General features: G+C 43.3%; 117 non-coding genes across 117 annotated transcripts; all 117 read left to right on the top strand.

The window, feature by feature from the left end:
• Window positions 1-21207: 21207 nt before the first annotated feature.
• trnae-uuc (transfer RNA glutamic acid (anticodon UUC)) lies at window positions 21208-21279 on the top strand. The gene has a single exon. It is a non-coding gene; the product is annotated as a tRNA-Glu (tRNA).
• A 982-nt stretch (window positions 21280-22261) lies between these two features.
• Window positions 22262-22333, top strand: trnae-uuc (transfer RNA glutamic acid (anticodon UUC)). The gene has a single exon. It is a non-coding gene; the product is annotated as a tRNA-Glu (tRNA).
• Window positions 22334-22790: 457 nt separating this feature from the next.
• On the top strand, window positions 22791-22862 carry trnag-ucc (transfer RNA glycine (anticodon UCC)). The gene has a single exon. It is a non-coding gene; the product is annotated as a tRNA-Gly (tRNA).
• A 331-nt stretch (window positions 22863-23193) lies between these two features.
• On the top strand, window positions 23194-23265 carry trnae-cuc (transfer RNA glutamic acid (anticodon CUC)). The gene has a single exon. It is a non-coding gene; the product is annotated as a tRNA-Glu (tRNA).
• Window positions 23266-23369: 104 nt separating this feature from the next.
• On the top strand, window positions 23370-23441 carry trnae-cuc (transfer RNA glutamic acid (anticodon CUC)). Its single transcript has one exon. It is a non-coding gene; the product is annotated as a tRNA-Glu (tRNA).
• An 860-nt stretch (window positions 23442-24301) lies between these two features.
• trnae-cuc (transfer RNA glutamic acid (anticodon CUC)) lies at window positions 24302-24373 on the top strand. The gene has a single exon. It is a non-coding gene; the product is annotated as a tRNA-Glu (tRNA).
• Window positions 24374-24477: 104 nt separating this feature from the next.
• Window positions 24478-24549, top strand: trnae-cuc (transfer RNA glutamic acid (anticodon CUC)). The gene has a single exon. It is a non-coding gene; the product is annotated as a tRNA-Glu (tRNA).
• A 280-nt stretch (window positions 24550-24829) lies between these two features.
• Window positions 24830-24901, top strand: trnae-uuc (transfer RNA glutamic acid (anticodon UUC)). Its single transcript has one exon. It is a non-coding gene; the product is annotated as a tRNA-Glu (tRNA).
• A 104-nt stretch (window positions 24902-25005) lies between these two features.
• On the top strand, window positions 25006-25077 carry trnag-ucc (transfer RNA glycine (anticodon UCC)). The gene has a single exon. It is a non-coding gene; the product is annotated as a tRNA-Gly (tRNA).
• Window positions 25078-25357: 280 nt separating this feature from the next.
• Window positions 25358-25429, top strand: trnae-cuc (transfer RNA glutamic acid (anticodon CUC)). The gene has a single exon. It is a non-coding gene; the product is annotated as a tRNA-Glu (tRNA).
• A 280-nt stretch (window positions 25430-25709) lies between these two features.
• Window positions 25710-25781, top strand: trnae-uuc (transfer RNA glutamic acid (anticodon UUC)). Its single transcript has one exon. It is a non-coding gene; the product is annotated as a tRNA-Glu (tRNA).
• A 104-nt stretch (window positions 25782-25885) lies between these two features.
• Window positions 25886-25957, top strand: trnae-cuc (transfer RNA glutamic acid (anticodon CUC)). Its single transcript has one exon. It is a non-coding gene; the product is annotated as a tRNA-Glu (tRNA).
• Window positions 25958-27288: 1331 nt separating this feature from the next.
• Window positions 27289-27360, top strand: trnae-uuc (transfer RNA glutamic acid (anticodon UUC)). The gene has a single exon. It is a non-coding gene; the product is annotated as a tRNA-Glu (tRNA).
• Window positions 27361-27817: 457 nt separating this feature from the next.
• Window positions 27818-27889, top strand: trnae-cuc (transfer RNA glutamic acid (anticodon CUC)). Its single transcript has one exon. It is a non-coding gene; the product is annotated as a tRNA-Glu (tRNA).
• Window positions 27890-28698: 809 nt separating this feature from the next.
• On the top strand, window positions 28699-28770 carry trnae-uuc (transfer RNA glutamic acid (anticodon UUC)). The gene has a single exon. It is a non-coding gene; the product is annotated as a tRNA-Glu (tRNA).
• Window positions 28771-29227: 457 nt separating this feature from the next.
• On the top strand, window positions 29228-29299 carry trnae-cuc (transfer RNA glutamic acid (anticodon CUC)). Its single transcript has one exon. It is a non-coding gene; the product is annotated as a tRNA-Glu (tRNA).
• A 456-nt stretch (window positions 29300-29755) lies between these two features.
• trnae-uuc (transfer RNA glutamic acid (anticodon UUC)) lies at window positions 29756-29827 on the top strand. Its single transcript has one exon. It is a non-coding gene; the product is annotated as a tRNA-Glu (tRNA).
• Window positions 29828-31162: 1335 nt separating this feature from the next.
• On the top strand, window positions 31163-31234 carry trnae-cuc (transfer RNA glutamic acid (anticodon CUC)). The gene has a single exon. It is a non-coding gene; the product is annotated as a tRNA-Glu (tRNA).
• Window positions 31235-32042: 808 nt separating this feature from the next.
• On the top strand, window positions 32043-32114 carry trnae-uuc (transfer RNA glutamic acid (anticodon UUC)). The gene has a single exon. It is a non-coding gene; the product is annotated as a tRNA-Glu (tRNA).
• A 629-nt stretch (window positions 32115-32743) lies between these two features.
• On the top strand, window positions 32744-32815 carry trnal-caa (transfer RNA leucine (anticodon CAA)). The gene has a single exon. It is a non-coding gene; the product is annotated as a tRNA-Leu (tRNA).
• Window positions 32816-33325: 510 nt separating this feature from the next.
• Window positions 33326-33397, top strand: trnae-uuc (transfer RNA glutamic acid (anticodon UUC)). Its single transcript has one exon. It is a non-coding gene; the product is annotated as a tRNA-Glu (tRNA).
• Window positions 33398-33852: 455 nt separating this feature from the next.
• trnae-uuc (transfer RNA glutamic acid (anticodon UUC)) lies at window positions 33853-33924 on the top strand. Its single transcript has one exon. It is a non-coding gene; the product is annotated as a tRNA-Glu (tRNA).
• Window positions 33925-34379: 455 nt separating this feature from the next.
• Window positions 34380-34451, top strand: trnae-cuc (transfer RNA glutamic acid (anticodon CUC)). The gene has a single exon. It is a non-coding gene; the product is annotated as a tRNA-Glu (tRNA).
• A 456-nt stretch (window positions 34452-34907) lies between these two features.
• On the top strand, window positions 34908-34979 carry trnae-uuc (transfer RNA glutamic acid (anticodon UUC)). The gene has a single exon. It is a non-coding gene; the product is annotated as a tRNA-Glu (tRNA).
• A 2037-nt stretch (window positions 34980-37016) lies between these two features.
• Window positions 37017-37088, top strand: trnal-caa (transfer RNA leucine (anticodon CAA)). The gene has a single exon. It is a non-coding gene; the product is annotated as a tRNA-Leu (tRNA).
• A 157-nt stretch (window positions 37089-37245) lies between these two features.
• Window positions 37246-37317, top strand: trnae-uuc (transfer RNA glutamic acid (anticodon UUC)). The gene has a single exon. It is a non-coding gene; the product is annotated as a tRNA-Glu (tRNA).
• Window positions 37318-37773: 456 nt separating this feature from the next.
• On the top strand, window positions 37774-37845 carry trnae-uuc (transfer RNA glutamic acid (anticodon UUC)). The gene has a single exon. It is a non-coding gene; the product is annotated as a tRNA-Glu (tRNA).
• Window positions 37846-38300: 455 nt separating this feature from the next.
• Window positions 38301-38372, top strand: trnae-cuc (transfer RNA glutamic acid (anticodon CUC)). The gene has a single exon. It is a non-coding gene; the product is annotated as a tRNA-Glu (tRNA).
• A 456-nt stretch (window positions 38373-38828) lies between these two features.
• Window positions 38829-38900, top strand: trnae-cuc (transfer RNA glutamic acid (anticodon CUC)). The gene has a single exon. It is a non-coding gene; the product is annotated as a tRNA-Glu (tRNA).
• A 103-nt stretch (window positions 38901-39003) lies between these two features.
• Window positions 39004-39075, top strand: trnal-caa (transfer RNA leucine (anticodon CAA)). Its single transcript has one exon. It is a non-coding gene; the product is annotated as a tRNA-Leu (tRNA).
• A 510-nt stretch (window positions 39076-39585) lies between these two features.
• Window positions 39586-39657, top strand: trnae-uuc (transfer RNA glutamic acid (anticodon UUC)). Its single transcript has one exon. It is a non-coding gene; the product is annotated as a tRNA-Glu (tRNA).
• Window positions 39658-39761: 104 nt separating this feature from the next.
• Window positions 39762-39833, top strand: trnae-cuc (transfer RNA glutamic acid (anticodon CUC)). Its single transcript has one exon. It is a non-coding gene; the product is annotated as a tRNA-Glu (tRNA).
• Window positions 39834-40642: 809 nt separating this feature from the next.
• On the top strand, window positions 40643-40714 carry trnae-uuc (transfer RNA glutamic acid (anticodon UUC)). The gene has a single exon. It is a non-coding gene; the product is annotated as a tRNA-Glu (tRNA).
• A 1158-nt stretch (window positions 40715-41872) lies between these two features.
• On the top strand, window positions 41873-41944 carry trnae-uuc (transfer RNA glutamic acid (anticodon UUC)). Its single transcript has one exon. It is a non-coding gene; the product is annotated as a tRNA-Glu (tRNA).
• A 104-nt stretch (window positions 41945-42048) lies between these two features.
• On the top strand, window positions 42049-42123 carry trnae-uuc (transfer RNA glutamic acid (anticodon UUC)). The gene has a single exon. It is a non-coding gene; the product is annotated as a tRNA-Glu (tRNA).
• A 104-nt stretch (window positions 42124-42227) lies between these two features.
• Window positions 42228-42299, top strand: trnae-cuc (transfer RNA glutamic acid (anticodon CUC)). Its single transcript has one exon. It is a non-coding gene; the product is annotated as a tRNA-Glu (tRNA).
• A 983-nt stretch (window positions 42300-43282) lies between these two features.
• Window positions 43283-43354, top strand: trnal-caa (transfer RNA leucine (anticodon CAA)). The gene has a single exon. It is a non-coding gene; the product is annotated as a tRNA-Leu (tRNA).
• A 510-nt stretch (window positions 43355-43864) lies between these two features.
• Window positions 43865-43936, top strand: trnae-uuc (transfer RNA glutamic acid (anticodon UUC)). The gene has a single exon. It is a non-coding gene; the product is annotated as a tRNA-Glu (tRNA).
• A 104-nt stretch (window positions 43937-44040) lies between these two features.
• trnae-cuc (transfer RNA glutamic acid (anticodon CUC)) lies at window positions 44041-44112 on the top strand. Its single transcript has one exon. It is a non-coding gene; the product is annotated as a tRNA-Glu (tRNA).
• Window positions 44113-44570: 458 nt separating this feature from the next.
• Window positions 44571-44642, top strand: trnae-cuc (transfer RNA glutamic acid (anticodon CUC)). Its single transcript has one exon. It is a non-coding gene; the product is annotated as a tRNA-Glu (tRNA).
• A 1161-nt stretch (window positions 44643-45803) lies between these two features.
• trnae-uuc (transfer RNA glutamic acid (anticodon UUC)) lies at window positions 45804-45877 on the top strand. Its single transcript has one exon. It is a non-coding gene; the product is annotated as a tRNA-Glu (tRNA).
• Window positions 45878-46335: 458 nt separating this feature from the next.
• On the top strand, window positions 46336-46407 carry trnae-cuc (transfer RNA glutamic acid (anticodon CUC)). The gene has a single exon. It is a non-coding gene; the product is annotated as a tRNA-Glu (tRNA).
• An 809-nt stretch (window positions 46408-47216) lies between these two features.
• On the top strand, window positions 47217-47288 carry trnae-uuc (transfer RNA glutamic acid (anticodon UUC)). Its single transcript has one exon. It is a non-coding gene; the product is annotated as a tRNA-Glu (tRNA).
• Window positions 47289-47744: 456 nt separating this feature from the next.
• Window positions 47745-47816, top strand: trnae-cuc (transfer RNA glutamic acid (anticodon CUC)). Its single transcript has one exon. It is a non-coding gene; the product is annotated as a tRNA-Glu (tRNA).
• A 456-nt stretch (window positions 47817-48272) lies between these two features.
• Window positions 48273-48344, top strand: trnae-uuc (transfer RNA glutamic acid (anticodon UUC)). Its single transcript has one exon. It is a non-coding gene; the product is annotated as a tRNA-Glu (tRNA).
• Window positions 48345-48799: 455 nt separating this feature from the next.
• Window positions 48800-48871, top strand: trnae-cuc (transfer RNA glutamic acid (anticodon CUC)). Its single transcript has one exon. It is a non-coding gene; the product is annotated as a tRNA-Glu (tRNA).
• Window positions 48872-49680: 809 nt separating this feature from the next.
• Window positions 49681-49752, top strand: trnae-uuc (transfer RNA glutamic acid (anticodon UUC)). Its single transcript has one exon. It is a non-coding gene; the product is annotated as a tRNA-Glu (tRNA).
• Window positions 49753-50031: 279 nt separating this feature from the next.
• On the top strand, window positions 50032-50103 carry trnae-uuc (transfer RNA glutamic acid (anticodon UUC)). The gene has a single exon. It is a non-coding gene; the product is annotated as a tRNA-Glu (tRNA).
• Window positions 50104-50381: 278 nt separating this feature from the next.
• On the top strand, window positions 50382-50453 carry trnal-caa (transfer RNA leucine (anticodon CAA)). The gene has a single exon. It is a non-coding gene; the product is annotated as a tRNA-Leu (tRNA).
• A 510-nt stretch (window positions 50454-50963) lies between these two features.
• On the top strand, window positions 50964-51035 carry trnae-uuc (transfer RNA glutamic acid (anticodon UUC)). Its single transcript has one exon. It is a non-coding gene; the product is annotated as a tRNA-Glu (tRNA).
• A 456-nt stretch (window positions 51036-51491) lies between these two features.
• trnae-uuc (transfer RNA glutamic acid (anticodon UUC)) lies at window positions 51492-51563 on the top strand. The gene has a single exon. It is a non-coding gene; the product is annotated as a tRNA-Glu (tRNA).
• Window positions 51564-52018: 455 nt separating this feature from the next.
• On the top strand, window positions 52019-52090 carry trnae-cuc (transfer RNA glutamic acid (anticodon CUC)). The gene has a single exon. It is a non-coding gene; the product is annotated as a tRNA-Glu (tRNA).
• A 456-nt stretch (window positions 52091-52546) lies between these two features.
• On the top strand, window positions 52547-52618 carry trnae-uuc (transfer RNA glutamic acid (anticodon UUC)). Its single transcript has one exon. It is a non-coding gene; the product is annotated as a tRNA-Glu (tRNA).
• A 632-nt stretch (window positions 52619-53250) lies between these two features.
• Window positions 53251-53322, top strand: trnal-caa (transfer RNA leucine (anticodon CAA)). The gene has a single exon. It is a non-coding gene; the product is annotated as a tRNA-Leu (tRNA).
• A 510-nt stretch (window positions 53323-53832) lies between these two features.
• On the top strand, window positions 53833-53904 carry trnae-uuc (transfer RNA glutamic acid (anticodon UUC)). The gene has a single exon. It is a non-coding gene; the product is annotated as a tRNA-Glu (tRNA).
• A 104-nt stretch (window positions 53905-54008) lies between these two features.
• Window positions 54009-54080, top strand: trnae-cuc (transfer RNA glutamic acid (anticodon CUC)). Its single transcript has one exon. It is a non-coding gene; the product is annotated as a tRNA-Glu (tRNA).
• A 456-nt stretch (window positions 54081-54536) lies between these two features.
• trnae-cuc (transfer RNA glutamic acid (anticodon CUC)) lies at window positions 54537-54608 on the top strand. The gene has a single exon. It is a non-coding gene; the product is annotated as a tRNA-Glu (tRNA).
• A 1160-nt stretch (window positions 54609-55768) lies between these two features.
• trnae-uuc (transfer RNA glutamic acid (anticodon UUC)) lies at window positions 55769-55840 on the top strand. Its single transcript has one exon. It is a non-coding gene; the product is annotated as a tRNA-Glu (tRNA).
• A 457-nt stretch (window positions 55841-56297) lies between these two features.
• Window positions 56298-56369, top strand: trnae-cuc (transfer RNA glutamic acid (anticodon CUC)). The gene has a single exon. It is a non-coding gene; the product is annotated as a tRNA-Glu (tRNA).
• Window positions 56370-57178: 809 nt separating this feature from the next.
• On the top strand, window positions 57179-57250 carry trnae-uuc (transfer RNA glutamic acid (anticodon UUC)). The gene has a single exon. It is a non-coding gene; the product is annotated as a tRNA-Glu (tRNA).
• Window positions 57251-57707: 457 nt separating this feature from the next.
• On the top strand, window positions 57708-57779 carry trnae-cuc (transfer RNA glutamic acid (anticodon CUC)). The gene has a single exon. It is a non-coding gene; the product is annotated as a tRNA-Glu (tRNA).
• A 456-nt stretch (window positions 57780-58235) lies between these two features.
• trnae-uuc (transfer RNA glutamic acid (anticodon UUC)) lies at window positions 58236-58307 on the top strand. The gene has a single exon. It is a non-coding gene; the product is annotated as a tRNA-Glu (tRNA).
• A 455-nt stretch (window positions 58308-58762) lies between these two features.
• trnae-cuc (transfer RNA glutamic acid (anticodon CUC)) lies at window positions 58763-58834 on the top strand. Its single transcript has one exon. It is a non-coding gene; the product is annotated as a tRNA-Glu (tRNA).
• Window positions 58835-59643: 809 nt separating this feature from the next.
• trnae-uuc (transfer RNA glutamic acid (anticodon UUC)) lies at window positions 59644-59715 on the top strand. The gene has a single exon. It is a non-coding gene; the product is annotated as a tRNA-Glu (tRNA).
• A 279-nt stretch (window positions 59716-59994) lies between these two features.
• On the top strand, window positions 59995-60066 carry trnae-uuc (transfer RNA glutamic acid (anticodon UUC)). The gene has a single exon. It is a non-coding gene; the product is annotated as a tRNA-Glu (tRNA).
• A 278-nt stretch (window positions 60067-60344) lies between these two features.
• trnal-caa (transfer RNA leucine (anticodon CAA)) lies at window positions 60345-60416 on the top strand. Its single transcript has one exon. It is a non-coding gene; the product is annotated as a tRNA-Leu (tRNA).
• Window positions 60417-60926: 510 nt separating this feature from the next.
• trnae-uuc (transfer RNA glutamic acid (anticodon UUC)) lies at window positions 60927-60998 on the top strand. Its single transcript has one exon. It is a non-coding gene; the product is annotated as a tRNA-Glu (tRNA).
• A 456-nt stretch (window positions 60999-61454) lies between these two features.
• On the top strand, window positions 61455-61526 carry trnae-uuc (transfer RNA glutamic acid (anticodon UUC)). The gene has a single exon. It is a non-coding gene; the product is annotated as a tRNA-Glu (tRNA).
• Window positions 61527-61981: 455 nt separating this feature from the next.
• trnae-cuc (transfer RNA glutamic acid (anticodon CUC)) lies at window positions 61982-62053 on the top strand. Its single transcript has one exon. It is a non-coding gene; the product is annotated as a tRNA-Glu (tRNA).
• A 456-nt stretch (window positions 62054-62509) lies between these two features.
• On the top strand, window positions 62510-62581 carry trnae-uuc (transfer RNA glutamic acid (anticodon UUC)). The gene has a single exon. It is a non-coding gene; the product is annotated as a tRNA-Glu (tRNA).
• A 2037-nt stretch (window positions 62582-64618) lies between these two features.
• trnal-caa (transfer RNA leucine (anticodon CAA)) lies at window positions 64619-64690 on the top strand. Its single transcript has one exon. It is a non-coding gene; the product is annotated as a tRNA-Leu (tRNA).
• A 157-nt stretch (window positions 64691-64847) lies between these two features.
• trnae-uuc (transfer RNA glutamic acid (anticodon UUC)) lies at window positions 64848-64919 on the top strand. The gene has a single exon. It is a non-coding gene; the product is annotated as a tRNA-Glu (tRNA).
• Window positions 64920-65375: 456 nt separating this feature from the next.
• On the top strand, window positions 65376-65447 carry trnae-uuc (transfer RNA glutamic acid (anticodon UUC)). Its single transcript has one exon. It is a non-coding gene; the product is annotated as a tRNA-Glu (tRNA).
• Window positions 65448-66254: 807 nt separating this feature from the next.
• trnae-cuc (transfer RNA glutamic acid (anticodon CUC)) lies at window positions 66255-66326 on the top strand. Its single transcript has one exon. It is a non-coding gene; the product is annotated as a tRNA-Glu (tRNA).
• Window positions 66327-66429: 103 nt separating this feature from the next.
• Window positions 66430-66501, top strand: trnal-caa (transfer RNA leucine (anticodon CAA)). The gene has a single exon. It is a non-coding gene; the product is annotated as a tRNA-Leu (tRNA).
• A 510-nt stretch (window positions 66502-67011) lies between these two features.
• On the top strand, window positions 67012-67083 carry trnae-uuc (transfer RNA glutamic acid (anticodon UUC)). Its single transcript has one exon. It is a non-coding gene; the product is annotated as a tRNA-Glu (tRNA).
• Window positions 67084-68068: 985 nt separating this feature from the next.
• Window positions 68069-68140, top strand: trnae-uuc (transfer RNA glutamic acid (anticodon UUC)). The gene has a single exon. It is a non-coding gene; the product is annotated as a tRNA-Glu (tRNA).
• A 1159-nt stretch (window positions 68141-69299) lies between these two features.
• Window positions 69300-69371, top strand: trnae-uuc (transfer RNA glutamic acid (anticodon UUC)). Its single transcript has one exon. It is a non-coding gene; the product is annotated as a tRNA-Glu (tRNA).
• Window positions 69372-69475: 104 nt separating this feature from the next.
• Window positions 69476-69547, top strand: trnae-uuc (transfer RNA glutamic acid (anticodon UUC)). The gene has a single exon. It is a non-coding gene; the product is annotated as a tRNA-Glu (tRNA).
• A 104-nt stretch (window positions 69548-69651) lies between these two features.
• Window positions 69652-69723, top strand: trnae-cuc (transfer RNA glutamic acid (anticodon CUC)). Its single transcript has one exon. It is a non-coding gene; the product is annotated as a tRNA-Glu (tRNA).
• A 984-nt stretch (window positions 69724-70707) lies between these two features.
• trnae-cuc (transfer RNA glutamic acid (anticodon CUC)) lies at window positions 70708-70779 on the top strand. Its single transcript has one exon. It is a non-coding gene; the product is annotated as a tRNA-Glu (tRNA).
• A 685-nt stretch (window positions 70780-71464) lies between these two features.
• trnae-uuc (transfer RNA glutamic acid (anticodon UUC)) lies at window positions 71465-71536 on the top strand. The gene has a single exon. It is a non-coding gene; the product is annotated as a tRNA-Glu (tRNA).
• Window positions 71537-71640: 104 nt separating this feature from the next.
• On the top strand, window positions 71641-71712 carry trnae-cuc (transfer RNA glutamic acid (anticodon CUC)). The gene has a single exon. It is a non-coding gene; the product is annotated as a tRNA-Glu (tRNA).
• Window positions 71713-72167: 455 nt separating this feature from the next.
• trnae-cuc (transfer RNA glutamic acid (anticodon CUC)) lies at window positions 72168-72239 on the top strand. Its single transcript has one exon. It is a non-coding gene; the product is annotated as a tRNA-Glu (tRNA).
• Window positions 72240-72695: 456 nt separating this feature from the next.
• Window positions 72696-72767, top strand: trnae-cuc (transfer RNA glutamic acid (anticodon CUC)). The gene has a single exon. It is a non-coding gene; the product is annotated as a tRNA-Glu (tRNA).
• Window positions 72768-73047: 280 nt separating this feature from the next.
• trnae-cuc (transfer RNA glutamic acid (anticodon CUC)) lies at window positions 73048-73119 on the top strand. Its single transcript has one exon. It is a non-coding gene; the product is annotated as a tRNA-Glu (tRNA).
• Window positions 73120-73398: 279 nt separating this feature from the next.
• On the top strand, window positions 73399-73470 carry trnae-uuc (transfer RNA glutamic acid (anticodon UUC)). Its single transcript has one exon. It is a non-coding gene; the product is annotated as a tRNA-Glu (tRNA).
• Window positions 73471-74277: 807 nt separating this feature from the next.
• On the top strand, window positions 74278-74349 carry trnae-cuc (transfer RNA glutamic acid (anticodon CUC)). Its single transcript has one exon. It is a non-coding gene; the product is annotated as a tRNA-Glu (tRNA).
• Window positions 74350-74452: 103 nt separating this feature from the next.
• On the top strand, window positions 74453-74524 carry trnal-caa (transfer RNA leucine (anticodon CAA)). Its single transcript has one exon. It is a non-coding gene; the product is annotated as a tRNA-Leu (tRNA).
• A 510-nt stretch (window positions 74525-75034) lies between these two features.
• Window positions 75035-75106, top strand: trnae-uuc (transfer RNA glutamic acid (anticodon UUC)). Its single transcript has one exon. It is a non-coding gene; the product is annotated as a tRNA-Glu (tRNA).
• Window positions 75107-75210: 104 nt separating this feature from the next.
• Window positions 75211-75282, top strand: trnae-cuc (transfer RNA glutamic acid (anticodon CUC)). Its single transcript has one exon. It is a non-coding gene; the product is annotated as a tRNA-Glu (tRNA).
• A 456-nt stretch (window positions 75283-75738) lies between these two features.
• trnae-cuc (transfer RNA glutamic acid (anticodon CUC)) lies at window positions 75739-75810 on the top strand. Its single transcript has one exon. It is a non-coding gene; the product is annotated as a tRNA-Glu (tRNA).
• A 281-nt stretch (window positions 75811-76091) lies between these two features.
• Window positions 76092-76163, top strand: trnae-uuc (transfer RNA glutamic acid (anticodon UUC)). The gene has a single exon. It is a non-coding gene; the product is annotated as a tRNA-Glu (tRNA).
• Window positions 76164-77322: 1159 nt separating this feature from the next.
• On the top strand, window positions 77323-77394 carry trnae-uuc (transfer RNA glutamic acid (anticodon UUC)). The gene has a single exon. It is a non-coding gene; the product is annotated as a tRNA-Glu (tRNA).
• A 104-nt stretch (window positions 77395-77498) lies between these two features.
• trnae-uuc (transfer RNA glutamic acid (anticodon UUC)) lies at window positions 77499-77570 on the top strand. Its single transcript has one exon. It is a non-coding gene; the product is annotated as a tRNA-Glu (tRNA).
• Window positions 77571-77674: 104 nt separating this feature from the next.
• Window positions 77675-77746, top strand: trnae-cuc (transfer RNA glutamic acid (anticodon CUC)). Its single transcript has one exon. It is a non-coding gene; the product is annotated as a tRNA-Glu (tRNA).
• Window positions 77747-78202: 456 nt separating this feature from the next.
• Window positions 78203-78274, top strand: trnae-cuc (transfer RNA glutamic acid (anticodon CUC)). Its single transcript has one exon. It is a non-coding gene; the product is annotated as a tRNA-Glu (tRNA).
• A 456-nt stretch (window positions 78275-78730) lies between these two features.
• trnae-cuc (transfer RNA glutamic acid (anticodon CUC)) lies at window positions 78731-78802 on the top strand. Its single transcript has one exon. It is a non-coding gene; the product is annotated as a tRNA-Glu (tRNA).
• A 103-nt stretch (window positions 78803-78905) lies between these two features.
• On the top strand, window positions 78906-78977 carry trnal-caa (transfer RNA leucine (anticodon CAA)). The gene has a single exon. It is a non-coding gene; the product is annotated as a tRNA-Leu (tRNA).
• Window positions 78978-79487: 510 nt separating this feature from the next.
• trnae-uuc (transfer RNA glutamic acid (anticodon UUC)) lies at window positions 79488-79559 on the top strand. The gene has a single exon. It is a non-coding gene; the product is annotated as a tRNA-Glu (tRNA).
• Window positions 79560-79663: 104 nt separating this feature from the next.
• trnae-cuc (transfer RNA glutamic acid (anticodon CUC)) lies at window positions 79664-79735 on the top strand. The gene has a single exon. It is a non-coding gene; the product is annotated as a tRNA-Glu (tRNA).
• A 456-nt stretch (window positions 79736-80191) lies between these two features.
• Window positions 80192-80263, top strand: trnae-cuc (transfer RNA glutamic acid (anticodon CUC)). Its single transcript has one exon. It is a non-coding gene; the product is annotated as a tRNA-Glu (tRNA).
• Window positions 80264-80719: 456 nt separating this feature from the next.
• trnae-cuc (transfer RNA glutamic acid (anticodon CUC)) lies at window positions 80720-80791 on the top strand. The gene has a single exon. It is a non-coding gene; the product is annotated as a tRNA-Glu (tRNA).
• A 280-nt stretch (window positions 80792-81071) lies between these two features.
• trnae-cuc (transfer RNA glutamic acid (anticodon CUC)) lies at window positions 81072-81143 on the top strand. Its single transcript has one exon. It is a non-coding gene; the product is annotated as a tRNA-Glu (tRNA).
• A 279-nt stretch (window positions 81144-81422) lies between these two features.
• On the top strand, window positions 81423-81494 carry trnae-uuc (transfer RNA glutamic acid (anticodon UUC)). The gene has a single exon. It is a non-coding gene; the product is annotated as a tRNA-Glu (tRNA).
• Window positions 81495-82125: 631 nt separating this feature from the next.
• Window positions 82126-82197, top strand: trnae-cuc (transfer RNA glutamic acid (anticodon CUC)). Its single transcript has one exon. It is a non-coding gene; the product is annotated as a tRNA-Glu (tRNA).
• Window positions 82198-82476: 279 nt separating this feature from the next.
• On the top strand, window positions 82477-82548 carry trnae-cuc (transfer RNA glutamic acid (anticodon CUC)). The gene has a single exon. It is a non-coding gene; the product is annotated as a tRNA-Glu (tRNA).
• A 456-nt stretch (window positions 82549-83004) lies between these two features.
• Window positions 83005-83076, top strand: trnae-cuc (transfer RNA glutamic acid (anticodon CUC)). The gene has a single exon. It is a non-coding gene; the product is annotated as a tRNA-Glu (tRNA).
• Window positions 83077-83532: 456 nt separating this feature from the next.
• On the top strand, window positions 83533-83604 carry trnae-cuc (transfer RNA glutamic acid (anticodon CUC)). The gene has a single exon. It is a non-coding gene; the product is annotated as a tRNA-Glu (tRNA).
• A 280-nt stretch (window positions 83605-83884) lies between these two features.
• trnae-cuc (transfer RNA glutamic acid (anticodon CUC)) lies at window positions 83885-83956 on the top strand. The gene has a single exon. It is a non-coding gene; the product is annotated as a tRNA-Glu (tRNA).
• Window positions 83957-84235: 279 nt separating this feature from the next.
• trnae-uuc (transfer RNA glutamic acid (anticodon UUC)) lies at window positions 84236-84307 on the top strand. The gene has a single exon. It is a non-coding gene; the product is annotated as a tRNA-Glu (tRNA).
• Window positions 84308-84938: 631 nt separating this feature from the next.
• On the top strand, window positions 84939-85010 carry trnae-cuc (transfer RNA glutamic acid (anticodon CUC)). Its single transcript has one exon. It is a non-coding gene; the product is annotated as a tRNA-Glu (tRNA).
• A 280-nt stretch (window positions 85011-85290) lies between these two features.
• On the top strand, window positions 85291-85362 carry trnae-uuc (transfer RNA glutamic acid (anticodon UUC)). Its single transcript has one exon. It is a non-coding gene; the product is annotated as a tRNA-Glu (tRNA).
• A 456-nt stretch (window positions 85363-85818) lies between these two features.
• trnae-cuc (transfer RNA glutamic acid (anticodon CUC)) lies at window positions 85819-85890 on the top strand. Its single transcript has one exon. It is a non-coding gene; the product is annotated as a tRNA-Glu (tRNA).
• Window positions 85891-86170: 280 nt separating this feature from the next.
• On the top strand, window positions 86171-86242 carry trnae-uuc (transfer RNA glutamic acid (anticodon UUC)). Its single transcript has one exon. It is a non-coding gene; the product is annotated as a tRNA-Glu (tRNA).
• A 975-nt stretch (window positions 86243-87217) lies between these two features.
• On the top strand, window positions 87218-87289 carry trnae-uuc (transfer RNA glutamic acid (anticodon UUC)). The gene has a single exon. It is a non-coding gene; the product is annotated as a tRNA-Glu (tRNA).
• Window positions 87290-87745: 456 nt separating this feature from the next.
• Window positions 87746-87817, top strand: trnae-cuc (transfer RNA glutamic acid (anticodon CUC)). Its single transcript has one exon. It is a non-coding gene; the product is annotated as a tRNA-Glu (tRNA).
• The last annotated feature ends 41001 nt before the right edge of the window (window positions 87818-128818 follow it).

Consider the following 128818-nt stretch of genomic DNA (forward strand, 5'->3'; position numbering starts at 1 on the left):
GGTGCTTGTTGCACTCAGCAGGACTTCAAGATAACATCGTTTCACCAGAAGGGTTCTTTCATGTCCATCTTCCTGCGTTTTGTTGGAGGACTTACAATGCAGCAAGCAAGACAAAAGAGTTGTGAAAAATATAAGGAAATGGCATCTTAACCTTCAGTGATAGCTTTAAAATGCAGAGAAATAAAAAACACTCTGTGGAAAAAAAATGTTTCTGTGAAAAGATCCAGGAGCCAAACACAGAAGTAGCTACAGCCAGTGATGCACACATGCAGCCATTACAATACACTGAGTCATGTAAACAAAACCACACTGTTCTGAATTGGGATGAGCACAAATCAATCACAAAACTGTTGATCCTCTTCATGAGACTGTCTTGAGAAAACAAGAGTTTCTTCTCTCAGAGGCTTCTTCAGATTTACTGTTATACAGACTGCTACAACACACGTTTCCTGCCAATAGCTATCACCATCTTCAATAACTCTTTGAAGGATCTGAAATAATGCTTAGAACTTTTCATTTCCCTTTGGGATTAATAAAGTACTTCTGAATTTGAACTTCAAAAGTTAAAATATATTTCTTCAAACCAGCCAGTCACCGGTCAAGATCTTGTTAACTCTGAAACTTTTACCGCTACAAAATGATGTAATTGGTTTATAACTGATTCAGTGTGCTGTAGGTCCTCTGACTGCGGAAGATGGTATGTAAGTGACAAGAAGTATGTTGGAAGAAAACTTGGAAGATTAAAGCAAGTAGAATTCCATTTGAACGAGGTCCGAAGGGATACATAACAGATGAAGTCAGATACATATGATGCTGAAAGTCTGTGAAATGATTTAGTCATGACCAGAAGCACTTAAATCTAATGTGGCAGGAACTGAAGACACATAGGTTGAGGCCAAACAGGATGGATTTTTCAAGGTTTTATAATTCCATTGGTGGCATTTGTACAAGTTTAAGACTGCAGTTCAGTGGTCAAAGAAGTAAGATGTTATTAATAGAAAGTTCTAACAGCTGGAAAATATTTCTTGCTAAAACTCTTTCTACTCTCACTCAGAAAGCACAACAGTGGATTCACTAAAATGTTCACAAAAAGCATTTATTTCATCTTCTCTGTTTGCTGGGTCTGACTTGTGGCAAAGTGCAAACAACCATCAATTGCCTTCTAAGATTTTACTAGCCATGAAAGAAGCAAGTCCACTTCAACCTGTACAACAACGCGTATGCATTTCACCAGCAGTTTGGCACTCATGTCAGCATTGGGGCAGAATTATAGAGGAGTTTAGGATTTCCATTACACACAAAATTCAGTCTTTGAGAAAAAGGAAAGGACCAGTAGGTAAGCTGTTTGTAGGTAAGCTAACACAGTTTGTTTTGTCTTAATTATGATCCTAGATATCATGATCTCTTGAAACTATACCAAACTATCAGCCATTTTACATAAATGTACTGTCCATAACTCAGTTAATCTCACTCATTGTCTTAATCACATGAGTTTAATCTGAAGATGAATTCTTAACCTTTTCAGGGAGTTTTCTTCTGTTTGTAATAACTCTGTGGATGGTTGTTTTATGATTCCTGTTACTTTTCTGTTTATGGCTCACAAGATGATTTTGATTTATTTAGCCCCCCATCCACTCCTTTTGCCCCCCACACCTCCTCCTTTTCCCCGCCCAGAGTCAGCCATCTGCCCAAAGGGAAGAGGAGACAAAACAGAGAGAACAGAAAATCAAGACAGGCAGTGGCTTCAGGAGGAAGTCATCAATCTTCTATGACCAAAAGTCCAATTTCTTATTTGTCATCTTTGTCAAAAGAGAAACACAAGGTGTGAACTCCAAAGAAAATATGACAGGAGAGGAAACAGATGTAGCTTCCATTTTCCCTCCTGAGTAACAGGGTTTTGACACCAAAGGCTACAACTGTGGACAAACTGTGGTGGTCTTTCCTCTGGACTAAACTCCTATAATCATGGCAGAAACATAAAGATTAAATATCTAATTTAAGACAGACTTATTTGTGTTACTTTACTTTTATTTTTTATTTAATAGAAACACCCTAATTGGAAAATTATGTTTTTTCAAAAGTACCAGAACATCCACTAAGTTTTGTGTTAATTTGCAGTGGAAAAACAGCTTGTGTTAAGTGTGTTATAATTATTATTATTTTTTGGTATTATGACTTTCACTGCTCTTAAAATGCAACAGAGCGGTGAAGGACACTATGTAAAGTGTTTGAGGTATATTTCTTCTTGCACTCTAGAAAACACATTTTAGAATTTTATTTTAAAACTGACTTTTGACGTCAGAAGTGAGATTTTTTTTTCCCAAGCTTCTGGCTTGAACTAAAACAAAGTCAGTGTCAGGCTAGCTTCTCTCCTCTGTGCCACTAACTCTCCTCCTCTGCCAGCGAATTCATCAAGTCCGCCCTCGGAGACGAGGAAACGCCGGCAGAGCTCAGCATGGCGGTCTGCGGCTGATAAGAAGCATAAACCTGGCTGCAGGAGCCGTTGCCACGGTAGTTGTAACCTGGACGTGATGGACAGGATTTGTTGAGGACAATATCCTTTTACAGGTAACCGAGTTCCTGACACTGTCAATAATTTAGGGTTTTAATTTAATGTCTATAACTTCCTGGTAATATACAGTCTTGACAGACAGTTGCTGCACTTTGGTCATGTTCACTTTCCAGTAGCTAAGGTTGGTAGTGATGTTGCCGTCCCCATCTTCCCCATCCTGTCTGTCTTCAGGTATTTTAGGGACCTTTTCCGTGTGGAGCTTCCTTTGTTACATTCAGGTGGGTTTTTGCTTCCAAACACATGGAAGGTATTTAATTGGTAGCTTTAAATAAATCTTTCAAAGCGGCCATCGCGACTGAGCACTATTGGTAAACACATGCTACTCATGACATTATTACAGGTTCTCTAGGGACAAATTAAAGGAATGTAATTAGTGTGAATACCTATTATTTCTTGTCATTATGCCTGCTGTATGGAAGGTTAATATAGGGTAAAGATATAGAGAGCTAATATAGGCATATAGTGGAGAAATGTCAATGCTATCTAAATGTAAAAAGTAAAAAACTTTTTTTTTTAAGGAATGAGAATCATTAAAATAGAGGCCCACACCCAATGGTGAGAAATACGTATGCATGCAGTGGATGGACAGGTAGATTATATCTTTCTTTTTTTTTTTTTTTTTTTTTTTTAGGATTCTGCTAAATCATTTAGCAAAATTAACCAAATGGGAAAATAGCACAAATCCCTACTTATTTCTGCAAACATTTTTTAAGACATATACATCCTAAGTAGGACAAAATAGGTCATTTACAATAAAATCTCAATGTTGAATGGCTTCTATTCCTGAATTGTTGTCTGGATCCTAAGAAATAAAAGCTTTGTCGAATATTTTGTGGTTTCTCTCAGGTTTAAGAAAAAATTCTAGAGCCATTAAAATCTGTTTAGATCAAGAAGCAAATTAATTGATTTACTAAATGTACCACTTAATTAAGTAATCATTCTGATTCCATTCAGTGTGATATTATTGTGAAAAAACTGTTCTTTTGTAAAAATGGCAATACAAACAGTGAAATTGATCAATCCTATTAGAAATCTCAAAGTGCTTCATGAATATTTTAAACAGTGATTATGGTAATGAAGATGACAAAGAAGATATATCACAATGGGTAACTGTGCTGTCCAAGGTTGTAAATTCTGTTGAACCAAACTCAATATATAACGGCAATATGCAGTAAATGTTTACTGCGGTGTGGAACCTGCAGTTCTGAAGGACATAAGTAGCAACCAGGGAGATGTTTATTTCCTCAGTGGAGAAAAGAGTTTTCTGTCAAACCTGAAAAGTTTGAGAACCACGACTGCAATGGACGTTATGCAGATGGTGTGTGGTGTGGAGCCACACAGCAGACGAGGGCTGGGCAATGAGGACTAAAACTGGAATCATGATATGTTGAGCAGTTCACCTCCATAATGACAAATGGACAATAAGATTGACCCCCACAACTTTGTTTTGTTTAACGATTATTTTTATCGCTGCTTTAATGGACTATAAAACTACAACCTACCCAGATAAATGAAGAAAATGTTTACTTTTAGTTATTAAGAGTTGCTGAACAAAAAAGCACAACTGAAGAAGTTTAGAACTGTACAATAACTTGACCTCCACGTCATAGCGCTCATCTGGTGAACTTACACCAGATGAGCACCGTGCGCTTCCTTCTCAAAATAAAGATTCACCTCTCATATCATAATAACCTCTCCTTGTCTCAGGCGACCAAATGTCAATTTTCAAATTGTTTCTCGTAGAAGCCATTACTTGAGCTGACTTGTGATTAGGGATGGGAATTGAGAACCGGTTCTTGCAGAGGAGAAACGTGAGTTCAGAGCAAACAAACATGGCCGACTGTGAAGCAACAATGGCAGTAGTCTGTGGACATCCACCAGACTTTCTGTTCCCCTTTGTGTTTCTATCACCTCGCTTTCTGAATGGATGAAAGCCACATTCCCCCAGCCGCTGCGTGTCAGAAAGTGAGAATCAGGGCAAAAATCTGCTTAGAAATCATTCCGTCTCACTCCATCCAACTACACTTTAACGCAATTTTCTGAGACGTACAAGTATGATATATGCAAAATTCCATTTATACTCAAACATGCTGTGCATCAGACGCTTAAGATGCACTACATCAAAAACGCGTAAATTTGAACCGTGAACAGGCTTCCGTGTCATTTCCCTCCATTCATTGTTGAAATGAACAAGTGTTTGCACATTGTGCTGTCGCAGCCGAGGTTGGAGCTTATTTAAATTTTGAGAAAGATTCAGTGGGTTACAAAAATCACATAGAACCACAAACATTTTGTTTCTTGTCACTTTTTATTCAGTCTTAAGATTTAACTCCAACACAAAAAAATAATAAAAAAGTATTATCAGGAATGCTAAACATGTTGTGAAGGTTGTTCCAATAAGGACTTACTTAATCTTTTACAACAAAAGCATCAAATTATTATCGGGAGCAGGACTTTGAAACGATCGTGCAAACCTCTGAGTCTACTTCAAGATCACGGACTAGACGAACTGGTCATGTCAGACCTTGATCTCTATCTCAGTGAAACAATTTTTTTTGTTGTAATTTTGTAATTTTATTAATATGACAAGTGCAATATTCTTGCACTTGAACAAGAAAGTCTCCTAATGCAATGTTGTAGTTGGCAGAGGGGAACACATGGAAGATTAAAAATGGCTCCAGATTTCCGATCCTGCACAACCAAGGCATGTTATAAGAATAAATAGTTTATAGCGACTCCATCCAACAGCATACTTGGGCCACAGAGACCAGCTCTGTGAGAATAAAAGCTTGCTTCAGTTCCTTTCTCGTCACTTATCTTGAAGTTGACACGCTGACATTCCAGAACCCAGAAGCTGTGTCACCTCAGACAGGCGATACAGAGGCAGCACTGTTTCTGGTTGGTTGAATGCCAATCACACATCTGAATGAGCCGAGGGACGGCTGTGACTGAGGCATGTTTTATCAGTCATGAGGTGAAGAATCTGAGAAAGCAGAGATGAAGATCAGGACAGGACACAGCTTAAAGGCAAGTGCTCCTCCAGCTTCACATCCCATTCATTTCACATGGAAACCATGGATAATTACTTGGAAATAATGCTGTTTTTTTTTTATTTGCTACACTGTATTTTTCTGATTTATAGTAACCGAAATGATGTGACTCTTATTTTTCTTTAGGTCCCCATGTCTAACTATCTGAAATAGAAGGATACACTGCAAAGTCAAAGCCAGCCCCCAATTAGATTTGGAAAAGGTTCCAAAAGAATTTTTGTTTTTTATTACACCCTTGAAATAATGATGTAATCTAATGATATCAGTGTGAGAGTTTCTACAGTTATTTTTCAATTTGTAAATGACTACATTTTTAGGACTGTTGCCTCATATGGGCTGCCGTTTGTTAAGTTACACAGTCAAAGATTAACAGCAATCATTTGGGTCATTTAGCCTGAAGAAGTTATAATTTCACCATATTGTATGTTTATTTACAAATGTCACAGTTTTAAGCTAAGTCTGTAGCTAGCAGGCTTCAATTAGTTCATGAACTAAATAAATAACTCTGAGCTAAATATTTAGCTAATATGCAAATTCACTTGCTGATACGTGGAAGTGGAAAATCAGAATTAAAGCAGAGTCTCACAAGCTTCGTTAAAAACTTCTATGATAAGTAAATTATCATATTACTGACATATTTATTAGCCTGTTTGCTGAATATTTAATTTGGAGTTAAATATTTAGTTTCCAATTTAAGCTTTTACGTTAAACTTTTTATATGCTAAGCCAAATACTTATCTTGCTAACTAAGCATTAGTTTGGAGTTAAATATATGTACCAAACTATATAATCTGCTTCAAATTAGTAAGATAAATATTTAGCCTGATAATTTGAAGTTTCCACAGCAAACTGAATAAACCCACGAAACTAACTAATAAATACAAGGCTACTGGTAAACACCATGAGCAATATGAAAAGAAACAAATAAAAAAAACGGGTATCTTAAAAATGCTTTTGAAATGAAAATTATCTTCCAGTTTTGTAGGTAAGAATTGATCTTGAACCTCATAGAGAGGTGTGACATTCTCTTCAGAAAAGAAAAAATCTTCTGTTGATAATTGTTGTTTTTCTACTTTATTTATTTATTTTATTTTTTTGGTTTTGGCAATACCAAATTGACTCATTTCGAAACAGAAATAGAGAATGGATGAACCAAACTGAACTGTAACCTTTGAATCCTTGAACCATCCCTTCCATCCCCCCTGGTGTCACTTCCTCATTATTTTGTTTGTTGATTTGGTACAATTGTTACCAGTCTAACAGCTCAGTTTACTTGTTCCATAACAATCGTTATATGAACTTTTTGAGGATGTAAGCCAAAGCTGTCTGAGGGGAAGAACAGAAAAGGCTGAACTCCAGCTGAACTCAGACATCTTCCTTCATGTCATTTTCCTTTTGAGACTGAGTATAAAAAAGAATTTTTGATTATCTCTCCAACAAGGTTTATCCTTCCTTAACATATGATATTCTCAGAGTCTGTGTCTTTAGTGAGGCCGTATGTGGCAGGATAACAACGCTTTGATGTATTCTAAGACTGTATTGTGTTGGTTTACTGAACACCATGACGATGTTTTCTAAAGTGTTGCTACTGGTAACGGTGTGGCATTGTTCAGGCTTTCAAGATGTATAAAGAAGAAAAAAGAGGAATTAAAAGTAGAGAAGTAATTTATTTGACTTATTTTCAACAACGTGACTCCACTGGTGAGTGAGTGATCGGCAGACGTTGTTCCAGTGGTAAGAATACTCACTCTGTTTCAAAATGTTTCCACGGTGGAAAAGGTCACAGAAATGACCACGGAAAATAAAAGGTAGAGGGAAAAAACATTCTTACCTCCTGTGATAAAGTAATAATTAGTCTTTAATTTAATTTCCTCCTCTTTTGCAAGAGTTATTATGATGTACAAGCTGTCACATAATTGAATGTTTTTGTTGCCGTGGATACAATAAGAATTGTGATGAACTTTATTTACACATAAAGAATATACAATAGTAGAATGCTCAAGGTGCCAGAGTAACAAATTCCTATGAGTCCATGAGAAAAAATAAAAGGTTACAAATCAAATTCATCACTTAAGTTTGTAAGATTTATAGCTTTTAAAGAGTCTAAAATCATGTCAAAAAAGCTCTGAGGTTGGGCTTGTGTTCAGGAAATTAGCAGACATGCATGTGGAACTTGGCCAACAGAATAAGAAAGTTTATAATGTATTCTTCTGGACGGATAGTTTGGTGAGGTCTTTGAGTTTAGATTTGACGCACAAAAGCTCCGATTCACGCCGAACGCTGAGTGACGTCCGGTCGCTCTCAGACGTGGCAGAAAGAAGTCTAATGGATGCTTTGATGGAACCTTTTTATATCTACTTCAATGATTCAGTGAAAAGCCCTCAGCGGTAATTTGTTGTGCTCACTATCCTTTGGGTGTTTTATATATATATATATATATATATATATATATATATATATATATATATATATATATGGGTGTGTGTGTGTGTATTCTGAACAAATTTCAACATATTCACAGCCTTAAGTGTTACTCACTGTGAGGTACATTAGCTTCTTAATAACCATAATCACATTAAACATTGCTGTTACACTAATGAGATGATTTGAGCGTTCATTCATTCATTAAAAAAATGTGTCTTCTTTGCCAACACATGATTTGTATCTCCCCCCTCCCATCAGGCAGGGCAGAGTGGGGGAAAAAAACCTCCTCACTTCATAACATATGATGTTGTTACACAACTAAAATATATACAGTATGTGTGTGTATATACTGTATGTACATGGCTATTTTAACAGACTTAATTTTTTCCTTTAAGTCCTCAGTGAACTGATGTGCTGGAGGCTTTTGGGTTCACATTATACTGTACTGGAGGAAAACCTGGTTTTTAGAGCAACCATAATCCCATTACAAATGCAAACAACAGCTTAAAACACACACACACACCCACCCCCACACACACCTTCAATCACATTAGCATAAAGACATTCCTCTACATCCTTATCAATTTGCAATTTATATGTGTTGCTGCAGCTTGGCAGAACTAAGACACATGGTTATTCTGGGCCATTTTCGTTTTAAAGGTTTCTCTAGCACTAGTGGCCTTTATTTGTGCCTTTTTTTTCTTTCTGATTTGTAGCTCACCTTTCAGTCAGACAAGGTGAGAAACTGCAGAGTATTGTAAAAATGCACCTGTCATTTAATGCGTCCTGAAAATGAATGATAACAGTTCCTTTTAAAAGTTTTCTTCCTCTTAACGTCAGTAGTGCGGGTACCTATTTTTCTCTCTTCTTTGCTCAGATTGATTTTGACAGAATACTCTGTAACAATCTGAAGTTTCAGTATATATCAGGACTGATGGATGTTAAAGTCGATGAAAGTGGATGCAACATGCAGGGGCTCGCCAAAGTATTTATGTGTCTTTAAACTTTCACACATTTTGACACAGGGCGACAAAACTTTTTTGCTTTTTTTTTTTTTCAAATATTTTAGACATGCTCTATGAAAAAAAATCCATGAATAGGCTAATTTTCTGTGAATATTGTGGAGTTCTGTTCCACAGAAAAATATTCAGATATGTGAGTTTGTGATACTGGACCTCAAACAGTTGGAGATCCACTGTATGACAAAATGTATTCAGCCATAATTGTAAAGCTGAAGGACCAATCAATTTCACCTTCTATTACCATGTATAAGTGTAACATTTTCACATAAATCTGAAAAGTTTTTCAACTTTTGAGTTTTGGGTGAAAATGCAAGTTTTTTCTCTGAATGTACAAAGTTGGAAGAGAGAACGAAAAGGCTCGACACTTTCTTTTGGAAACTCAGCCTGATTGGAAGCATCAATTTTCTATAAGCTGCATTTCCAGTTTGTGCATGAGATTGCACAAATTGGAATTATGAACATAAATTTCTTTTCATCACGAACATAAAAAAAACTTCAATTTCAAAGATACTCACGTTTTTCAATTAAAAGTGTTTGTGCTTGGACGAGAAGGTTTTTCAGCTGATTCAAAAAACTGCAATGGAAACACTTTTTTTTTTGCATTTCACAAGTTACGTGATCAACAACAAGATGTTAGTACTGAGAGAAAAGACAAAGAAGATGACAGGCAGTGGCAGGAGGAGGATGTTTTCCTTTGACTTATAGTGTGAACAAACTTATTCATGTGTGATTTTAACTGTGATTCTTATTTAAAGGAAACTTCGCAATTGCAAAATGTTTTTGTTTTTTTTTCCAAAATCAGCGGAATCAGTTTTTCCCCACATTTGTAATGAAAATGCAGGTACAGATTTTCAATCAGATTTAGATATGGACTTTGACTAGGCCTTTCTCACAGCTGAATATGCTGTGATCTGCAGTCCTGTCTTACCTGCCTACGTTTCTCTGGATGGTAGGAGGAACCGCACATCCTCCTGGTTCCTTATCAGAGCCTCTCTGAGGTCAAAGCAAACAGGTTATGAAGCTTTGCAGAGAGTTCCAGGAAGATTTCTAGAGTTATGAAGGCTGCCCATATTAATTATGTTTCTTTTGGCTCCTTAATACCTCCTGTACCTTCTGTTGGAGTGATATTAATGAAAGACCAACTTCTGTTCTCACACTGTACATTTCATCCCCTGTTTCCCTGCTTCTGGCCCGCTTCCCTCCCTCCCCCCCTATACTCTCTCTCCTCTGCTTTCCACCCACATTATCCTCCTTCCATTCCGCTTGATCTCGCTCTCATTCCACTACACAGCTCTCTCATCCTTTTCACCTCCTGTCCCCAGACAGCAGTGTCAGATTTTACCCTGGCTATGAATTTTGTATGATTCCTGGTCTATGTAGCCAGACTCTCTTTGCTTCCCTCTCTGTCTCACTCATGTACAGGCACGCACACGCGCGCATGCACACACTCAGTTCCACCAAGAACAGCATGGCCACTTCTCCTCGACCCTTTCCTCTCATTAAAGTTCCATCTTAAATAAATGTTTCAGAGAGATCTTTTCACTCGCCGTACCCAAGCCTTGTATGGAGGGCGTTACTCGCTGGTGAACAAATCTATATATCTCAGCCATTCTAATATATACGACCTCTTTATTTTCATAGGGGAGAGCAACAAAAGAAGGTGACAGAACAGCAGGCTACAGGGGAAAATATCTAGGCGCAGGACATATTTGAAGCATGGTGTTTAAAAAGACACCACTGAGTATGTGAAAGACGAACTCTTTGTGTCCAACATCCTCTCTTCAGTCCTTTAACTATTTTTCTGTCATAAACATTAGCTCATATGTTGCAGAAATCTAAGAGCCTAATGTGTCCAATTGCTGAAGTCAATTTCTTTAATCCTTTTACATTCAGGCCTCAAAATGTGGCTATTTTTATTTTAGCTGTAAAAAGGACAGAAAATGTTCTACAAGTCCTAAAGCTTTTCCCACCCAAAAAAGTTGTTCAAGTACATGTAACCATTACTACCCACCTCTGAAGATAGACAGCAACAAAATTGGGATCCTATTCTAGATTAATATTATATGTCGTCATGGATTAGAGTACTCTCAAAAAAGTGTGTTTTTAGAGTACACTTCTTAGATTGAACTCTCAAAAGGGTATTTGAAACAATTGAGTTCAATGCCGTGTTTGTATCCTACATCTGACGTCATGATGCACGCTTCATTAGGACAGATCCTGTACCCACTGGGGTTCTGTGGTGGCGTAGGGGCACAGCACGACCCACGTATTAAGGCCTTAGTCCTCATGGCGGTGGTCACAGGTTTGATTCCCAGCCTGGTGACATTTGCCACATGTCTTGCCCCTCTCTCATTACCCTGTTTCCTGTCAAACTACTTTCAAATAAAGGCCACTAGAGCCAACAAAACCTTTGAGAGAAAAAAAAAAGCACAACTCGCATAACTTCATTACAGTCCTCGATGAGGCCGTAATGAAGTTCAATTCCAGCCTGATGACCTTAGCTTCATGTTTTCCCTTTCTGTCATTACTCTCAAATAAAGGTGTACAAGGCCTGAACCAAAAAACTGTGGTAAAAAAAGAAATCATTTATTAGTTTCCTTCTTCATTTGAAGTAAACTAAATGATTTGAGTAAGACTGACTTAAATTTGTCATTTTAAACACACTTAATGAATTCAGTAAAAAGAAATTAATTGAGTTGGATAAACTTAATTGATTTACTTGCTACCTGTTGAAGCAATTCAATTAAGTAGTTTCAACTCATTTTTTTTTTACAGTGTAACAGTGTATTCAGGGACACGTCACTGTGGACTATCGTCTGCCCAGATATCGAGCTGTTATTTGCGGCGCTCCCAAAGTGCTTAACCTTTATTTTGGGAGCCTTCCACATGGTGAAGCTCCGTCTTCAGTGACGACCAAAATGAGTCCAAATGTTGGCCTTCAACAAAAACCGGTTGAATCTCTCCATTTGTAACTTTTGTAGTGTGTCTATATTGTGGTCCAGTACTGACTGTGTGATGATGTCAGAACGTACCGCGGAGTTAAAAAATGGAGGACTGACAGCAAACGGGTTTTTGTTATACTTTTAATCGATATTAAATCATAGTAATTGAGAATCTTTTTTTAGCATTAGTTAGAAATCGAGCATATCCTCTCAGCAAAAGTTATTCTTAGTGATCCACAGGTTGTACAGAGAAACTGAAGTCAAAACATGCCAAGGAATCTACATGCAGGGTAGTAGTAAATAGATATTATAAAAATAGATCCAGATGTTAATAAGGAGTCAGTTTGGAAAGGCCAAACTTTTTCATATGAAGGACAAAAAAAAAAAGGTAGATTATTAAGGAGTTGGAGGCTTTCATCATTTTACAGAGGAACAAATTTCCCATGGAAGGCAGCTGCTTTTCCCCCAGTGGAGACTTCATTTCTCATAATCGGTGTCATGACACATGACAGATAGCGCTAATCCATTATAAACCAGAAAGTGCGTGGGCCTTTCGACAATTTGATCTCCGTCCGTATGGCTTTATTTGAGCTTGTATGTGTGAGCGTGCACCAGAGGAAGGGTATAATTTGCACTGTCAGCGCACAGAATTAATTACACACGGGAAGGGCAAAGTGTTGGTAGCCCTTACACTGTCCTGTCGTTGAATAATTGCCTGTTGGAGCACAGCGGCGAGGATAGGAAGGTGTCTCATTCAGCCGCACTCAGTCACCCAAAAGCCTCAAATGCTCATTAGCTATGTTGGTGATCTGGGCGAGGTACTGCATATCAAAGAAGGAGACAGAGTGGGCAAGAAGATGGAAAAAAAACACAGAATGAGCCAAGTAGATGAGGTATGGAAGATGATTTCTCAACGTTGGCACACATAAATTGATTGAGGGGGTCTTCCAAAGTTAGCTCACGGGAAATGTCTATGTAGACAGTAACCAGGAGATGATGGAGATATTTACTGTCCAGAGGGGGGGAAATGCAGCAGTTTTAGAGTTGGTCACAAAATTTTGGGAAATTTGAGATATAATAATAATAATAATAATAATAATAATAATAATAATAATAATAATAATAATAATAATAATAATAATAATAGTATAGACATACAGTGTAAAAAAACTCTAGGACATCCAGAAGAAGTTTATTTTGTCACTCATTTCAGAAAGTGAATCCCTTACATACTGATCACAACACAGTGAAATATTTTAAGCCTTTACTTATTACCTTTTTAATACTCATGGTTTACAGATAATGAAAACCTAAAATTGAGCGTCTCAGAAGACTAGAATGTTCTCAAAACGTTAAATGTCAGAAAAGTGTGACGCCACACCTTAAAAAGCGAATTATTTCAAGAGACCTGCAAAGTCTCCTGGGGATCTAGATGTCATGTTTTGCAATTTGAGAGGTGGATCACAAGGCAGACAGTAATGTGGACCTCTCCGAACCATGTTGGTTGTAAAAGTACTACCAGTCAAGCAATGGGGAAGACTACTGACTGGACACATCATCATGTTGGGAGATAACTTCATGACATGCAGAAACACACTGAGGAAACAAATAATAGAGGTAAGGCCTTCCCCATAAGGAGAACTAAATAGAGAGAAGCAGCATTCAGCTTCTATGCACCACAAATCTGGAACAAGCTTTAATTTAAATCAAGGTCAAAAGCCCAGTTGTTTAGAATTGCTTTTGAACCATAATAAATGGAACATTGACCAACATATTTGATGTATATTGTATAATGTCATATTTGTCACTCACTGGTTTCTCAATAGTTGACTGTATGTTGCTTTAAGACTTCTTTTTCTTGTGTTTTTATGATGTGAAGCACTTTGAACTTTCTTGTTCAAATGTACTTAACAAATGAACTTAATTGAATGATTTAGAATGTTTAGCAGAAAATGAGATATTTGCAATAAACGTTGGAATTTGCAGTGACTTGAGGATGAGAATGATGTTGGAGTCGGGCTCTACTGTCACATTCTTCAACTTTAATAAAAATCATTGATTAAATGGTTGAAATATGACCTGCTTTTTTTTATGTACAAATCATACACTGACCAAGACCAGTCATACAAAGTCCTGTTTTCTCATGAAAGTAAATTCTGCATTTCATTTAGAAATCGAGCTCTGAGGGTCTGGAGGAGGATTGGAAGGTTAAAATCTGGGTTGGTTAAATTCCAGAGTGACGTTTCAACAGTCAGTGATGGATTGGGGGGAACATGTTGTCTACTGGTTTTGGTCCACTGGGTTTTCTGAAGTCCACAGTCAATGAAGTGATCTAGCAGAAAGTATTAGAGCACATCATGCTTCAAAATATTTATTTTCAATAATAGTAATGATTATTTTTGGTGTAGTCAGGCTGTATTTCACACTTGTTCACAACATAGGCTAAAGCAGAACAGTTCTATCAGTCTTTTGATTCAAAATTCAGTGGTTGTCCATTTTCAGTCATGGGAAAGCTACAGAAGGAGATGCAGACTAACAATAGGAAAAAGACTAACAATGAAGAACAAAAAAGACAGAACAATGGAAGAGCAATGACAAAATGAGAGACGGGTCCAGAGGAAGAATGTAGAACAGATATGGAGAGGTTCACGCCTGGCTGACTTTTTTATCTCATCTCTCACCTAAACAACAGCCATCTATCTCTGCATGGATAACAATGATGCACCACTGATGGCTCCAAAAATACTGCAGACGACGACAAAAACAACAACGCTGATGTCAATGAGACAGAGAGGCTGATGGGAAACTCCTTCCTGGCTTTTATGGATTTCCAAGATCCAAAGATAGTCAGTCTGCTCAAAGGAAATGATACAGTGCTCCGCCATTAATATTGTATTAATAACTGTCAGTGATACAGAATGGGTAAAATATGCACTGAGATTTTTAGTGAGACACCTTTAAAGCCAGCTCTGTTACTTTAAGGTTCTAAATAAACGATATGATGATGTTTGAAGCAGAGAGGACACAGTGAATGTAAGGGTCAGAATCTTGTTAATAATAAATGAGACAACTATGACACTTTTCCACATCAAGGAATATTAATCAGGCCATATGCTTAGCAGGCTCTGCAGAGTCTGTTCACTGTGGGAGATTTTGAGTTTAACACAGATTTTTAACCTGTTCCTCCTTCCTCCCATGGACCCACCACCACCACCGGGCAGCATGTCACCAGAGGGATTCCCAGAACCAACTGAAAAACTGGGAAAGCAGCAAGCCTTGATGATCTGTTTGGAACCACCCCTCATTCCTGTGAGGGTCATCCACACATTTCTCTAAAGGGTCCCTGTTAGGTTTAGAAAGTCTGTTATCCCCAAGCTAACCAGTTTCATACCCAGTGTTCATGTACAAATATTTAATAATTGTTGCCAAGAACAATGGATGGCATCACATTGCTTGTAAATATTCCTAAAGCTACATGTTTAACTTCATTCCAGACTTTTTTTCTAAACTGTCTCAGTCAAAGAATGTAGAGTGTACTTCTAAATGCTTTTAAATAAAATGCACGTACAACCCCACTCTATGTTTAAATATTAGTATCCTAATATATATATATATATATATATATATATATATATATATATATATATATATATATATATATATATATATATATATATATATATATACTGCTCAAAAAATAAAGGGAACACTCAAACACAATATAACTCCAAGTAAATCAAACTTCTGTGAAATCAAACTGATTGACAATCAATTTCACCTGCTGTTGTGCAAATGGAATAGACAACAGGTGGAAATTATTGGCAATTAGCAAGACACACTCAATAAAGGAGTGGTTCTGCAGTTGGGACCACAGACCACTTCTCAGTACCTATGCTGTCTGGCTGATGTTTTGGTCAGTTTTGAATGTTGGTGGTGCTTTCACACTCGTGGTAGCATGAGACGGACTCCACAACCCACACAAGTGGCTCAGGTAGTGCAGCTCATCCAGGATGGCACATCAATGCGAGCTGTGGCAAGAAGGTTTGCTGTGTCTGTCAGCGTAGTGTCCAGAGGCTGGAGGCGCTACCAGGAGACAGGCCAGTACACCAGGAGACGTGGAGGAGGCCGTAGGAGGGCAACAACCCAGCAGCAGGACCGCTACCTCCGCCTTTGTGCAAGAAGGAACAGGAGGAGCACTGCCAGAGCCCTGCAAAATGACCTTCAGCAGGCCACAAATGTGCATGTGTCTGCACAAAGGGTTAGAAACCGACTCCATGAGGATGGTATGAGGGCCCGACGTCCACAGATGGGGGTTGTGCTCACAGCCCAACACCGTGCAGGACGCTTGGCATTTGCCAGAGAACACCAGGATTGGCAAATTCGCCACTGGCGCCTTGTGCTCTTCACAGATGAAAGCAGGTTCACACTGAGCACATGTGACAGACGTGACAGAGTCTGGAGACGCCGTGGAGAGCGGTCTGCTGCCTGCAACATCCTTCAGCATGACCGGTTTGGCAGTGGGTCAGTAATGGTGTGGGGTGGCATTTCTTTGGAGGGCCGCACAGCCCTCCATGTGCTCACCAGAGGTAGCCTGACTGCCATTAGGTACCGAGATGAGATCCTCAGACCCCTTGTGAGACCATATGCTGGTGCGGTTGGCCCTGGGTTCCTCCTAATGCAGGACAATGCTAGACCTCATGTGGCTGGAGTGTGTCAGCAGTTCCTGCAAGATGAAGGCATTGAAGCTATGGACTGGCCAGCCCGTTCCCCAGACCTGAATCCGATTGAGCACATCTGGGACATCATGTCTCGCTCCATCCACCAACGTCACGTTGCACCACAGACTGTCCAGGAGTTGGCGGATGCTTTAGTCCAGGTCTGGGAGGAGATCCCTCAGGAGACCATCCGCCACCTCATCAGGAGCATGCCCAGGCATTGTAGGGAGGTCATACAGGCACGTGGAGGCCACACACAATACTGAGCCTCATTTTGACTTGTTTTAAGGACATTACATTAAAGTTGGATCAGCGTGTAGTGTTATTTCACTTTAATTTTGTGTGTGGCTCCAAATCCAGGCCTCCATTGGTTAATAAATTTGATTTCCATTGATGATTTTTGTGTGATTTTGTTGTCAGCACATTCAACTTTGTACAGAACAAAGTATTCAATGAGAATATTTCTTTCATTCAGATCTAGGATGTGTTATTTGAGTGTTCCCTTTATTTTTTTGAGCAGTGTATATACAGTACAGACCAAAAGTTTGGACACACTTTCTCAATGAATTCAATGATGCTTCTTTGAAATTAGATTCTGGTTAGCACTTTACCTAAACTGCAGATATGATCCTGTAATTGTCACTTGCAACCAAACTGTGTACTGTTATTACAACAGTGTATTACTGTAAAAATCTATAAAGTGTGGATACAAGCATAAAAATGTATCAGGGAAACTGCTTTTATTTTTAGTCTGCCACATTTTGTTGGTGACAGGTTACGACCAAACACTCTTGGTATTGGTCGTCAAAGACCTCTTGCTAGCTTCACCAAACCCCAAAGCTCCACATGTCGACCACCCATAATTCTGCGTTTATAGACAGCACAAGGCTTAAAATGGTGTAAATGGTGTATCACTGACTGTCATCCACATAACAATGATATGAGACGTTCTAAAAGTACTCAATGTGTTGAAGAGGGGGCATCTAAATGGAAATTACAAGGGCTCCAAAACCAAACCCTGAGGTACACCATAAAAAAGATGATTTAAGTAAAGCCTGTCTTTTGAAGCAGACATACTAAATAAACGATAAGAAAACCAGTGCAAGACAAATGTTGATAAGCCAACCCAGTACCTCAAACTGCCAAGAGAGTAAATGTTGATTCATATGATAATTTCTTTTGTTACTTTCTCTTAGACTATTAAAGAAGTTTTTCCGCTCCAAAGTGAATTTGAAACACAATAGCCTGCCAACAGAGCAGCCTCCTGTTTGAGTGACTAAGAAGGACTTTAATTTGAAGTCATTTTCTTATCTGTGGCAGACATTTAGAATTACTTCAAACAGGCAAGCTGCATTCAGAGCTCTGAGGTGTGAATGTATTTTGCAAATAAACCTATTTAATCACATCTAAATCTTCACAGCGCAGTTCTGAGCTACACAGAACGTCCTCACAGCAAGGTACACTTGTGCACAAAGCTCCCCTGAGTTCTCCTGATGTCTTGCAATGATTCGACCACTCAGCATTTCTGTCCAGGATTGGTGTGAACACAACTTCTCAGGATGTATACCACACAGAAGAAAGGCAAAATCAAACAGCCTCCTTGGTTTTATTCCCACTGACTGGTTAACGGCTAGGATGCGACACACGAGACAGGGAAGAAGAATCAAACGGAAACACTGATCAAAGAAAAGCTGCAAATCTTTCAAGGTGAAAATCTGACCCACAAAAAAAGGAAGTAAAGTTTGGAAAGAAGAAACAGTGACATGAGACAAATACTCAGAAATCAGAAAGAAGGAATTGATGACTAGGTAAACAAGAAGGAGAAGGAGAGGTAAAACCAAACACAATGAATTGTAGATGCCAACAAAGAGGATGACTTCAAATTGTGAAGGTTGTTGAGCCAGAAAATGTAGATATATTTTCACTAATCTGTTTGCATACACTGGAGAATCTCTATGGAGAATGTCTTCTGATTCCAAACAATGTTTGAATGAAGGAATGCTGAAAGTAAAGTCCAGCTTGAAAAAGGCCACTTCTTTTTCACTTGCTCCGTTGTTGTGATCATGTCTTTAGAGCCCTCTAGGTTGTCAAGTCTGAAAATATCTGGAAAACCAAGAGTCAAAGTTAGAGAACACAAACAGCTTTATTACGCTTGCAAGCGGAGCACACTGATCAGTAACACTGTCAGAGAAACTCTGAACTAGATATCGTGATTCCCTATCCTTAAACCCCCCTTCACAAATCAGAGGGACATATCAGAGGGCGTTAACACACCCAAGGGGCTTTCAAGATTAGCACATGTACAAAGACGGAATGGAACAAACACAGACAGAATCAGCTGCACAGGATGGATCTATAATTAAGAACAGCTACATCCTCTTTTCTGTTTTCCCGTCAAAGTGTCATAATTATTTATTCTTTGTCTGGTGTCAGTCCTCTGATGTGTAGCAAGAAGCTTTGAAGCAATAGTCTGGCAGGTTGAGTTCACTGAGGCCGGTGGTTTGGACGTTTCCTGTTTAAACTGTTTTCTGTAAAGAGCTGCAGTTTCTGTCTGCAGAGATACACAGACAGCCTTAGCAGAAAACAAACACATATAAGTAATAAGCATCCTGTAAATGGTTTAACAAACTATTTGATAAAAGTAAACACACTGTGAATAATTATTTTATTCTACAATTCCAGACTTTTTTTTTCTTTTCTTAAAACAACTTAAAAATAATTATAATGGCATCTGTGATCCAGTTTCACTGATAACATCGTCTGGTTTTCTCCATGTTCCTAATTCTGCCTCAGCTATTTACTGGGTAACCTACTGAGTGAGCTGTCGTTGGCGGCCCTATTTTTTAAAGGGGTGCTTAGATGCTTAGATAGAAGCCCCATGGTGGGCTCCTGGGTCGAGTTTTCCAGTAACCTTCTTTAAATGTCTCTTCTCTTTAAAGAAGAGACATTCTCTTCTTTAAAGAGAATGTCAAACAGTCGTCAGTAAAAGTCTTGAGTGGGTTCAGCGGGGCCCTGGATGCAGGCTGATACTGTATGATATTGTAGCTGGGGCGGATAGGAAACAATGTGATGAAGGCCTCAGTGATTTTCTGCAGGGCTGCATCATAATCATCGTCTTCCTCGTGGTTTTCTTTGGGGGAATCAATTCCCAACAGACGGCAGTCAGCAAGAAAAACAGGTCCCAGCTTTGAGACAATAGTTGGCCCGTACACATGCAACAGCATAGTCTTAAGTTCAAAAATGGTAGGCCGCATGGTTTTGCTGAGATACTCCAGGGCCTCAGCGATGGCTCTGCCACATTTTTTGATTGGTGGCAGATGTTGTTTGGCTACAGCAACCAGGTCCAAAGGCTCTGAATAGCAGCTCAGGACCCTTCAGACCCGGGACTTCAATCATGGGACAGGCGAGGTTGCCTTGGTCTTCAGCGATCGGGGGTGCAGCATCCAGGGACCTCAGGAGATATTCATGTCCTTTTTGACCTCCATGAGATCTATATGCAAAACCAGTTTGCTCAGAGGGGTCTTCTTTTGAGTCTGGGGGTTCAGTCTTTGGGCAGAGGAGAATGGCCAGGGGCAGGGAATCATCAGTAGCATCACAGAATGGATTTTGTGGTCCTGCACCCTGTCCTGTGGTGTTTTGGGGCAGATAGGGCGTTGGTGCTCCAATGGTTGGAGCACCACCACTTCTTTTTCACCTGCCCCACTGCTTTGATCATGTCTTTAAAGACCTCTAGGTATTTATAGTAAAGGACCTTTTGCTAACATCAAAGAAACACAAATGTCCCTGATGGTCTAGTGGTCAGGATTCGGCGCTCTCCCTGCCACAGCCCTGGTTTGACTCCCGGTCAGGGAAAAAAACACTTTTTTTTCACCTGCCCCTTTGTTTTGATCATGTCCTTAAATCACTCTATGTATTCACCGTCAAAGACCTTTTGTTAGCTAGACAGAGTCACAAAATTCCCTGATGGTCTGGAGGTCAAGATTTGGCGCTTTCACCGTCGTGGCCTGGGTTCAATTCCTGATCAGGGAAGGTCGACTTCTATTACATCTGCCCCTTTGTTTTGATCGTGTCTATAAAGCAGTCAAGGTCTTCATCGTCAAGGATCTTTTGAAGCTTCACAGTCTCACAAACGTCCCTGATGGTCTAGTGGTCAGGATTCGGCGCTCTCACCGCCATGGCACGGGTTCAACTCCCGGTCAGGAAAGTCTACTTCTTTTTCACCTGCTCCGTTGTTTTGATCGTGTCTTAAAAGCCCTCTAGGTATTTATAGTCAGAGACCTTTTGATAACATCACGGAAACATAAATGTCCCTGATGGTCTAGTGGTCAGGATTCGGCGCTCTCACCGCCATGGCACGGGTTCAACTCCCGGTCAGGAAAGTCTACTTCTTTTTCACCTGCTCCGTTGTTTTGATCGTGTCTTAAAAGCCCTCTAGGTATTTATAGTCAGAGACCTTTTGATAACATCACGGAAACATAAATGTCCCTGATGGTCTAGTGGTCAGGATTCGGCGCTTTCACCGCTGTGGCCTGGGTTCGATTCCCGGTCAGGGAAAATCCTTTTCTTTTAACCTGCCCGCCTTTTTTTGAGCATGTCTATAAAGCAGTCAAGGTATTCATTGTCAAACACCTTTTGCAAGCTTCACAGACACACAAAGGTCCCTGATGGGCTAGTGGTTAGGATTAGGCGCTCTCACTGCCTCGGCCTGGGTTAAATTCCCGGTCAGGGAAAAAACAGTTATTTTTCACCAGCCCCATTTTCTGAGTATCACTTTATAGCCTTCAAGGTATTAATGGTCAAAAACCTTTTGCTAAAGACTCAGAGAAACAAAATTCCTTGATGGTCTAGTGGTCAGGGTTCGGCGCTCTCACCGCCGCGGCCTGGGTTCGATTCCTGGTCAGGGAAGGTGCACTTCTCTTTCATCTGCTCCTTTGTTTTGATCGTGTCTATAAAGCAGTCAAGCTATTCATCGTGAAAGATCTTTTGTTAGCTTCATAGACACAGAAAATTCCCTGATGGTCTAGTGGTTAGGAGTAGGTGCTTTCACCGCCGCGGCCTACGTTCGATTCCCGGTCAGGGAAAATCCTCTTCTTTTAACCTGCCCCACTTTTTTTGAGCTTGTCTATAAAGCAGTCAGGGTATTCATTGTCAAACACCTTTTGCAAGCTTCACAGACACACAAAGGTCCCTGATGGGCTGGTGGTTAGGATTAGGCGCTCTCACTGCCTCGGCCTGGGTTCGATTCCCGGACAGGGAAAAAACAGTTATTTTTCACCAGCCCCATTTTCTGAGTATCACTTTATAGCCCTCAAGGTATTATTGGTCAAAGACCTTTTGCTAAAGACTCAGCGACACAAAATTCCCTGATGGTCTAGTTGTCAGGATTCGGCGCTCTCACCGCTGCGGCCTGGGTTCGATTCCAGGTCAGGGAAAGTCCACTTGTCTTTCACCTGCACCTTTGTTTTAATAGTGTCTATAAAGCAGTCAAGCTATTCATCGTGAAAGATCTTTTGTTAGCTTCGTAGACTCATAAAGGTCCCTGATGGTCTAGTGGTCAGGATTCGGCGCTTTCACCGCCGCGGCCTGGGTTCGATTCCCGGTCAGGGAAAATCCTCTTCTTTTAACCTGCCCCCCTTTTTTTGAGCATGTCTATAAAGCAGTCAAGGTATTCATTGTCAAACACCTTTTGCAAGCTTCAAAGACACACAAAATTCCCTGATGGTCTAGTGGTTAGGATTAGGCGCTCTCACCGCCGCGTCCTGGGTTCGATTCCCGGTCTGGGAAGGTGCACATCTCTTTCATCTGCACCTTTGTTTTGATCGTGTGTATAAAGCAGTCAAGCTATTCATCGTGAAAGATCTTTTGTTAGCTTCATAGACTCTTAAAGGTCCCTGATGGTCTAGTGGTCAGGATTCGGCGCTTTCACCGCCGCGGCATGGGTTCGATTCCTGGTCAGGGAAAATCCTTTTCTTTTAACCTGCCCCCCTTTTTTTTGAGCTTGTCTATAAAGCAGTCAAGCTATTCATCGTGAAAGATCTTTTGTTAGCTTCATAGACTCTTAAAGGTCCCTGATGGTCTAGTGGTCAGGATTCGGCGCTTCCACCGCCGCGGCCTGGGTTCAATTCCCGGTCAGGGAAAAAACAGTTATTTTTCACCAGCCCCATTTTCTGAGTATCACTTTATAGCCCTCAAGGTATTAATGGTGAAAAACCTTTTGCTAAAGACTCACAGACACAAAATTCCCTGATGGTCTAGTGGTTAGGATTTGGCGCTCTCACCGCTGCGGCCTGGGTTCGATTCTCGGTCAGGGAAAAAACAGTTATTTTTCACCAGCCCCATTTTCTGAGTATGACTTTATAGCCCTCGAGTTATTAATGGTGAAAAACCTTTTGCTAAAGAGCGTGTCTATAAAGCAGTCAGGGTATTCATTGTCAAACACCTTTTGCAAGCTTCAAAGACACGCAAAGGTCCCTGATGGTCTAGTGGTTAGGATTCGGCGCTCTCACCGCCGCGGCCTGGGTTCGATTCCCGGTCAGGGAAAATCCTCTTCTTTTAACCTGCCCCCCTATTTTTGAGCTTGTCTATAAAGCAGTCAAGGTATTCATTGTCAAACACCTTTTGCAAGCTTCATAGACACACAAAATTCCCTGATGGTCTAGTGGTTAGGATTCGGCGCTCTCACCGCCGCGGCCTGGGTTCGATTCCCGGTCAGGGAAAATCCTCTTCTTTTAACCTGCCCCCCTATTTTTGAGCTTGTCTATAAAGCAGTCAAGGTATTCATTGTCAAACACCTTTTGCAAGCTTCAAAGACACACAAAATTCCCTGATGGTCTAGTGGTTAGGATTAGGCGCTCTCACCGCCGCGTCCTGGGTTCGATTCCCGGTCTGGGAAGGTGCACATCTCTTTCATCTGCACCTTTGTTTTGATCGTGTGTATAAAGCAGTCAAGCTATTCATCGTGAAAGATCTTTTGTTAGCTTCATAGACTCTTAAAGGTCCCTGATGGTCTAGTGGTCAGGATTCGGCGCTTTCACCGCCGCGGCATGGGTTCGATTCCTGGTCAGGGAAAATCCTTTTCTTTTAACCTGCCCCCCTTTTTTTTGAGCTTGTCTATAAAGCAGTCAAGGTATTCATTGTCAAACACCTTTTGCAAGCTTCATAGACACACAAAATTCCCTGATGGTCTAGAGTTTAGGATTCGGCGCTTTCACCGCCGCGGCCTGGGTTCAATTCCCGGTCAGGGAAAAAACAGTTATTTTTCACCAGCCCCATTTTCTGAGTATCACTTTATAGCCCTCAAGGTATTAATGGTGAAAAACCTTTTGCTAAAGACTCACAGACACAAAATTCCCTGATGGTCTAGTGGTTAGGATTTGGCGCTCTCACCGCTGCGGCCTGGGTTCGATTCTCGGTCAGGGAAAAAACAGTTATTTTTCACCAGCCCCATTTTCTGAGTATGACTTTATAGCCCTCGAGTTATTAATGGTGAAAAACCTTTTGCTAAAGAGCGTGTCTATAAAGCAGTCAGGGTATTCATTGTCAAACACCTTTTGCAAGCTTCAAAGACACGCAAAGGTCCCTGATGGTCTAGTGGTTAGGATTCGGCGCTCTCACCGCCGCGGCCTGGGTTCGATTCCCGGTCAGGGAAAATCCTCTTCTTTTAACCTGCCCCCCTATTTTTGAGCTTGTCTATAAAGCAGTCAAGGTATTCATTGTCAAACACCTTTTGCAAGCTTCATAGACACACAAAATTCCCTGATGGTCTAGTGGTTAGGATTCGGCGCTCTCACCGCCGCGGCCTGGGTTCGATTCCCGGTCAGGGAAAATCCTCTTCTTTTAACCTGCCCCCCTTTTTTTGAGCTTGTCTTCAAAGCAGTCAAGGTATTCATTGTCAAACACCTTTTGCAAGCTTCATAGACACACAAAATTCCCTGATGGTCTAGTGGTTAGGATTAGGTGCTTTCACTGCCGCGGCCTGGGTTCGATTCCCGGTCAGGGAAAATCCTCTTCTTTTAACCTGCCCCCCTTTTTTTGAGCTTGTCTATAAAGCAGTCAAGGTATTCATTGTCAAACACCTTTTGCAAGCTTCATCGACACACAAAATTCCCTGATGGTCTAGTGGTTAGGATTCGGCGCTTTCACTGCCGCGGCCTGGGTTCGATTCCCGGTCAGGGAAGGTGCACATCTCTTTCATCTGCACCTTTGTTTTGATCGTGTGTATAAAGCAGTCAAGCTATTCATCGTGAAAGATCTTTTGTTAGCTTCATAGACTCTTAAAGGTCCCTGATGGTCTAGTGGTCAGGATTCGGCGCTTCCACCGCCGCGGCCTGGGTTCGATTCCCGGTCATGGAAAATCCTTTTCTTTTAACCTGCCCCCCTTTTTTTGAGCTTGTCTATAAAGCAGTCAAGGTATTCATTGTCAAACACCTTTTGCAAGCTTCATAGACACACAAAATTCGCTGATGGTCTAGTGGTTAGGATTAGGTGCTTTCACCGCCGCGGCCTACGTTCGATTCCCGGTCAGGGAAAATCCTCTTCTTTTAACCTGCCCCCCTTTTTTTGAGCTTGTCTATAAAGCAGTCAAGGTATTCATTGTCAAACACCTTTTGCAAGCTTCATAGACACACAAAATTCCCTGATGGTCTAGTGGTTAGGATTCGGCGCTCTCACCGCTGCGGCCTGGGTTCGATTCCCGGTCAGGGAAAAAAACAGGTATTTTTCACCAGCCCCATTTTCTGAGTATCACTTTATAGCCCTATGGTATTAATGGTCAAAATCCTTTTGCTAGAGACTGAGAGACACAGAATTCCCTGATGGTCTAGTGGTTAGAATTCTGCGAGCTCACCGCCGGGGCCTGGGTTCGATTCCCGGTCAGGGAAAGTCCTCTTCTTTTAACCTGCCCCCCGTTTTTTTGAGCGTGTCCGTAAAGCAGTCAAGCTATTCATCGTGAAAGATCTTTTGTTAGCTTCGTAGACTCATAAAGGTCCCTGATGGTCTAGTGGTCAGGATTCGGCGCTTTCACCGCCGCGGCCTGCGTTCGATTCCCGGTCAGGGAAAATCCTCTTCTTTTAACCTGCCCCCCTTTTTTTGAGCATGTCTATAAAGCAGTCAAGGTATTCATTGTCAAACACCTTTTGCAAGCTTCATAGACACACAAAATTCCCTGATGGTCTAGTGGTTAGGATTCGGTGCTCTCACCGCCGCGGCCTGGGTTCGATTCCCGGTCAGGGAAAAAACAGTTATTTTTCACCAGCCCCATTTTCTGAGTATGACTTTATAGCCCTCAAGGTATTAATGGTCAAAATCCTTTTGCTAAAGAATCAGAGAAACAAAATTCCCTGATGGTCTAGTGGTCAGGATTTGGCGCTCTCACCGCCGCGGCCTGGGTTCCAAGTCAGGGAAAGTCCACTTGTCTTTCACCTGCAACATTGTTTTGATAGTGTCTATAAATCAGTCAAGCTATTCATCGTGAAAGATCTTTTGTTAGCTTCGTAGACTCATAAAGGTCCCTGATGGTCTAGTGGTCAGGATTCGGCGCTTTCACCGCCGCTGCCTGGGGTCGATTCCCGGTCAGGGAAAATCCTCTTCTTTTAACCTGCCCCCCTTTTTTTGAGCTTGTCTATAAAGCAGTGAAGGTATTCATTGTCAAACACCTTTTGCAAGCTTCATAGACACACAAAATTCCCTGATGGTCTAGTGGTTAGGATTCGACGCTCTCACCGCCGCAGCCTGGGTTCGATTCCCGGTCAGGGAAAAAAACAGTTATTTTTCACCAGCCCCATTTTCTGAGTATCACTTTATAGCCCTATGGTATTAATGGTCAAAATCCTTTTGCTAAAGACTGAGAGACACAGAATTTCCTGATGGTCTAGTGGTTAGAATTCTGCGAGCTCACCGCCGGGGCCTGGGTTCGATTCCCGGTCAGGGAAAGTCCTCTTCTTTTAACCTGCCCCCCGTTTTTTTGAGCGTGTCCATAAAGCAGTCAAGCTATTCATTGTGAAAGATCTTTTGTTAGCTTCGTAGACACACAAAATTCCCTGATGGTCTAGTGGTTAGGATTAGGTGCTTTCACCGCCGCGGCCTACGTTCGATTCCCGGTCAGGGAAAATCCTCTTCTTTTAACCTGCCCCACTTTTTTTGAGCTTGTCTATAAAGCAGTCAAGGTATTAATGGTCAAAATCCTTTTGCTAAAGAATCAGAGAAACAAAATTCCCTGATGGTCTAGTGGTCAGGATTCGGCGCTCTCACCGCCGCGGCCTGGGTTCGATTCCAAGTCAGGGAAAGTCCACTTGTCTTTCACCTGCAACATTGTTTTGATAGTGTCTATAAAGCAGTCAAGCTATTCATCGTGAAAGATCTTTTGTTAGCTTCATAGACTCTTAAAGGTCCCTGATGGTCTAGTGGTCAGGATTAGGTGCTTTCACCGCCGCGGCCTACGTTCGATTCCCGGTCAGGGAAAGTCCTCTTCTTTTAACCTGCCCCCCGTTTTTTTGAGCGTGTACATAAAGCAGTCAAGCTATTCATCGTGAAAGATCTTTTGTTAGCTTCGTAGACTCATAAAGGTCCCTGATGGTCTAGTGGTCAGGATTCGGCGCTTTCACCGCCGCGGCCTGGGTTCGATTCCCGGTCAGGGAAAAAAACAGGTATTTTTCACCAGCCCCATTTTCTGAGTATCACTTTATAGCCCTATGGTATTAATGGTCAAAATCCTTTTGCTAAAGACTGAGAGACACAGAATTCCCTGATGGTCTAGTGGTTAGAATTCTGCGAGCTCACCGCCGGGTCCTGGGTTCGATTCCCGGTCAGGGAAAGTCCTCTTCTTTTAACCTGCCCCCCGTTTTTTTGAGCATGTCCATAAAGCAGTCAAGCTATTCATCGTGAAAGATCTTTTGTTAGCTTCGTAGACTCATAAAGGTCCCTGATGGTCTAGTGGTCAGGATTCGGCGCTTTCACCGCCGCTGCCTGGGGTCGATTCCCGGTCAGGGAAAATCCTCTTCTTTTCTTCCTGCCCCCCTTTTTTTGAGCTTGTCTATAAAGCAGTGAAGGTATTCATTGTCAAACACCTTTTGCAAGCTTCATAGACACACAAAATTCCCTGATGGTCTAGTGGTTAGGATTCGGCGCTCTCACCGCCGCGGCCTGGGTTCGATTCCCAGTCAGGGAAAAAAACAGGTATTTTTCACCAGCCCCATTTTCTGAGTATCACTTTATAGCCCTATGGTATTAATGGTCAAAATCCTTTTGCTAAAGACTGAGAGACACAGATTTCCCTGAGGGTCTAGTGGTTAGAATTCTGCGAGCTCACCGCCGGGGCCTGGGTTCGATTCCCGGTCAGGGAAAGTCCTCTTCTTTTAACCTGCCCCCCGTTTTTTTGAGCGTGTCCATAAAGCAGTCAAGCTATTCATCGTGAAAGATCTTTTGTTAGCTTCGTAGACACACAAAATTCCCTGATGGTCTAGTGGTTAGGATTAGGTGCTTTCACCGCCGCGGCCTACGTTCGATTCCCGGTCAGGGAAAATCCTCTTCTTTTAACCTGCCCCACTTTTTTTGAGCTTGTCTATAAAGCAGTCAAGGTATTAATGGTCAAAATCCTTTTGTTAAAGAATCAGAGAAACAAAATTCCCTGATGGTCTAGTGGTCAGGATTCGGCGCTCTCACCGCGGCGGCCTGGGTTCGATTCCAAGTCAGGGAAAGTCCACTTGTCTTTCACCTGCAACATTGTTTTGATAGTGTCTATAAAGCAGTCAAGGTATTCATCGTGAAAGATCTTTTGTTAGCTTCATAGACTCTTAAAGGTCCCTGATGGTTTAGTGGTCAGGATTAGGTGCTTTCACCGCCGCGGCCTACGTTCGATTCCCGGTCAGGGAAAGTCCTCTTCTTTTAACCTGCCCCCCGTTTTTTTGAGCGTGTACATAAAGCAGTCAAGCTATTCATCGTGAAAGATCTTTTGTTAGCTTCGTAGACTCATAAAGGTCCCTGATGGTCTAGTGGTCAGGATTCGGCGCTTTCACCGCCGCGGCCTGGGTTCGATTCCCGGTCAGGGAAAAAAACAGGTATTTTTCACCAGCCCCATTTTCTGAGTATCACTTTATAGCCCTATGGTATTAATGGTCAAAATCCTTTTGCTAAAGACTGAGAGACACAGAATTCCCTGATGGTCTAGTGGTTAGAATTCTGCGAGCTCACCGCCGGGTCCTGGGTTCGATTCCCGGTCAGGGAAAGTCCTCTTCTTTTAACCTGCCCCCCGTTTTTTTGAGCATGTCCATAAAGCAGTCAAGCTATTCATCGTGAAAGATCTTTTGTTAGCTTCGTAGACTCATAAAGGTCCCTGATGGTCTAGTGGTCAGGATTCGGCGCTTTCACCGCCGCTGCCTGGGGTCGATTCCCGGTCAGGGAAAATCCTCTTCTTTTCTTCCTGCCCCCCTTTTTTTGAGCTTGTCTATAAAGCAGTGAAGGTATTCATTGTCAAACACCTTTTGCAAGCTTCATAGACACACAAAATTCCCTGATGGTCTAGTGGTTAGGATTCGGCGCTCTCACCGCCGCGGCCTGGGTTCGATTCCCAGTCAGGGAAAAAAACAGGTATTTTTCACCAGCCCCATTTTCTGAGTATCACTTTATAGCCCTATGGTATTAATGGTCAAAATCCTTTTGCTAAAGACTGAGAGACACAGAATTCCCTGAGGGTCTAGTGGTTAGAATTCTGCGGGCTCACCGCCGGGGCCTGGGTTCGATTCCCGGTCAGGGAAAGTCCTCTTCTTTTAACCTGCCCCCCGTTTTTTTGAGCGTGTCCATAAAGCAGTCAAGCTATTCATCGTGAAAGATCTTTTGTTAGCTTCGTAGACACACAAAATTCCCTGATGGTCTAGTGGTTAGGATTAGGTGCTTTCACCGCCGCGGCCTACGTTCGATTCCCGGTCAGGGAAAATCCTCTTCTTTTAACCTGCCCCCCTTTTTTTGAGCATGTCTATAAAGCAGTCAAGGTATTCATTGTCAAACACCTTTTGCAAGCTTCATAGACACACAAAATTCCCTGATGGTCTAGTGGTCAGGATTCGGCGCTTTCACCGCTGTGGCCTGGGTTCGATTCCCGGTCAGGGAAAATCCTTTTCTTTTAACCTGCCCGCCTTTTTTTGAGCATGTCTATAAAGCAGTCAAGGTATTCATTGTCAAACACCTTTTGCAAGCTTCACAGACACACAAAGGTCCCTGATGGGCTAGTGGTTAGGATTAGGCGCTCTCACTGCCTCGGCCTGGGTTAAATTCCCGGTCAGGGAAAAAACAGTTATTTTTCACCAGCCCCATTTTCTGAGTATCACTTCATAGCCTTCAAGGTATTAATGGTCAAAAACCTTTTGCTAAAGACTCAGAGAAACAAAATTCCTTGATGGTCTAGAGGTCAGGGTTCGGCGCTCTCACCGCCGCGGCGTGGGTTCGATTCCTGGTCAGGGAAGGTGCACTTCTCTTTCATCTGCTCCTTTGTTTTGATCGAGTCTATAAAGCAGTCAAGCTATTCATCGTGAAAGATCTTTTGTTAGCTTCATAGACACAGAAAATTCCCTGATGGTCTAGTGGTTAGGAGTAGGTGCTTTCACCGCCGCGGCCTACGTTCGATTCCCAGTCAGGGAAAATCCTCTTCTTTTAACCTGCCCCCCTTTTTTTGAGCTTGTCTATAAAGCAGTCAAGGTATTCATTGTCAAACACCTTTTGCAAGCTTCATAGACACACAAAATTCCCTGATGGTCTAGTGGTTAGGATTCGGCGCTCTCACCGCCGCGGCCTGTGTTCGATTCCCGGTCAGGGAAAAAAACAGGTATTTTTCACCAGCCCCATTTTCTGAGTATCACTTTATAGCCCTATGGTATTAATGGTCAAAATCCTTTTGCTAAAGACTGAGAGACACAGAATTCCCTGATGGTCTAGTGGTTAGAAATCTGCGAGCTCACCGCCGGGGCCTGGGTTCGATTCCCGGTCAGGGAAAGTCCTCTTCTTTTAACCTGCCCCCCGTTTTTTTGAGCGTGTCCATAAAGCAGTCAAGCTATTCATCGTGAAAGATCTTTTGTTAGCTTCGTAGACTCATAAAGGTCCCTGATGGTCTAGCGGTCAGGATTCGGCGCTTTCACGGCCGCGGCCTGGGTTCGATTCCCGGTCAGGGAAAATCCTTTTCTTTTAACCTGCCCCCCTTTTTTTGAGCTTGTCTATAAAGCAGTCAAGGTATTCATTGTCAAACACCTTTTGCAAGCTTCATAGACACACAAAATTCCCTGATGGTCTAGTGGTTAGGATTAGGTGCTTTCACCGCCGCGGCCTATGTTCGATTCCCGGTCAGGTAAAATCCTCTTCTTTTAACCTGCCCCCCTTTTTTTGAGCTTGTCTATAAAGCAGTGAAGGTATTCATTGTCAAACACCTTTTGCAAGCTTCATAGACACACAAAATTCCCTGATGGTCTAGTGGTTAGGATTCGGCGCTCTCACCGCCGCGGCCTGGGTTCGATTCCCGGTCAGGGAAAAAAACAGTTATTTTTCACCAGCCCCATTTTCTGAGTATCACTTTATAGCCCTATGGTATTAATGGTCAAAATCCTTTTGCTAAAGACTGAGAGACACAGAATTCCCTGATGGTCTAGTGGTTAGAATTCTGCGAGCTCACTGCCGGGGCCTGTGTTCGATTCCCGGTCAGGGAAAGTCCTCTTCTTTTAACCTGCCCCCCGTTTTTTTGAGCGTGTCCATAAAGCAGTCAAGCTATTCATCGTGAAAGATCTTTTGTTAGCTTCGTAGACACACAAAATTCCCTGATGGTCTAGTGGTTAGGATTAGGTGCTTTCACCGCCGCGGCCTACGTTCGATTCCCGGTCAGGGAAAATCCTCTTCTTTTAACCTGCCCCACTTTTTTTGAGCTTGTCTATAAAGCAGTCAAGGTATTAATGGTCAAAATCCTTTTGCTAAAGAATCAGAGAAACAAAATTCGCTGATGGTCTAGTGGTCAGGATTCGGCGCTCTCACCGCCGCGGCCTGGGTTCGATTCCAAGTCAGGGAAAGTCCACTTGTCTTTCACCTGCAACATTGTTTTGATAGTGTCTATAAAGCAGTCAAGCTATTCATCGTGAAAGATCTTTTGTTAGCTTCATAGACTCTTAAAGGTCCCTGATGGTCTAGTGGTCAGGATTAGGTGCTTTCACCGCCGCGGCCTACGTTCGATTCCCGGTCAGGGAAAGTCCTCTTCTTTTAACCTGCCCCCCGTTTTTTGAGCGTGTACATAAAGCAGTCAAGCTATTCATCGTGAAAGATCTTTTGTTAGCTTCGTAGACTCATGAAGGTCCCTGATGGTCTAGTGGTCAGGATTCGGCGCTTTCACCGCCGCGGCCTGGGTTCGATTCCCGGTCAAGGAAAAAAACAGGTATTTTTCACCAGCCCCATTTTCTGAGTATCACTTTATAGCCCTATGGTATTAATGGTCAAAATCCTTTTGCTAAAGACTGAGAGACACAGAATTCCCTGATGGTCTAGTGGTTAGAATTCTGCGAGCTCACCGCCGGGTCCTGGGTTCGATTCCCGGTCAGGGAAAGTCCTCTTCTTTTAACCTGCCCCCCGTTTTTTGAGCGTGTCCATAAAGCAGTCAAGCTATTCATCGTGAAAGATCTTTTGTTAGCTTCGTAGACTCATAAAGGTCCCTGATGGTCTAGTGGTCAGGATTTGGCGCTTTCACCGCCGCTGCCTGGGTTCGATTCCCGGTCAGGGAAAAAAACAGGTATTTTTCACCAGCCCCATTTTCTGAGTATCACTTTATAGCCCTATGGTATTAATGGTGAAAAACCTTTTGCTAAAGACTCACAGACACAAAATTCCCTGATGGTCTAGTGGTAAGGATTTGGCGCTCTCACCGCCGCGGCCTGGGTTCGATTCCCGGTCAGGGAAAAAACAGTTATTTTTCACCAGCCCCATTTTCTGATTATCGCTTTATAGCCCTCAAGGTATTAATGGTCAAAATCCTTTTACTAAAGGCTCAGAGACACAGAATTCCCTGATGGTCTAGTGGTCAGGATTTGGCGCTCAAACCGCCCCGGCCAGGGTTCGATTCCCGGTCAAGGAAAAAAACAGTTATTTTTCACCAGCCCCATTTTCTGAGTATGACTTTATAGCCCTCGAGTTATTAATGGTGAAAAACCTTTTGCTAAAGAGCGTGTCTATAAAGCAGTCAGGGTATTCATTGTCAAACACCTTTTGAAAGCTTCGCAGACACACAAAGGTCCCTGATGGGCTGGTGGTTAGGATTAGGCGCTCTCACTGCCTCGGCCTGGGTTCGATTCCCGGACAGGGAAAAAACAGTTATTTTTCACCAGCCCCATTTTCTGAGTATCACTTTATAGCCCTCAAGGTATTAATGGTCAAAGACCTTTTGCTAAAGACTCAGCGACACAAAATTCCCTGATGGTCTAGTTGTCAGGATTCGGCGCTCTCACCGCTGCGGCCTGGGTTCGATTCCGGGTCAGGGAAAGTCCACTTGTCTTTCACCTGCACCTTTGTTTTGATCGTGTGTTTATAAAGCAGTCAAGCTATTCATCGTGAAAGATCTTTTGTTAGCTTCGTAGACTCATAAAGGTCCCTGATGGTCTAGTGGTCAGGATTCGGCGCTTTCACCGCCGCGGCCTGGGTTCGATTCCCGGTCAGGGAAAATCCTCTTCTTTTAACCTGCCCCACTTTTTTGAGCTTGTCTATAAAGCAGTCAAGGTATTCATTGTCAAACACCTTTTGCAAGCTTCATAGACACACAAAATTCCCTGATGGTCTAGTGGTTAGGATTCGGCGCTCTCACCGCCGCGGCCTGTGTTCGATTCCCGGTCAGGGAAAAAAACAGGTATTTTTCACCAGCCCCATTTTCTGAGTATCACTTTATAGCCCTATGGTATTAATGGTCAAAATCCTTTTGCTAAAGACTGAGAGACACAGAATTCCCTGATGGTCTAGTGGTTAGAATTCTGCGAGCTCACCGCCGGGGCCTGGGTTCGATTCCCGGTCAGGGAAAGTCCTCTTCTTTTAACCTGCCCCCCGTTTTTTTGAGCGTGTCCATAAAGCAGTCAAGCTATTCATCGTGAAAGATCTTTTGTTAGCTTCGTAGACTCATAAAGGTCCCTGATGGTCTAGTGGTCAGGATTCGGCGCTTTCACCGCCGCGGCCTGGGTTCGATTCCCGGTCAGGGAAAATCCTTTTCTTTTAACCTGCCCCCCTTTTTTTGAGCTTGTCTATAAAGCAGTCAAGGTATTCATTGTCAAACACCTTTTGCAAGCTTCATAGACACACAAAATTCCCTGATGGTCTAGTGGTTAGGATTAGGTGCTTTCACCGCCGCGGCCTATGTTCGATTCCCGGTCAGGGAAAATCCTCTTCTTTTAACCTGCCCCACTTTTTTTGAGCTTGTCTATAAAGCAGTCAAGGTATTCATTGTCAAACACCTTTTGCAAGCTTCACAGACACACAAAGGTCCCTGATGGGCTAGTGGTTAGGATTAGGCGCTCTCACTGCCTCGGCCTGGGTTCGATTACCGGTCAGGGAAAAAACAGGTATTTATCACCAGCCCCATTTTCTGAGTATGACTTTATAGCCCTCAAGGTATTAATGGTCAAAATCCTTTTCCTAAAGACTCTGCGACACAAAATTCCCTGATGGTCTAGTGGTCAGGATTCGGCGCTCTCACCGCCGCGGCCTGGGTTCGATTCCCGGTCAGGGAAAGTCCACTTGTCTTTCTCCTGCACCTTTGTTTTGATCGTGTCTATAAAGCAGTCAAGCTATTCATCGTGAAAGATCTTTTGTTAGCTTCGTAGACTCATAAATGTCCCTGATGGTCTAGTGGTTAGGATTCGGCGCTCTCACCGCCGCGGCCTGTGTTCGATTCCCGGTCAGGGAAAAAAACAGGTATTTTTCACCAGCCCCATTTTCTGAGTATCACTTTATAGCCCTATGGTATTAATGGTCAAAATCCTTTTGCTAAAGACTGAGAGACACAGAATTGCCTGATGGTCTAGTGGTTAGAATTCTGCGAGCTCACCACCGGGGCCTGGGTTCGATTCCCGGTCAGGGAAAGTCCTCTTCTTTTAACCTGCCCCCCGTTTTTTTGAGCGTGTCCATAAAGCAGTCAAGCTATTCATCGTGAAAGATCTTTTGTTAGCTTCGTAGACTCATAAAGGTCCCTGATGGTCTAGTGGTCAGGATTCGGCGCTTTCACTGCCGCGGCCTGGGTTCGATTCCCGGTCAGGGAAAATCCTTTTCTTTTAACCTGCCCCCCTTTTTTTGAGCTTGTCTATAAAGCAGTCAAGGTATTCATTGTCAAACACCTTTTGCAAGCTTCATAGACACACAAAATTCCCTGATGGTCTAGTGGTTAGGAGTAGGTGCTTTCACCGCCGCGGCCTACGTTCGATTCCCAGTCAGGGAAAATCCTCTTCTTTTAACCTGCCCCCCTTTTTTTGAGCTTGTCTATAAAGCAGTCAAGGTATTCATTGTCAAACACCTTTTGCAAGCTTCATAGACACACAAAATTCCCTGATGGTCTAGTGGTTAGGATTAGGCGCTCTCACCGCCGCGTCCTGGGTTCGATTCCCGGTCTGGAAAATCCTCTTCTTTTAACCTGCCCCCCGTTTTTTTGAGCATGTCTATAAAGCAGTCAAGGTATTCATTGTCAAACACCTTTTGCAAGCTTCACAGACACACAAAGGTCCCTGATGGGCTAGTGGTTAGGATTAGGCGCTCTCACTGCCTCGGCCTGGGTTAAATTCCCGGTCAGGGAAAAAACAGGTATTTTTCACCAGCCCCATTTTCTGAGTATCACTTCATAGCCTTCAAGGTATTAATGGTCAAAAACCTTTTGCTAAAGACTCAGAGAAACAAAATTCCTTGATGGTCTAGAGGTCAGGGCTCGGCGCTCTCACCGCCGCGGCGTGGGTTCGATTCCTGGTCAGGGAAGGTGCACTTCTCTTTCATCTGCTCCTTTGTTTTGATCGAGTCTATAAAGCAGTCAAACTATTCATCGTGAAAGATCTTTTGTTAGCTTCATAGACACAGAAAATTCCCTGATGGTCTAGTGGTTAGGAGTAGGTGCTTTCACCGCCGCGGCCTACGTTCGATTCCCAGTCAGGGAAAATCCTCTTCTTTTAACCTGCCCCCCTTTTTTTGAGCTTGTCTATAAAGCAGTCAAGGTATTCATTGTCAAACACCTTTTGCAAGCTTCATAGACACACAAAATTCCCTGATGGTCTAGTGGTTAGGATTAGGCGCTCTCACCGCCGCGTCCTGGGTTCGATTCCCGGTCTGGAAAATCCTCTTCTTTTAACCTGCCCCCCGTTTTTTTGAGCGTCTCTATAAAGCAGTCATGGTATTCATTGTCAAACACCTTTTGCAAGCTTCACAGACACACAAAGGTCTCTGATGGGCTAGTGGTTAGGATTAGGCGCTCTCACTGCCTCGGCCTGGGTTCGATTACCGGTCAGGGAAAAAACAGGTATTTATCACCAGCCCCATTTTCTGAGTATGACTTTATAGCCCTCAAGGTATTAATGGTCAAAATCCTTTTCCTAAAGACTCAGCGACACAAAATTCCCTGATGGTCTAGTGGTCAGGATTCGGCGCTCTCACCGCCGCGGCCTGGGTTCGATTCCAGGTCAGGGAAAGTCCACTTGTCTTTCTCCTGCACCTTTGTTTTGATCGTGTCTATAAAGCAGTCAAGCTATTCATCGTGAAAGATCTTTTGTTAGCTTCGTAGACTCATAAATGTCCCTGATGGTCTAGTGGTCAGGATTCGGCGCTTTCACCGTCGCGGCATGGGTTCGATTCCTGGTCAGGGAAAATCCTTTTCTTTTAACCTGCCCCCCTTTTTTTTGAGCTTGTCTATAAAGCAGTCAAGGTATTCATTGTCAAACACCTTTTGCAAGCTTCATAGACACACAAAATTCCCTGATGGTCTAGAGGTTAGGATTCGGCGCTTTCACTGCTGCGGCCTGGGTTCAATTCCCGGTCAGGGAAAAAACAGTTATTTTTCACCAGCCCCATTTTCTGATTATCACTTTATAGCCCTCAAGGTATTAATGGTGAAAAACCTTTTGCTAAAGACTCACAGACACAAAATTCCCTGATGGTCTAGTGGTAAGGATTTGGCGCTCTCACCGCCGCGGCCTGGGTTCGATTCCCGGTCAGGGAAAAAACAGTTATTTTTCACCAGCCCCATTTTCTGATTATCGCTTTATAGCCCTCAAGGTATTAATGGTCAAAATCCTTTTACTAAAGGCTCAGAGACACAGAATTCCCTGATGGTCTAGTGGTCAGGATTTGGCGCTCAAACCGCCCCGGCCAGGGTTCGATTCCCGGTCAAGGAAAAAAACAGTTATTTTTCACCAGCCCCATTTTCTGAGTATGACTTTATAGCCCTCGAGTTATTAATGGTGAAAAACCTTTTGCTAAAGAGCGTGTCTATAAAGCAGTCAGGGTATTCATTGTCAAACACCTTTTGCAAGCTTCGCAGACACACAAAGGTCCCTGATGGTCTAGTGGTCAGGATTCGGCGCTTTCACCGCCGCGGCCTGGGTTCGATTCCCGGTCAGGGAAAATCCTCTTCTTTTAACCTGCCCCACTTTTTTTGAGCTTGTCTATAAAGCAGTCAAGGTATTCATTGTCAAACACCTTTTGCAAGCTTCATAGACACACAAAATTCCCTGATGGTCTAGTGGTTAGGATTCGGCGCTCTCACCGCCGCGGCCTGTGTTCGATTCCCGGTCAGGGAAAAAAACAGGTATTTTTCACCAGCCCCATTTTCTGAGTATCACTTTATAGCCCTATGGTATTAATGGTCAAAATCCTTTTGCTAAAGACTGAGAGACACAGAATTCCCTGATGGTCTAGTGGTTAGAATTCTGCGAGCTCACCGCCGGGGCCTGGGTTCGATTCCCGGTCAGGGAAAGTCCTCTTCTTTTAACCTGCCCCCCGTTTTTTTGAGCGTGTCCATAAAGCAGTCAAGCTATTCATCGTGAAAGATCTTTTGTTAGCTTCGTAGACTCATAAAGGTCCCTGATGGTCTAGTGGTCAGGATTCGGCGCTTTCACCGCCGCGGCCTGGGTTCGATTCCCGGTCAGGGAAAATCCTTTTCTTTTAACCTGCCCCCCTTTTTTTGAGCTTGTCTATAAAGCAGTCAAGGTATTCATTGTCAAACACCTTTTGCAAGCTTCATAGACACACAAAATTCCCTGATGGTCTAGTGGTTAGGATTAGGTGCTTTCACCGCCGCGGCCTATGTTCGATTCCCGGTCAGGGAAAATCCTCTTCTTTTAACCTGCCCCACTTTTTTTGAGCTTGTCTATAAAGCAGTCAAGGTATTCATTGTCAAACACCTTTTGCAAGCTTCACAGACACACAAAGGTCCCTGATGGGCTAGTGGTTAGGATTAGGCGCTCTCACTGCCTCGGCCTGGGTTCGATTACCGGTCAGGGAAAAAACAGGTATTTATCACCAGCCCCATTTTCTGAGTATGACTTTATAGCCCTCAAGGTATTAATGGTCAAAATCCTTTTCCTAAAGACTCAGCGACACAAAATTCCCTGATGGTCTAGTGGTCAGGATTCGGCGCTCTCACCGCCGCGGCCTGGGTTCGATTCCCGGTCAGGGAAAGTCCACTTGTCTTTCTCCTGCACCTTTGTTTTGATCGTGTCTATAAAGCAGTCAAGCTATTCATCGTGAAAGATCTTTTGTTAGCTTCGTAGACTCATAAATGTCCCTGATGGTCTAGTGGTCAGGATTCGGCGCTTTCACCGTCGCGGCATGGGTTCGATTCCTGGTCAGGGAAAATCCTTTTCTTTTAACCTGCCCCCCTTTTTTTTGAGCTTGTCTATAAAGCAGTCAAGGTATTCATTGTCAAACACCTTTTGCAAGCTTCATAGACACACAAAATTCCCTGATGGTCTAGAGGTTAGGATTCGGCGCTTTCACCGCTGCGGCCTGGGTTCAATTCCCGGTCAGGGAAAAAACAGTTATTTTTCACGAGCCCCATTTTCTGAGTATCACTTTATAGCCCTCAAGGTATTAATGGTGAAAAACCTTTTGCTAAAGACTCACAGACACAAAATTCCCTGATGGTCTAGTGGTTAGGATTTGGCGCTCTCACCGCCGCGGCCTGGGTTCGATTCCCGGTCAGGGAAAAAACAGTTATTTTTCACCAGCCCCATTTTCTGATTATCGCTTTATAGCCCACAAGGTATTAATGGTCAAAATCCTTTTACTAAAGGCTCAGAGACACAGAATTCCCTGATGGTCTAGTGGTCAGGATTTGGCGCTCAAACCGCCCCGGCCAGGGTTCGATTCCCGGTCAAGGAAAAAAACAGTTATTTTTCACCAGCCCCATTTTCTGAGTATGACTTTATAGCCCTCGAGTTATTAATGGTGAAAAACCTTTTGCTAAAGAGTGTGTCTATAAAGCAGTCAGGGTATTCATTGTCAAACACCTTTTGCAAGCTTCACAGACACACAAAGGTCCCTGATGGGCTGGTGGTTAGGATTAGGCGCTCTCACTGCCTCGGCCTGGGTTCGATTCCCGGACAGGGAAAAAACAGTTATTTTTCACCAGCCCCATTTTCTGAGTATCACTTTATAGCCCTCAAGGTATTAATGGTCAAAGACCTTTTGTTAAAGACTCAGCGACACAAAATTCCCTGATGGTCTAGTTGTCAGGATTCGGCGCTCTCACCGCTGCGGCCTGGGTTCGATTCCAGGTCAGGGAAAGTCCACTTGTCTTTCACCTGCACCTTTGTTTTGATCGTGTGTTTATAAAGCAGTCAAGCTATTCATCGTGAAAGATCTTTTGTTAGCTTCGTAGACTCATAAAGGTCCCTGATGGTCTAGTGGTCAGGATTCGGCGCTTTCACCGCCGCGGTCTGGGTTCGATTCCCGGTCAGGGAAAATCCTCTTCTTTTAACCTGCCCCCCTTTTTTTGAGCTTGTCTATAAAGCAGTGAAGGTATTCATTGTCAAACACCTTTTGCAAGCTTCATAGACACACAAAATTCCCTGATGGTCTAGTGGTTAGGATTCGGCGCTCTCACCGCCGCGGCCTGGGTTCGATTCCCGGTCAGGGAAAAAAACAGGTATTTTTCACCAGCCCCATTTTCTGAGTATCACTTTATAGCCCTATGGTATTAATGGTCAAAATCCTTTTGCTAAAGACTGAGAGACACAAAATTCCCTGATGGTCTAGTGGTTAGAATTCTGCGAGCTCACCGCCGGGGCCTGGGTTCGATTCCCGGTCAGGGAAAGTCCTCTTCTTTTAACCTGCCCCCCGTTTTTTTGAGCGTGTCCATAAAGCAGTCAAGCTATTCATCGTGAAAGATCTTTTGTTAGCTTCGTAGACACACAAAATTCCCTGATGGTCTAGTGGTTAGGATTAGGTGCTTTCACCGCCGCGGCCTACGTTCGATTCCCGGTCAGGGAAAATCTTCTTCTTTTAACCTGCCCCACTTTTTTTGAGCTTGTCTATAAAGCAGTCAAGGTATTAATGGTCAAAATCCTTTTGCTAAAGAATCAGAGAAGCAAAATTCCCTGATGGTCTAGTGGTCAGGATTCGGCGCTCTCACCGCCGCGGCCTGGGTTCGATTCCAAGTCAGGGAAAGTCCACTTGTCTTTCACCTGCAACATTGTTTTGATAGTGTCTATAAAGCAGTCAAGCTATTCATCGTGAAAGATCTTTTGTTAGCTTCATAGACTCTTAAAGGTCTCTGATGGTCTAGTGGTCAGGATTAGGTGCTTTCACCGCCGCGGCCTACGTTCGATTCCCTGTCAGGGAAAGTCCTCTTCTTTTAACCTGCCCCCCGTTTTTTTGAGCGTGTACATAAAGCAGTCAAGCTATTCATCGTGAAAGATCTTTTGTTAGCTTCGTAGACTCATAAAGGTCCCTGATGGTCTAGTGGTCAGGATTCGGCGCTTTCACCGCCGTGGCCTGGGTTCGATTCCTGGTCAGGGAAAAAAACAGGTATTTTTCACCAGCCCCATTTTCTGAGTATCACTTTATAGCCCTATGGTATTAATGGTCAAAATCCTTTTGCTAAAGACTGAGAGACACAGAATTCCCTGATGGTCTAGTGGTTAGAATTCTGCGAGCTCACCGCCGGGGCCTGGGTTCGATTCCCGGTCAGGGAAAGTCCTTTTCTTTTAACCTGCCCCCCGTTTTTTTGAGCGTGTCCATAAAGCAGTCAAGCTATGCATCGTGAAAGATCTTTTGTTAGCTTCGTAGACTCATAAATGTCCCTGATGGTCTAGTGGTCAGGATTCGGCGCTTTCACCGTCGCGGCATGGGTTCGATTCCTGGTCAGGGAAAATCCTTTTCTTTTAACCTGCCCCCCTTTTTTTTGAGCTTGTCTATAAAGCAGTCAAGGTATTCATTGTCAAACACCTTTTGCAAGCTTCATAGACACACAAAATTCCCTGATGGTCTAGAGGTTAGGATTCGGCGCTTTCAGCGCTGCGGCCTGGGTTCAATTCCCGGTCAGGGAAAAAACAGTTATTTTTCACCAGCCCCATTTTCTGAGTATCACTTTATAGCCCTCAAGGTATTAATGGTGAAAAACCTTTTGCTAAAGACTCACAGACACAAAATTCCCTGATGGTCTAGTGGTTAGGAGTAGGTGCTTTCACCGCCGCGGCCTACGTTCGATTCCCAGTCAGGGAAAATCCTCTTCTTTTAACCTGCCCCCCTTTTTTGAGCTTGTCTATAAAGCAGTCAAGGTATTCATTGTGAAACACCTTTTGCAAGCTTCATAGACACACAAAATTCCCTGATGGTCTAGTGGTTAGGATTCGGCGCTCTCACTGCCGCGGCCTGTGTTCGATTCCCGGTCAGGGAAAAAACAGGTATTTTTCACCAGCCCCATTTTCTGAGTATCACTTTATAGCCCTATGGTATTAATGGTCAAAATCCTTTTGCTAAAGACTGAGAGACACAGAATTCCCTGATGGTCTAGTGGTTAGAATTCTGCGAGCTCACCGCCGGGGCCTGGGTTCGATTCCCGGTCAGGGAAAGTCCTCTTCTTTTAACCTGCCCCCCGTTTTTTTGAGCGTGTCCATAAAGCAGTCAAGCTATTCATCGTGAAAGATCTTTTGTTAGATTCGTAGACTCATAAAGGTCCCTGATGGTCTAGTGGTCAGGATTCGGTGCTTTCACCGCCGCGGCCTGGGTTCGATTCCCGGTCAGGGAAAATCCTTTTCTTTTAACCTGCCCCCCTTTTTTTGAGCTTGTCTATAAAGCAGTCAAGGTATTCATTGTCAAACACCTTTTGCAAGCTTTATAGACACACAAAATTCCCTGATGGTCTAGTGGTTAGGATTCGGCGCTTTCATCACCGCCGCGGCCTGGGTTCGATTCCCGGTCAGGGAAAATCCTCTTCTTTTAACCTGCCCCCCTTTTTTTGAGCTCGTCTATAAAGCAGTGAAGGTATTCATTGTCAAACACCTTTTGCAAGCTTCATAGACACACAAAATTCCCTGATGGTCTAGTGGTTAGGATTCGGCGCTCTCACCGCCGCGGCCTGGGTTCGATTCCCGGTCAGGGAAAAAAACAGGTATTTTTCACCAGCCCCATTTTCTGAGTATCACTTTATAGCCCTATGGTATTAATGGTCAAAATCCTTTTGCTAAAGACTGAGAGACACAGAATTCCCTGATGGTCTAGTGGTTAGAATTCTGCGAGCTCACTGCCGGGGCCTGGGTTCGATTCCCGGTCAGGGAAAGTCCTCTTCTTTTAACCTGCCCCCCGTTTTTTGAGCGTGTCCATAAAGCAGTCAAGCTATTCATCGTGAAAGATCTTTTGTTAGCTTCGTAGACACACAAAATTCCCTGATGGTCTAGTGGTTAGGATTAGGTGCTTTCACCGCCGCGGCCTACGTTCGATTCCCGGTCAGGGAAAATCCTCTTCTTTTAACCTGCCCCACTTTTTTTGAGCTTGTCTATAAAGCAGTCAAGGTATTAATGGTCAAAATCCTTTTGCTAAAGAATCAGAGAAGCAAAATTCCCTGATGGTCTAGTGGTCAGGATTCGGCGCTCTCACCGCCGCGGCCTGGGTTCGATTCCAAGTCAGGGAAAGTCCACTTGTCTTTCACCTGCAACATTGTTTTGATAGTGTCTATAAAGCAGTCAAGCTATTCATCGTGAAAGATCTTTTGTTAGCTTCATAGACTCTTAAAGGTCTCTGATGGTCTAGTGGTCAGGATTAGGTGCTTTCACCGCCGCGGCCTACGTTCGATTCCCTGTCAGGGAAAGTCCTCTTCTTTTAACCTGCCCCCCTTTTTTTTGAGCTTGTCTATAAAGCAGTCAAGGTATTCATTGTCAAACACCTTTTGCAAGCTTCATAGACACACAAAATTCCCTGATGGTCTAGAGGTTAGGATTCGGCGCTTTCACCGCTGCGGCCTGGGTTCAATTCCCGGTCAGGGAAAAAACAGTTATTTTTCACGAGCCCCATTTTCCGATTATCGCTTTATAGCCCTCAAGGTATTAATGGTCAAAATCCTTTTACTAAAGGCTCAGAGACACAGAATTCCCTGATGGTCTAGTGGTCAGGATTTGGCGCTCAAACTGCCCCGGCCAGGGTTCGATTCCCGGTCAAGGAAAAAAACAGTTATTTTTCACCAGCCCCATTTTCTGAGTATGACTTTATAGCCCTCGAGTTATTAATGGTGAAAAACCTTTTGCTAAAGAGCGTGTCTATAAAGCAGTCAGGGTATTCATTGTCAAACACCTTTTGCAAGCTTCACAGACACACAAAGGTCCCTGATGGGCTGGTGGTTAGGATTAGGCGCTCTCACTGCCTCGGCCTGGGTTCGATTCCCGGACAGGGAAAAAACAGTTATTTTTCACCAGCCCCATTTTCTGAGTATCACTTTATAGCCCTCAAGGTATTAATGGTCAAACACCTTTTGCTAAAGACTCAGCGACACAAAATTCCCTGATGGTCTAGTTGTCAGGATTCGGCGCTCTCACCGCTGCGGCCTGGGTTCGATTCCAGGTCAGGGAAAGTCCACTTGTCTTTCACCTGCACCTTTGTTTTGATCGTGTGTTTATAAAGCAGTCAAGCTATTCATCGTGAAAGATCTTTTGTTAGCTTCGTAGACTCATAAAGGTCCCTGATGGTCTAGTGGTCAGGATTCGGCGCTTTCACCGCCGCGGCCTGGGTTCGATTCCCGGTCAGGGAAAATCCTCTTCTTTTAACCTGCCCCCCTTTTTTTGAGCTTGTCTATAAAGCAGTCAAGGTATTCATTGTCAAAAACCTTTTGCAAGCTTCATAGACACACAAAATTCCCTGATGGTCTAGTGGTTAGGATTCGGCGCTCTCACCGCCGCGGCCTGGGTTCGATTCCCGGTCAGGGAAAAAAACAGGTATTTTTCACCAGCCCCATTTTCTGAGTATCACTTTATAGCCCTATGGTATTAATGGTCAAAATCCTTTTGCTAAAGACTGAGAGACACAGAATTCCCTGATGGTCTAGTGGTTAGAATTCTGCGAGCTCACCGCCGGGGCCTGGGTTCGATTCCCGGTCAGGGAAAGTCCTCTTCTTTTAACCTGCCCCCCGTTTTTTTGAGCGTGTCCATAAAGCAGTCAAGCTATTCATCGTGAAAGATCTTTTGTTAGCTTCGTAGACTCATAAAGGTCCCTGATGGTCTAGTGGTCAGGATTCGGCGCTTTCACACCACCGCGGCCTGTGTTCGATTCCCGGTCAGGGAAAATCCTCTTCCTTTAACCTGCCCCCCTTTTTTTGAGCATGTCTATAAAGCAGTCAAGGTATTCATTGTCAAACACCTTTTGCAAGCTTCATAGACACACAAAATTCCCTGATGGTCTAGTGGTTAGGATTCGGTGCTCTCACCGCCGCGGCCTGGGTTCGATTCCCGGTCAGGGAAAAAACCGTTATTTTTCACCAGCCCCATTTTCTGAGTATGACTTTATAGCCCTCAGGGTATTAATGGTCAAAATCCTTTTGCTAAAGAATCAGAGGAACAAAATTCCCTGATGGTCTAGTGGTCAGGATTCGGCGCTCTCACCGCCACGGCCTGGGTTCGATTCCAAGTCAGGGAAAATCCTCTTCTTTTAACCTGCCCCCCTTTTTTTGAGCTTGTCTATAAAGCAGTGAAGGTATTCATTGTCAAACACCTTTTGCAAGCTTCATAGACACACAAAATTCCCTGATGGTCTAGTGGTTAGGATTCGACGCTCTCACCGCCGCAGCCTGGGTTCGATTCCCGGTCAGGGAAAAAAACAGTTATTTTTCACCAGCCCCATTTTCTGAGTATCACTTTATAGCCCTATGGTATTAATGGTCAAAATCCTTTTGCTAAAGACTGAGAGACACAGAATTTCCTGATGGTCTAGTGGTTAGAATTCTGCGAGCTCACCGCCGGGGCCTGGGTTCGATTCCCGGTCAGGGAAAGTCCTCTTCTTTTAACCTGCCCCCCGTTTTTTTGAGCGTGTCCATAAAGCAGTCAAGCTATTCATTGTGAAAGATCTTTTGTTAGCTTCGTAGACACACAAAATTCCCTGATGGTCTAGTGGTTAGGATTAGGTGCTTTCACCGCCGCGGCCTACGTTCGATTCCCGGTCAGGGAAAATCCTCTTCTTTTAACCTGCCCCACTTTTTTTGAGCTTGTCTATAAAGCAGTCAAGGTATTAATGGTCAAAATCCTTTTGCTAAAGAATCAGAGAAACAAAATTCCCTGATGGTCTAGTGGTCAGGATTCGGCGCTCTCACCGCCGCGGCCTGGGTTCGATTCCAAGTCAGGGAAAGTCCACTTGTCTTTCACCTGCAACATTGTTTTGATAGTGTCTATAAAGCAGTCAAGCTATTCATCGTGAAAGATCTTTTGTTAGCTTCATAGACTCTTAAAGGTCCCTGATGGTCTAGTGGTCAGGATTAGGTGCTTTCACCGCCGCGGCCTACGTTCGATTCCCGGTCAGGGAAAGTCCTCTTCTTTTAACCTGCCCCCCCGTTTTTTTGAGCGTGTACATAAAGCAGTCAAGCTATTCATCGTGAAAGATCTTTTGTTAGCTTCGTAGACTCATAAAGGTCCCTGATGGTCTAGTGGTCAGGATTCGGCGCTTTCACACCGCCGCGGCCTGGGTTCGATTCCCGGTCAGGGAAAAAAACAGGTATTTTTCACCAGCCCCATTTTCTGAGTATCACTTTATAGCCCTATGGTATTAATGGTCAAAATCCTTTTGCTAAAGACTGAGAGACACAGAATTCCCTGATGGTCTAGTGGTTAGAATTCTGCGAGCTCACCGCCGGGTCCTGGGTTCGATTCCCGGTCAGGGAAAGTCCTCTTCTTTTAACCTGCCCCCCGTTTTTTTGAGCATGTCCATAAAGCAGTCAAGCTATTCATCGTGAAAGATCTTTTGTTAGCTTCGTAGACTCATAAAGGTCCCTGATGGTCTAGTGGTCAGGATTCGGCGCTTTCACCGCCGCTGCCTGGGGTCGATTCCCGGTCAGGGAAAATCCTCTTCTTTTCTTCCTGCCCCCCTTTTTTTGAGCTTGTCTATAAAGCAGTGAAGGTATTCATTGTCAAACAACCTTTTGCAAGCTTCATAGACACACAAAATTCCCTGATGGTCTAGTGGTTAGGATTCGGCGCTCTCACCGCCGCGGCCTGGGTTCGATTCCCAGTCAGGGAAAAAAACAGGTATTTTTCACCAGCCCCATTTTCTGAGTATCACTTTATAGCCCTATGGTATTAATGGTCAAAATCCTTTTGCTAAAGACTGAGAGACACAGATTTCCCTGAGGGTCTAGTGGTTAGAATTCTGCGAGCTCACCGCCGGGGCCTGGGTTCGATTCCCGGTCAGGGAAAGTCCTCTTCTTTTAACCTGCCCCCCCGTTTTTTTGAGCGTGTCCATAAAGCAGTCAAGCTATTCATCGTGAAAGATCTTTTGTTAGCTTCGTAGACACACAAAATTCCCTGATGGTCTAGTGGTTAGGATTAGGTGCTTTCACCGCCGCGGCCTACGTTCGATTCCCGGTCAGGGAAAATCCTCTTCTTTTAACCTGCCCCACTTTTTTTGAGCTTGTCTATAAAGCAGTCAAGGTATTAATGGTCAAAATCCTTTTGTTAAAGAATCAGAGAAACAAAATTCCCTGATGGTCTAGTGGTCAGGATTCGGCGCTCTCACCGCGGCGGCCTGGGTTCGATTCCAAGTCAGGGAAAGTCCACTTGTCTTTCACCTGCAACATTGTTTTGATAGTGTCTATAAAGCAGTCAAGGTATTCATCGTGAAAGATCTTTTGTTAGCTTCATAGACTCTTAAAGGTCCCTGATGGTTTAGTGGTCAGGATTAGGTGCTTTCACCGCCGCGGCCTACGTTCGATTCCCGGTCAGGGAAAGTCCTCTTCTTTTAACCTGCCCCCGTTTTTTTGAGCGTGTACATAAAGCAGTCAAGCTATTCATCGTGAAAGATCTTTTGTTAGCTTCGTAGACTCATAAAGGTCCCTGATGGTCTAGTGGTCAGGATTCGGCGCTTTCACCGCCGCGGCCTGGGTTCGATTCCCGGTCAGGGAAAAAAACAGGTATTTTTCACCAGCCCCATTTTCTGAGTATCACTTTATAGCCCTATGGTATTAATGGTCAAAATCCTTTTGCTAAAGACTGAGAGACACAGAATTCCCTGATGGTCTAGTGGTTAGAATTCTGCGAGCTCACCGCCGGGTCCTGGGTTCGATTCCCGGTCAGGGAAAGTCCTCTTCTTTTAACCTGCCCCCCGTTTTTTTGAGCATGTCCATAAAGCAGTCAAGCTATTCATCGTGAAAGATCTTTTGTTAGCTTCGTAGACTCATAAAGGTCCCTGATGGTCTAGTGGTCAGGATTCGGCGCTTTCACCGCCGCTGCCTGGGGTCGATTCCCGGTCAGGGAAAATCCTCTTCTTTCTTCCTGCCCCCCTTTTTTTGAGCTTGTCTATAAAGCAGTGAAGGTATTCATTGTCAAACACCTTTTGCAAGCTTCATAGACACACAAAATTCCCTGATGGTCTAGTGGTTAGGATTCGGCGCTCTCACCGCCGCGGCCTGGGTTCGATTCCCAGTCAGGGAAAAAAACAGGTATTTTTCACCAGCCCCATTTTCTGAGTATCACTTTATAGCCCTATGGTATTAATGGTCAAAATCCTTTTGCTAAAGACTGAGAGACACAGAATTCCCTGAGGGTCTAGTGGTTAGAATTCTGCGGGCTCACCGCCGGGGCCTGGGTTCGATTCCCGGTCAGGGAAAGTCCTCTTCTTTTAACCTGCCCCCCCGTTTTTTTGAGCGTGTCCATAAAGCAGTCAAGCTATTCATCGTGAAAGATCTTTTGTTAGCTTCGTAGACACACAAAATTCCCTGATGGTCTAGTGGTTAGGATTAGGTGCTTTCACCGCCGCGGCCTACGTTCGATTCCCGGTCAGGGAAAATCCTCTTCTTTTAACCTGCCCCCCTTTTTTGAGCATGTCTATAAAGCAGTCAAGGTATTCATTGTCAAACACCTTTTGCAAGCTTCATAGACACACAAAATTCCCTGATGGTCTAGTGGTCAGGATTCGGCGCTTTCACCGCTGTGGCCTGGGTTCGATTCCCGGTCAGGGAAAATCCTTTTCTTTTAACCTGCCCGCCTTTTTTTGAGCATGTCTATAAAGCAGTCAAGGTATTCATTGTCAAACACCTTTTGCAAGCTTCACAGACACACAAAGGTCCCTGATGGGCTAGTGGTTAGGATTAGGCGCTCTCACTGCCTCGGCCTGGGTTAAATTCCCGGTCAGGGAAAAAACAGTTATTTTTCACCAGCCCCATTTTCTGAGTATCACTTCATAGCCTTCAAGGTATTAATGGTCAAAAACCTTTTGCTAAAGACTCAGAGAAACAAAATTCCTTGATGGTCTAGAGGTCAGGATTAGGTGCTTTCACCGCCGCGGCCTATGTTCGATTCCCGGTCAGGTAAAATCCTCTTCTTTTAACCTGCCCCCCTTTTTTTGAGCTTGTCTATAAAGCAGTGAAGGTATTCATTGTCAAACACCTTTTGCAAGCTTCATAGACACACAAAATTCCCTGATGGTCTAGTGGTTAGGATTCGGCGCTCTCACCGCCGCGGCCTGGGTTCGATTCCCGGTCAGGGAAAAAAAACAGTTATTTTTCACCAGCCCCATTTTCTGAGTATCACTTTATAGCCCTATGGTATTAATGGTCAAAATCCTTTTGCTAAAGACTGAGAGACACAGAATTCCCTGATGGTCTAGTGGTTAGAATTCTGCGAGCTCACTGCCGGGGCCTGTGTTCGATTCCCGGTCAGGGAAAGTCCTCTTCTTTTAACCTGCCCCCCGTTTTTTGAGCGTGTCCATAAAGCAGTCAAGCTATTCATCGTGAAAGATCTTTTGTTAGCTTCGTAGACACACAAAATTCCCTGATGGTCTAGTGGTTAGGATTAGGTGCTTTCACCGCCGCGGCCTACGTTCGATTCCCGGTCAGGGAAAATCCTCTTCTTTTAACCTGCCCCACTTTTTTTGAGCTTGTCTATAAAGCAGTCAAGGTATTAATGGTCAAAATCCTTTTGCTAAAGAATCAGAGAAACAAAATTCGCTGATGGTCTAGTGGTCAGGATTCGGCGCTCTCACCGCCGCGGCCTGGGTTCGATTCCAAGTCAGGGAAAGTCCACTTGTCTTTCACCTGCAACATTGTTTTGATAGTGTCTATAAAGCAGTCAAGCTATTCATCGTGAAAGATCTTTTGTTAGCTTCATAGACTCTTAAAGGTCCCTGATGGTCTAGTGGTCAGGATTAGGTGCTTTCACCGCCGCGGCCTACGTTCGATTCCCGGTCAGGGAAAGTCCTCTTCTTTTAACCTGCCCCCCGTTTTTTTGAGCGTGTACATAAAGCAGTCAAGCTATTCATCGTGAAAGATCTTTTGTTAGCTTCGTAGACTCATAAAGGTCCCTGATGGTCTAGTGGTCAGGATTCGGCGCTTTCACCGCCGCGGCCTGGGTTCGATTCCCGGTCAAGGAAAAAAACAGGTATTTTTCACCAGCCCCATTTTCTGAGTATCACTTTATAGCCCTATGGTATTAATGGTCAAAATCCTTTTGCTAAAGACTGAGAGACACAGAATTCCCTGATGGTCTAGTGGTTAGAATTCTGCGAGCTCACCGCCGGGTCCTGGGTTCGATTCCCGGTCAGGGAAAGTCCTCTTCTTTTAACCTGCCCCCCGTTTTTTGAGCGTGTCCATAAAGCAGTCAAGCTATTCATCGTGAAAGATCTTTTGTTAGCTTCGTAGACTCATAAAGGTCCCTGATGGTCTAGTGGTCAGGATTCGGCGCTTTCACCGCCGCTGCCTGGGTTCGATTCCCGGTCAGGGAAAAAAACAGGTATTTTTCACCAGCCCCATTTTCTGAGTATCACTTTATAGCCCTATGGTATTAATGGTGAAAAACCTTTTGCTAAAGACTCACAGACACAAAATTCCCTGATGGTCTAGTGGTAAGGATTTGGCGCTCTCACCGCCGCGGCCTGGGTTCGATTCCCGGTCAGGGAAAAAACAGTTATTTTTCACCAGCCCCATTTTCTGATTATCGCTTTATAGCCCTCAAGGTATTAATGGTCAAAATCCTTTTACTAAAGGCTCAGAGACACAGAATTCCCTGATGGTCTAGTGGTCAGGATTTGGCGCTCAAACCGCCCCGGCCAGGGTTCGATTCCCGGTCAAGGAAAAAAACAGTTATTTTTCACCAGCCCCATTTTCTGAGTATGACTTTATAGCCCTCGAGTTATTAATGGTGAAAAACCTTTTGCTAAAGAGCGTGTCTATAAAGCAGTCAGGGTATTCATTGTCAAACACCTTTTGAAAGCTTCGCAGACACACAAAGGTCCCTGATGGGCTGGTGGTTAGGATTAGGCGCTCTCACTGCCTCGGCCTGGGTTCGATTCCCGGACAGGGAAAAAACAGTTATTTTTCACCAGCCCCATTTTCTGAGTATCACTTTATAGCCCTCAAGGTATTAATGGTCAAAGACCTTTTGCTAAAGACTCAGCGACACAAAATTCCCTGATGGTCTAGTTGTCAGGATTCGGCGCTCTCACCGCTGCGGCCTGGGTTCGATTCCGGGTCAGGGAAAGTCCACTTGTCTTTCACCTGCACCTTTGTTTTGATCGTGTGTTTATAAAGCAGTCAAGCTATTCATCGTGAAAGATCTTTTGTTAGCTTCGTAGACTCATAAAGGTCCCTGATGGTCTAGTGGTCAGGATTCGGCGCTTTCACCGCCGCGGCCTGGGTTCGATTCCCGGTCAGGGAAAATCCTCTTCTTTTAACCTGCCCCACTTTTTTTGAGCTTGTCTATAAAGCAGTCAAGGTATTCATTGTCAAACACCTTTTGCAAGCTTCATAGACACACAAAATTCCCTGATGGTCTAGTGGTTAGGATTCGGCGCTCTCACCGCCGCGGCCTGTGTTCGATTCCCGGTCAGGGAAAAAAACAGGTATTTTTCACCAGCCCCATTTTCTGAGTATCACTTTATAGCCCTATGGTATTAATGGTCAAAATCCTTTTGCTAAAGACTGAGAGACACAGAATTCCCTGATGGTCTAGTGGTTAGAATTCTGCGAGCTCACCGCCGGGGCCTGGGTTCGATTCCCGGTCAGGGAAAGTCCTCTTCTTTTAACCTGCCCCCCGTTTTTTTGAGCGTGTCCATAAAGCAGTCAAGCTATTCATCGTGAAAGATCTTTTGTTAGCTTCGTAGACTCATAAAGGTCCCTGATGGTCTAGTGGTCAGGATTCGGCGCTTTCACCGCCGCGGCCTGGGTTCGATTCCCGGTCAGGGAAAATCCTTTTCTTTTAACCTGCCCCCCTTTTTTTGAGCTTGTCTATAAAGCAGTCAAGGTATTCATTGTCAAACACCTTTTGCAAGCTTCATAGACACACAAAATTCCCTGATGGTCTAGTGGTTAGGATTAGGTGCTTTCACCGCCGCGGCCTATGTTCGATTCCCGGTCAGGGAAAATCCTCTTCTTTTAACCTGCCCCACTTTTTTTGAGCTTGTCTATAAAGCAGTCAAGGTATTCATTGTCAAACACCTTTTGCAAGCTTCACAGACACACAAAGGTCCCTGATGGGCTAGTGGTTAGGATTAGGCGCTCTCACTGCCTCGGCCTGGGTTCGATTACCGGTCAGGGAAAAAACAGGTATTTATCACCAGCCCCATTTTCTGAGTATGACTTTATAGCCCTCAAGGTATTAATGGTCAAAATCCTTTTCCTAAAGACTCTGCGACACAAAATTCCCTGATGGTCTAGTGGTCAGGATTCGGCGCTCTCACCGCCGCGGCCTGGGTTCGATTCCCGGTCAGGGAAAGTCCACTTGTCTTTCTCCTGCACCTTTGTTTTGATCGTGTCTATAAAGCAGTCAAGCTATTCATCGTGAAAGATCTTTTGTTAGCTTCGTAGACTCATAAATGTCCCTGATGGTCTAGTGGTTAGGATTCGGCGCTCTCACCGCCGCGGCCTGTGTTCGATTCCCGGTCAGGGAAAAAAACAGGTATTTTTCACCAGCCCCATTTTCTGAGTATCACTTTATAGCCCTATGGTATTAATGGTCAAAATCCTTTTGCTAAAGACTGAGAGACACAGAATTCCCTGATGGTCTAGTGGTTAGAATTCTGCGAGCTCACCGCCGGGGCCTGGGTTCGATTCCCGGTCAGGGAAAGTCCTCTTCTTTTAACCTGCCCCCCGTTTTTTTGAGCGTGTCCATAAAGCAGTCAAGCTATTCATCGTGAAAGATCTTTTGTTAGCTTCGTAGACTCATAAAGGTCCCTGATGGTCTAGTGGTCAGGATTCGGCGCTTTCACTGCCGCGGCCTGGGTTCGATTCCCGGTCAGGGAAAATCCTCTTCTTTTAACCTGCCCCACTTTTTTTGAGCTTGTCTATAAAGCAGTCAAGGTATTAATGGTCAAAATCCTTTTGCTAAAGAATCAGAGAAGCAAAATTCCCTGATGGTCTAGTGGTCAGGATTCGGCGCTCTCACCGCCGCGGCCTGGGTTCGATTCCAAGTCAGGGAAAGTCCACTTGTCTTTCACCTGCAACATTGTTTTGATAGTGTCTATAAAGCAGTCAAGCTATTCATCGTGAAAGATCTTTTGTTAGCTTCATAGACTCTTAAAGGTCTCTGATGGTCTAGTGGTCAGGATTAGGTGCTTTCACCGCCGCGGCCTACGTTCGATTCCCTGTCAGGGAAAGTCCTCTTCTTTTAACCTGCCCCCCTTTTTTTTGAGCTTGTCTATAAAGCAGTCAAGGTATTCATTGTCAAACACCTTTTGCAAGCTTCATAGACACACAAAATTCCCTGATGGTCTAGAGGTTAGGATTCGGCGCTTTCACCGCTGCGGCCTGGGTTCAATTCCCGGTCAGGGAAAAAACAGTTATTTTTCACGAGCCCCATTTTCCGATTATCGCTTTATAGCCCTCAAGGTATTAATGGTCAAAATCCTTTTACTAAAGGCTCAGAGACACAGAATTCCCTGATGGTCTAGTGGTCAGGATTTGGCGCTCAAACTGCCCCGGCCAGGGTTCGATTCCCGGTCAAGGAAAAAAACAGTTATTTTTCACCAGCCCCATTTTCTGAGTATGACTTTATAGCCCTCGAGTTATTAATGGTGAAAAACCTTTTGCTAAAGAGCGTGTCTATAAAGCAGTCAGGGTATTCATTGTCAAACACCTTTTGCAAGCTTCACAGACACACAAAGGTCCCTGATGGGCTGGTGGTTAGGATTAGGCGCTCTCACTGCCTCGGCCTGGGTTCGATTCCCGGACAGGGAAAAAACAGTTATTTTTCACCAGCCCCATTTTCTGAGTATCACTTTATAGCCCTCAAGGTATTAATGGTCAAACACCTTTTGCTAAAGACTCAGCGACACAAAATTCCCTGATGGTCTAGTTGTCAGGATTCGGCGCTCTCACCGCTGCGGCCTGGGTTCGATTCCAGGTCAGGGAAAGTCCACTTGTCTTTCACCTGCACCTTTGTTTTGATCGTGTGTTTATAAAGCAGTCAAGCTATTCATCGTGAAAGATCTTTTGTTAGCTTCGTAGACTCATAAAGGTCCCTGATGGTCTAGTGGTCAGGATTCGGCGCTTTCACCGCCGCGGCCTGGGTTCGATTCCCGGTCAGGGAAAATCCTCTTCTTTTAACCTGCCCCCCTTTTTTTGAGCTTGTCTATAAAGCAGTCAAGGTATTCATTGTCAAAAACCTTTTGCAAGCTTCATAGACACACAAAATTCCCTGATGGTCTAGTGGTTAGGATTCGGCGCTCTCACCGCCGCGGCCTGGGTTCGATTCCCGGTCAGGGAAAAAAACAGGTATTTTTCACCAGCCCCATTTTCTGAGTATCACTTTATAGCCCTATGGTATTAATGGTCAAAATCCTTTTGCTAAAGACTGAGAGACACAGAATTCCCTGATGGTCTAGTGGTTAGAATTCTGCGAGCTCACCGCCGGGGCCTGGGTTCGATTCCCGGTCAGGGAAAGTCCTCTTCTTTTAACCTGCCCCCCGTTTTTTTGAGCGTGTCCATAAAGCAGTCAAGCTATTCATCGTGAAAGATCTTTTGTTAGCTTCGTAGACTCATAAAGGTCCCTGATGGTCTAGTGGTCAGGATTCGGCGCTTTCACCACCGCGGCCTGTGTTCGATTCCCGGTCAGGGAAAATCCTCTTCCTTTAACCTGCCCCCCTTTTTTTGAGCATGTCTATAAAGCAGTCAAGGTATTCATTGTCAAACACCTTTTGCAAGCTTCATAGACACACAAAATTCCCTGATGGTCTAGTGGTTAGGATTCGGTGCTCTCACCGCCGCGGCCTGGGTTCGATTCCCGGTCAGGGAAAAAACCGTTATTTTTCACCAGCCCCATTTTCTGAGTATGACTTTATAGCCCTCAGGGTATTAATGGTCAAAATCCTTTTGCTAAAGAATCAGAGGAACAAAATTCCCTGATGGTCTAGTGGTCAGGATTCGGCGCTCTCACCGCCACGGCCTGGGTTCGATTCCAAGTCAGGGAAAATCCTCTTCTTTTAACCTGCCCCCCTTTTTTTGAGCTTGTCTATAAAGCAGTGAAGGTATTCATTGTCAAACACCTTTTGCAAGCTTCATAGACACACAAAATTCCCTGATGGTCTAGTGGTTAGGATTCGACGCTCTCACCGCCGCAGCCTGGGTTCGATTCCCGGTCAGGGAAAAAAACAGTTATTTTTCACCAGCCCCATTTTCTGAGTATCACTTTATAGCCCTATGGTATTAATGGTCAAAATCCTTTTGCTAAAGACTGAGAGACACAGAATTTCCTGATGGTCTAGTGGTTAGAATTCTGCGAGCTCACCGCCGGGGCCTGGGTTCGATTCCCGGTCAGGGAAAGTCCTCTTCTTTTAACCTGCCCCCCGTTTTTTTGAGCGTGTCCATAAAGCAGTCAAGCTATTCATTGTGAAAGATCTTTTGTTAGCTTCGTAGACACACAAAATTCCCTGATGGTCTAGTGGTTAGGATTAGGTGCTTTCACCGCCGCGGCCTACGTTCGATTCCCGGTCAGGGAAAATCCTCTTCTTTTAACCTGCCCCACTTTTTTTGAGCTTGTCTATAAAGCAGTCAAGGTATTAATGGTCAAAATCCTTTTGCTAAAGAATCAGAGAAACAAAATTCCCTGATGGTCTAGTGGTCAGGATTCGGCGCTCTCACCGCCGCGGCCTGGGTTCGATTCCAAGTCAGGGAAAGTCCACTTGTCTTTCACCTGCAACATTGTTTTGATAGTGTCTATAAAGCAGTCAAGCTATTCATCGTGAAAGATCTTTTGTTAGCTTCATAGACTCTTAAAGGTCCCTGATGGTCTAGTGGTCAGGATTAGGTGCTTTCACCGCCGCGGCCTACGTTCGATTCCCGGTCAGGGAAAGTCCTCTTCTTTTAACCTGCCCCCCGTTTTTTTGAGCGTGTACATAAAGCAGTCAAGCTATTCATCGTGAAAGATCTTTTGTTAGCTTCGTAGACTCATAAAGGTCCCTGATGGTCTAGTGGTCAGGATTCGGCGCTTTCACCGCCGCGGCCTGGGTTCGATTCCCGGTCAGGGAAAAAAACAGGTATTTTTCACCAGCCCCATTTTCTGAGTATCACTTTATAGCCCTATGGTATTAATGGTCAAAATCCTTTTGCTAAAGACTGAGAGACACAGAATTCCCTGATGGTCTAGTGGTTAGAATTCTGCGAGCTCACCGCCGGGTCCTGGGTTCGATTCCCGGTCAGGGAAAGTCCTCTTCTTTTAACCTGCCCCCCGTTTTTTTGAGCATGTCCATAAAGCAGTCAAGCTATTCATCGTGAAAGATCTTTTGTTAGCTTCGTAGACTCATAAAGGTCCCTGATGGTCTAGTGGTCAGGATTCGGCGCTTTCACCGCCGCTGCCTGGGGTCGATTCCCGGTCAGGGAAAATCCTCTTCTTTTCTTCCTGCCCCCCTTTTTTTGAGCTTGTCTATAAAGCAGTGAAGGTATTCATTGTCAAACACCTTTTGCAAGCTTCATAGACACACAAAATTCCCTGATGGTCTAGTGGTTAGGATTCGGCGCTCTCACCGCCGCGGCCTGGGTTCGATTCCCAGTCAGGGAAAAAAACAGGTATTTTTCACCAGCCCCATTTTCTGAGTATCACTTTATAGCCCTATGGTATTAATGGTCAAAATCCTTTTGCTAAAGACTGAGAGACACAGATTTCCCTGAGGGTCTAGTGGTTAGAATTCTGCGAGCTCACCGCCGGGGCCTGGGTTCGATTCCCGGTCAGGGAAAGTCCTCTTCTTTTAACCTGCCCCCCGTTTTTTTGAGCGTGTCCATAAAGCAGTCAAGCTATTCATCGTGAAAGATCTTTTGTTAGCTTCGTAGACACACAAAATTCCCTGATGGTCTAGTGGTTAGGATTAGGTGCTTTCACCGCCGCGGCCTACGTTCGATTCCCGGTCAGGGAAAATCCTCTTCTTTTAACCTGCCCCACTTTTTTTGAGCTTGTCTATAAAGCAGTCAAGGTATTAATGGTCAAAATCCTTTTGTTAAAGAATCAGAGAAACAAAATTCCCTGATGGTCTAGTGGTCAGGATTCGGCGCTCTCACCGCGGCGGCCTGGGTTCGATTCCAAGTCAGGGAAAGTCCACTTGTCTTTCACCTGCAACATTGTTTTGATAGTGTCTATAAAGCAGTCAAGGTATTCATCGTGAAAGATCTTTTGTTAGCTTCATAGACTCTTAAAGGTCCCTGATGGTTTAGTGGTCAGGATTAGGTGCTTTCACCGCCGCGGCCTACGTTCGATTCCCGGTCAGGGAAAGTCCTCTTCTTTTAACCTGCCCCCCGTTTTTTTGAGCGTGTACATAAAGCAGTCAAGCTATTCATCGTGAAAGATCTTTTGTTAGCTTCGTAGACTCATAAAGGTCCCTGATGGTCTAGTGGTCAGGATTCGGCGCTTTCACCGCCGCGGCCTGGGTTCGATTCCCGGTCAGGGAAAAAAACAGGTATTTTTCACCAGCCCCATTTTCTGAGTATCACTTTATAGCCCTATGGTATTAATGGTCAAAATCCTTTTGCTAAAGACTGAGAGACACAGAATTCCCTGATGGTCTAGTGGTTAGAATTCTGCGAGCTCACCGCCGGGTCCTGGGTTCGATTCCCGGTCAGGGAAAGTCCTCTTCTTTTAACCTGCCCCCCGTTTTTTTGAGCATGTCCATAAAGCAGTCAAGCTATTCATCGTGAAAGATCTTTTGTTAGCTTCGTAGACTCATAAAGGTCCCTGATGGTCTAGTGGTCAGGATTCGGCGCTTTCACCGCCGCTGCCTGGGGTCGATTCCCGGTCAGGGAAAATCCTCTTCTTTTCTTCCTGCCCCCCTTTTTTTGAGCTTGTCTATAAAGCAGTGAAGGTATTCATTGTCAAACACCTTTTGCAAGCTTCATAGACACACAAAATTCCCTGATGGTCTAGTGGTTAGGATTCGGCGCTCTCACCGCCGCGGCCTGGGTTCGATTCCCAGTCAGGGAAAAAAACAGGTATTTTTCACCAGCCCCATTTTCTGAGTATCACTTTATAGCCCTATGGTATTAATGGTCAAAATCCTTTTGCTAAAGACTGAGAGACACAGAATTCCCTGAGGGTCTAGTGGTTAGAATTCTGCGGGCTCACCGCCGGGGCCTGGGTTCGATTCCCGGTCAGGGAAAGTCCTCTTCTTTTAACCTGCCCCCCGTTTTTTTGAGCGTGTCCATAAAGCAGTCAAGCTATTCATCGTGAAAGATCTTTTGTTAGCTTCGTAGACACACAAAATTCCCTGATGGTCTAGTGGTTAGGATTAGGTGCTTTCACCGCCGCGGCCTACGTTCGATTCCCGGTCAGGGAAAATCCTCTTCTTTTAACCTGCCCCCCTTTTTTTGAGCATGTCTATAAAGCAGTCAAGGTATTCATTGTCAAACACCTTTTGCAAGCTTCATAGACACACAAAATTCCCTGATGGTCTAGTGGTCAGGATTCGGCGCTTTCACCGCTGTGGCCTGGGTTCGATTCCCGGTCAGGGAAAATCCTTTTCTTTTAACCTGCCCGCCTTTTTTTGAGCATGTCTATAAAGCAGTCAAGGTATTCATTGTCAAACACCTTTTGCAAGCTTCACAGACACACAAAGGTCCCTGATGGGCTAGTGGTTAGGATTAGGCGCTCTCACTGCCTCGGCCTGGGTTAAATTCCCGGTCAGGGAAAAAACAGTTATTTTTCACCAGCCCCATTTTCTGAGTATCACTTCATAGCCTTCAAGGTATTAATGGTCAAAAACCTTTTGCTAAAGACTCAGAGAAACAAAATTCCTTGATGGTCTAGAGGTCAGGATTAGGTGCTTTCACCGCCGCGGCCTATGTTCGATTCCCGGTCAGGTAAAATCCTCTTCTTTTAACCTGCCCCCCTTTTTTTGAGCTTGTCTATAAAGCAGTGAAGGTATTCATTGTCAAACACCTTTTGCAAGCTTCATAGACACACAAAATTCCCTGATGGTCTAGTGGTTAGGATTCGGCGCTCTCACCGCCGCGGCCTGGGTTCGATTCCCGGTCAGGGAAAAAAACAGTTATTTTTCACCAGCCCCATTTTCTGAGTATCACTTTATAGCCCTATGGTATTAATGGTCAAAATCCTTTTGCTAAAGACTGAGAGACACAGAATTCCCTGATGGTCTAGTGGTTAGAATTCTGCGAGCTCACTGCCGGGGCCTGTGTTCGATTCCCGGTCAGGGAAAGTCCTCTTCTTTTAACCTGCCCCCCGTTTTTTTGAGCGTGTCCATAAAGCAGTCAAGCTATTCATCGTGAAAGATCTTTTGTTAGCTTCGTAGACACACAAAATTCCCTGATGGTCTAGTGGTTAGGATTAGGTGCTTTCACCGCCGCGGCCTACGTTCGATTCCCGGTCAGGGAAAATCCTCTTCTTTTAACCTGCCCCACTTTTTTTGAGCTTGTCTATAAAGCAGTCAAGGTATTAATGGTCAAAATCCTTTTGCTAAAGAATCAGAGAAACAAAATTCGCTGATGGTCTAGTGGTCAGGATTCGGCGCTCTCACCGCCGCGGCCTGGGTTCGATTCCAAGTCAGGGAAAGTCCACTTGTCTTTCACCTGCAACATTGTTTTGATAGTGTCTATAAAGCAGTCAAGCTATTCATCGTGAAAGATCTTTTGTTAGCTTCATAGACTCTTAAAGGTCCCTGATGGTCTAGTGGTCAGGATTAGGTGCTTTCACCGCCGCGGCCTACGTTCGATTCCCGGTCAGGGAAAGTCCTCTTCTTTTAACCTGCCCCCCGTTTTTTTGAGCGTGTACATAAAGCAGTCAAGCTATTCATCGTGAAAGATCTTTTGTTAGCTTCGTAGACTCATAAAGGTCCCTGATGGTCTAGTGGTCAGGATTCGGCGCTTTCACCGCCGCGGCCTGGGTTCGATTCCCGGTCAAGGAAAAAAACAGGTATTTTTCACCAGCCCCATTTTCTGAGTATCACTTTATAGCCCTATGGTATTAATGGTCAAAATCCTTTTGCTAAAGACTGAGAGACACAGAATTCCCTGATGGTCTAGTGGTTAGAATTCTGCGAGCTCACCGCCGGGTCCTGGGTTCGATTCCCGGTCAGGGAAAGTCCTCTTCTTTTAACCTGCCCCCCGTTTTTTGAGCGTGTCCATAAAGCAGTCAAGCTATTCATCGTGAAAGATCTTTTGTTAGCTTCGTAGACTCATAAAGGTCCCTGATGGTCTAGTGGTCAGGATTCGGCGCTTTCACCGCCGCTGCCTGGGTTCGATTCCCGGTCAGGGAAAAAAACAGGTATTTTTCACCAGCCCCATTTTCTGAGTATCACTTTATAGCCCTATGGTATTAATGGTGAAAAACCTTTTGCTAAAGACTCACAGACACAAAATTCCCTGATGGTCTAGTGGTAAGGATTTGGCGCTCTCACCGCCGCGGCCTGGGTTCGATTCCCGGTCAGGGAAAAAACAGTTATTTTTCACCAGCCCCATTTTCTGATTATCGCTTTATAGCCCTCAAGGTATTAATGGTCAAAATCCTTTTACTAAAGGCTCAGAGACACAGAATTCCCTGATGGTCTAGTGGTCAGGATTTGGCGCTCAAACCGCCCCGGCCAGGGTTCGATTCCCGGTCAAGGAAAAAAACAGTTATTTTTCACCAGCCCCATTTTCTGAGTATGACTTTATAGCCCTCGAGTTATTAATGGTGAAAAACCTTTTGCTAAAGAGCGTGTCTATAAAGCAGTCAGGGTATTCATTGTCAAACACCTTTTGAAAGCTTCGCAGACACACAAAGGTCCCTGATGGGCTGGTGGTTAGGATTAGGCGCTCTCACTGCCTCGGCCTGGGTTCGATTCCCGGACAGGGAAAAAACAGTTATTTTTCACCAGCCCCATTTTCTGAGTATCACTTTATAGCCCTCAAGGTATTAATGGTCAAAGACCTTTTGCTAAAGACTCAGCGACACAAAATTCCCTGATGGTCTAGTTGTCAGGATTCGGCGCTCTCACCGCTGCGGCCTGGGTTCGATTCCGGGTCAGGGAAAGTCCACTTGTCTTTCACCTGCACCTTTGTTTTGATCGTGTGTTTATAAAGCAGTCAAGCTATTCATCGTGAAAGATCTTTTGTTAGCTTCGTAGACTCATACAGGTCCCTGATGGTCTAGTGGTCAGGATTCGGCGCTTTCACCGCCGCGGCCTGGGTTCGATTCCCGGTCAGGGAAAATCCTCTTCTTTTAACCTGCCCCACTTTTTTTGAGCTTGTCTATAAAGCAGTCAAGGTATTCATTGTCAAACACCTTTTGCAAGCTTCATAGACACACAAAATTCCCTGATGGTCTAGTGGTTAGGATTCGGCGCTCTCACCGCCGCGGCCTGTGTTCGATTCCCGGTCAGGGAAAAAAACAGGTATTTTTCACCAGCCCCATTTTCTGAGTATCACTTTATAGCCCTATGGTATTAATGGTCAAAATCCTTTTGCTAAAGACTGAGAGACACAGAATTCCCTGATGGTCTAGTGGTTAGAATTCTGCGAGCTCACCGCCGGGGCCTGGGTTCGATTCCCGGTCAGGGAAAGTCCTCTTCTTTTAACCTGCCCCCCGTTTTTTTGAGCGTGTCCATAAAGCAGTCAAGCTATTCATCGTGAAAGATCTTTTGTTAGCTTCGTAGACTCATAAAGGTCCCTGATGGTCTAGTGGTCAGGATTCGGCGCTTTCACCGCCGCGGCCTGGGTTCGATTCCCGGTCAGGGAAAATCCTTTTCTTTTAACCTGCCCCCCTTTTTTTGAGCTTGTCTATAAAGCAGTCAAGGTATTCATTGTCAAACACCTTTTGCAAGCTTCATAGACACACAAAATTCCCTGATGGTCTAGTGGTTAGGATTAGGTGCTTTCACCGCCGCGGCCTATGTTCGATTCCCGGTCAGGGAAAATCCTCTTCTTTTAACCTGCCCCACTTTTTTTGAGCTTGTCTATAAAGCAGTCAAGGTATTCATTGTCAAACACCTTTTGCAAGCTTCACAGACACACAAAGGTCCCTGATGGGCTAGTGGTTAGGATTAGGCGCTCTCACTGCCTCGGCCTGGGTTCGATTACCGGTCAGGGAAAAAACAGGTATTTATCACCAGCCCCATTTTCTGAGTATGACTTTATAGCCCTCAAGGTATTAATGGTCAAAATCCTTTTCCTAAAGACTCTGCGACACAAAATTCCCTGATGGTCTAGTGGTCAGGATTCGGCGCTCTCACCGCCGCGGCCTGGGTTCGATTCCCGGTCAGGGAAAGTCCACTTGTCTTTCTCCTGCACCTTTGTTTTGATCGTGTCTATAAAGCAGTCAAGCTATTCATCGTGAAAGATCTTTTGTTAGCTTCGTAGACTCATAAATGTCCCTGATGGTCTAGTGGTTAGGATTCGGCGCTCTCACCGCCGCGGCCTGTGTTCGATTCCCGGTCAGGGAAAAAAACAGGTATTTTTCACCAGCCCCATTTTCTGAGTATCACTTTATAGCCCTATGGTATTAATGGTCAAAATCCTTTTGCTAAAGACTGAGAGACACAGAATTCCCTGATGGTCTAGTGGTTAGAATTCTGCGAGCTCACCGCCGGGGCCTGGGTTCGATTCCCGGTCAGGGAAAGTCCTCTTCTTTTAACCTGCCCCCCGTTTTTTTGAGCGTGTCCATAAAGCAGTCAAGCTATTCATCGTGAAAGATCTTTTGTTAGCTTCGTAGACTCATAAAGGTCCCTGATGGTCTAGTGGTCAGGATTCGGCGCTTTCACTGCCGCGGCCTGGGTTCGATTCCCGGTCAGGGAAAATCCTTTTCTTTTAACCTGCCCCCCTTTTTTTGAGCTTGTCTATAAAGCAGTCAAGGTATTCATTGTCAAACACCTTTTGCAAGCTTCATAGACACACAAAATTCCCTGATGGTCTAGTGGTTAGGAGTAGGTGCTTTCACCGCCGCGGCCTACGTTCGATTCCCAGTCAGGGAAAATCCTCTTCTTTTAACCTGCCCCCCTTTTTTTGAGCTTGTCTATAAAGCAGTCAAGGTATTCATTGTCAAACACCTTTTGCAAGCTTCATAGACACACAAAATTCCCTGATGGTCTAGTGGTTAGGATTAGGCGCTCTCACCGCCGCGTCCTGGGTTCGATTCCCGGTCTGGAAAATCCTCTTCTTTTAACCTGCCCCCCGTTTTTTTGAGCATGTCTATAAAGCAGTCAAGGTATTCATTGTCAAACACCTTTTGCAAGCTTCACAGACACACAAAGGTCCCTGATGGGCTAGTGGTTAGGATTAGGCGCTCTCACTGCCTCGGCCTGGGTTAAATTCCCGGTCAGGGAAAAAACAGGTATTTTTCACCAGCCCCATTTTCTGAGTATCACTTCATAGCCTTCAAGGTATTAATGGTCAAAAACCTTTTGCTAAAGACTCAGAGAAACAAAATTCCTTGATGGTCTAGAGGTCAGGGCTCGGCGCTCTCACCGCCGCGGCGTGGGTTCGATTCCTGGTCAGGGAAGGTGCACTTCTCTTTCATCTGCTCCTTTGTTTTGATCGAGTCTATAAAGCAGTCAAGCTATTCATCGTGAAAGATCTTTTGTTAGCTTCATAGACACAGAAAATTCCCTGATGGTCTAGTGGTTAGGAGTAGGTGCTTTCACCGCCGCGGCCTACGTTCGATTCCCAGTCAGGGAAAATCCTCTTCTTTTAACCTGCCCCCCTTTTTTTGAGCTTGTCTATAAAGCAGTCAAGGTATTCATTGTCAAACACCTTTTGCAAGCTTCATAGACACACAAAATTCCCTGATGGTCTAGTGGTTAGGATTAGGCGCTCTCACCGCCGCGTCCTGGGTTCGATTCCCGGTCTGGAAAATCCTCTTCTTTTAACCTGCCCCCCGTTTTTTTGAGCGTCTCTATAAAGCAGTCATGGTATTCATTGTCAAACACCTTTTGCAAGCTTCACAGACACACAAAGGTCTCTGATGGGCTAGTGGTTAGGATTAGGCGCTCTCACTGCCTCGGCCTGGGTTCGATTACCGGTCAGGGAAAAAACAGGTATTTATCACCAGCCCCATTTTCTGAGTATGACTTTATAGCCCTCAAGGTATTAATGGTCAAAATCCTTTTCCTAAAGACTCAGCGACACAAAATTCCCTGATGGTCTAGTGGTCAGGATTCGGCGCTCTCACCGCCGCGGCCTGGGTTCGATTCCAGGTCAGGGAAAGTCCACTTGTCTTTCTCCTGCACCTTTGTTTTGATCGTGTCTATAAAGCAGTCAAGCTATTCATCGTGAAAGATCTTTTGTTAGCTTCGTAGACTCATAAATGTCCCTGATGGTCTAGTGGTCAGGATTCGGCGCTTTCACCGTCGCGGCATGGGTTCGATTCCTGGTCAGGGAAAATCCTTTTCTTTTAACCTGCCCCCCTTTTTTTTGAGCTTGTCTATAAAGCAGTCAAGGTATTCATTGTCAAACACCTTTTGCAAGCTTCATAGACACACAAAATTCCCTGATGGTCTAGAGGTTAGGATTCGGCGCTTTCACTGCTGCGGCCTGGGTTCAATTCCCGGTCAGGGAAAAAACAGTTATTTTTCACCAGCCCCATTTTCTGATTATCACTTTATAGCCCTCAAGGTATTAATGGTGAAAAACCTTTTGCTAAAGACTCACAGACACAAAATTCCCTGATGGTCTAGTGGTAAGGATTTGGCGCTCTCACCGCCGCGGCCTGGGTTCGATTCCCGGTCAGGGAAAAAACAGTTATTTTTCACCAGCCCCATTTTCTGATTATCGCTTTATAGCCCTCAAGGTATTAATGGTCAAAATCCTTTTACTAAAGGCTCAGAGACACAGAATTCCCTGATGGTCTAGTGGTCAGGATTTGGCGCTCAAACCGCCCCGGCCAGGGTTCGATTCCCGGTCAAGGAAAAAAACAGTTATTTTTCACCAGCCCCATTTTCTGAGTATGACTTTATAGCCCTCGAGTTATTAATGGTGAAAAACCTTTTGCTAAAGAGCGTGTCTATAAAGCAGTCAGGGTATTCATTGTCAAACACCTTTTGCAAGCTTCGCAGACACACAAAGGTCCCTGATGGTCTAGTGGTCAGGATTCGGCGCTTTCACCGCCGCGGCCTGGGTTCGATTCCCGGTCAGGGAAAATCCTCTTCTTTTAACCTGCCCCACTTTTTTTGAGCTTGTCTATAAAGCAGTCAAGGTATTCATTGTCAAACACCTTTTGCAAGCTTCATAGACACACAAAATTCCCTGATGGTCTAGTGGTTAGGATTCGGCGCTCTCACCGCCGCGGCCTGTGTTCGATTCCCGGTCAGGGAAAAAAACAGGTATTTTTCACCAGCCCCATTTTCTGAGTATCACTTTATAGCCCTATGGTATTAATGGTCAAAATCCTTTTGCTAAAGACTGAGAGACACAGAATTCCCTGATGGTCTAGTGGTTAGAATTCTGCGAGCTCACCGCCGGGGCCTGGGTTCGATTCCCGGTCAGGGAAAGTCCTCTTCTTTTAACCTGCCCCCCGTTTTTTTGAGCGTGTCCATAAAGCAGTCAAGCTATTCATCGTGAAAGATCTTTTGTTAGCTTCGTAGACTCATAAAGGTCCCTGATGGTCTAGTGGTCAGGATTCGGCGCTTTCACCGCCGCGGCCTGTGTTCGATTCCCGGTCAGGGAAAATCCTTTTCTTTTAACCTGCCCCCCTTTTTTTGAGCTTGTCTATAAAGCAGTCAAGGTATTCATTGTCAAACACCTTTTGCAAGCTTCATAGACACACAAAATTCCCTGATGGTCTAGTGGTTAGGATTAGGTGCTTTCACCGCCGCGGCCTATGTTCGATTCCCGGTCAGGGAAAATCCTCTTCTTTTAACCTGCCCCACTTTTTTTGAGCTTGTCTATAAAGCAGTCAAGGTATTCATTGTCAAACACCTTTTGCAAGCTTCACAGACACACAAAGGTCCCTGATGGGCTAGTGGTTAGGATTAGGCGCTCTCACTGCCTCGGCCTGGGTTCGATTACCGGTCAGGGAAAAAACAGGTATTTATCACCAGCCCCATTTTCTGAGTATGACTTTATAGCCCTCAAGGTATTAATGGTCAAAATCCTTTTCCTAAAGACTCAGCGACACAAAATTCCCTGATGGTCTAGTGGTCAGGATTCGGCGCTTTCACCGTCGCGGCATGGGTTCGATTCCTGGTCAGGGAAAATCCTTTTCTTTTAACCTGCCCCCCTTTTTTTTGAGCTTGTCTATAAAGCAGTCAAGGTATTCATTGTCAAACACCTTTTGCAAGCTTCATAGACACACAAAATTCCCTGATGGTCTAGAGGTTAGGATTCGGCGCTTTCACCGCTGCGGCCTGGGTTCAATTCCCGGTCAGGGAAAAAACAGTTATTTTTCACGAGCCCCATTTTCTGAGTATCACTTTATAGCCCTCAAGGTATTAATGGTGAAAAACCTTTTGCTAAAGACTCACAGACACAAAATTCCCTGATGGTCTAGTGGTTAGGATTTGGCGCTCTCACCGCCGCGGCCTGGGTTCGATTCCCGGTCAGGGAAAAAACAGTTATTTTTCACCAGCCCCATTTTCTGATTATCGCTTTATAGCCCACAAGGTATTAATGGTCAAAATCCTTTTACTAAAGGCTCAGAGACACAGAATTCCCTGATGGTCTAGTGGTCAGGATTTGGCGCTCAAACCGCCCCGGCCAGGGTTCGATTCCCGGTCAAGGAAAAAAACAGTTATTTTTCACCAGCCCCATTTTCTGAGTATGACTTTATAGCCCTCGAGTTATTAATGGTGAAAAACCTTTTGCTAAAGAGTGTGTCTATAAAGCAGTCAGGGTATTCATTGTCAAACACCTTTTGCAAGCTTCACAGACACACAAAGGTCCCTGATGGGCTGGTGGTTAGGATTAGGCGCTCTCACTGCCTCGGCCTGGGTTCGATTCCCGGACAGGGAAAAAACAGTTATTTTTCACCAGCCCCATTTTCTGAGTATCACTTTATAGCCCTCAAGGTATTAATGGTCAAAGACCTTTTGTTAAAGACTCAGCGACACAAAATTCCCTGATGGTCTAGTTGTCAGGATTCGGCGCTCTCACCGCTGCGGCCTGGGTTCGATTCCAGGTCAGGGAAAGTCCACTTGTCTTTCACCTGCACCTTTGTTTTGATCGTGTGTTTATAAAGCAGTCAAGCTATTCATCGTGAAAGATCTTTTGTTAGCTTCGTAGACTCATAAAGGTCCCTGATGGTCTAGTGGTCAGGATTCGGCGCTTTCACCGCCGCGGTCTGGGTTCGATTCCCGGTCAGGGAAAATCCTCTTCTTTTAACCTGCCCCCCTTTTTTTGAGCTTGTCTATAAAGCAGTGAAGGTATTCATTGTCAAACACCTTTTGCAAGCTTCATAGACACACAAAATTCCCTGATGGTCTAGTGGTTAGGATTCGGCGCTCTCACCGCCGCGGCCTGGGTTCGATTCCCTTTCAGGGAAAAAAACAGGTATTTTTCACCAGCCCCATTTTCTGAGTATCACTTTATAGCCCTATGGTATTAATGGTCAAAATCCTTTTGCTAAAGACTGAGAGACACAAAATTCCCTGATGGTCTAGTGGTTAGAATTCTGCGAGCTCACCGCCGGGGCCTGGGTTCGATTCCCGGTCAGGGAAAGTCCTCTTCTTTTAACCTGCCCCCCGTTTTTTTGAGCGTGTCCATAAAGCAGTCAAGCTATTCATCGTGAAAGATCTTTTGTTAGCTTCGTAGACACACAAAATTCCCTGATGGTCTAGTGGTTAGGATTAGGTGCTTTCACCGCCGCGGCCTACGTTCGATTCCCGGTCAGGGAAAATCTTCTTCTTTTAACCTGCCCCACTTTTTTTGAGCTTGTCTATAAAGCAGTCAAGGTATTAATGGTCAAAATCCTTTTGCTAAAGAATCAGAGAAGCAAAATTCCCTGATGGTCTAGTGGTCAGGATTCGGCGCTCTCACCGCCGCGGCCTGGGTTCGATTCCAAGTCAGGGAAAGTCCACTTGTCTTTCACCTGCAACATTGTTTTGATAGTGTCTATAAAGCAGTCAAGCTATTCATCGTGAAAGATCTTTTGTTAGCTTCATAGACTCTTAAAGGTCTCTGATGGTCTAGTGGTCAGGATTAGGTGCTTTCACCGCCGCGGCCTACGTTCGATTCCCTGTCAGGGAAAGTCCTCTTCTTTTAACCTGCCCCCCGTTTTTTTGAGCGTGTACATAAAGCAGTCAAGCTATTCATCGTGAAAGATCTTTTGTTAGCTTCGTAGACTCATAAAGGTCCCTGATGGTCTAGTGGTCAGGATTCGGCGCTTTCACCGCCGTGGCCTGGGTTCGATTCCTGGTCAGGGAAAAAAACAGGTATTTTTCACCAGCCCCATTTTCTGAGTATCACTTTATAGCCCTATGGTATTAATGGTCAAAATCCTTTTGCTAAAGACTGAGAGACACAGAATTCCCTGATGGTCTAGTGGTTAGAATTCTGCGAGCTCACCGCCGGGGCCTGGGTTCGATTCCCGGTCAGGGAAAGTCCTTTTCTTTTAACCTGCCCCCCGTTTTTTTGAGCGTGTCCATAAAGCAGTCAAGCTATGCATCGTGAAAGATCTTTTGTTAGCTTCGTAGACTCATAAATGTCCCTGATGGTCTAGTGGTCAGGATTCGGCGCTTTCACCGTCGCGGCATGGGTTCGATTCCTGGTCAGGGAAAATCCTTTTCTTTTAACCTGCCCCCCTTTTTTTTGAGCTTGTCTATAAAGCAGTCAAGGTATTCATTGTCAAACACCTTTTGCAAGCTTCATAGACACACAAAATTCCCTGATGGTCTAGAGGTTAGGATTCGGCGCTTTCAGCGCTGCGGCCTGGGTTCAATTCCCGGTCAGGGAAAAAACAGTTATTTTTCACCAGCCCCATTTTCTGAGTATCACTTTATAGCCCTCAAGGTATTAATGGTGAAAAACCTTTTGCTAAAGACTCACAGACACAAAATTCCCTGATGGTCTAGTGGTTAGGAGTAGGTGCTTTCACCGCCGCGGCCTACGTTCGATTCCCAGTCAGGGAAAATCCTCTTCTTTTAACCTGCCCCCCTTTTTTTGAGCTTGTCTATAAAGCAGTCAAGGTATTCATTGTGAAACACCTTTTGCAAGCTTCATAGACACACAAAATTCCCTGATGGTCTAGTGGTTAGGATTCGGCGCTCTCACTGCCGCGGCCTGTGTTCGATTCCCGGTCAGGGAAAAAACAGGTATTTTTCACCAGCCCCATTTTCTGAGTATCACTTTATAGCCCTATGGTATTAATGGTCAAAATCCTTTTGCTAAAGACTGAGAGACACAGAATTCCCTGATGGTCTAGTGGTTAGAATTCTGCGAGCTCACCGCCGGGGCCTGGGTTCGATTCCCGGTCAGGGAAAGTCCTCTTCTTTTAACCTGCCCCCCGTTTTTTTGAGCGTGTCCATAAAGCAGTCAAGCTATTCATCGTGAAAGATCTTTTGTTAGATTCGTAGACTCATAAAGGTCCCTGATGGTCTAGTGGTCAGGATTCGGTGCTTTCACCGCCGCGGCCTGGGTTCGATTCCCGGTCAGGGAAAATCCTTTTCTTTTAACCTGCCCCCCTTTTTTTGAGCTTGTCTATAAAGCAGTCAAGGTATTCATTGTCAAACACCTTTTGCAAGCTTTATAGACACACAAAATTCCCTGATGGTCTAGTGGTTAGGATTCGGCGCTTTCACCGCCGCGGCCTGGGTTCGATTCCCGGTCAGGGAAAATCCTCTTCTTTTAACCTGCCCCCCTTTTTTTGAGCTTGTCTATAAAGCAGTGAAGGTATTCATTGTCAAACACCTTTTGCAAGCTTCATAGACACACAAAATTCCCTGATGGTCTAGTGGTTAGGATTCGGCGCTCTCACCGCCGCGGCCTGGGTTCGATTCCCGGTCAGGGAAAAAAACAGGTATTTTTCACCAGCCCCATTTTCTGAGTATCACTTTATAGCCCTATGGTATTAATGGTCAAAATCCTTTTGCTAAAGACTGAGAGACACAGAATTCCCTGATGGTCTAGTGGTTAGAATTCTGCGAGCTCACTGCCGGGGCCTGGGTTCGATTCCCGGTCAGGGAAAGTCCTCTTCTTTTAACCTGCCCCCCGTTTTTTTGAGCGTGTCCATAAAGCAGTCAAGCTATTCATCGTGAAAGATCTTTTGTTAGCTTCGTAGACACACAAAATTCCCTGATGGTCTAGTGGTTAGGATTAGGTGCTTTCACCGCCGCGGCCTACGTTCGATTCCCGGTCAGGGAAAATCCTCTTCTTTTAACCTGCCCCACTTTTTTTGAGCTTGTCTATAAAGCAGTCAAGGTATTAATGGTCAAAATCCTTTTGCTAAAGAATCAGAGAAGCAAAATTCCCTGATGGTCTAGTGGTCAGGATTCGGCGCTCTCACCGCCGCGGCCTGGGTTCGATTCCAAGTCAGGGAAAGTCCACTTGTCTTTCACCTGCAACATTGTTTTGATAGTGTCTATAAAGCAGTCAAGCTATTCATCGTGAAAGATCTTTTGTTAGCTTCATAGACTCTTAAAGGTCTCTGATGGTCTAGTGGTCAGGATTAGGTGCTTTCACCGCCGCGGCCTACGTTCGATTCCCTGTCAGGGAAAGTCCTCTTCTTTTAACCTGCCCCCCTTTTTTTTGAGCTTGTCTATAAAGCAGTCAAGGTATTCATTGTCAAACACCTTTTGCAAGCTTCATAGACACACAAAATTCCCTGATGGTCTAGAGGTTAGGATTCGGCGCTTTCACCGCTGCGGCCTGGGTTCAATTCCCGGTCAGGGAAAAAACAGTTATTTTTCACGAGCCCCATTTTCTGAGTATCACTTTATAGCCCTCAAGGTATTAATGGTGAAAAACCTTTTGCTAAAGACTCACAGACACAAAATTCCCTGATGGTCTAGTGGTTAGGATTTGGCGCTCTCACCGCCGCGGCCTGGGTTCGATTCCCGGTCAGGGAAAAAACAGTTATTTTTCACCAGCCCCATTTTCCGATTATCGCTTTATAGCCCTCAAGGTATTAATGGTCAAAATCCTTTTACTAAAGGCTCAGAGACACAGAATTCCCTGATGGTCTAGTGGTCAGGATTTGGCGCTCAAACTGCCCCGGCCAGGGTTTGATTCCCGGTCAAGGAAAAAAACAGTTATTTTTCACCAGCCCCATTTTCTGAGTATGACTTTATAGCCCTCGAGTTATTAATGGTGAAAAACCTTTTGCTAAAGAGCGTGTCTATAAAGCAGTCAGGGTATTCATTGTCAAACACCTTTTGCAAGCTTCACAGACACACAAAGGTCCCTGATGGGCTGGTGGTTAGGATTAGGCGCTCTCACTGCCTCGGCCTGGGTTCGATTCCCGGACAGGGAAAAAACAGTTATTTTTCACCAGCCCCATTTTCTGAGTATCACTTTATAGCCCTCAAGGTATTAATGGTCAAACACCTTTTGCTAAAGACTCAGCGACACAAAATTCCCTGATGGTCTAGTTGTCAGGATTCGGCGCTCTCACCGCTGCGGCCTGGGTTCGATTCCAGGTCAGGGAAAGTCCACTTGTCTTTCACCTGCACCTTTGTTTTGATCGTGTGTTTATAAAGCAGTCAAGCTATTCATCGTGAAAGATCTTTTGTTAGCTTCGTAGACTCATAAAGGTCCCTGATGGTCTAGTGGTCAGGATTCGGCGCTTTCACCGCCGCGGCCTGGGTTCGATTCCCGGTCAGGGAAAATCCTCTTCTTTTAACCTGCCCCCCTTTTTTTGAGCTTGTCTATAAAGCAGTCAAGGTATTCATTGTCAAAAACCTTTTGCAAGCTTCATAGACACACAAAATTCCCTGATGGTCTAGTGGTTAGGATTCGGCGCTCTCACCGCCGCGGCCTGGGTTCGATTCCCGGTCAGGGAAAAAAACAGGTATTTTTCACCAGCCCCATTTTCTGAGTATCACTTTATAGCCCTATGGTATTAATGGTCAAAATCCTTTTGCTAAAGACTGAGAGACACAGAATTCCCTGATGGTCTAGTGGTTAGAATTCTGCGAGCTCACCGCCGGGGCCTGGGTTCGATTCCCGGTCAGGGAAAGTCCTCTTCTTTTAACCTGCCCCCCGTTTTTTTGAGCGTGTCCATAAAGCAGTCAAGCTATTCATCGTGAAAGATCTTTTGTTAGCTTCGTAGACTCATAAAGGTCCCTGATGGTCTAGTGGTCAGGATTCGGCGCTTTCACCACCGCGGCCTGTGTTCGATTCCCGGTCAGGGAAAATCCTCTTCCTTTAACCTGCCCCCCTTTTTTGAGCATGTCTATAAAGCAGTCAAGGTATTCATTGTCAAACACCTTTTGCAAGCTTCATAGACACACAAAATTCCCTGATGGTCTAGTGGTTAGGATTCGGTGCTCTCACCGCCGCGGCCTGGGTTCGATTCCCGGTCAGGGAAAAAACCGTTATTTTTCACCAGCCCCATTTTCTGAGTATGACTTTATAGCCCTCAGGGTATTAATGGTCAAAATCCTTTTGCTAAAGAATCAGAGGAACAAAATTCCCTGATGGTCTAGTGGTCAGGATTCGGCGCTCTCACCGCCACGGCCTGGGTTCGATTCCAAGTCAGGGAAAGTCCACTTGTCTTTCACCTGCAACATTGTTTTGATAGTGTCTATAAAGCAGTCAAGCTATTCATCGTGAAAGATCTTTTGTTAGCTTCGTAGACTCATAAAGGTCCCTGATGGTCTAGTGGTCAGGATTCGGCGCTTTCACCGCCGCTGCCTGGGGTCGATTCCCGGTCAGGGAAAATCCTCTTCTTTTCTTCCTGCCCCCCTTTTTTTGAGCTTGTCTATAAAGCAGTGAAGGTATTCATTGTCAAACACCTTTTGCAAGCTTCATAGACACACAAAATTCCCTGATGGTCTAGTGGTTAGGATTCGGCGCTCTCACCGCCGCGGCCTGGGTTCGATTCCCGGTCAGGGAAAATCCTTTTCTTTTAACCTGCCCCACTTTTTTTGAGCTTGTCTATAAAGCAGTCAAGGTATTCATTGTCAAACACCTTTTGCAAGCTTCATAGACACACAAAATTCCCTGATGGTCTAGTGGTTAGGATTAGGTGCTTTCACCGCCGCGGCCTACGTTCGATTCCCGTTCAGGGAAAATCCTCTTCTTTTAACCTGCCCCACTTTTTTTGAGCTTGTCTATAAAGCAGTCAAGGTATTCATTGTCAAACACCTTTTGCAAGCTTCATAGACACACAAAATTCCCTGATGGTCTAGTGGTTAGGATTCGGCGCTCTCACCGCCGCGGCCTGGGTTCGATTCCCGGTCAGGGAAAAAAACAGGTATTTTTCACCAGCCCCATTTTCTGAGTATCACTTTATAGCCCTATGGTATTAATGGTCAAAATCCTTTTGCTAAAGACTGAGAGACACAGAATTCCCTGATGGTCTAGTGGTTAGAATTCTGCGAGCTCACCGCCGGGGCCTGGGTTCGATTCCCGGTCAGGGAAAGTCCTCTTCTTTTAACCTGCCCCCCTTTTTTTGAGCATGTCTATAAAGCAGTCAAGGTATTCATTGTCAAACACCTTTTGCAAGCTTCATAGACACACAAAATTCCCTGATGGTCTAGTGGTCAGGATTCGGAGCTTTCACCGCTGTGGCCTGGGTTCGATTCCCGGTCAGGGAAAATCCTTTTCTTTTAACCTGCCCGCCTTTTTTTGAGCATGTCTATAAAGCAGTCAAGGTATTCATTGTCAAACACCTTTTGCAAGCTTCACAGACACACAAAGGTCCCTGATGGGCTAGTGGTTAGGATTAGGCGCTCTCACTGCCTCGGCCTGGGTTAAATTCCCGGTCAGGGAAAAAACAGTTATTTTTCACCAGCCCCATTTTCTGAGTATCACTTCATAGCCTTCAAGGTATTAATGGTCAAAAACCTTTTGCTAAAGACTCAGAGAAACAAAATTCCTTGATGGTCTAGAGGTCAGGGTTCGGCGCTCTCACCGCCGCGGCGTGGGTTCGATTCCCGGTCAGGGAAAGTCCACTTGTCTTTCTCCTGCACCTTTGTTTTGATCGTGTCTATAAAGCAGTCAAGCTATTCATCGTGAAAGATCTTTTGTTAGCTTCGTAGACTCATAAATGTCCCTGATGGTCTAGTGGTCAGGATTCGGCGCTTTCACCGTCGCGGCATGGGTTCGATTCCTGGTCAGGGAAAATCCTTTTCTTTTAACCTGCCCCCCTTTTTTTTGAGCTTGTCTATAAAGCAGTCAAGGTATTCATTGTCAAACACCTTTTGCAAGCTTCATAGACACACAAAATTCCCTGATGGTCTAGAGGTTAGGATTCGGCGCTTTCACCGCTGCGGCCTGGGTTCAATTCCCGGTCAGGGAAAAAACAGTTATTTTTCACGAGCCCCATTTTCTGAGTATCACTTTATAGCCCTCAAGGTATTAATGGTGAAAAACCTTTTGCTAAAGACTCACAGACACAAAATTCCCTGATGGTCTAGTGGTTAGGATTTGGCGCTCTCACCGCCACGGCCTGGGTTCGATTCCCGGTCAGGGAAAAAACAGTTATTTTTCACCAGCCCCATTTTCTGATTATCGCTTTATAGCCCACAAGGTATTAATGGTCAAAATCCTTTTACTAAAGGCTCAGAGACACAGAATTCCCTGATGGTCTAGTGGTCAGGATTTGGCGCTCAAACCGCCCCGGCCAGGGTTCGATTCCCGGTCAAGGAAAAAAACAGTTATTTTTCACCAGCCCCATTTTCTGAGTATGACTTTATAGCCCTCGAGTTATTAATGGTGAAAAACCTTTTGCTAAAGAGTGTGTCTATAAAGCAGTCAGGGTATTCATTGTCAAACACCTTTTGCAAGCTTCACAGACACACAAAGGTCCCTGATGGGCTGGTGGTTAGGATTAGGCGCTCTCACTGCCTCGGCCTGGGTTCGATTCCCGGACAGGGAAAAAACAGTTATTTTTCACCAGCCCCATTTTCTGAGTATCACTTTATAGCCCTCAAGGTATTAATGGTCAAAGACCTTTTGTTAAAGACTCAGCGACACAAAATTCCCTGATGGTCTAGTTGTCAGGATTCGGCGCTCTCACCGCTGCGGCCTGGGTTCGATTCCAGGTCAGGGAAAGTCCACTTGTCTTTCACCTGCACCTTTGTTTTGATCGTGTGTTTATAAAGCAGTCAAGCTATTCATCGTGAAAGATCTTTTGTTAGCTTCGTAGACTCATAAAGGTCCCTGATGGTCTAGTGGTCAGGATTCGGCGCTTTCACCGCCGCGGTCTGGGTTCGATTCCCGGTCAGGGAAAATCCTCTTCTTTTAACCTGCCCCCCTTTTTTTGAGCTTGTCTATAAAGCAGTGAAGGTATTCATTGTCAAACACCTTTTGCAAGCTTCATAGACACACAAAATTCCCTGATGGTCTAGTGGTTAGGATTCGGCGCTCTCACCGCCGCGGCCTGGGTTCGATTCCCGGTCAGGGAAAAAAACAGGTATTTTTCACCAGCCCCATTTTCTGAGTATCACTTTATAGCCCTATGGTATTAATGGTCAAAATCCTTTTGCTAAAGACTGAGAGACACAAAATTCCCTGATGGTCTAGTGGTTAGAATTCTGCGAGCTCACCGCCGGGGCCTGGGTTCGATTCCCGGTCAGGGAAAGTCCTCTTCTTTTAACCTGCCCCCCGTTTTTTTGAGCGTGTCCATAAAGCAGTCAAGCTATTCATCGTGAAAGATCTTTTGTTAGCTTCGTAGACACACAAAATTCCCTGATGGTCTAGTGGTTAGGATTAGGTGCTTTCACCGCCGCGGCCTACGTTCGATTCCCGGTCAGGGAAAATCTTCTTCTTTTAACCTGCCCCACTTTTTTTGAGCTTGTCTATAAAGCAGTCAAGGTATTAATGGTCAAAATCCTTTTGCTAAAGAATCAGAGAAGCAAAATTCCCTGATGGTCTAGTGGTCAGGATTCGGCGCTCTCACCGCCGCGGCCTGGGTTCGATTCCAAGTCAGGGAAAGTCCACTTGTCTTTCACCTGCAACATTGTTTTGATAGTGTCTATAAAGCAGTCAAGCTATTCATCGTGAAAGATCTTTTGTTAGCTTCATAGACTCTTAAAGGTCTCTGATGGTCTAGTGGTCAGGATTAGGTGCTTTCACCGCCGCGGCCTACGTTCGATTCCCTGTCAGGGAAAGTCCTCTTCTTTTAACCTGCCCCCCGTTTTTTTGAGCGTGTACATAAAGCAGTCAAGCTATTCATCGTGAAAGATCTTTTGTTAGCTTCGTAGACTCATAAAGGTCCCTGATGGTCTAGTGGTCAGGATTCGGCGCTTTCACCGCCGTGGCCTGGGTTCGATTCCTGGTCAGGGAAAAAAACAGGTATTTTTCACCAGCCCCATTTTCTGAGTATCACTTTATAGCCCTATGGTATTAATGGTCAAAATCCTTTTGCTAAAGACTGAGAGACACAGAATTCCCTGATGGTCTAGTGGTTAGAATTCTGCGAGCTCACCGCCGGGGCCTGGGTTCGATTCCCGGTCAGGGAAAGTCCTTTTCTTTTAACCTGCCCCCCGTTTTTTTGAGCGTGTCCATAAAGCAGTCAAGCTATGCATCGTGAAAGATCTTTTGTTAGCTTCGTAGACTCATAAATGTCCCTGATGGTCTAGTGGTCAGGATTCGGCGCTTTCACCGTCGCGGCATGGGTTCGATTCCTGGTCAGGGAAAATCCTTTTCTTTTAACCTGCCCCCCTTTTTTTTGAGCTTGTCTATAAAGCAGTCAAGGTATTCATTGTCAAACACCTTTTGCAAGCTTCATAGACACACAAAATTCCCTGATGGTCTAGAGGTTAGGATTCGGCGCTTTCAGCGCTGCGGCCTGGGTTCAATTCCCGGTCAGGGAAAAAACAGTTATTTTTCACCAGCCCCATTTTCTGAGTATCACTTTATAGCCCTCAAGGTATTAATGGTGAAAAACCTTTTGCTAAAGACTCACAGACACAAAATTCCCTGATGGTCTAGTGGTTAGGAGTAGGTGCTTTCACCGCCGCGGCCTACGTTCGATTCCCAGTCAGGGAAAATCCTCTTCTTTTAACCTGCCCCCCTTTTTTTGAGCTTGTCTATAAAGCAGTCAAGGTATTCATTGTGAAACACCTTTTGCAAGCTTCATAGACACACAAAATTCCCTGATGGTCTAGTGGTTAGGATTCGGCGCTCTCACTGCCGCGGCCTGTGTTCGATTCCCGGTCAGGGAAAAAACAGGTATTTTTCACCAGCCCCATTTTCTGAGTATCACTTTATAGCCCTATGGTATTAATGGTCAAAATCCTTTTGCTAAAGACTGAGAGACACAGAATTCCCTGATGGTCTAGTGGTTAGAATTCTGCGAGCTCACCGCCGGGGCCTGGGTTCGATTCCCGGTCAGGGAAAGTCCTCTTCTTTTAACCTGCCCCCCGTTTTTTTGAGCGTGTCCATAAAGCAGTCAAGCTATTCATCGTGAAAGATCTTTTGTTAGATTCGTAGACTCATAAAGGTCCCTGATGGTCTAGTGGTCAGGATTCGGTGCTTTCACCGCCGCGGCCTGGGTTCGATTCCCGGTCAGGGAAAATCCTTTTCTTTTAACCTGCCCCCCTTTTTTTGAGCTTGTCTATAAAGCAGTCAAGGTATTCATTGTCAAACACCTTTTGCAAGCTTTATAGACACACAAAATTCCCTGATGGTCTAGTGGTTAGGATTCGGCGCTTTCACCGCCGCGGCCTGGGTTCGATTCCCGGTCAGGGAAAATCCTCTTCTTTTAACCTGCCCCCCTTTTTTTGAGCTTGTCTATAAAGCAGTGAAGGTATTCATTGTCAAACACCTTTTGCAAGCTTCATAGACACACAAAATTCCCTGATGGTCTAGTGGTTAGGATTCGGCGCTCTCACCGCCGCGGCCTGGGTTCGATTCCCGGTCAGGGAAAAAAACAGGTATTTTTCACCAGCCCCATTTTCTGAGTATCACTTTATAGCCCTATGGTATTAATGGTCAAAATCCTTTTGCTAAAGACTGAGAGACACAGAATTCCCTGATGGTCTAGTGGTTAGAATTCTGCGAGCTCACTGCCGGGGCCTGGGTTCGATTCCCGGTCAGGGAAAGTCCTCTTCTTTTAACCTGCCCCCCGTTTTTTTGAGCGTGTCCATAAAGCAGTCAAGCTATTCATCGTGAAAGATCTTTTGTTAGCTTCGTAGACACACAAAATTCCCTGATGGTCTAGTGGTTAGGATTAGGTGCTTTCACCGCCGCGGCCTACGTTCGATTCCCGGTCAGGGAAAATCCTCTTCTTTTAACCTGCCCCACTTTTTTTGAGCTTGTCTATAAAGCAGTCAAGGTATTAATGGTCAAAATCCTTTTGCTAAAGAATCAGAGAAGCAAAATTCCCTGATGGTCTAGTGGTCAGGATTCGGCGCTCTCACCGCCGCGGCCTGGGTTCGATTCCAAGTCAGGGAAAGTCCACTTGTCTTTCACCTGCAACATTGTTTTGATAGTGTCTATAAAGCAGTCAAGCTATTCATCGTGAAAGATCTTTTGTTAGCTTCATAGACTCTTAAAGGTCTCTGATGGTCTAGTGGTCAGGATTAGGTGCTTTCACCGCCGCGGCCTACGTTCGATTCCCTGTCAGGGAAAGTCCTCTTCTTTTAACCTGCCCCCCTTTTTTTTGAGCTTGTCTATAAAGCAGTCAAGGTATTCATTGTCAAACACCTTTTGCAAGCTTCATAGACACACAAAATTCCCTGATGGTCTAGAGGTTAGGATTCGGCGCTTTCACCGCTGCGGCCTGGGTTCAATTCCCGGTCAGGGAAAAAACAGTTATTTTTCACGAGCCCCATTTTCTGAGTATCACTTTATAGCCCTCAAGGTATTAATGGTGAAAAACCTTTTGCTAAAGACTCACAGACACAAAATTCCCTGATGGTCTAGTGGTTAGGATTTGGCGCTCTCACCGCCGCGGCCTGGGTTCGATTCCCGGTCAGGGAAAAAACAGTTATTTTTCACCAGCCCCATTTTCCGATTATCGCTTTATAGCCCTCAAGGTATTAATGGTCAAAATCCTTTTACTAAAGGCTCAGAGACACAGAATTCCCTGATGGTCTAGTGGTCAGGATTTGGCGCTCAAACTGCCCCGGCCAGGGTTCGATTCCCGGTCAAGGAAAAAAACAGTTATTTTTCACCAGCCCCATTTTCTGAGTATGACTTTATAGCCCTCGAGTTATTAATGGTGAAAAACCTTTTGCTAAAGAGCGTGTCTATAAAGCAGTCAGGGTATTCATTGTCAAACACCTTTTGCAAGCTTCACAGACACACAAAGGTCCCTGATGGGCTGGTGGTTAGGATTAGGCGCTCTCACTGCCTCGGCCTGGGTTCGATTCCCGGACAGGGAAAAAACAGTTATTTTTCACCAGCCCCATTTTCTGAGTATCACTTTATAGCCCTCAAGGTATTAATGGTCAAACACCTTTTGCTAAAGACTCAGCGACACAAAATTCCCTGATGGTCTAGTTGTCAGGATTCGGCGCTCTCACCGCTGCGGCCTGGGTTCGATTCCAGGTCAGGGAAAGTCCACTTGTCTTTCACCTGCACCTTTGTTTTGATCGTGTGTTTATAAAGCAGTCAAGCTATTCATCGTGAAAGATCTTTTGTTAGCTTCGTAGACTCATAAAGGTCCCTGATGGTCTAGTGGTCAGGATTCGGCGCTTTCACCGCCGCGGCCTGGGTTCGATTCCCGGTCAGGGAAAATCCTCTTCTTTTAACCTGCCCCCCTTTTTTTGAGCTTGTCTATAAAGCAGTCAAGGTATTCATTGTCAAAAACCTTTTGCAAGCTTCATAGACACACAAAATTCCCTGATGGTCTAGTGGTTAGGATTCGGCGCTCTCACCGCCGCGGCCTGGGTTCGATTCCCGGTCAGGGAAAAAAACAGGTATTTTTCACCAGCCCCATTTTCTGAGTATCACTTTATAGCCCTATGGTATTAATGGTCAAAATCCTTTTGCTAAAGACTGAGAGACACAGAATTCCCTGATGGTCTAGTGGTTAGAATTCTGCGAGCTCACCGCCGGGGCCTGGGTTCGATTCCCGGTCAGGGAAAGTCCTCTTCTTTTAACCTGCCCCCCGTTTTTTTGAGCGTGTCCATAAAGCAGTCAAGCTATTCATCGTGAAAGATCTTTTGTTAGCTTCGTAGACTCATAAAGGTCCCTGATGGTCTAGTGGTCAGGATTCGGCGCTTTCACCACCGCGGCCTGTGTTCGATTCCCGGTCAGGGAAAATCCTCTTCCTTTAACCTGCCCCCCTTTTTTTGAGCATGTCTATAAAGCAGTCAAGGTATTCATTGTCAAACACCTTTTGCAAGCTTCATAGACACACAAAATTCCCTGATGGTCTAGTGGTTAGGATTCGGTGCTCTCACCGCCGCGGCCTGGGTTCGATTCCCGGTCAGGGAAAAAACCGTTATTTTTCACCAGCCCCATTTTCTGAGTATGACTTTATAGCCCTCAGGGTATTAATGGTCAAAATCCTTTTGCTAAAGAATCAGAGGAACAAAATTCCCTGGTGGTCTAGTGGTCAGGATTCGGCGCTCTCACCGCCACGGCCTGGGTTCGATTCCAAGTCAGGGAAAGTCCACTTGTCTTTCACCTGCAACATTGTTTTGATAGTGTCTATAAAGCAGTCAAGCTATTCATCGTGAAAGATCTTTTGTTAGCTTCGTAGACTCATAAAGGTCCCTGATGGTCTAGTGGTCAGGATTCGGCGCTTTCACCGCCGCTGCCTGGGGTCGATTCCCGGTCAGGGAAAATCCTCTTCTTTTCTTCCTGCCCCCCTTTTTTTGAGCTTGTCTATAAAGCAGTGAAGGTATTCATTGTCAAACACCTTTTGCAAGCTTCATAGACACACAAAATTCCCTGATGGTCTAGTGGTTAGGATTCGGCGCTCTCACCGCCGCGGCCTGGGTTCGATTCCCGGTCAGGGAAAATCCTTTTCTTTTAACCTGCCCCACTTTTTTTGAGCTTGTCTATAAAGCAGTCAAGGTATTCATTGTCAAACACCTTTTGCAAGCTTCATAGACACACAAAATTCCCTGATGGTCTAGTGGTTAGGATTAGGTGCTTTCACCGCCGCGGCCTACGTTCGATTCCCGTTCAGGGAAAATCCTCTTCTTTTAACCTGCCCCACTTTTTTTGAGCTTGTCTATAAAGCAGTCAAGGTATTCATTGTCAAACACCTTTTGCAAGCTTCATAGACACACAAAATTCCCTGATGGTCTAGTGGTTAGGATTCGGCGCTCTCACCGCCGCGGCCTGGGTTCGATTCCCGGTCAGGGAAAAAAACAGGTATTTTTCACCAGCCCCATTTTCTGAGTATCACTTTATAGCCCTATGGTATTAATGGTCAAAATCCTTTTGCTAAAGACTGAGAGACACAGAATTCCCTGATGGTCTAGTGGTTAGAATTCTGCGAGCTCACCGCCGGGGCCTGGGTTCGATTCCCGGTCAGGGAAAGTCCTCTTCTTTTAACCTGCCCCCCTTTTTTTGAGCATGTCTATAAAGCAGTCAAGGTATTCATTGTCAAACACCTTTTGCAAGCTTCATAGACACACAAAATTCCCTGATGGTCTAGTGGTCAGGATTCGGAGCTTTCACCGCTGTGGCCTGGGTTCGATTCCCGGTCAGGGAAAATCCTTTTCTTTTAACCTGCCCGCCTTTTTTTGAGCATGTCTATAAAGCAGTCAAGGTATTCATTGTCAAACACCTTTTGCAAGCTTCACAGACACACAAAGGTCCCTGATGGGCTAGTGGTTAGGATTAGGCGCTCTCACTGCCTCGGCCTGGGTTAAATTCCCGGTCAGGGAAAAAACAGTTATTTTTCACCAGCCCCATTTTCTGAGTATCACTTCATAGCCTTCAAGGTATTAATGGTCAAAAACCTTTTGCTAAAGACTCAGAGAAACAAAATTCCTTGATGGTCTAGAGGTCAGGGTTCGGCGCTCTCACCGCCGCGGCGTGGGTTCGATTCCTGGTCAGGGAAGGTGCACTTCTCTTTCATCTGCTCCTTTGTTTTGATCGAGTCTATAAAGCAGTCAAGCTATTCATCGTGAAAGATCTTTTGTTAGCTTCATAGCCACAGAAAATTCCCTGATGGTCTAGTGGTTAGGAGTAGGTGCTTTCACCGCCGCGGCCTACGTTCGATTCCCAGTCAGGGAAAATCCTCTTCTTTTAACCTGCCCCCCTTTTTTTGAGCTTGTCTATAAAGCAGTCAAGGTATTCATTGTCAAACACCTTTTGCAAGCTTCATAGACACACAAAATTCCCTCATGGTCTAGTGGTTAGGATTCGGCGCTCTCACCGCCGCGGCCTGGGTTCGATTCCCGGTCAGGGAAAAAAACAGGTATTTTTCACCAGCCCCATTTTCTGAGTTTCACTTTATAGCCCTATGGTATTAATGGTCAAAATCCTTTTGCTAAAGACTGAGAGACACAGAATTCCCTGATGGTCTAGTGGTTAGAATTCTGCGAGCTCACCGCCGCGGCCTGGGTTCGATTCCCGGTCAGGGAAAATCCTCTTCTTTTAACCTGCCCCCCTTTTTTTGAGCTTGTCTATAAAGCAGTCAAGGTATTCATTGTCAAAAACCTTTTGCAAGCTTCATAGACACACAAAATTCCCTGATGGTCTAGTGGTTAGGATTCGGCGCTCTCACCGCCGCGGCCTGGGTTCGATTCCCGGTCAGGGAAAAAAACAGGTATTTTTCACCAGCCCCATTTTCTGAGTATCACTTTATAGCCCTATGGTATTAATGGTCAAAATCCTTTTGCTAAAGACTGAGAGACACAGAATTCCCTGATGGTCTAGTGGTTAGAATTCTGCGAGCTCACCGCCGGGGCCTGGGTTCGATTCCCGGTCAGGGAAAGTCCTCTTCTTTTAACCTGCCCCCCGTTTTTTTGAGCGTGTCCATAAAGCAGTCAAGCTATTCATCGTGAAAGATCTTTTGTTAGCTTCGTAGACTCATAAAGGTCCCTGATGGTCTAGTGGTCAGGATTCGGCGCTTTCACCACCGCGGCCTGTGTTCGATTCCCGGTCAGGGAAAATCCTCTTCCTTTAACCTGCCCCCCTTTTTTTGAGCATGTCTATAAAGCAGTCAAGGTATTCATTGTCAAACACCTTTTGCAAGCTTCATAGACACACAAAATTCCCTGATGGTCTAGTGGTTAGGATTCGGTGCTCTCACCGCCGCGGCCTGGGTTCGATTCCCGGTCAGGGAAAAAACCGTTATTTTTCACCAGCCCCATTTTCTGAGTATGACTTTATAGCCCTCAGGGTATTAATGGTCAAAATCCTTTTGCTAAAGAATCAGAGGAACAAAATTCCCTGGTGGTCTAGTGGTCAGGATTCGGCGCTCTCACCGCCACGGCCTGGGTTCGATTCCAAGTCAGGGAAAGTCCACTTGTCTTTCACCTGCAACATTGTTTTGATAGTGTCTATAAAGCAGTCAAGCTATTCATCGTGAAAGATCTTTTGTTAGCTTCGTAGACTCATAAAGGTCCCTGATGGTCTAGTGGTCAGGATTCGGCGCTTTCACCGCCGCTGCCTGGGGTCGATTCCCGGTCAGGGAAAATCCTCTTCTTTTCTTCCTGCCCCCCTTTTTTTGAGCTTGTCTATAAAGCAGTGAAGGTATTCATTGTCAAACACCTTTTGCAAGCTTCATAGACACACAAAATTCCCTGATGGTCTAGTGGTTAGGATTCGGCGCTCTCACCGCCGCGGCCTGGGTTCGATTCCCGGTCAGGGAAAATCCTTTTCTTTTAACCTGCCCCACTTTTTTTGAGCTTGTCTATAAAGCAGTCAAGGTATTCATTGTCAAACACCTTTTGCAAGCTTCATAGACACACAAAATTCCCTGATGGTCTAGTGGTTAGGATTAGGTGCTTTCACCGCCGCGGCCTACGTTCGATTCCCGTTCAGGGAAAATCCTCTTCTTTTAACCTGCCCCACTTTTTTTGAGCTTGTCTATAAAGCAGTCAAGGTATTCATTGTCAAACACCTTTTGCAAGCTTCATAGACACACAAAATTCCCTGATGGTCTAGTGGTTAGGATTCGGCGCTCTCACCGCCGCGGCCTGGGTTCGATTCCCGGTCAGGGAAAAAAACAGGTATTTTTCACCAGCCCCATTTTCTGAGTATCACTTTATAGCCCTATGGTATTAATGGTCAAAATCCTTTTGCTAAAGACTGAGAGACACAGAATTCCCTGATGGTCTAGTGGTTAGAATTCTGCGAGCTCACCGCCGGGGCCTGGGTTCGATTCCCGGTCAGGGAAAGTCCTCTTCTTTTAACCTGCCCCCCTTTTTTTGAGCATGTCTATAAAGCAGTCAAGGTATTCATTGTCAAACACCTTTTGCAAGCTTCATAGACACACAAAATTCCCTGATGGTCTAGTGGTCAGGATTCGGAGCTTTCACCGCTGTGGCCTGGGTTCGATTCCCGGTCAGGGAAAATCCTTTTCTTTTAACCTGCCCGCCTTTTTTTGAGCATGTCTATAAAGCAGTCAAGGTATTCATTGTCAAACACCTTTTGCAAGCTTCACAGACACACAAAGGTCCCTGATGGGCTAGTGGTTAGGATTAGGCGCTCTCACTGCCTCGGCCTGGGTTAAATTCCCGGTCAGGGAAAAAACAGTTATTTTTCACCAGCCCCATTTTCTGAGTATCACTTCATAGCCTTCAAGGTATTAATGGTCAAAAACCTTTTGCTAAAGACTCAGAGAAACAAAATTCCTTGATGGTCTAGAGGTCAGGGTTCGGCGCTCTCACCGCCGCGGCGTGGGTTCGATTCCTGGTCAGGGAAGGTGCACTTCTCTTTCATCTGCTCCTTTGTTTTGATCGAGTCTATAAAGCAGTCAAGCTATTCATCGTGAAAGATCTTTTGTTAGCTTCATAGCCACAGAAAATTCCCTGATGGTCTAGTGGTTAGGAGTAGGTGCTTTCACCGCCGCGGCCTACGTTCGATTCCCAGTCAGGGAAAATCCTCTTCTTTTAACCTGCCCCCCTTTTTTTGAGCTTGTCTATAAAGCAGTCAAGGTATTCATTGTCAAACACCTTTTGCAAGCTTCATAGACACACAAAATTCCCTCATGGTCTAGTGGTTAGGATTCGGCGCTCTCACCGCCGCGGCCTGGGTTCGATTCCCGGTCAGGGAAAAAAACAGGTATTTTTCACCAGCCCCATTTTCTGAGTTTCACTTTATAGCCCTATGGTATTAATGGTCAAAATCCTTTTGCTAAAGACTGAGAGACACAGAATTCCCTGATGGTCTAGTGGTTAGAATTCTGCGAGCTCACCGCCGGGGCCTGGGTTCGGTTCCCGGTCAGGGAAAGTCCTCTTCTTTTAACCTGCCCCCCGTTTTTTTGAGCGTGTCCATAAAGCAGTCAAGCTATTCATCGTGAAAGATCTTTTGTTAGCTTCGTAGACTCATAAAGATCCCTGATGGTCTAGTGGTCAGGATTCGGCGCTTTCACCGCCGCGGCCTGGGTTCGATTCCCGGTCAGGGAAAATCCTTTTCTTTTAACCTGCCCCCCTTTTTTTGAGCTTGTCTATAAAGCAGTCAAGGTATTCATTGTCAAACACCTTTTGCAAGCTTCATAGACACACAAAATTCCCTGATGGTCTAGTGGTTAGGATTAGGTGCTTTCACCGCCGCGGCCTACGTTCGATTCCCGTTCAGGGAAAATCCTCTTCTTTTAACCTGCCCCACTTTTTTTGAGCTTGTCTATAAAGCAGTCAAGGTATTCATTGTCAAACACCTTTTGCAAGCTTCATAGACTCTTAAAGGTCTCTGATGGTCTAGTGGTTAGGATTAGGTGCTTTCACCGCCGCGGCCTACGTTCGATTCCCGTTCAGGGAAAATCCTCTTCTTTTAACCTGCCCCCCTTTTTTTGAGCTTGTCTATAAAGCAGTCAAGGTATTCATTGTCAAACACCTTTTGCAAGCTTCATAGACACACAAAATTCCCTCATGGTCTAGTGGTTAGGATTCGGCGCTCTCACCGCCGCGGCCTGGGTTCGATTCCCGGTCAGGGAAAAAAACAGGTATTTTTCACCAGCCCCATTTTCTGAGTTTCACTTTATAGCCCTATGGTATTAATGGTCAAAATCCTTTTGCTAAAGACTGAGAGACACAGAATTCCCTGATGGTCTAGTGGTTAGAATTCTGCGAGCTCACCGCCGGGGCCTGGGTTCGGTTCCCGGTCAGGGAAAGTCCTCTTCTTTTAACCTGCCCCCCGTTTTTTTGAGCGTGTCCATAAAGCAGTCAAGCTATTCATCGTGAAAGATCTTTTGTTAGCTTCGTAGACTCATAAAGATCCCTGATGGTCTAGTGGTCAGGATTCGGCGCTTTCACCGCCGCGGCCTGGGTTCGATTCCCGGTCAGGGAAAATCCTTTTCTTTTAACCTGCCCCCCTTTTTTTGAGCTTGTCTATAAAGCAGTCAAGGTATTCATTGTCAAACACCTTTTGCAAGCTTCATAGACACACAAAATTCCCTGATGGTCTAGTGGTTAGGATTAGGTGCTTTCACCGCCGCGGCCTACGTTCGATTCCCGTTCAGGGAAAATCCTCTTCTTTTAACCTGCCCCACTTTTTTTGAGCTTGTCTATAAAGCAGTCAAGGTATTCATTGTCAAACACCTTTTGCAAGCTTCATAGACTCTTAAAGGTCTCTGATGGTCTAGTGGTTAGGATTAGGTGCTTTCACCGCCGCGGCCTACGTTCGATTCCCGTTCAGGGAAAATCCTCTTCTTTTAACCTGCCCCACTTTTTTTGAGCTTGTCTATAAAGCAGTCAAGGTATTCATTGTCAAACACCTTTTGCAAGCTTCATAGACACACAAAATTCCCTGATGGTCTAGTGGTTAGGATTAGGTGCTTTCACCGCCGCGGCCTACGTTCGATTCCCGTTCAGGGAAAATCCTCTTCTTTTAACCTGCCCCACTTTTTTTGAGCTTGTCTATAAAGCAGTCAAGGTATTCATTGTCAAACACCTTTTGCAAGCTTCATAGACACACAAAATTCCATGATGGTCTAGTGGTTAGGATTAGGTGCTTTCACCACCGCGGCCTGGGTTCGATTCCCGGTCAGGGAATGTCCTCTTCTTCTAACCTGCCCCCCGTTTTTTTGAGCGTGTCCATAAAGCAGTCGAGCTATTCATCGTGAAAGATCTTTTGTTAGCTTCGTAGACTCATAATGGTCTAGTGGTCAGGATTCGGCGATTTCACCGCCGCGGCCTGGGTTCGATTCCCGGTCAGGGAAAATCCTCTTCTTTTAACCAGCCCCCCTTTTTTTGAGCTTGTCTATAAAGCAGTGAAGGTATTCATTGTCAAACACCTTTTGCAAGCTTCGTAGACACACAAAATTCCCTGATGGTCTAGTGGTTAGGATTCGGCGCTTTCACCGCCACGGCCTGGGTTCGATTCCCAGTCAGGGAAAAAAACAGGTATTTTTCACCAGCCCCATTTTCTGAGTATCACTTTATAGCCCTATGGTGTTAATGGTCAAAATCCTTTTGCTGAAGACTGAGAGACACAGGATTCCCTGATGGTCTAGTGGTTAGAATTCTGCGAGCTCACCGCCGGGGCCTGGGTTCGATTCCCGGTCAGGGAAAGTCCTCTTCTTTTAACCTGCCCCCCGTTTTTTTGAGCGTGTCCATAAAGCAGTCAAGCTATTCATCGTGAAAGATCTTTTGTTAGCTTCGTAGACTCATAAAGGTCCCTGATGGTCTAATGGTCAGGATTCGGCGCTTTCACCGCCGCGGCCTGCGTTCGATTCCCGGTCAGGGAAAATCCTCTTCTTTTAACCTGCCCCACTTTTTTTGAGCTTGTCTATAAAGCAGTCAAGGTATTCATTGTCAAACACCTTTTGCAAGCTTCGTAGACACACAAAATTCCCTGATGGTCTAGTGGTTAGGATTCGGCGCTCTCACCGCCGCGGCCTGGGTTCGATTCCCGGTCAGGGAAAAAACAGTTATTTTTCACCAGCCCCATTTTCTGAGTATGACTTTATAGCCCTCAAGGTATTAATGGTCAAAATCCTTTTGCTAAAGAATCAGAGAAACAAAATTCCCTGATAGTCTAGTGGTTAGAATTCTGCGCGCTCACCGCCGTGGCCTGGGTTCGATTCCCGGTCAGGGAAAATCCTCTTCTTTTAACCAGCCCCCCTTTTTTTGAGCGTCTCTATAAAGCAGTCAAGGTATTCATTGTCAAACACCTTTTGCAAGCTTCATAGACACACAAAATTCCTTGATGGTCTAGTGGTTATTATTCGGCGCTCTCACCGCCGCGGCCTGGGTTCGATTTCCGGTCAGGGAAGGTGCACATCTCTTTCATCTGCACCTTTGTTTTGATCGTGTGTATAAAGCAGTCAAGCTATTCATCGTGAAAGATCTTTTGTTAGCTTCATAGACTCTTAAAGGTCCCTGATGGTCTAGTGGTTAGAATTCTGCGCGTTCACCGCCGTGGCCTGGGTTCGATTCCAGGTCAGGGAAAGTCCACTTGTCTTTCACCTGCACCATTGTTTTGATAGTGTCTATAAAGCAGTCAAGCTATTCATCGTGAAAGATCTTTTGTTAGCTTCGTAGACTCATAAAGGTCCCTGATGGTCTAGTGGTCAGGATTCGGCGCTTTCACCGCCGCGGCCTGGGCTCGATTCCCGGTCAGGGAAAATTCTCTTCTTTTAACCTGCCCCCCTTTTTTTGAGCTTCTCTATAAAGCAGTCAAGGTATTCATTGTCAAACACCTTTTGCAAGCTTCATAGACACACAAAATTCCCTGATGGTCTAGTGGTTAGGATTCGGCGCTCTCACCGCCGCTTCCTGGGTTCGATTCCCGGTCAGGGAAAAAAGCAGGAATTTTTCACCAGCCCCATTTTCTGAGTATGACTTTATAGCCCTCGAGGTATTAATGGTCAAAAACCTTTTGCTAAAGACTCAGAGACACAAATTCCCTGATGTACAGAATCATATTAATGTCTGTGTGTATGAGAGCTATTATAATTTGCGCTGAATCCTAGTGGTCAGGATTCAGCGCTTCTCTCGGTCCACTTCTCTTTCATCAGCCCCTTTGTTTTTATTGTGTCTATAAAGCAGTCAAGGTATTCATTGTCAAGCACCTTTTGCAAGCCTTACTGTCTCACAAAGGTGCCTGATGTTCTAGTGGTTAGGATTCGGCACTTTCACCGCCGCGGCTTCTCTTCGATTCCCGCTCAGGGAAGGTCCACTTCTCTTTCATCTGCACCTTTGTTTTGATCATGCCTATAAAGCACTCTATGTATTCATTGTCAAAGATCTTTTGTTAGTTAAAAACATTCACAACGGTCCCTGATGGTCTAGTGGTTAGGATTCAGTACTCTCACCGCCGCGGCTTGGCTTCGATTCTCGGTCATTGAAGGTCCACTTTTATTTCATCTGCACCTTTGTTTTGATCGTGTCTATAAAGCAGTCAAGGTATTCATCGTCAAAGATCTTTTGCAAGCTTCACAGACTTACAAACATCTCTGTTGGGCTAGTGGTTAATATTCAGCGCTTTCACTGCCGCGGCCAGGGTTTGGTTCCTGGCCAGGGAAAGTACACTTCTTTTTAACCTCCCCCGTTGTTTTGATCATGTCTTTGTATTCATCGTCAAAGATCTTTTGCTAGCTTAACAGAGTTGCAAAGGTCCCTCATGGTCTAGTGGTTAGGATTACGCGCTCTCACTGCCTCGGCCTGGGTTCGATTCCTGGTCAGGGAAAAACACTTTTATTTTCACTTGCCCCATTTTCTGATATTGTCTTTTAAGCCCTGTAGGTATTCATCGTCAAAGATCTTTTGCAAGCTTCACAGACTCACAAACATGCTTATGGTCTCTTCTTATCAATCTGTTATTAGTCACATTTGCACCAGTGTGACTCACATTCATGGCTGTCACCGGGAGCACACAACACACTATCTCCCATGCATTAGTGAAGCCAAATTTATGATAACATATGTATCTGTAGCCACACTATCCATGCCTCACACCGTAAAGCTATCCTACCTGCTTCCCATGATTTTGTTTCAGTTTCAGTGGAGCGGTTTACTGCATCCTGAGACCTCAAATAGCAAAAAAGCCCCTTGTTGTCAAGGACTCTTGACTCACTATGTTGCTTGTAATTAGCTGCTTCCATTATATGTTAAGAGGGAGTGTTGACTTCTTATGCATCATGATCGCCTGGGTAACAGTTGCAGGGTATGATCAGCTATTTTTCTTTCTCCCTCCAGATGCATGTAATCGTTTTTGTCACGTTTGTTGAGGTTCAAAATATATTTGTTACATTTCACCCAGCTTGTATATGTTTCATGGCACATGTCCCATTTTCCCTTTAGAGCAAATGCTGCACTAAAGGTCTTCACGAGGTACTTTCCAGCTCTCTGCGTTCCTCCAAATTAGATTGTCTCTATGAGACAATCAAGTTTCTAGTGTTTGACAACTGTTTGAGAATCGTCCATGTCTGGGTTGATCCCAGACAAGTTCTCTCCATAAGAGTGAGTTTCAGCCATTGTGCACAGGAGGATGGACGAAGGTTTTTGGATTGGTGTTAAGCCTAAACATGACCAACTGGAAATGAAATTCAAAAGTACTTTATTGATTCCAAAGGAAAATTAAATGTTGTTGTAGCTCATTAATTCAAAGTCTTCAACAAGTTCTTACAGATAGTGATACTTAAAATAAAATCGGACACGGCAAAGTGCTAGAGAGTGCTTAATTAACATGTGTTATTCATTTTGCAAAGTTCAGAATGAGGGCTCATAGACATACTTTCTCAGATTTATTTACAAATATCAAACTGGTGCTTCGAATTAAAAGCTACTTTTTAAGGTAGCTTAAAGAAGAAGAATCTCGTGTAGCGGTCTGTATTACAGCAAAACTGAAGAAGTCTCTGACTGAAGATACTCTGATTTCTCAAGACAACCTCATGAAGAGGATGGTCAGGGATGTCCATAATTTCCATGATTTTATTAAGAATCCTTTCTTGTCTAATCATCTCCAGAGGTTCCATAGTCGTCCCCAGAACCGAACCAAAAATAGAACCAGCCTTCATTATCAGACTGTTGAACCTTTTCTAGTTCTCTAATCATAGAGATGAGAGATAGAGAGAGATAAATCTTTATTGTCATTGTCACAAGAACAACGAAATTTAAAAGGTGCCATCAGTCAGTGCATATGCTTAAAAACAAAAAATAACTGTCTCACAATTCATACACAATGTAAGAATTAACAAATAACTGGTAAAAAAAAAAACCCAAAAAAACCTAATAAATAAGAATAGCCACATTCTCACATACATCATTCAGGATGATTAATGGTTGTTTTTGATTGCATTTAGTTTTGTTATTGCTATCGGGTAAAAACTGTCTCTGAGACGGTTGGTTCTTGTTCTGATTGCTCTGTATCTTCTGCCTGAAGGCAGCAGTGTGAACAGAGAATGTCCGGGGTGAGAAGTGTCCTTTGTGATGTGTTGTGCTTTTCTTAGACAGCGGTCGCTGTGCAGGTCCTCCAGTGAGGGGAGAGGGCAGCCAATGATTTTTTGGGTTGTATTCACAACCCTTTGGAGAGCTTTCCTTTGAGCCGTAGTGCTGCTGTTATACCAGACGCAGATACAGTAAGTCAGTATGCTCTCTATGGAGCACTTGTAGAAGGACACCAGCAGCTTCTCCTTGATGTTGTTCCTCCTGAGAACCCTCAGGAAGTACAGTCTTTGCTGGGCCTTTTTTATCAGCTCGAAGGTGTTCATGTTCCATGTGAGGCCCTGCTCAATGTGGACCCCCAGGAAACGGAAATCAGCTACCCTCTCCATACATTTTCCCCCAATGGTTAGTGGTGTAATGTCCGTTTTATTCCTCCTGTAATCTATTATGAGTTCTTTTGTCTTTGAGTTGTTGAGGAGCAGATTGTTCTCCCTGGACCACTGCAACAGCCGCTCCACCTCACCCCTGTAGGCGGACTCGTCGCCTCCTGAGATGAGCCCCACCACTGTGGTGTCATCAGCAAACTTGATGATGGTGTTGCTGTGGTGGGCAGAGGTGCAGTCGTATGTGTACAGACAATAGAGCAGGGGGCTCAGCACACAGCCCTGTGGAGAGCCAGTACTACGGCTGAGGGCAGTGGATGTATGTTTTCCCACCCTAACTCTCTGCTGTCGGTTGGTCAGTAAGCTCAGAATCCACATGCAGGTGGAGTGAGGGAGACCCAGGTCCCCCAATTTGTCCACCAGTCTGTGAGGGAGGATGGTATTAAAAGCAGAGCTGTAGTCTACAAAGAGCATCCTCACATAGTTCCCCTGCTGCTCCAGATGTGACAGAGCAGCATGGAGGGCCGTACACTGTCTGTAAAAACCTCCAGGTCCTGATGTTCAAAAACATCCCAGTTTGTCCTGTTGAAACAGTCCTGCAGCTGCTGTGTCGCATCCTCGGGCCAGGATTTGATGGTTTTGGTGATGGTTGGAGCAGTTTTCCTGAGGGGGGCATAAGCTGGAATTAAATGCAGGGACAGGTGATCGGACTGACCCAGGTGAGGAAGTGGTCTAGCCCTCTAGCCTAGCTTGATGTTGGAGTAGACTTTGTCCAGAGTGTTAGCCTCTCTTGTAGCACACTTTACATGCTGGTGGAATTTGGGGAGCGCCGTCTTCAATTCTGCATGGTTGAAGTCCCCCGCTATGATGTGCACAGCATCTGGATAGATGCTCTGCAGATGGATAATGCTGCCATGCAAAAGTCCAATAGCTGTTTTAGCATTAGCATCCGGTGGGATGTACACAGCGGTTACCATGACTACGGTGAACTCTCTGGGGAGGTATATTGGTCTGTATCCAACAGTCACATACTCCAGGTCTGGGGAGCAATGGCTGATGACAGTCGCTGTGTTAGTACACCAGGTGTTGTTCATGTACCCACAGAGCCCTCCTCCTCTGCTCTTACCGGAGTCTTTCGTTCTGTCGTGGCGCTGTACTGTGTAGCCTGCTAGCTCGATGGCAGAGTCCGCTACGTCTGGATGCAGCCAGGTCTCCGTGATCAGAAGAATACAGCTGTCCTTCACTGCGCTGTGAGATGCAGCCTGTAGTCTCAGTTCATCCATCTTGTTTGCAAGGGATCTGGCGTTCGAGAGAAACAAGCTGGGGAGCGGTGGTTTGTGTGGTTGCCTCCGTAGTCTAGCTAGCAGGCCGGCCCTGCAGTCCCGCTTCTGCCTTCTCTCTCTACGCCGCCGACGCTTCCTCCATGCTGTGATGGTAATCCACGGCGCGCCGGGGCTCCTCACTAGGTCCCCCGGAATATTGAACAAGCGTTGAAAATCAGCTGTAACATCTAGTTCGTAGCGGGCACCGATCATCAGGAGATCGTCCCGACTGTATATTTTGTTTGTCCGACATGATGAGTACGGAACACAAATCAACAGGTACACAAGCAGCCAAACATAGCACCGGCCGAGAGAGCAATGAGCCGCTGCAACTGCGTGCGCCACCATCTTGGGAAAAAAAAACAAACAAACTGTGTTGTACAGAGAATAGTGCATGCCCACAGGTGTTTGAATATCACCCAGTACTGGTCAAGCAGAGCTGCTAAATTCTGGCTTCAAAGAACTCAAATTTCTTTTATTTTCAGTCTTGCCCTCAACATCAACCAATCCTGATATCAGTTAAATCACACAGTGGAATTAATCCGACTTCACAAACCCCCTGCTAAAGCCACAGTGGATGTTTTTTTCTCTCTCCCATGTGTTAAAGGCTTTTACCTAACAAACTTTGGTGTGTAAAGTAGCTAAACACCAAAGTGATTGCTGCGAATAGTTGCGAAATGCTAAAAGTCTTTGCATGTTGTTGTGACAGATGCACACAGAGCAGCAGAGGCACGTGCTCACACTCAAACAAAGATAAAAAAAAATATCCGCCGCCTGTGGGCAAACCCAAATGACCAGAGTGGATGCACCAAAGTACTCTGCTCTTATATATAACCTTTTTTCAGTCAGGATAAAACAGTGACAACAAGTCGAGTAGCCTCTGTTGGGGAATACAAATTGCTCCTGTCTTTCCTCCAAAGCTACACTCTCCCCCCAGGACAGCAGCTGCAGCAAAGAACACTTAAAGTTTGATCTTGTTCACTCAAAGCTCCGTTGTCATATTGGAGCAGAGTCAGGATGGGCAGGAACAACAGCAGAGCCGCTGCTGGTGAGAGCTCACACAAACCAAACGTGTGTGCAGAGGTTAGACAGTCAAGTTTAGGTAACGATGGAGTTTGAAGGATAAGAGGAAGTATCCACCAAAGGATCACACTAGCTGTTCCCATTACAAATGTGCACAAATCTTTGTCGCTCTTCTTTCAGTGTCAGTCCACCAATTCCACACACACAATTCTACAACTGTATTGTTTACATTAAAAAGGAAGCAAAATTAAAATCACACATGAATAAGTTTGTCCAGTCATCAAAAATCATGGCAGCGATGGATGTAAACAGTTGCATAAGATATATTCATAATTCAGCCATGGCTAACGCTCATCATCTTATCAATAAACCAGAGGAGACTTACTCAAGCATTGGAGTGGATATGTATGCGACGTTTTGGGGAAAATGTAGTCAGATTTTTAACAGTAGAGTTCTGGATTCAACCCATTGCAATGACATATAACTTTTTATGATCTGCGTGATACTGTGAGAGCTCTGGTGGAGCCAAAAAAGAAAAAAAGTCTAAACAAAAGCAAACCACAATCCTAATACTACTTCCTGCTTCTTGTCATCTTCTTCATTGATTTCATCAGTAGTATCATCCAGCAGTTGATCATGTGACTCGTGTGATGCAGAAAAAGTTTTTCCATTGGAGTTTTATGAAATATGTCTACTTGAATCCAGCTGAAAAACATACTAACACAAAAACTGTTTTTAAATTTGCGTATTTGAGCAAATGTATTGTCATAATTTCAATTTGTGCATTCTGTGGTTAATGGACACAAGTATAGAAATAAAGCATTGCAGTAAGTCACAATCATGGGTTCAGAAGGATTGCAGCATTGGGGCTTTTCAATCTTGTCAGGATCATAAGGATCTGACCTCTTGGGGACAGAAAAACAAACTGACAGGAAGAGTTGTCAGGGAAACAGACATGCAAGAGTGTTGCTTTGCCAGGAAAACATGTATTATCTGAATGTAGTCATAAAACTGAAGAAGACCAATCAGGATGGTTCAGTCATGGAAGTAAAGAAGAGACAGAACCACTCAAGGATGTGGTAACAGTCAGACAGCATTGTTCACTGGAAGTGTGCAGGTTTTTCATATGGTGGGGCAGAAAGCGTGCTGACCGTGTTGTTTGGCTTCCTTTATCAGGTAACACCAACCTTGAAAGCCCTGTGTAGTTTTCAACAAAGTGAGTTCATGTTGAGCTTTTTACACCCATTCTGTTCCAAAAGAGAACACCACACTGACTTTGGTACATCAGTGTTATTCTCCACCTTGCTCTTGCTTACACACACTGACCTCATTTCCTTGCTTGTTACAACCCTCTGCATCCTCACTCGCCTTGCAGCAGCAGCAGCAGCTCAGGGGTCACTGGATACTTTTAAGCAGTCAAATAAACATCTTACCCCATCTTTCCCAAAGCCACCTTCTTTCATCTCAGATGAAAACATCTGAAGCTAAAAGGAGACGATGTGGCGTGAACCGAACCACTCTGACACAACGCTGGGGTTTGGAAGTATACCACTAAGACTGCGATGTTTAAAATAACTATGCAAACAGTGTAACATGTCATGAAGTCTTTTGTCTGCCTTTATGGACATAACGTAACGTCCATGTCATGTTTCACTGTAACATCACTTGATCTATCTGGAATCTTTGAAACTCTTATTGGTAAATGAACAGCAGTTTCTTATGATTTCAGTACTTTGGACTTTGTGTTTTGGTGAGAGATGTTTGACAACGAGCCAGATTGGTTTTGCTCAGTTGGTGTGGGGAACCCACTGGAGGCAGCTTTTCCTGTCTTTTTGTTTAGATTTATCAGTTCTTACATTGCTTTTACTTGTGCACATTTTCTTCTCAAACATTTTTTCTTCTAGCTTTAGAGGTTTCTGTTGCCCAAGGCCATTCTAAAGCTCTGCAAAACAGATGTTTTTCATAATCTACCTTTAGAAAAGATGTGTAATCCCACAACACACTTCCTAACAACTTCACTTGCCCACTGTACAGGATGTCTGTGGTTCTAGTTAGTGCTCAAGAAAACTCAGTAGGTGTTGGTCATTTAACTTGAGAATGAGTTTTAGTTTGAAAGTCAAAATGGAAATACATTTTATTTGTGTTAGTTGGAAGAGCGACTGAACAATGATTACATTATTTTTAATTAAGGGTGCATTCATACTAACCCTGTGTTAGGCCTGTCAAAATAATCAATAAATCAATTAATCACATGATAAATTAAAACAAACTCAATAACTTCCTTCGGCATGATTTATCATTTTTCTTTTTCTAACAAAAACTAGATGACAAAAGTCTTTTTGAAGGATAGTTTTGTTCATAGAGACTTCATAGTTCAATTTATTTGTTGTTTCTGTTGTTTTGTTTATTTATTTTGGATATTTAAAATGTCTTTCAGTTCCACTGTTAAATGTTCATTAGATTTTTAAGTTTATAGATTTCTGAGAATGTATTTTTGCTTTATTGCTATGCCATTACCATTATATTACTTAAGAAATATCTCAAAACAACAATTTTATTGTTCATCGCAATAACTTCTGGAACAATTTATCGCCCAAGAAAATTTGTTATTTTCTACACAGCCTTACCCTGTGTAGTCGGCTTAATCCAATTGTACAGCTCCCCAAACAAACCAGACTCTAGGTTCGTTTGGGGAGCTGTACAAAAAAATGCAAGAAACGCAAAGTAGCTAAAATTTGACGCCACTCCATTTGTATCTACTTTTTTGTGAAGAAGGACTTTGTCTTGTTCAGAGGTTTTTGTGTTGCTTCCTTCAGTGGTTCTTGGTGCTGCGCCTCCACAGGCGAGGGGTGAACCGGAACAACGCACTGAGAAAGCAAACAGCACCAACTGAAAACACAAATGTTGTAATTTAGTCTACCAGGCTATCAGGTGTGAAAACACCCTTAGACATAATGCAAATGTTATCCTCTAGTGCTGTGATAAAATAATGTCCTCTGGCATAACACTTGTTAAACAACTTGATCAAAATAAAATATATTGGATAATGTGTTTAGTCAGATGGTAAATGCTCCGTAGTCAACAATGGGGTGATTATCCTGATGCACTTTAAAAACACTCCATTGATTGAAGTTTTATGGGACTCATTACCATTTTTATATGCACCGCAGGGATCACTTAGAAAGTTATTTAAGTGATTGGTTGATATTTGCATGATCTTGGCCAGGTGGAAGTGTCAGTCACAAATCTTTCTATCAACTGTCAATCTGATTTCCAAACAGCTGACAAACTTTTCTGTATCTGCAGACTAAAAAGGAAGACACAAAGGGACAAATACTTGCTTATTGCTGGAAGCACTGGAGCGTTGGTACCATTGGCCTTATGTAACAGTGTTTAGGTTTAAGTTGTAGAATCCCACTTGCTTTATATGTATCAGTGCAATGGGGAGATAGCGCCCCCTCTCTGTGTGGTTGGTTATATGTTGCTGGCTCCTGTACTCAGTGCCAGTCTGTGAAAGCTGTACCAGAGGTGAGTTGCATTCTTCAGCACATAGTAAAAATGATGTTTTATTATATTGCTAACACTTTTCTACTAACTTAGACAAATAGTGTGTAATGACTATTTACTAGATGTGTGCCTGGCACCAATTTTTGTACTTTTACTTGTGTGAATATTGTAAAACACTTCATGTGCTAAGTTAAAAGCTAACATAACGCTCTGTTGTAGTGTGCTGAGTGAAGCTGAGCCGTTGCACCGATTCGAACCCCGATATGTTCTCATTCAGGAAATAAACTGCCTGATCACCCAGAAACTCGTCTTCATTAAAAAAACTACACAACGCAGAGTCAAGGGGTTACTTGGGCCGGCTTGGTACAGTGAAGTGAAGCAGAACCCGGTTGCACTTACAGCAAACACATTGGCAATCGATGGAGATGTGTTTCGTGAATGGCAAGAGCAGCGTGGGGGCCTCTGATAGATCATTCCTCCTGACACCAAATGGAATTTCCCCTCTAATGCCGCAGCATGGGCAGACATATGCAACATTTGTTAGCTCACACAGAAGATTTGGGTGAATGCCCAGGAGGGCTGCGCTGCTATCAGCAAGTGTTTATCAGAGGGGTGGAGGGTCAGCGTTGGAGAGAGGTTCAAAAGTCAGAGAATAGTGAAAGGGTTCAAAATTTGTCTTGACGGGGCTAATTGGCAACCTTAGTGAGTCGTTATTGTTGAGGCAAATACGGTTGCTGACTGGGAACGATCTGAGCCTCACCTCTGGACGACGAACAAAGACGCAAAGATGAGGAATCAATCAGAGTCAAACAGGCCTGAACAGGAAATGTGAGTTTAAACGAGTCGGCACCCAGCAGACAGACTAAAGCATAAAATAAAACCCACATATTCAGGAGCTAATTTAAGCGTTTATCACTTTAATTAAAGCAGTTCTGAATTAAACCAGAGAAAGGTTTAGCTTTGGCTTGGCCACCACGAAGGATTACTCTTTGTTTAATTATGTTGTCTTACACAGCAGAGACGTGGAGACGCACGGGACTCAGATTGCAGGTTTGGCAGTTTATATTCAGGAATATGCAAGTGATCTATAATAGTCTATTCCAGGGGCAACGCCAGAGCCAGCCATTGATTACCGGAGGCAGTGAATGTCATCCGCTCACCACTCAAAACATTTGTCAGAGGATAACAAGCAGGGGAGACTCATGCATGGTAAACACAATCATTTACATTCACAATTCAGCCTTTTTACATGTCACTGTTCTGCTGCTGCCTCTTTGTTTTCCATTTGATGGCCCACACTGTTCGCCCCCTGCAGGTGTCACTTTGACATGCCACTCAAACAGATATTTATAGCTGCCAATATTTTGGGGGTTCCTGTTGCTACAGCCGTGGTAAATCAGTTAAAATGCATTCTATACCTGCAACAAAGACAACAAACAGGATTGAATTTGCAATGCTGCTCAGTGAAACCAGAATGTTTGATTTGCAATGTGACAACAAAATGTGGCAGGAAGTGGTACAACCCAAAACACTTTTCAATTTAGTTTTTGGAAAACTGAATTCAAAAAATTTAGTTTTAGAGACACAATTTATCAGTGTCGCTGTGTGTTTGCTGCAAGGTTCTTAAAAAAAACAACACATTTATACCCAGCAGGTGGTAGGGGTGTGGAATACTGGGATTTTTTGATCTTGGTCCTATATCAAGTAAGTAAGCCTCTGGTATTGCAGATACCGATATCGATATCGGTATCGATATTGATACTTTTTTTCCTAAGATGTCATCATTGAATAATTTGGTCATTTGACATCAGTAAGTTGATTATAATTATGATAAAATACATCATAACTTCATCATCATTGTTTTTTCTTCTACTCTCTGAAAGAAACTCTGACCAATCAGAACGCCTCATGTTGGTAGAGGTCAATATTTCAGATCAGGACTGGATTCAACATATCTGTTCACCAAGCTTATTAACCCTCCATGTTTTTCAGTACGGAACTGTGAGCCTCTCCTTCTCAGCCTGTTAGATGAGGTAAAATTTGTGTTCATTATTAAGGGGAATTTTTTTACGAACCTCTTTACGGGGTGGACTTTCTTTTGACTAACCAAAGAGGTCCAAGCTCTAATTCTCTGCTTGAGTTCGACTTCAGTCGGATGGAATCTGAGTGACAGAGTTTTAAAACGAATTAACAGAACATAACGATTTCACATTTCTCTTCGTTTTATTGAAACTTTTTCCTTGCTGAGAAACTTCCTGCCGGTAGTTAAACACCTACACATCTGATCCCGACTAACCTCTGAGTCGAATTGTCTCTGAGTTAATGAAGATTCTATAGAAAACTGGCTTCTAATTTTAAAATGTGCAGCCGCAGGGGCTGGTTTCTTGTCTGCTTATGATTACCTCCTCAGTAATATAAGGTTTCAGAAATGCTAAACATCCAGGTTGTGAAAAGCTTTTTCGGCCCACACCTTCACAAAGCCGAAGCTAAACACGTTTAATAATTCCAGGGAGAAGAGCGACGGAAGGCTTGGGAGCGCTCTGGGCTTGAGCAAACTATTATTCATTCAAGTCATTTCACAGACCCAAACTCTTTCATTTACATAATGTCTGCAATGTGACTTTCTCTCCTATTATACTTTAATTCTTCCTTTTTTCTTTCTCGCTGCACTTAGCCTGGCTCTCTCTTCCCAGAAACTAATTTCACAAAACTTCTTCCTCTGCTAAAAATAAGGACGCAAACAGAGTGCTGTTGTCACAGTTTTAACCTCCAGCCCTTTGTGACCCACTTCCAGCTAAAGAAATGGGGAAAAAAAAAATCTTATTGGAGAGCATCTCTCTCTGTCACTATTTCCGTCCCATCCTCTTCATTCTCTTACCTTCCCAGTTCTTCTCTGTGTGTTTGTCTCATTTCCTGTTTGTTCTTTGATGGTTTGTGACTTTGTTCAGTGGAATTTCGTTTTTTCCCAAAGTCGGATCAGAGATCTATCTCTGGGAACTTGTTGTTTTCAACCTTCCAGACTGGACAAAAGAAGTGAGATTTATTCAGATTAAATTCAAATCCTTTTCTTTATATTTGGCTGGTATTGTCAGATAAAATGCAACTAAAATAGAGCTATAATTGCACAACATTTGTTCAACAATTACAGGTAAAAACAATGAAATTGGTACGTAAAAAAAAAAAAAAACAGAAAAAAATCTTACTGTGATTTACTGTATTTGTTATGGCTTTTCTGTGAGCTTTTTAATGTCTCCATAACAGTTTTCCATACGTAACTTGCACTTTATTTGGCACAGGTAAGTAATGAAGTACATTTTATTTTAGGGTTTTCCAAACATCCAGACAAAGTGGCAGTAAAGTGATAAAAGAACAGCAAAGTCCTAAAAACTAAGAATGGGTCGACATCAGTCCGGATTTGTCCTACAGGTCAAACTGAACTGCCTGAGATATTTAGATTTAACACAGTGAATGTTGACTTTTTGCTAGCAGAAGGGAAATGTTTGTTGTTTATGAATTTTTAGGTTTTAAGGGGTATTTTTATGTAAAATCAAGTGTTTGGGGTTTTACACCATATTAGTGTTATTCCTTCATCAGAAACATACCTGGAGTGTTGCTTTGAGCCTTTCATGTTTGAGAAATCCTTTAATCTCCCATGGCAACCAGTGAAACACTGGTAAAAATGTTGTTAAAGGGTTAATAGAGGAGTTAAATATCACAATTTCATGGCGTTAAATATCAAAGTCAAATTTCTTGTAAGTCTATCCATCTATCTCCAGCTAATGTTCCAGGCGAGGTCACCCTGGACAGGTCACCAGTCTGTTGCAGGGCAACACAGAGACACACAACCATGCACACACACACACCTAGGGAGAATTTAGAGAGACCAATTAACCTGACAGTCATGTTTTTGGATTGTGGGAGGAAGCTTTATTACCCGGAGAGAACCCATGCACAGGGAGAACATGCAAACACCGTGCAGAGAAACCCCGGGGAATCAAACCCAGGACCTTCTTGCTGCAAGGCAACAGTGCTACCAACTGCGCCACTGTGCAGCCCTTCTTGTAAGTCATATTTGATATATATGGCATTTTTATAACAACTGAATGTAACATAATTACTTGAGTGTGCTGTAAAACTGCACTATGTGCTTTGAAATCACCTGATTCTGCCCCTTTAGAGAGCAGAGGATCTACGTAGTCTTACACAGATCCATTATCTGTGGAGAACGAGCTGCATCTGATTTCATTGGAAAATTCCCACCTGTCTTTGCTGATTTGGACAGGAAAACAAAAATGCCTACAGATGCACTGTTTCCTTTGCTTGTCTCCACTGGTCCCCCATTGAGCTGTAGCATTCACAGGCATGGCAGCAGGCCAGCAATACGGAGCTACAGCGAGAAAGAGAACAGCATTTCATATCCAGCCACTTGAAGTCAGCCTCAAACGTCTGATTTTAAAAAAACAAATGCGTTTTGCTGCCTTTGTGTCCCCCTCGTATCCCCCCAGCCTCTCAGCTGAGTGGCCTCCTGCAGCTTTCTAAAGACTCCCTGTCTGACCACTGTGGGAACTGGCAGTCAGCTGGCTGGAGTGAGACACCTTGGCTGTTGCGACTTAACGAGAATTTAAAGCCTTTGGTTCTGTCCATTTGGATGGTTTCTCTGAATGGATTACCCCGTCGTGATTCTTCATCCTCGCTGACACCTCGACATAGCCGTACTCCAGGAACATTCAGGACAGAAGCTGTAGCTCAGTGTGGTTTAACAGACAGAGACAGTTTCTTCTTTGTGGGTCTTAGTCAGTGCTAAGATGTTTTACAGTAATTTAAAGGTTGTAGGAAAGCCTGGAATTTCCACACAAATGTTCTGAAACAATGTTTTACTGCAATATTTTGGATGGGAATGTACTTTGGAATGTGTTGGGGTTGGGGTTTTCCAGAGTCCCACTTCATACTGTGACATCAACGTCTGCCTTACAAAAGGTAGAAATTCAATCCAATCCATTTCTACCTGGTTTAGAGACCTCAAATGGCCTCCAGTAGCCAGAAACCCAAGAAACAAGCTTAAGCTTTTAATAGCAGGTATTAAAAGCCTATAATAGCAGGTATGACACTAAATAGACCTTCAATACACATAATGGAAACCATCTTACCACTATAGCAGAGGCTAACATGTCTTGTGGCAACAATCTCTGCTGATGGGGGAAGCAGAAGCATTATGTCCAGGTATTTCAGCTTCTGAACATTCATCTCTTTTGAATAGATTAGATATGTTCTATGAAAAAATCTCTCAGTATGCTAAGTCATCAGCCACTGAAAAATCAGGAAATAGGCGGGGGTCCAATATTAACATCTGTATTGGTCCCAAAATTGAAAACAGTCCTAGATTGGGTACTCGTGACAATATGCTCGATCCATAAGGGCAGATCTATTCAGTCCAATTCTATGCTTGTGCTCTGAGCAACTTCATGCTTTATTATTTATTTTACATTATATTTCAGTAGCTTCATTTTCTGAACCATTACACAGAAGATTTGTTAATGTTTATTTATTTTATCAAGGTATTCAATCTATTGTTTTGTCAGCTTCAGTCTCTTTATCATTTATTTTGTATTGGTTGTTTTACTCTAGCCTGCACTGTAGTGCAGTAGGTAGCACAGTTGCCTTGCAACAACCTGGGGTCTTTCTGCATGGAGTTTGCGTGTTCTCTGTGTGCATGGTGGGTTCTCTCCAGGTACTCCAACTTCCTCCCGCAGTCCAAAATCATGACTGTTAGGTTGGTCTGTATAAATTTTCCTTAGGTGTAAGTGTGTGTGTGTGTGTGTGTGGGGGCGTGTGGGTGTGTGTGTCATGGTTGTTTGTCCTGTCTGTCTCTGTGTTGCCCTGTGATGGACTGGTGACCTGTCCAGGGTGACCCTGCCTCTCGCCCGTTGACAGCTGGAGATAGGCACCAGCACCCCTCAACCCCAATGGGATAAGAGTGTAAGAAAATGGATGTTTTACTCTTAATTACACTGACTGAACAAATGAAAGTTGTTTTTAAATGTTCGAATTTGGCCTCAGAGTTTGTCTTGGACATGTTGACATCTGAGATTTAATATCTGAGACTGTATGACATTCTACGTGTATATTAGAGGCTCTTTTTTTAGAACTTTACCTTCAGTCTAACCTGTGAACTTCTGTCTGTGAGGAGGAACTGCTTTTGCTTCTCTAAATGTTTCATTAGAACAGTTATTGTTGCAGCTCCCACAGACCTCTCTGGAATCTCTAACTTGTTATAGCTTGATAAAAACACAAAGGCACCTATTTAGTGTTTTACTTTTTGCAAACTTGTCACGGAAAGCCTTTTGATTTTTTTGTCCTTCACAGCAGAAAATGCAGAAATCCAGGGAAACTCCAGTTTTTTTCAGATCCCACCAGTTTTCTCTTCAACCTCTGAGCCCTGACTGTTGGCTTTAGTTAATGCTAACATCTCTTCTTGGTGTGGTATGTTGCATATCTTGTATAATAAGGAATAATAGTTTCTCAAAAGAAGCTTTAATTTCCTGTAACCATGGTTTTCATTGCACAAGGCGAACTGTAAGTCTACTCCTGTCTGGTACGTTATCATTTTACAAAATCACTGTTGTTTTTTCTTTTCCGACTCTCAGCTATTGTTGCTGGGAGCATCCGGCAGCACAGGTCCTAACAGAACTTAATCCTCATTACTACACATCCTGTAATAACCCTGCAAGAGCTAAGGAAGGCCTCAGGGTGTAATTTACACACAGTGCTTTAAAATCTCAGGCCCTTGAATTTAAAGAATATGCCTCGTTTTGTGGCTAAACCATCTCTAAAAGTAATGAGTTGGTTTGAAATGGAGGTTTTTCCTGTTTTCCTGATTCTTATCAAGACTCTTGCTGTTTGTTACTGAGAGACTCTCATACCTATTGTACACCCACACAAGCTCACGCCGACAGTAGCAGCCAGATCAGTGAGCCTATGTAGCAATGCACATTGGCTGTCATGGCTGAGGATTTTGCCTTACATTCTGGTGTGTAGGTGTGTGTGTGTAGGTGTGTGTGTGCTGATGTTGCCAGCCCCTGAGGGGTTTCTCCCAGTGACATTTTCTCAGCGAGCTGCAGCTGCTGAACGGACATCGCTGATAGAAAGTGATGAGATCCGGGATGCAGCTCTGCTCAGGGAGCTGAATCTTGAGGTGATCCCAGCAGATCTGTCTGGGCTTTAGGTGCAGAGGCTTCCACACTGTGGGGATTGGAAAGAATGGATTAGTTTGTAGGGAAAAAAAAGTCTATTAATACAATCTCCTTCTTGTGCAGCTGTTCGTTTTTGTTTTGGGTTTTTCATTATGAAACTGATTAATTCCTCAGTCAGCTCAACTCTGTTGTTGTCTTTTGAAAGAATTCCGTCGTGTTTAATGACGATGATACAAACACATAGACAGAAAGTAGTATAAAACTTTGACGATGCTGGAGAAAACTCAGAGGAAGTCAGTAAAGGCTTGCAGGCTCTGGAGCCCCGAGTTAAAATGCAAATACTGAGGTGATCTGATGTCACTGGAAGGTGTTGAGTAATGGTTGAGGGTTCTTGTTTTCTCAGCCACATGAGAGGCACGGACACATCACAGTGGATAACGAATGAGCAGCCGATACCTGTAATCAGTTTAAAGAAACACTTTCTGCAAGACAGATATGTTTGGATGGTAGAGGTACATATTTTAAGGCCTGAGTGAGCATAAGTGATGAAGTGACAGATGGATCTGTTACCAAACGAAGGAAAGTAAGTTGACGCACTACATCACAGGTGTCAAACTCCAGTCCTGGAGGGCCGTTGTTCTGACACTTTTTGAACATGTCTCTGCTTCAACGCAGCTGGTTCAAATAATTAGTTCATTAGCGGGACTCTAGAGGATGACTGCACAGGCAGGAGGTGATTCAGCCATTTGATCCAGGTGTATTGAGCCAGGGACACGGCTAAAGGTTGCTGGACCCCAGATCTTGAGAACCGGAGGCTGACAGTGCTGTACTACTATTTTAAATAATTTAAATTAATTCCAGGGAGAGACTAGTTGTGCATCGAACAAAACTGGTGAGGATGGTTTCCTGGGTGGTATTGGAGAGTTGCCGGTAGATGAGGAGACTGTGAAGATTGTTGCAGAAAAAAGTAATAGGTTTCTCATGCAATTATTGGCTGAGTGCCAGTCTCCTAAAATGAAGGAACTTGGGTTTGCTTTCAATCTGCAAATGACTTGTGTGACGTGAGATCGACCTTCATTCATTTCTGCTATGCCATTGTTATATTAGTGAACAAGAGTTGACTTCTTCACCATTCATTTTAATAGCAAAAACTAAATGATCCACATTTTTACAACTTTTTGTAATTTCATTGGATATATTTTTTTCTTTTATTTATCCTCCCAGTGTACATAAAAGTTACCCATGAGCAGTGGCTCTTTATCAGCTCAACACATGTTTGCCCAGTACTCTCACAAGTTCTCCAACTCAGACTAAGAAGAAAACTAAGAGGTAAAGTTGACAGTCGAAAGGAGCTCTAAGTTCCAGAGGGAAAAATCTGAGCCTATTACCATGGTAACATGAAGAAGGTGATTGTTACTATAGTAACTGTCACTGTGAGCCCAATGTGCTGACTGGGGTGTTTGCCACAACAAACTCTAAGTTTTCACCTGAATCCTTTGCTTCCTAATGTGTTGCCATAGCTACTGTTTTCTTATAAGTTTTATAATTAATGAGCCTAAAGCTACAATATGTACTTTTTATTTTTAAAAATACATGTTTTTTTCACACATTTCTTAAAACTATCACTACGAACAACATGAGATAGATCATTTGTGAAAATAAATTGAGCTGCTCTGCCTTCTGGCTACAGCCGGGCTCTCTGTGCAAATACACACACACACACACACACCCAAACACACACTAGGGTGATTGACAGCACTGAGACCCTCCCTCCGGCTCTGATTGGTTGTTTTCTGAAGGAGCTGCATATTTTCTGTGTGTAATATTGCACATTAAAGCATATTTGTTTTTTTTAACTGTTGATGAAGGCATAATTATGAATATAAGGGGTTCAATGTGTAAACGTAGAAAATACATGACAGAAGAACCTTTCATTAAAGGTAATTTTACTTATATAGCACATTTTCAGCAACAAGACAATACAAAGTGCTTTACAGGAATTAAAAGGAAATGCAAACAAAATAGCAATTATTGAGGAGAGTTTTTCCAAACAGCTGCTCATGCTGCATTCAGGGACAGCTGGGACACTGGAAAATCTAAAACAACAAAACAACGCCAAAGTGATTTAAATAGTTTTTATTCTCATATTCATATGTAGAAGTTGCTAAGCAATTACAATGTCTGTTTTTTAGCGGATATGTTATTTAATAATCTCTTTATGCAAGTATTAGATATGTCTTCTTTATTTAATTTTAAAATATTCAGCCATCTCTCCAGTCAGTTGTATACTTCCACTTTTTAAAGTTTTAGAACATAACATCTAAACAATTTCAGAAATTGAAAAATAATTTCAGTTTACTGCTGACTGAAGTAAAAACTTAAGAAAAATATTAATAGTAATTTATTTTTTTGATTGACACAAACTGAAATGATACCAAACCATGATTTTTGATTGTTGTGGATAAACAAAAATTCCATAGTAAATAACGAAACTTTCCTAGTTCCATTACTAGTTTAGTAATTAACTTGAATAAGACTGAAGACTAAAAGTCTAAATCTTTGACAACTCAGGACTTGCGTGCTGTGACTTCGGACTTGAAAAGAAAGAATTGAGAATTATTTGTGATTTGCTAAACGATGACTTAGTCTCTCCTCTGTGGTGCACTAACAAAAATGTCTCTGCCTGTTTGTGGTTTTCATTTTATTTATTTATTTATTTTTTTTGCCAAACCCATACAGAGCTGTGTTCAAAACAAATTGTGATTTATTGTTACATACCTACTTTTTTGGACCACAATCAAATCTATATTTTAAGCAAATAATGAGTGAAGAACAAGCGACAGCTCACCAATCTCTGAAATATTCTCATGCAGGATCTTTCAATTCTGCCTGAGAACTGTTTGGTTTTAAGGGCAGAGCAGATTGATTCCTCAGTCACGGATCGATCGGAGACCGCTGCACTCTGCTGCCGACAATTTTTTACCATAGTGGGCAGAAGTCAGCACTAAAAAGGCCTGAATCCCAGACGGAATGCAGTTAGGTCGGAGATCCAGGCGGTACATGGACACAGAGTGGGCCACTCATTCTTGTGCGTGCTCAATAAAAGTTAAAACCCTATTTGGAGAGTGCTTGTCCTATTGATTATGCATCAGCCTGGTAACATGGACTCTCTGTAGAACTGCAGTCGTGCACAGCTCCATTCAGCATGAGAGACAGTGAAGGCAGATTTTGCAGGATCAGGAACACATAATGATTTAGTCATTGGTTTGTCTGGATTAATTATTATCATCATCATCATCAACATGTATTTGCAGCTCCTGATTTTTTCATTAATGTCACCGTTATGCAGAAGAGCGGAGTCGGGCTTGAGACCTTTTCTTTGGATGGTACACAGAGTGCAGATATATTAGCAATTATGTAAAACTCATGCTAATCCACAAGGCTGCAGGAGGCAGAGATGGAAATAAGAAATTATTTCAATTTGCCACAATTAGTTCGCGGCGGAATTCAGGAGCTAATTAGTTTAATATTTTTCCAGCTCAGAGTTTATTCAAAGTTTTGTCAAAAAAAGAAACAAAAAAATCTTTACTTGCTTATCATCCCCACTGATCTGATGTTGTGCATGTGAGCAACATTTTACAAAAATGGTTTCATTTTTGCAGTGTCTCTTACATAGAACAGACACTGCAAAGAAAAATTATTTCACATAAGAAAATGTATAGTTCAAAAAAATTTGTAGTTTGTGCCACCTATTTAAAAAAAGGAAGTGACACATTTACAGAAACTATCCACTTTATCATATATTCCTTCCTAATACTGAGACAAACTGCCTTGATTCCTCACGGATAATGTTACCACAAAACAAGTCTTACCAAGGTATTTAGATTTTTTGAAAATGTGGATTCTAATCTTTCTAATGATGTCAAACACAAACACATAAAGACGATTTGGTCATTTGAATGTTGGCACTCATGCAAACAGAATCATTGAGAAAACAGGCCTCACAGTTTCAGCAGAATCATCCTCAAACCTAATCATCTCCCAGTAAAGCGGGAGGTTCCATCACCGTGTTTTTCCAACCATTGTTTTCATGACATGCATCACATAAAACATGTTTGCACTGAAGCTGTTACCAAGAACTTGCTTTTAAAAAAACTGAATACAGAGAGAAATAGTTCAGTTGTCCTCCTCCTCATAACAAACATGATTTTTAAACTATCATCTGCTTATGCTGTCAGAGCACCAAACTAACTGAGGTTCTTGGTTTGAAGTTAGTTCAGCTTGGAGATAAATATAAAGCTCTAACTAAATATTTAATTTGGAGCTGAATATTTAGTTTGAAAACTAAATATTTGTAAACTTTGTAAACAAACGCTAAATGTTTCACAAGCTAAATATTTAAATAATTAAACTATTTCAGTTGGAGCTAAATAATTAATTAGCAAATTAAATGTTTATCTTGAAGCTAAACATTTACTTTGCTAACTAAACATTTGATTTGTAGCTAAATATTAACTTTGCAAACTAACTATTTAGTCTGATGCTGAAGATGGAGGTCGCTAAATACGTCAAACTGTGACATTTACAAATTAATATATACAACTTTAAAACATGAATTGTTTTCTCTCTGACAGGCTTGATAACTTGAATTGTTGCTGTTATTTTTTTCATACTGTGTAACTTTACAAACAACACAACATTTGTTGTCAACTAATTAGATTAAGGGGGTTTTAGATTATATAGGCTTGCAAACGCAACACTTTTCAGATTATTTCCAGCTCACCATCATGTGCCCCTTCCTGTTGGTCTGTCTGTATGTAAATAAGACCCATTAAGGTTCATAGATGGAAAAAGACAGAATGCTAAAGCATTCTCTAATATCTGTCACAAAGCTGATGACTGATTGCATGAAACGTATTCAGACAGAGGGCAACACATTAACTCTTAGGGAGGGGTTGGAGTTTGGCGCACTCTGTTGTTCCGCAGTGGAACAGACATTAACGTCTATTCAATATGGCAGATGTTTTCTTTCACACCAATATTTGCTGCTTAGTGTCAAGATAACCTAATCTTTGCCCCCGCCTTCATCTGTTTACGCCTCGGTTTTCTTCCGCCTCACATTAAGCTGCAGCTCTTCCTGCCTGCTCGGTGGGCCCGTGGTGAAGCCTGATCCAGCCACCCACCCACACAACTTAATGATCCTCACGCTCATTTCCTTTCCACTCACTCTGTGTCCCATCTGTTTACCTAATTGGCTGTAATTAATTATGTCACACCAAATTAGGAACCTGGTTAGTCATTCAGTAAAAAGAAACTATTTAAAAATGTGTTGCTCAGCTTCAGTCCAAATCTTAATCCGCGTCTGATTCTGAGTGGGTTGCTGTTGTTCATATATGTGGAGTCTTTGTTATGCGTGCGCGTTTCCAAGATTTGGCTTTGGCCCAGCAGAACGTCTGGTTTGACAGTAAGTTTAATGCAGGGTGAGCAGTTTTTAAAGATTAGGTTGAATGGCAATAATCAGCTCAGAGCTCAGTGCCTGTCCTCTCTTTCTACTCCGTTTCAGATAAACCTAATCAGGAGTCGGGGCCTTTCTTTAATTACTCTGGAGAAAAAAAGGCCTGTTGATTGCTACATGAGTTAGAATCAAGTGAATCATTAAAAAAAGGCCCATTTGCAAAGCTTACAACTCAGCCTTAGGCTGTGGATTTTATTTTTGCTGACCTCATGGCTCATGCTAGTGCTTAGAGTATCTAGAAGTGAAACACAAAGCGCTGGAGAAATCTATAATAACAATAATATTGAGTACTGTTATTGAATATTCCAAAAGGATTCATACCCCTACATCTTTTTACAATGTCTTCAGTTCCAAACTTTAATGTGTTTTGATTTCATTTTATCCGATAAAATTCGATTAAATGTGCTTATTTGAAAAGAGGAATGAAAAATATACAGGTTGTTAAAAGAAGTTTTAACAAATTAAAATCTGAAAAGTGTCGCACCCATATGGATTCAGTCTCTTTACTCTGATGCTCCTAAAGAAAGTGCAACCATCTGGTTCCTACTCTTCTATTGTTCTAAGATGTTTCACCTTCATAAAACCAGACGGCTGCACTGGTTGTAATCATGAACTGTGAGAATCAGACTTACACATTTTTGTCAGAACGATCCCACAAATCGGAGCATTTATACCACAGGTCGCTGAGCCAGGGCCGACTCCTGGCTGTTCTGATAAAGTCAAAATGTATCTATGTTTTGTCCACGTGTTTTAACGCGGCTGTGGTTTTTAATGTTTAAAACAAATGCTCATCTGTACAGAATACAAACTCTGGAAACCGAGGAAGTCGGTACCTCTCACTTATCAGTCTCAGTGGGGAAGCAACGCTGCAGAAGCATGAGGGCTGCTTTATGAACATTCAGAAAATGAATAACAGGTAAAAAAATAAAATAACGTTTCTGTTGAAGATCAATCAGGAAAGTTCAGATGCTAAGCTAAAGTAATTCCCAGCCTCCCTCTGAGGTGTGAAATATTTGCCCCTTGGCACACTACACATCCATAAAAGCATCTCTCATGACTAATATGTACAGCTACCTTAAGCCTGGGGCTATATTTTGAAATGTCATATTCACATAAACGCGAAGAAAAATGTGACACCAGGATAAAAGATGCTTTTGGGTGGTGGTGGTATTGGTGACGGGGGTGCATGTAACCAGACCAGAGGAAGATAAAAAAAATATATATATATTTCAATTTTTGGACTATTAAAATTATGAAATAAAAAGTGTTACCTTTATCTTTCTTTCAAATAAAAATTAGAATCAGGCTGTGCAGTGGTACAGATGGTCGTGATGTTGCCTAGCACCCAGAAGGTCCTGGGTTCAAAACCCTACTGGGGGTCTTTCTGCATGGAGTTTTCATGTGGGAGTGTGTGCTAGGTTGTATGTCTGAGATGGAGAGGCCACCTGTCCTCTAAAGCAGTGGTACCCAAACGTTTTATCACCATGGACTGGTCAAGGCTTGGGGAGGAGGTCACATGACAGTTTTCAATTTTTTTGCCCCGATTTTCCCCTTATGACATTCTTAGAACGTTCCGAGTTCTAAGATTGTTACTGTGATAATCCTGTTTGGTGTGTTACGTAGAGCATCGGGACCGCTTTGATCTAAAATCAGGCACATTCAACATAATGGATTGTCTTGGCCCTTTTATAGCAGCGAGTGAGGTTTCCCATAACTGGGAGCGAGAACGCAATCTGTTGAATGTGACAGGTAGCCAATCAGAAAGTGCGGTGACGTAATCACGGAGGGGAATCCCAAACAGCTGACATGGCGCAACCGAGAGTCGGGTTTAGTGCATAGTGCAGCATATAGAGCGGCTGCTCCCGCAGTCTTTTATCCAACGATTTTTTTTATTTTTGTTATGTCTGTTATTGCTTCAAATGAGTCCACAAACTGTCACTATTGCTTCCACTAGACCATCAGCGACCTTTGTGTCTCTGTCAAGCTAACAAAAGATCTTTGACAATGAATACATAAAGTGTTTTAAATACATGATCAAAACAAAGGGGCAGGTGACAAAGAAGTGTACTTTGCCTGACCGATAATCGAACACGGGCCGCGGCTGTGAAAGCCCCCAATCCTGACCACTAGACCATCAGGGACCTACGTGTCTCTGTGAAGTTAGCAAAAGGTCTTTGGCCATAAATACCTAGAGGGCTTTAAAGCCTTGATCAGAACAACAGGGCAGGTGTAAAGGAAAAGCACAATCCCTGAGATGGAATCGAACCCAGGCTGCAGCATTGAGAGCACCGAATCCTAAACACTAGTCCATCTGTAATCTGTTTCAACGAAGCTAGGAAAAGGTCTGTCACCATCAATACCTAGAGGGCTTTAAAGATATGATCAAAACAAGGTCCTGGGTGACAATAAAGTGGACTTTCCCTGACTGGGAACCACAGCCAGGCCGATGCGAGTGCTGAATCCGGACCACTAGACCATTTTGTCTCTGTGAAGCTACCAAGAGGTCTTTGGTGATGAATACCTAGAGGGCTTTAAAGACATGATCAAAACAACAGTCTACGTGACATTGAATGGGACTCGAGCCCGGGCTGCAGCGGCGAGAGCGACGAATCCTGACCACTAGACCATCAGGGACATTTGGGATGCTGTGAAGCTAGCAAAAGGTCTTTGATGATGAATACATAGAGTGATTTAAAGACATGATCAAAACAACAGGGCAGGTGTAGAAGAAGTGGACTTTCCTGACCGGGAATCGAATCCGGGCCACGGCAGTGATAGCACCAAATCCTGACCAATAGAACAAACACAATAGAATGTTGGAGTCACCTACCGGGATAAATCCATTCTCCTGTCTCTTCTCTGGGCCTTTTCCCCTTTGCAAAGAAACTTTCCAAAGAATCTGATCTGTTTCTTACTCATTTTGCTGCTTGTGGCTCAATGTTGGCGCGCAAGATGTAACCAAGAGAATCCAGTTAAAGGATTTTCAAAATAAAAGATCCGCCAGACTCAGATAATACATAAATCGGAAATATTTAATTATTTCTTGTGCGGCCAGTAAACAATTGGTAAAAGTATTCCATTATCTCGCAATAGGTTTTGTTTTCTCTTGCAATACTCTACTGATCAGTTCATGCGGCATAATTGAATACTGAAAGTCTTTCTTATGTTGGCCACCGTACTTTCTGTTATAATATAAGGTTTTTGTAACGTTTTTCTATGTATGTTAATGTCTTGTTTGTGAGATATATCAAGTTTTATATCTTTTTTTAGGATAAAAATGCAGCACAAACCTATGTGCAAAATGCAAAAGCATAACAGGTCAAGCATGGGCTTTCCATCTCCCTTCTAAGATGTAAACAAACTTCCCATAAGAAGGAAAGAAAAAATACATGGAGTAATAAAGTCATATCTAATAGTTCTGATTGTCTTTCTTGTGGTGGTAATCTGACTGGTTAATAAAGGGCTGTTTTCATGTGCAGTTCCATCTCTACGATTGCAGTAAGCAATATTTGCTTATTGCGAGGGAATGCAAAACTTAATGTAAGGGAAGGCAAAAGGAAAAAATTCCCTATGTTCCCTAGGGGGCTCTGTAGAGTATAGAAAATGGATGGATGAAATTTAAATTCATGACCAAGTTTGCCAAAAAAAAACAACAAATCATAAATAGTAAAACTTGAATCGGCATTAGGAGAACAATGACTTTGGGATTGTCAAAACTTGAACTGCTTTGCTCAGACCGATCAGTTTCAGGCCGTCCACCATTCATGTTCATGTCAGAACAGTCAGTTTCTTGGTATGTAAGAAAACAAAAAGGTGAGAAGTTGAGACGCAGCTGTCCATAAGGCAGACACCCTGTCTACTCTTTAGTTAAACAGCTTTAAACTTAGGCTGCTGGAGGTCAAACTGGTCACTGATCACAAAGCTGAAATAACAATCTGAACCTACGTGGAAAATTAATCATGCCCTAAACCTAGTAACTGGATGTCTTGATAGCATGAAGTGCAACAAAATGTTTGTGAAAACTGGTGGAATTGCTTGAATTCAATCCCATTGGAGGATTTTAAACATCCCCAACCTGGAAATACAATGAGTGGCCAATAAACTGCACAAGCCTTTTATGGATAAGTACTGCTAATCATTCAGCGTTCTGAAACTTTAAAAAGAGCAATTCAGTGAGCACAAGACCAATGTGTCTGAACCTTGACCCAATGGAGATCCTATGGGAGGTTCTGGAGAAAAGTTCTACTTTTATGTCATCAGTTAACAGAATATTTTCCCATAGATCTTGGGGATCGCCAAGATATGTTTTAGAAAATTTGAGGAAGGCCTTTCTGTCTATCTTGGTCAACAGTCTAATCATGGATGCCATTTTTGACCAGACTCTTTCTTTTTGCTAAATCATGAAGAATTGTGCTATTGGAAATGTTATTAGCAAAGATTGGCTGCTTGGGAAGTCAGAGATGTGGTTTTTAACCTGCTGGTGAACCAAAGTTAACATATTAACTTCATTTGTTTCGGTTTATTATTCGCAACAAGAAATTAACTAAATAATACAAATTCCTAATTTAGCCTGTCTGACATTAACCAGTCTAAATATGCAAAGAAAAAAATATCTTTAAAGCACTGTATGTACAGTATATACTCAAGCCAGTTTGTATCATTTTGTTTTTTTGTGGATTAGAGAAAATCTACATTAGAGCAAAACTTGGACACCCATTTCTTGTATTTAAAATTCATTGGGCGGTTCTATTGCATCATGAATATGAATATGTCTTCTACCCCCATGACAAGTGTGTGTAGACTTGCAGTGGTTGATACAGGCGAAGAACAGAATTCAGTTGAAGAAAAATTTCTTACCGCTATAGAAAAAAGAAAAAGTGGTTGCCGTAGAGATGGTAGGGTCTGTTTCCTGCTTTTGTTTATAGTTGGTCCGATTTTGTTGTCTAAAAACAGCAACATGACACCGGACAGTTTAGAACAGTTTCACATTAAATGCGAACATTTTTAAAGTAGCACTTTTGACAGCATTTGTCACTTTTTCTCTTTTCCCTGCTTGACTCAGGCACACACAGAGCTGCTTTGGAAGATGAATGCACCGTCGGACAGGCAAAACCCCGGAGTGGAACAACTGAATCTAATATATTCTGACATTTATAAAGCAGCCTTCAAACTGGTCATGATTTAATCATGGCTACTACACACACACGCACGCAGGCACTGACACACACATTTAAGCAATGTGTACAAATCATGTTGTGCAGATGTAGAAGATGTGAGTTGCGAAGGAGATTTGTGTAGGGAGGGAATGTCGGCATGTTTGCCAAGGTACCTCTCAGTAGCCAGGTTGATAAAAATGCTAATATTTTATGTCAGTTAAAGATGCAGGAGAGAAATTTTCTGATAAAAAATATGTTTCTTTTACATATTTGCTAAAATTATCATTATGTTGTGACAGTGTAAGATAGATAATCTGAAAAAGAAATCAAACTCCTATGCCTTCTCCCAGTGCTCCCAGTGCTAACTTAAATACATAATGCAGTTAGAAACAACCAACCAGAGCAAAGAGTGTCCTAGTGCTCTCAATAACCCTCATGTACACCCACTCACATCCCCTCCATCCCTCCCTCTGCTACAGCAGAAACCCTACAGCTGCATCAATACAACATAAACTGCCACGGATACTGTGAGGCTAGTTAGCCTCACAGTATCCATGTATACAGTATCCATGCCATGTGGCCATGCCGATGACGGTTTTTCTGGTTACCACAATGAGCAGCCCGTACACGAGTGTGACTGACAATGCTTAGGCCTTCCTCCTGCTTCTATGCCAGGAGGATAGCAGAGTCTGTAATAATTACAGACCCTGCAATTAAAGTCCCACCACTAATTTACATACATCAGTATCAGGTATCATTTCACCTTATACACGGATAAAAAAAAGAATCTAGCTCCAAATGAAAAAAAAATGTAGGTAATGTGTTAAGATGAAGTTTACCAGATGTAATGTTTTAAGTTTGTTTAACATGATAGCTTATACTTACTACTGTATATTTGCTTGTATAAACTTAACTTGATTATGTGTAACAAATTAACTCATTTCTTAAAAGGTGAAACCTGCTGTCATGTTTCAGCATAACCTGTTGCTACTGTAATAGCAAAATGTGCAGTACATAAATCTTTGTTCTAAAATTGAGATGATTTTTTGTTTCACATTTTGCATTGATAATTAGTGGAAAGCAAAGATGCAACAAATTGCTAATGCTACACTCCTGTGAACAAATACAGAAACACAAAGCAGAGCATCGGCTGAGGAACATTTACTTCCAGTTTCTGCCGCCGCCGGTCAGAGAAATCAACCACATGAAGGCCTGAACAAGCAGCCCAGATGAGAACCAACCACAGAGCAACATATTCTCTCCAGCTATCATTTAATCATAGTCAGCATATTTGATTCATGCAGCTGCAGTTGCAGTGCATAGAAGAGGATTTACGGCGTCCATAATGCTTCGTGTTCACAGGGATCGCTGTGTTTCATTTTTAAACGTCTTTCAGAGCGTGTTTATTCTGGGTGAGCGGGTGGGCTGAGAAAATGCAGCGTTCAACAGGTGAGCAGCTCGCCGTGCTGCAGGGGAAGGCCGTCCAGAACAGCTACGACACGCCGTGTGAACGTCAACAGGGGGAAGGAAGAGGGAAATTGTGGGACTTTTTTTTCCAGACGATCATGTAGAAAGAAGAGAGACAGGCCAAACATTTGTGTGCCAACCCCCGGGAAGCCTGACGTACACACAGATCCCTGCACACACACAGACAAACACACATATCTGACTTGGACTGAGTGTGTTTGTGAAATTAGATGAAGTCAGAAATGTGCCGACGGTGACAGAATATGTCAATAATACAATCAAGCACACAGAGTGTGCTTGATTGTGTGTCATTAAATATAGGCACGTGTGTGTGTGTCCAGAGATGACTACACCGTCTTTCTTCCTTTCTTCACCATATTTACTTGTCTTTCACCTCAGTGTTTCTCCTCTTCTCTTCTTTTCATGCTTTCTTTATCTTGTGTCCTTCTTCTATCTCTCCCGGCCCGCTTCATTTCCTCCTCTGCTTCCTGTCATCTCTCTAAAGGAAACGCAGGAGCAGACAAATATAAGATTTCCTCTGTGAACAATACAACATACTTGTAATGTCACTATTTCACCCAGTAGACCGTCACAGTTAAAACGTCCTCAAAGCGCAGTTATTTATTACACTAATAAGCTGCAGTTTAAAAGGGCAGGAAGGCTGGGGGAGCAGGGAGGAGGGGTAGGGGGACAGGAGGAAGTGGCATGTGGGCTGCACCGGTTTTGGGTCAGATGGAACATCCATCTGACACACAACTAATGTCAAATAAAGGGTCTATGAAAAGTATTCACCCCCTTGGATGTTTTATCCCTGTTTATTGCTGCTACAAGTCAATCATGATCAAGAGATTTTCATTTTTTGACAGAAAATGTACCCAAAAGTTTTTAATGTCAAAATGAAAACTGATTACTACTAAATACAAAAAAAATATTGCAAAAATAATCACCCCTTCTAAAGTAACTGACCTAAATAAACTGAGGTCCAGTCAGTTGGTGCTGGTATTCTCAGAATGAGAGGAACGAATGCAGTGAGTGTCTCCAGTGACTGCAGAATGTAGGCACGGATATTGGCAACCAGTATCCATGGCAACCATTACAGGATGAAGACTAAAGAGCTCTGCAACTAATCAAAGAAAAGATTATTGAAAAGTGTCAGCCAGGGGATGGAGACGAAAGAAATCCAAAGTTCTGAATGTTCACGGAGTTCAGTTCAGTCATGAAGAGATGGACCAAAATGGAGGTTTTTGGCCATCAGACAAAACGACAAACACTGACAACCTGTGGCTTCAAAGAGCATTAGTTATCCAGGAAGACAGCAACCTGAAGCTTCCAGCTAAAGCTACACAGAGATGGACTGGAGATAACAAGGTGGATGTCCTGGAGTGGCCCAGGCGAAGCCCAGATCTCAGTTCGATAGAGAATTAGTGCCAGGACACAAAAATAAGACAAAATTTCAAGAACAAATCTGAAACTAAAGCATATTAAAACACTAACTGATACTAACACTGACTTGGTATTGATATTTTGGAACCTCCTCTAACGTATAAACTAGGCTTGAGGGCCAGCAGGTGTCCCAAGAAGGTCTCCAGTTCATCGCACAACAACACTGATATATCTCTTATAACTTGAAAAATGAAACCATTTTGTTTTCTCCGACATGAGCCGCGTATTAAAAACCCTCCTGCTACTTCCTTTCCATCTGCATCATCAAACATGTCTGATTTAGAGACATTATAAAATCAATACAGTCTGCATTCCTACAGAGTACCAGATAATCCCATTATCTTTCACATGTTTTTTATTCTAATTAAGACAGATATTGCAGTATCAGACATTATGGTGAGTGCTTGTTTGAAATTTGCTCTTACATACAATTTTCTAATCGATAACCGTTCTTTTTCACCAGTGGAGGGCCTTCTGATTCGGTGTGGTGCATTTTGGGTCTAAAACCAACTCGCCCCCCCCAACTTCTCCCTCCCCTCCCTCCGAATGCAAGTAGATTACTGAGTACGTTTTTAGCACGTGTCAGGCCTGCCGGGGTATGGAAGGATCGATGGATGGGCAGCTTCTCCCGCTATCTGGGTCAGGACTCTATTCCCATCTTTCCCAGCCGAACTCTTCCTCCTTGATGTCAACTCCTTCAATTCCTTTTGACGAGAGAACAGAGCAGGCGCTGAGAGGCCATGACAGCGAGGAGGAAGTGAGAAAATTAGACAGTGAATGTAAATGAGATCAGCTCCTTCAGGGCTTTCTTTTTTCTTTTTTTTCTTTAAAGGAACTCGACAGAAGAATAAAAAATCATCTGTCCATAGTAATGTAATACCTGGAATAGACACAGACCAGTGAAAGCAGCACTTTTCTGGAATGATAAAGATGACAGAGTACCAGAGGTGAATGACGCATTTGCTCAACTTTTCAGCAGTGAAGGAGATGAAAATTATGCAGATGTGAGGATCAAGCAGACGCAATTAAATCTGTAATAGAACCCTGTAGAGTCGTCCAATATGAGAAACCTGTGAACCTGTCACATCATATTGCTGAAGGAATTCTCCTCTGAGAGTATTTCTCACCCCAGTCATCAGTTCAGTGTGGGTTTTTTTTTTCTTCTTTTTTTTAACGATAATGTATCCGCTATTTTTTTAATTATGTATGAGCTGTAGTATGACATCACTGCCGGAGCGTGGTGGCCACTGATTGGCTGGTCAATCTGGAACGCCACATCAAAAAACCTCTGTGAATTGAGGAAAAGCTACATTAATTTAATTCAATTCAGATCAATTCCATTTAAAACATCTTAGAATTGTTGTAACTCCTATCATCCAAGTCAAAGTATTACTGCAGCTGCTGATTTCTGTGTGCAGGAAGGATTTGCTGTAACAGTTTGTTTCCTAGTGCTAGAAAAGCTTCTGACTGAAGACACTGTTATTGTATGACAGTCAAACTCAGGTTACTCGGGTTTGTGTGTAATGTTCTTCATTTTAAAGCCTAGGTCCACCCAAGAGTTTTGCACTGCTGAATGGTTGCCATGGAGTTTAAAGGATTTCTCAAACATGCATTAAAGAATCAAAGAAACACTCCAGGCAGGTATTTGATGAGGGAATAAGATTATAACATGTTGTAAAGCTCAAAAAGTTGAATTTACATGATACTGCCTTTTAGACGTCTGCATTAGGCAGCTCCTGAAATAGATATACATGCATGATGTTCAAGTTGTGCCTGTAATTAATCTCACACCAAGATGCTCTTTAATTCCACCTGAGCTCCAGCCTCCAAAGTGTCTGTGCAGACCACTGCACCGGTCTGCTGCAAGCGAGAGCCTTCACAAATGTGATCATACTTAAAACAGATGTTGACGGAGATTTAGACCAATTAGACTGAGGCTTATTTTATTATTTATTTGTATTACAGTTATGTTATTTATTATGTATTACTTATTATATTATTCATTGGTATTTATTAGACCAAGCTGACTGAGCTTGAGTGCTCTGCTAAAAAGTTTGAAGATCTTTCATTCAACTGTTCAGTTATGCTCCACTTTTTTGGTCTATAATCCAAAATCTCAAGAAAGAGCTGACAGTTGGTGGCTGTAATGTGAAAACCATAACAGTTCAAAGCACATAGAAATATTGGGACATTATATTGGCTCACAGCAGACTTGCTTTAAGGGGAAATGGCGGAGAAAACAGGTCCGGGGATGTTGGTCGATTCAAGCGTGGTGAACAGCTTCATCAGCTCAGTGCTAACAAGACGGATTTGGGTTGTGGAGATGTGGCCTGTCAGCTCATCTCAACTCTGAGCTCATGAAAAAGTCAGAAAAACTAAAACATCTCAAAGTGCTTTCATCCGTGCATATGAAATCAGCTAAACAGGCAGAATTTGCTCTTCAACTGCATCATCATTTATTGGTGGCATTAAATAAAAAAAAGGAAATAAAGAATTCTTCAGAATTCTGAGAACTCAGCTGAGCTGATGGAACAAGTAAAGACTGAATGATATCACTTTCAGTACAGCAATCCTTTTTCTTATTCACCATGTTAGATGGCCTTGGACTCCAGATGACAGCGTCAGGACAGAACGGAAACAAGCAAAGGATTCAAACCGTCTTTAGCAGGAACTCTGCACCAAGATCCGCCAGCTCACCGCTGATTCTCTTTGTTAAAATTCCATTTTGCAGACTCAACATCCCAGAGTCCGTTTTGTGTTGTAGAAACTATGAAGTAGTAAAGTTCTGTGTGAAATATTGGCAGATAATTCCACAATGGAAAGGCTTTATATATGGAGACTCACCAGAAAAACTAAAAAAAAAAAATCCTTTGAGAGGAAACAATAGATAGATGGAGGATCTAAGGAAATCAAGAAGAAAAGGAAGATACAAAGTTATAGAAGAGGAAGAAATGACAAAGACCTGGAAAGAAAGAAGGACAAATGGAAAAAAGATAATAAAAGACACAGGGAAAGAAAGAGGGGAATGAAAGAATGAAAGGAGAAGGAAGAAAGGACAGAAGGGTCATACTGACCACTGAAAGCACTTTACACTACAGCCACATTCACCCATTGGCACACACAAACACACCCCTTGAAGTGTGTTCACCTGCACCCCTGTAGAGATCAATGTGCACACTATTCAAATTTGATAGTCAATGAGCAGACATTGCTCATTGAGTGAAAAGTTTCTAGATATATTCCTGCATCCCCACATTGAAAACAGATTTTGTGACACTATGATCACTTTTACTTGTACGACCAACCGGCAGAATGATCATCCATTACATGCATTTGGATAAATATCTGTACACTATGCTACAAAAGAGTGATGGAAAAAGAAAATCTGCTGTTATATAATGTTCGTAATAAGGGTGTGTTAAAAATAAATTGCACAGATATTACTCATGCAACACCTCCCAGTAACCCCGAAGCTCACGTATTTAAAGAGCAGAAGAAAGACTCGCTTGAGTTCAAACTGAATGAACAGGTCATCTGTCTCAGCTTTCTCTTGACGTCTTGCATCACGATGTTCGGAGGACGTTTCAGCTTAAACAGCGAGGCATCAGCTCACTGTTACTGAAAAATAACTCGAGGTTGGACATTGTTCTGTCATTATTCTTTGGGTGGCTCAAGAGTGGGAATAACAGACATGCCATCCCACATCATCACCGCTGCGCAACCAACAAATGCATCAACCTTACAACTGTGGCACCGTGGGGGGAAAACATGACTTCAAACAGTATAAGATTTATTGCCAAGAAGCATTGCTATAGCAAGGAAAACAACGGCTGTGTTCACACTGCAGGTATAATGTGCAATTCCGAGTTTTTGTGAAAGTCTAATGTTTTTGTGTGATTGTTCACATATTCCAATTATTGCCGACCTGAATGTAATTTCCTAACGTGAACTGCAAATAACCAGAAAGTGTCTCGCATGTGCAGTAGAGGTCACAATAATGACAAAATACGACAAGTTAGCTTAGGAGGTAATCCCCTGTACCAAGTAGCTGCCATTGGCACATTTATATAAAAGAAACTGTTCACAAGAGTCTTTTAGAACTGGTTACTGTGGTTACATAACTACCCTGAAACACAACAAAACTCCCTGTAGAGATAAATTGACTCACTGGCTGTTCTCAGGTGACTGTCAGTGGTTTGAAAGCAGATGTTGAGATGAATGTCCGCCAGCAAGGAAAAAAACAACAAAATGTTTAGAATAGGTGATGCCGACATTAACTACACCCAAAAAGAAAAAGTAATAGATAAGTATAGAGTTTCTGCCCCTGTGTTCTTACCCAACCATGCCTTTGTTACATCTGCAGTCTTATTTTGTCTTTAATGTTTGCAGCTGATTACTTGCGAGCCGGTTTTCCACTCAGTGGCTGTTCAAGCCAATTTCATTCTCTTTGCATCACAGATGCATTACTTTCCTTTTATCATGTTGACCTATTTATGGTGTGGAAACACAATAAAAGCTTTCCTGACATGCAACCAATTTCTTAGTAAGAACGAAAAATGAGCAAATCAAGTTTATTTTGTGCTTTTGTTAAGCAATAAATTACTTTTTGCCTTTTGCTAATAATTCTATCGTGTTTTTGGGTTGTTTCCTTGTTTACGCTTTCACTTTTTTATTTCTGTTTTCTCAGTGTTTTTCCATTTGTTCTTTTTTTCCTCCTCAGTTCCCTTCACGTTTAGTATCCTCCTTCCCTCAGCCTGCCTGTCTGGTCTCTCCTCACAGCCGCTGCCTGTAGCCAATCAGCCACCTGTTTGGTGTCCAAAGTAATGATAATTTATTTTTTATTTTTTTTCGGTTTTATCATTACGATATCCTTCATCATGACCCACCGTGACCCCACTGAGCTCCTTTACTTCCTGTTTTTGTCCTGCCTTAAGCTCACGCTCCATGAGAAGTTCAGTCTGTGCAGATTTTTCAGCTAATCTTTAACAGTGTCGTGGTACATAAATTAAAAATCTGAAAAGTGTGTGCATTTATGTATGAATGTATTTAACACCTTTTCTTGTTCCTCTAAATGACATAAACTACAACGAACTGCCATCAAACATCTTCTGTTTGCCATCAAACTCAAAATAGCTGAAGTGGAAGATGGTTCTCAAGTTGACAAAAAGTAAAATATAATTTGTTGTGCAAAACTAACGTCCTCAAAACTTCATGAGCATTGTAGTGGCACCATTATGCTGTGGGAATGCTTAACTTTTGCAGGGACAGGACAGACAGAATGGATGGGAAAGATGGCTGGAGTAAAGTGCAGGATCTGTTTGGGTCTGCAGAAGACTGGGGGTGGATTTTCACTTTCCAGGAGGACATCAACCCCAAACTGTGGCATGGTTTACACAGAGCCATACATCACTCTTTTGAACCTTCCATGATGGCTTTTACTAACTTTGGCAAGAAATAATAAAGAACCAAGAAGAATTTGTAAATATAGAGGAATGATTACTTTGAATATCCATGACAAAATGGAACTAAAAATCACATTGACTTTTTTCAGCTTTTTGTTACTTTGCCTGGGCAATTTGTACTTTTTTCATCATTTTCCTCAAAAAACAACCTCTAAAGCAGGGGTCTCAAACTCCAGTCCTCGAGGGCCGCAGTCCTGCAACTTTTAGATGTGCCTCTGCTGCACCACACCTGAACTGAATAATTAGGTCATTAAGGCTCTGGAGAACTGATCTACACAAGGAGGAGGTCATTAAGCCATTTCATTCCAGTGTTTTGTACCTGTGGCACATCTAAAAACTGCAGGACTGCAGCCCTCGAGACCTGGTGTTTGAGACCCCTGATCTAAACCATCTAAAGATAGAAAACAAACAGTGGCTAAACTCCACTTCCTAAGATGGCTTCCAGCATGTTTTAGATGTGCCTTTGCTTCAATATAGATGAATAATTGCATTTCCTGCTCAGCATGTCATCAAATTTTAGAGGCCTAATGATGAGTCATTCATTTGATTGATGTAAGTTGAGCCAGGGTAACAACTAACAGGTTAGATTGAAAACATGTTCCAAGGCTCTCTTCATGCATTTTGACTGGGAATAATGCATTAACCTGCCCTATTATAGTTTCTAGATATGCATTTCCTAAAAGAATAGCTGTAATTGCGCTTTAGTGTTCGCCTTTGAGAAAGGTCACTAAAATACATTGAAATTTGTGGTAACACTGCACATAAGTAACTGAGTAAGGTTGAGCCATTTTTGTCATATCTCAGTAATCATCAGATAAAAAAAAGTAATAATAATCACCATGTTGACTTACCAGGAGGCTGAGATGAGTTAAAGGAACTGGATGATTTTAGGTTGTGTATTTTGTCAGACTTCATTTTTGCATTCTGATTGTAGTCCACAGACCAACTGTACCAGGGGTTGAGGTGTGGATCTGCTCGGCTGCACACAGACATGTGGGACATTCTGGGTCCGGGGGAGTTGACTGGACCAGGCTGCAGCACATCACCTAATCAACTTCTCCTCTCCTCATGCAACGTCATGCTGTGACCCATGTCTGCACATCCGGCCCCAGAGGACAACGGAGGACATGTGAACCCTTGTGTCATTTATTATTAAAGGCGTCTCTGTTTTGTCAGACCTGTGTAGGCCTTGATGGCCTGGCATGGAAACTCTTCACCAAGGCTGTTAATATGCAGGTGAAGTCAAAATAAAGAGGCAGACTGAGTCAATGTCTGTTGGTTACAGAATCAGCTGATTAAATCAGCAACTTACTGTGAAGTTTGAGAATGCTGACAGGAAATTCTTAGAGCAACACAAATGTAAATCTAAAAGAAGTCAATTGGCTGGAAACAAACTTGGCTATGATCATTTGATGTGTGAAGAAACACCTAATTATTATGAACCCCTACAAATGCTAGAAGGTTTTGCACGAATGTCATTCTACTGATGTAGAAGTGGTATTTTTTTCCTCTTCCTAACTAACTGAAGGCCAGTTTCAATAGATATTTTACATTTTTATGTGAGGGATTGTGGAGCTGTTCTGAATAAACATTAGCAATGAAAACTGAACTTCGTAAACCTTTTTCAATTAGTAGGTAAATGAAACTCAGAGGTAGTTTTTGCAGGGGTCAGTGAGGTGTTTAAAATGGAAGTTGAACACAGCTCATATAAACAAAACTATTTGAAAAGAAAACTGTATTTTCTACAGTGGTTTTAATGTTATTTGTAAAACAGGACATGTTCTCGCTACAACAAACAACTAAGATCATCATGTAAATTTTAGGTGTCATAATGGTGCCCCGTGTTTTAATTGATTCTTGTTCCCAGCAGCAGCAGATTGAAATCATCTTTACTGTTAGTTAGCTAAGCTTTTGTCCATGCACCGAAGGTGACTTTGACAAACAAAAGAAAGCCTTGCATTGTTTTTTGAAACTGCAAAAATCTGTTGTTACTATAGTGTGTTTGGCAAAAATGTAAAACATGATTTCTCCTAATTATGTTGGGGTCAATAAATAGAAACAGGCAATAAGCTGGTGAAAGCACCTAATACTGGCCACTAGTCCATCTGGAGCCTTTGTGTTTCTGGGAAGCTAGCAAGAGGTCTTTGACGATGAATACATAAAGAGATTTAAAGACATGATCTAAATAATGGGGGAGGTGAAAAAGACGTAGGCTTTCTGACCAGGAATCGAACCGGGGCCGCGAGGACGAAGAATAATAACCACTAGTTTATCTGTAATGTTTCTCTTTCTGTGATGCTTCAAGTTGTTGACCATCAACACCCAGAGGGATTTAAAGACATGATCAAAAAACCATTCCAAGTGACAATGAACAGCTCGTTCCATGACCAGGAATCGAACCAGTGGCGCAGTGGTGACATGCCAAATCCAGAACCACTAGACCATCAGGGACTTCTGTGTCTTCGTGAAGTTAGCAAAAGGTTTTTGACGATGAATACCTTGAGGGCTTTAAAGACATGATCAAAACAACGAGGCAGGAGAAAAAGAAGGGGACTTTCCCTTACTGGGAATCAAAGCCAGGCAGTGGCAGTGAAAGCGCCAAATCCTGACCACTAGACCATCAGGGACCTTCCTGTCTCTGTAAAGCTAGCAAGAGGTCTTTGACGATTAATACCAAGAGTGCTTTAAAGATGTAAGCAAAACAACATGGCAGGTGAAAAGAAACGGAACATTCCCAATCAGTGAAAGTCCCATTTTCTAGACCTCCGAGTATCAAAATCATAATGATCAGCCTCGTGAGATTATCTTTCTAGTGGATTAGTGGTCAAGCGCATCTTCTTTCACAGCTACGGTCCCCCATGTCCCGTGCACTGCTCGCTTTTAGCAGAGTTGAACAAGTACTCAGTGGTCTGAAGATGATGTAATTGCTTTTACTGAAAAACACAAGTATACAGAATGACATTGATTTATTTTCTCATTTTAATTTGACATTTCAAAAAATTTGTAAAGTTTATCATGCTTTAAATATTGATCCAGTAACTGCTGCTGAAACAGTAGGGTGGATAACTTTGAGTTAGCTTCTATTAGGACACAGGATGAATCCTGCTTCTATGTTGGTCAATGTTGTTGTGTGTTTAATGTCAAAGTTGAAGAAACAGTTTTGCTTAATGTTATGCAGTAGGTATGAGGCAGAGCTGAAATGTCTTTTCCAGACTCCATTTTTTAAGTTAAACTTATGATTTGATAAATAAAATACAAACATGTTACTAAAATGCAATGGAAAAATGAAAGGTCATTTCCTCATCCCAAGTTATGATTAACATACAATACAGAGAACCTGGTCGCTTACGTGTGCTGTTAAAGTTTTACTATACAAAAAGTAAACATTAAGATGATACCCCCATTGATATATACTAAAACGGAAAACTAACTCACAAGTAACTGTTCATAAACATACAGGAGTTGGTTTTCAGTCAATAATTATTTCAGAAAAACAAGTAGTTTCATTGTCAGATTTTTTAAAAATTGTTTTATACTTCTTTTTTTTAAATTTGCTTTGAGGAAGGTATTTTTGGCAGTAGGCAATTATTATTATTATTTATTTATTTATTTTCTTACTAGAGAACTGTTAATATTTTGTCATTGTAAGATAAGCAAAGCAATCCAACATTGAATTTGTCCACTGAATCAATTCAGACGGCTTGGTTGTTCGTTTGTTGGCTGTTTGGAGAGACGTGTGAGGAAAGAGAAAATGAAATCGGTGGCTGAACCTGCTTGCTCAGCTCTCTCCAGGGATTCCCAGGCACATGGGCCGCGGTCAGCAAGGTCTGCTCACCCTGAGGGCAGTGATGAGGCCTGACAGTGATCTGACCAACAATATCTTTCCACGGAGCTGCACTGCAGGGCACACAGCTCTACACACGGTGATGGGATTGTACACGCTTAAAATCACAAATACGTTTGGTAACAATTACTCACACACCCAGAGCCAGTGGTTCGAACATTATGGCACTAATGTGATTGGTACACAACATGCTTCAGGCAAGGAACTCTGGTGCTGAATAGCAGACAGCTATGTGGTCTGGTGGCTCCTTTTATTCTCTGAAGTTTTATGGATCTATGTCATGTTTTTTTTTGTTTGCTTGTTTTTGTTTTTTTGGTAAAACATGACATTTTTATGTACCAAATTAAACTTGGAGTTGAATGTAGAATGGCATTATTTTGAAGTTTAGCTGAAGAGAGGTTTACTTCTATAAAAACTATGCCAATTTGTTCTAATTGCAATGCTGTCGAAAGTACTCAAACAACGTACTTAAGTAAAAGTACAAATACACAGACAAAATTGTACTCTAGTAAAAGTACCACATTAACATTTTTACTTGAGTAAAAGTAAAAAAAATACTGCTTTGCTTTAGTATTAAAAGTAAAAGTACTTGCTGAATGCATTACCTAATCGCTAATACAATATCATTAAGTGTACCTATCAGATTAAATTTTAATACATCAGTAATGTGCCATTTTTATGAACAATGCCACAGATAAAACATGTTTTTATTGTGTTTACTCTCTGTGACAGTTTAAACTTAGATATGTGATTCTATGCATCATAATTTCAGGGATGGAAACATTTTGTCTCCTGTCATAACATGGCATGAACTTCACTTTTTTGCCACTAATCTGATGTTTGTAATTCAAGGTTTACTCTTGACTTTACAGAGTTTGGAGACTGTTTTGTTTTGAGGTGGGGACATGCTCTCTGTGTAGCTCAAGGAATGTTAATTAAATGAACTGGATGAACAGAAGTGATGTCTTGTTAGATGGGATATATGTATACTTTTCTCAAGCTAATCCAAAGACCAGAGCATCTTGTAAGTAAAATCTTTCTCCAGCTTGTTTTCAAGGTCACCTTATTTTCTTTTCTTTTTTTTTTTTGGTCTAATAATGATCACTTGACTTGTTCTCCACAGATTCCTCCATGCAAAACAGCCTAACTCTGCCAATCCATATCCTGCACACACAGGTATTGGGATTCTGCCAACTGGTTTAGAATTATTCTTTTGCTCTTGACT

Source organism: Xiphophorus hellerii, chromosome 23 (genome assembly GCF_003331165.1).
Source record: "Xiphophorus hellerii strain 12219 chromosome 23, Xiphophorus_hellerii-4.1, whole genome shotgun sequence".
NCBI classification, from domain to species: domain Eukaryota; kingdom Metazoa; phylum Chordata; class Actinopteri; order Cyprinodontiformes; family Poeciliidae; genus Xiphophorus; species Xiphophorus hellerii.